The 133,180-nt window shown below is 28.0% G+C and overlaps 3 protein-coding genes across 10 annotated transcripts; 1 reads left to right on the top strand and 2 right to left on the bottom strand.

Moving 5' to 3' along the window:
* Positions 1-29,972: 29,972 nt before the first annotated feature.
* Positions 29,973-63,262, bottom strand: LOC136076621 (uncharacterized). 8 transcript variants are annotated; one of them, XR_010636431.1, is made up of 10 exons: positions 63,121-63,260; positions 59,170-59,302; positions 51,453-51,707; positions 51,193-51,301; positions 48,611-48,842; positions 43,528-43,585; positions 43,284-43,430; positions 42,043-43,211; positions 41,765-41,926; positions 41,247-41,404 (listed from the first exon to the last, which is right to left on the bottom strand). XR_010636431.1 is itself a non-coding variant. In XM_065789919.1 (8 exons), exons 2-7 carry the CDS (start codon positions 59,226-59,228, stop codon positions 43,571-43,573), a joined length of 846 nt encoding a protein of 281 aa, XP_065645991.1. In that variant the 5' UTR covers positions 59,229-59,302; positions 63,121-63,260; the 3' UTR covers positions 43,356-43,430; positions 43,528-43,570. The 8 variants fall into 8 exon arrangements, 7 of the variants coding, with proteins under 7 accessions (XP_065645990.1, XP_065645986.1, XP_065645989.1 ...); XM_065789919.1 differs by lacking the exons at positions 41,247-41,404; positions 41,765-41,926; positions 42,043-43,211 and adding an exon at positions 46,666-46,841 and having other exon boundaries at positions 43,356-43,430; XM_065789918.1 differs by lacking the exons at positions 41,765-41,926; positions 42,043-43,211; positions 43,284-43,430; positions 43,528-43,585 and adding an exon at positions 29,973-30,148 and having other exon boundaries at positions 41,053-41,404.
* On the bottom strand, positions 62,117-65,512 carry LOC136076622 (uncharacterized). The gene is made up of 7 exons (XM_065789921.1): positions 64,964-65,512; positions 64,196-64,868; positions 63,847-64,047; positions 63,433-63,744; positions 63,107-63,279; positions 62,530-62,712; positions 62,117-62,327 (listed from the first exon to the last, which is right to left on the bottom strand). The coding sequence occupies exons 2-5, from the start codon at positions 64,244-64,246 to the stop codon at positions 63,109-63,111; spliced, it is 735 nt and encodes a 244-aa protein (XP_065645993.1). The 5' UTR covers positions 64,247-64,868; positions 64,964-65,512; the 3' UTR covers positions 62,117-62,327; positions 62,530-62,712; positions 63,107-63,108.
* A 23,922-nt stretch (positions 65,513-89,434) lies between these two features.
* LOC136076916 (uncharacterized) lies at positions 89,435-90,034 on the top strand. The gene has a single exon (XM_065790779.1). It carries the CDS (start codon positions 89,435-89,437, stop codon positions 90,032-90,034), a length of 600 nt encoding a protein of 199 aa, XP_065646851.1.
* Positions 90,035-133,180: the final 43,146 nt, after the last annotated feature.

The following is a 133,180-nucleotide window of genomic DNA, read 5'->3' as shown; positions in this document are numbered from 1 at the left end:
TAGCTCTTGCGTATTTATTAATATCACAATTGAAAATGACCATTTATAAGAAATATCTTTCAAGTTGCTTGCTATTTTATTGTATAATAGTTCAAATTGTTTAACTAATTGTTCCTTGATTGTTCATATATTGTAATAAAAAAATCGTTTTATTCCAAGTATTTTAGTTAATAAAATATCTTATTAAGTCGTGCTGTTATTTGCTAGTGTTACTAGGCTGTTATAGCTTTTTTTTTATTCTTTATATTTTCTGTAATGTTATTATCCTGATTCTACTAACAATATTAACGTATTAGGGGTTGCTTACTGCTAGTTTTTTATAATTGTTAGTGTTGTAAATTTCACTTTTTCATAAATGTCCGCTTAAATTAATTCTTTACTTATTACTTTTTGAATAAAGAACTCTTATTGTTTGCAATTATATACCAAATTTATCATAAGAAAAAAATACGAAATAATATTGTGTTTTGTTTTTGTTATTTAACTTTGTTATAGTTAACTTTTTTATAAATAAGAGAAAAGATAAAATCGTTTTTTTGTTGTTGTTGCTTTCCTTTAAAGACTGTTTTATGTTTGTTTCTAACGCACTTAATTTTTAAATATAATTATATATACTATAAATTCAATAAACCGAAAATTATTTTTATGTGAAAAAAAATCTGCGTATTCATTTAGTTAGTTAATTTATTTTGTTAATGCGTGTAAATGTTTTATAAATATTTTTTTAAAACTAGTTATATTTTATGAAAGTATATGTCCGTTTTACGTTTGATTTTAACATAAAACTGATTAATTGAACGTAATTGAACATTGAATATACTGAATGACTTTTATAGCTTTATTTTTTTTTAAATTAACTTTTAAGGTGGTCGTCTGGTAAAAAAGTATTAAAAAAATCAGATTTTTGTTAATAGTCCAGTTTAAAAGAAAAATTTGTGCTCTTTTAGAAAATATATACTTTTAAACATATTTTTAAACTAAATTTTTCAAAAATTTAATTCCTGTAAAGACATGTACTAGCCTTTTCCCTTAGCAACGCCCTTAGCAACAATTATTTTTGGTTGTTTTGGGCCAAAACAATTTCATGGTGCAAATATCAAGCTGATAAAATATCAGGCTTGTCTAAATACAATTCAAAAGGTGGTATTCCTGAAGTCATTAAATAAGAAATTGAAAAGGTTTTTATTGATTTAAGTAATAATGAGCTTTTGTCGCGCTGCTTACAAAGCACAAGCCAAAATGCTAACGAAGCATTTAATCAGATTCACTGGCGGAAATGCCCGAAAAATACATTTGTTTCTAAAGATGTACTAGAAATGTGTACGTTTTCATCAGTAGTAAGTTTTAATGATAGATATTTATCTCTAGCTAATGTTTTGAAGAATCTTTGTTTCACACCAGGAAAATATTTTATTGATCGTGCTATAGTATTTGATAGTAAAAAAGTCAAAAATATACAAAAAAAATCAACAGATACTGTAAAGAACAAAAGAAAAAAGTTAAGAGCTATAAGGAAAGGATTTATTGATAAAGAAAAACACCAGGAAGGAGGAGAGTTATTCTAAAGGATCATTTTAATTATTTTATTTTTATTTTGTTGGCTTTCTCCGTTTGTGACATTTCAGACTTAAAACGCAAATATCTCAGCTTCTAAAAATTATTTTTGAATGAAATTTTCAGGGTTTGTTCATCTGTGTATAAGTTAGTATGTGAACCAGAATCTAATTAATTCATTGAGCATTTTAGGAAATATGGGTTGGTTTTTGTTGAACTTTACCCCTTTTTTAATTTCCCCAAATACGTAAAGCTGCCATTATGGATTTAAACATAATTATAAATTTTTACCGGTTCACATACTAATTTTATATATATCCTGCATAAAAAACCAAACTTCATGCAAAACGGATGTACAGATAGCTAGAACTCTTTGTTTTAAGAAAGTGATGTTTTAACCATTTTTTTGCTGATTCAGCATTAAAAAACTAAATTTTTTTTTTTTTTTTTTTTTTTTTTTTTTCGTTATACAAATATGACTTCTTAACGTTGAAAAATAAAATAAACTTTCCCCCAAATTGTATTTTTGATTTTTTTACCAGACCTTAAGGTGGTTCACCACTAAAAATTTTTATCAAAAGTTGGTTTTTGAGTTTACTTTTGTTTTCTGGTAATTCAACATAGCTGTAAACGTTTCTGGAGTCTGTTTTGATATATCTTGAGTATTTTTTAAGGTATTTTAATTTATTTAGACCTTATCAGACAATTTTTCATAGCAACGGCCCCTAGCAACACAAACTTATGTTTTATGTCAAATTTGGTTAGATAAGCATTAGTATAGTAGGCCAGCATGGTTTGACAAAAGTTTAGAATATAACAGTGTATGGAAGGTATTTTTGTATGATTCATCAGATACTATCTTCTGATAATTTATTGTTGTAATTAAAAAGCTTTGTATATTTTCTTATTATTTAGTATAACTTATCAGTTTTATATTATATATTTTAAAATATTAGAATATTTTATATAATAGAAAAGAAAAAAATCATTTCATGGCGACCAGTGGACCAAAACACCTACCCTAAAAAAAGACAAAAATGTTGAGCGTGTTTCAGACAGCAAAGTTTCTTTAATAAAAGCTGATCCAGAAAATTACAACATAATAAACTTCTCTATTTAAAAAAAAGTTATTTATAGTATTGGCAGTTGCCGAGAATATAACAGTTGTATTGTTTTTACAGATGACAACAATAAACGAAGTAGGTTTTCTCACAAGCTGAATTTTAAATGTACCAAATGTAATTTTCATTATTGCACATATACATCTAATGATGTTAAAAAATCTGTACCTAAACAAGGCAGAATTTATTTCGATATTATCCTCAGAATGGTTATTGCTTTTCGTGAAATTGGGAAAGGACACCAAGCCTTAGTGGACTTTTTCCAAATCGCAAACACTTCATGTATGAATAACAACTCATTTAAAAAAGTCTACAATATTATTCAAAATGCAAAAACGCGAACATGTTTCACTAAATGGTGTGGTGACCACTATTTCATACGGGCAATGTATTGACTTTGAAGTCTTTTGCAAGTATTGTAGGGGATGTAGAATGTGAAAAAGAAAGCAGAAATCCAGGATATGCTGAATGGAAGGCATTTCATATTTGCTCCTTAAATCACACAGCCTCGTCGGGGGCAATGGAAAGTGTTGGTGTGGTAAAGATATTTAATCGTTCTGTAGAAAAAAATGATTTGATTTATAAATATTATTTGGGAGATGGGGATTTTTATTTTATGATGTTCTTAACAGTAATCCATATGGAAAGTATCAAATTGAACCGGAAAAGTTAGAGTGTGTTGGTCATATTCCAAAAGCACATTGGTACAAGACTATGTAGTCGAAGAAAAGATCGACATCACCATGGTAATCGGTTAACTGGACAAGAAAAATTGACATCATGGTAATCGGTTAACTAGACAAGAAAAATTGACAGAATGCGCAATTAATAAAATACAAAACTATTTTGGTATGGCTATTTGACAGGTTGCAGCTAATAATTCCTTAAGTGAAAATGAAAAGGTATACCAAATGAAAATAAACATTCGCGCCGTTCTTTACCACTGCACTAATTTTCCTGATCAATTTCATCGCCACGTGTTATGTCCAGTGGGTCCCAATAGCTGGTGAAAATGGAAGAAAGAAAACTCTTCATGTTACAGCATTTACATACCTAAAGTTAATTTGCCAGTATGAATATATCATATCATTAAGAAATAGTTTGAAGAGTTGAGTGATGACAACCTTTTGAAAAAATGCACTCATGGTCAAACACAGAATTCTAATGAGGGTCTCAAGAGTATTATATGATCTAAATGCCCAAAAAACATTTTTATTCACAAAGCGTTATTTGAGTTGGGAGTGAACTCAGCTGTATTGTATTTTAATGAGGGAACTTTTGGTGTTCAGAGAGTAATGAGTCACCTCAACCTTGAAAATGGTGTAAAATCCACAGTGTCCTCATTTTGTAGGGATTAAAACGCGTTACCAATGAATAAAAAAAACTCTTAAAATAAAAATTAGTAGGATACATTTAAAAGCCATTAATAAGGGTTGGCAAGATGAAGAACAACAACTGAAAACTTTTGAACCATACTTATCTGGAAGTTTTTGATATTTTTTTAGTTATAATATGTTTATTGTTGTTTTTCTGCATTCACTTTTTTGTGCAATTTTTAATTTTTAAAATGTCGTAACTTTTAAATGACTTAAGTTTTTTACTTTAAATTTTTAGGACATGTTCTACATATAATGATAGAGGGCCTAAACCAAAATATATGCTAAAAACAAAGTAGTTAATGAATTATTTACATTTTACTATTTCGTTTCATTAGCCAACCCTCCAAAATTTGATGTTTTTGCCAAAAAAAAACAAAAATTTCAACTTTTACTAAAAATATAACAATGATTTTGGTTAAGGCCCTTCATTTTATGTGCATTAAACTGTTTGCCAAATAAAAAGCTCTAACTTCTAATTGTTTCCTAGTTATCGTTTTTCAAAATTTTGTTCAAAATTGACTGATTTTGCAACCTTTTTGACATATTTTCGCAATTTTAGGAATACATTGTTGTAAAATGACACCTATGTTGTTTTTTATTTTCTTATGTTATGCTTTTATACACTTTTTAATTTGAAATTATGAAATTTGGAGATTTTTTTTTTTTTTAGTGGTGAACCACCTTAATAAAATAAAAAGTAAAATCATTTATTGATTATTTATTTATTATTAAAAAAAATCTGCATATATTAAGATATTCAATTTATTTATTTTAATTATGTGTGTAAATAATAATAATTATGTGGTGAATACTTGTAAAATTTTTTCAAAAAAAAAAATAGAAAAGAAAAAAGTTATGTTTTATATATGTATATGTCCGTTTTACGTTGAATTTAATCATAAAACTGGTCGAATATATTGAATGACTTTAATAGCTTTTTTTTTTATTTCAATTATTATTACAAAGCTTTTGCTTTACGAATATTTTCGAACTTTTTTTTTTAATAAAGCTGAAAGCAACCACTAATAAAGTTGGAGGTCGAAGAAACACGAAGAAGTTTAAAGAGCTAAATTAGAGCAGCTCCAGTGACGGATCCAGAAAGGGAGGGGAGTGATGAGTTAGAGGATGATGCATCCTCCCTTCCTCAATACCATAACCTGAAAGTCCTAAAATATATTAGAAATGGAGGACTTTTTTTTTTTTGACGCAAATAGGATACAAAATAGAAAAATATTACAACACCCTTCTCTTCCCCAACAAAATTCCTGGATCCGTCACTGAGCAGCTCAAACATACTGTCAGTTAAACAAATCTTTTAGTCTATATTAATAAACAGCCAAGCACTTCTGATACCTCAAATAGTATTTTAATTTGAAAATCGTTGTCACTTTTTCGACAATGATGACGAAAGTTCATTACCAAGAAAAAAATTAGCTAAATAGAGGACTTATTGAATTTGAACCTCAATCGTTTTCTAAAATTGTTAGATTATGTTCTTTCCTTTTTCTATAGAAAAAACATAATCTAGAGATTATGTTTTTTAAAAATTTAATTTCATTAATTGTTATAACAATAAATTTATTTAAGTTTTGCGTTAGGTGAAACCATTTTTTTACTCGTGAGAGAGTCTAAGGCACAAAAGTTTAACGTTGATATATTTTTTTTGACGAATAGTATAGGGTGACGGATACAGAAATATTTTTTAGGAAGAATGCTAATCCAAAAATAAATTTTTATAAAAATTAGGTTCTCGATTTTTTTGATATTGAATAACTTAGATATTCTGCTCAGGGGTTATGCAACTCCCCTGGAGCCGTAACTCATTGTATACAAAATTATTTTTGAGATATTTTAATTGTATATTATCTAAATTATTTTAAATTTATTTTCTTCGTGTATTATTTTATATTATATTTATATTTCAATTATTATATGGTTAAGTATGGTAGGTAATATGGTAAGATCTGCAGAGTCCGAATTTATATTTATACGACATGTAAACTGAAAAAATATATATATGTTTTTTAATAAGAAAAATTTCAGACAGTTTGTTTTGAAAAATTATAGTTTTATAATTATAGTTATAGAAGAAAATGGGAGATTAAGGAAGGTATGATGTTATACAAGGAAAATTTATTTTTTAAATAGTTTTCGAAAGCTTCCGACTGCCTACACGAGTTCAACAAATTGTTAAAAGACAGGCCTATATACACAGTTAGTATCTTTTTTTTTTTAACAAAAAAGCTTGTATCAATAAACAAAGCAGATGTTCATAAACAAAGTAGATGTTCATAAACAAAGTTGGTATATGGTCTTTAGCTATAGAGAATGAAAATAAAAAATGATGGAGTTATTCTTAACCAAAAATAATATATCTTAATATATCAAATAATATTCTAAACCGATAAAGCACAGCAATAAAAAAAGAAATAAGACAATTAAGAAATAACTGCGGAGCTACTCAATTCCAAAATACATTTCAATTAATTCCAAAATTCTCAAATAATGCAGAACCTTGTTCATAAACGTTGCAGAACCATATTATTAAACGATTAGAAACTGTTTTCTCAAAAAATGCACAACTACCACAAACGATTCATAGCCATGTTCTTTTTACAATGCAGAACTATTTCTGTAAACAATGTTTTCATTTACAAAAGTCTATACGATAAACTACGGTAACCTAAGTAACGAAACTCTAGATGAGCAAAATTTTCATACTTTGCAAGTAGGGGGGGTAAAACAGTTAAAGACTGGCAGTTATTCTTTGGTTGCAAAGTCAATAATCAAATTAAACGTGAAAAATACACAAAATTTTTGGGATTACTTTTTTATGAAAATTTGTCATGGAGAAATTATATTGGTCTTCTTGAAACAAAGGTGTCCTCTGTAATAGGTGTTTTGTATAAGTCAAGACCTTTTCTCGATAGTAAATCACGTAATATGCTTTACTTTAGCCTTGTACATAGTCAGCTTTTGTACGCAAATATTGTATGGGCCAGCACCCATAAAACCAAATTGCTAAAATTTGGTTTTGTCTGCAAAACCATACATGCAAAACAATTAATTATTTAAATTAGTTAAATAATTAACCGGGTTTACTAACCTAAATAAATTAAATTACCTAAATAATTTAAATTATTTAGGTTAGTAAACCCGGCCTCAGTGATGAAAAGCATGATGGTTCTGGATATTGAGAAACTTAACACATTACAGATATTAATTTTTATGTATAAGTATAAAGACAATCTTCTACCAAGCGTTTTTTCAGATAACTTCCTAATATCATTTTCTGAAAAATACAATCTGCGTTTAAATACCAGGAACGACAATCAACTAGGAAAAATTAAATCACAGCAGTCAAGTTTTCTTATTACAAACCGTGGTCCATCAATATGGAATCGTTTCCAAAATAAAAATATTAGAGACCTAAAAAGCATTTCATCGTTTAAACAACAAACTAAAATGCATCTCCTTAATTCCTTACATATATATTATAGTTTACAGTATTTGTTTTCAGATTTTTTTGTATTTTTTCTTTTTATTTATTTATTTATTATTTTTTTTTTTTTCTTATGTGTTTTAATTTTTTTGTTTTTTTTTGTTTTCAATTTATTTTACACTAAAAAAAAAAAAAAAAATGAGTTTTGCTTTATTAAATTTTTATTTTACTTTAAAAATTAAAGTGTTTTTTTATTTTTATTTTAATGAATGACTAAAGGGGCTCTATGAAAAGGTTGTGATGATAAACGCATCATCCTTACCTTCTTTGAATCCCGGACTGATTATAACAGTATATATATATTATAAATTAAAAAGATTAAAAACGTTTTTTATAAAGGTTTTTTATGTTTACCATGTTATTTATTTTATTTGAATAATTGTAATATTGTTTAACCAGCGAAATAAAAGTTAAATAATAAATAATATAGAAAGTTCAAAAAATGAAAAAATGTCCGCTATCTATTATTTGAACATGTTCGAACATTCGCTCACAAAAAAATCACATATCTGCATAAACTACACGCTCATACTCTAAAAAAAAGAGCCATAAAAAATAAAATAAGGAAGTATTTAGCTTTTTTAAATAAGGTAAATAATGTTTCAGCTTAAAAATAAAACAATCATTATAAATAGCAAGATATAATTGTAGTAATATAGTTAATTATAAAAATAACTTGTTGTCCGAATATGACGCACAAAAATCACTTCAATAAAATTAATTCAAAAAAGTTCAATACTAAATAACTTTTTAAAACCAGATTCTAAAAGAGGATAAAAAAATATAATGTTAAAGAAACTTCCACTTTTTATTTGTAAAACGAAATACCATTAGGGACGGCAAAATCATTCCGGACATTTTCAATCCCGGGATTTCCGGATTGAGATATTTATCCCCGGGAAATCCGGGATTAGTTAGGAAGCAGAAAAAATTATTGGTGGTGAAGCATGTGAAGAACAAATTTTTAAGTACTCATTAAACACTGAAAAATGACTAATTTATTAATAATACAATTATATTATCAATAAATTAATTATTTTTTATTTTTTAGTTAAGTAAAATAGTTCATTTACTAATTAACCTAAGTAATTTAAATTATAAAGTAATGCATTAAAAAGATAACACAATATAAGAGAAAATAATGTGAATATATATGAGTATACATGAACTATATTCATTTTTGAAAGTACCACCTTAAAAAATAAAAGCGTCAATCGTTTCATCGTTTAATCGCGTTCGATTTTTTGAGCAGAAAAACCCAGCTGCTGAGAATGCTCGTTCGGACTCCACACTTGTTGGCCGTATAGATAGTACATAATCATATGCTTTTTGAAGCTGATTACCTCTTGTAGCACCACTTTCAAATAGCAACATTTCTCTATGAATTTTAGAAGTTATACTTTCTACCCTTATAGGTAGTGTTTGTGTTACTGCCAGTCCTTTTTCCATAACTTCATTTAATTCTTCACTAACAGTTTTGATTTTATTTTCACACTCCTTGCTTGATAAAGACTCGCTCAATTGAGTATCGCTATCACTATTCACGTATGTTGATGTAATAATATCTGCCGAGCTTAGACGCTTTATTAGGTTTATTATAATATTTTTATTTTGAGCACTTGTATTCGGTAAAAAAACATCTGGGATTTTCGATGAAGTAACCTGGCCATTATGAAGATAATAAACTGTGCTGCTTAATGGTGTTCTCCTTTTTTTAATTTGGTGATTCAAAGCGGCATACAATTGTTTTCCAATTTCGAATTGTTGTTGCTTTATTTTGGACAACATAAACTCTAATGCAATGTCAGCTGTAATTAAAGTTGCGTCTCGTCGACAATGTGCCTCCACACTTGCTTCATCATCATCTTCGCCTTCATCGTCGTTGTTATCTGAATTTTCAAAAACAGTGTTCTCATCATCTAAACTTTGATCAATTTCCGAGTGACTGGCGTCTTTTTTGTAAAGAACTGATATAACTGCCAGCTGCAGAGCGTGGGCAAAGCATAATTGTTGATCAATTTCTTGAATTTTTCCAAGTTTCTTCATAACGCTTGCACCAATAGTTGTAATACCAATGATATCATCCTCAAGGTTTATTTTAAAGTTGTGGAGTCTTTCTTTTAGAAGTAAAACACACCTTTCTGCTGACATAGACCCTAAAATGGGAATCAAACCAAAGTTCCAATAGCTTTTCAACTCATGTACATTCACATTCATATATCTGCAATTTCCAAAAGAAGTCGACTCATCAAGTGTTCATAAATAGTTCATAAATATCTAATAAAATTTTCAAGTAACAACTTTGTTGTCCCAAAATATAATTCATAACTAACTTCATATTCAGTTCTTTATCGTGGACCTTACTTGTGGAAAACGTTTCCCAAAATTGAAAATACACATAAATCTAGTATAGAGCAGTTTAAAAATGAATCAAAAATTCTTTTTTTATTACATTCCCGAAATCCCTTGAAATTTTTTTTTAAAAAACCCGGGATTACAGGATCAAAAACTTGTACGAAATCTTGGGATTTCGGGATCACGGGATTGCCATCCCTTATTACCATTAATACATGATATACTTTTTGTCGCATTATCGCATAAGGAAATACAAAAAATTAGCTTTGCATGAATTTGCTAATGCATTTTGATACTTTAAAGGCATTTGGTACTTAAAAAAAAATTCATAACAATTTTTTATTTTTCATTTTCATAATGAAAAAAAAAGTTATAAATTTTTTATCAAAAAAAAATTTTATTAGCTGAGATAGTATTATCAGTAGCATTACATGCATGCATCAAATGAGTATAAATATCATAGCAGCAGCCTGTGGTGGACCCAAATGGATAAGGGGCAAGGCATAAAGTCCTCCCCATTTTTAGAAATATTTTACTTTACAAAACTTTTGATTAAATGAAACGAAAATACAAAAGATTATTCGTTTTAACTTTTTTATTTTTTGTAAAAAAATAAATGTTTTAATACACATAAGGGCTGTTTAGATAATGAGTGACACTTTTTTAGGCCTATTTTAGACTCTCCTTCCCCCACGGAACATTTTTATCAACCCTCACCTCCTCTTATATGTGACGTTTTTAAACAAAATATACCTTTGAGTTTGCAATTTTTTTCTAAAAGCTTACTAATTTTGCTTTGATATGAATTTAAATTTAAAAAAACGACTGTCTTTTTTGAACATTCCTTAAGGCATATTTTTGGTTTATGTGTATATAAAAGCCCCCCTTCCCTAAACCACGAGGAAGACCAAAACGATCTTGATAAGACCGTCAGAGGCACGTAAAATAAAAACAAAAAATAAAATTTGTTTTTGAAAAAAATAAATTTATTGATTTTATTTGCAAATAAACAATTTACACCAAATAATTAATAAAAAGTTGAATAATTTTTAAATCTTTGTTTAAGGTGGTAGGCTACTAAAAAAATACTGATTTTGAAGTAAAATGTCATAAATTAGTTTTTGGACTCATTTTTTTTCAAATGTTATCCTTTTTCAGTTGATATAACCATCTTGTATTTTTTAATTACATTAAACATTTAAAAAATGCATTTTACCAGAGTTAATAAAAATTATTGACCTTAGCAACGCCTTAGCAACACAAAAAAAACCTTAATTTAAGCCCTAAAATCTATGCTTAAGCTATGCTAGGCTTCTTTTTTATATTCGTAAACTGTTGAGCTCTTCTTTAAAAGCACATTTGTTGTAAAGTGTGCTTTAAAAGCACATTTGTTGTATAAAAAATAAAAGAGTTGAGCTAAACTTTAAAAGCACATTGTTGAAAACGAAGTTTAGTAAAATTATACAGTGGCACTAAAACACCATTGTCTGGTAGAAATAAACTGACAGATAAGATAATAAATTCGATGCAGAACTACTGTGGCATCGCTATTAGAAGGAACATTGATAATATTTATGCTATGAAGAAGTCTATATTTGCCATTCATTTCCACTTTACCAATATTCCAAATCAAGATGAGCGACATCAGTTTTGTCCTCGTGATTCTGAAAGCTGGTGCAGGTATTGGTGTAAAACAAAGCAGTATATACCATCAAATTCAATTCCAGTATGGATTAAAAACCTGCTAATGCTAATTTATAAAAGCTTACAAGACGATCAACTGGTATCTAAATGTCTTCAAGGTAAGACACAAAATCTGAATGAGTCCTTGAATGTCATTATATGGACCAGAGTTCCAAAGAGCACTTTTGTCAATAGAGAAACAATTGAAATAGGAACTTACTCTGCTGTTATTCATTTTAATGATGGTAGTAAAGGTATTTTGGATGTTTTAAAAGAGTTCAATTTGACTGGGGTATATAACAGTGATGACATCTATTCAGTTTGACTATTCTCGTGTGAACCAAATGAAGCGAAAGTCAACAAAAGGGTGTATAAAGCAAAGAAAAAAGGTAAGATCAGTAGCCAAAGGGTTCAGTGATAAACTAAAATCAAATGAAACTAATCAATCATATATTTCTGGTGGACATTAAACAAGATTTTACTTGAAAAAAACTTTAAATGTGTTTTTTACAAATTTTGATTTTTGTAATACTATAGTAAATTTGAAACGTAACATCTTTGTATTGGCTACTGGTTTTTGCATGAAATTTTCTGGGTATACTCAGTATACTCAATAAATTCGGTTAACAGATGGAATTTTTAAAATTCATGTTCAATATCTTTAAATAAAAAAATTAGTTCACATTTTAAGTGAAACTACTTAGAATTTCAAGCATGTTTTCAATAATTTGTAAAAAACTTAAAATAAGTCCTTAAACTAAAAATCCATCTGTCAGCTGGAATAAAACATAATAATGCATCATTCTACAAAGTTTGAACCAGAGAAAATTTATTTAACGGAAGATATTACGTCGCAAAGTTATTCAATTTTAGGCATTTTTTAGGCAGTTTATCTGCCATTATGGATGTCAATAAAGTTAAAAAAAAAAATTTCATTTCAAATATTATTTTTTATAAATTTCTTATCAGAAAAATATTAGTATTTGGTTTTATTTCAATTTTACACTAAAAAAGCGCTTTTTAGTAGGGTACCGCCTTAATTTGTTTGGCATAATCAGCAATAATTAGTACATTTTGATGAAAAATCCGAGCAAACCTTAAACCTAATAACTCACAAAAATTTAGTTCTCGATGAAAAAAGTTTTACATATGTTCTTTATACCAGTGAACTAGAGAAAGAGCGAAAAAAAATTATATTAATGAATCTAAAACTAGTTTTTGATTAATTTTTGTATACATTTAGTTACATTTATGTTCTTTTTTCAATTTTTTTTTTCTATGTTAGTAAAACAGTCATATATGAATATATACTACAAGATGAAAAAAACTTTTTTGCTTATTCTCTATAGAATACTATTCGTAACATTTCCTGAAATTTTCAAGTATATTGATGATTTTTTGGCTGAATTATGATGTTTAAAGTGAAGAAAAAAGAAGGAAAACTCCGAGTGTCATAAAAACCATTTTAAAAATAAACTATTGTTAAAAAGCTACGTATACCATTCTAATTAAAAGACAGTCAACCAAACTATGACGTCATTTGAGCTTCAAAAACAAAAGTAAAACTTTTGAAACTCAAAAAACTAAAATAAAATAAAATCTTCTATTAAAATAAGATAGTAATATTTTTTTTTTTTTTAATTTCTATTTGGTAAAGAACCATCTTTAGTCATTTTTTGTTACCCCTAACCCCACTAAATTTAAATTTAAATGTCACAATTCCATCGAAATCTGGTTAATTAAAGAACTATTACCAAACAGAACTAAATTGACGTAGATAAATTATGGCTATGGCATTGTTCTTTCAAATTTTGAAGACATAAGGAAAAATTTAATGTTAAATTGAGTTTCCAATGATCGTGAAATTTTTATTGAAATTATCAAAATTATCTAAAATAATACAAAAACCTGCTCATATAAGGCATATATTTTTTGTTTGTTTGTTTTAAGAAGTCCTTCTACGACTTACTATCACTTATATCAACTATATTAGAGCACCGCAATTGAGCATTTAATAAGAAGTTCACGCCTCTATTCCTTTTGTATTTTTAATTTATTTTTTTATTCTGGGTTCCCGAAGAATTCCTTACGGACTTATCACAGAGCACTGCGAAAGAGCATCTGGATAGAAGTTCACGCTTCCTCCATTACTGACGTTATTAAATTTGCCCAGATGTGGGGTTCAAACAAGGGATCTTTTGTTTCTTAGTCAAGTGCGTTACTACTACACCACAGTTGCTCAATAAATAAATAAAAACTCAGTAAGTGCTCAGTAAATAAAAACTTTAAAAAAAAAAGTTATTGTATATTATATTATATAAAAGTTGTTGTTACATTAAAAATCTAAAAAACTGTTATTAATTCTACTTCTCTACCGTTGCAACTTTAATTGAATCGAGTTGAATCGAGATTTTAATTGAATCGAATGCTAAAAGGGAATAAGTCACAAAAATTGATACCTGAGATAATAATGATTTTGGGGTTTCACTGTTTATGCTAAAAAACATGTCAGACGCTTGTTACCACAGTAATTGCAATCAAAAACTTTTTTTATTGAATAAAATGAGAAAATTTGATAAAGTTTTCTTTAGTTTTTTTTAAACTATGTGTTGTTATTTTTATGCTTTGTTTTGTTCTAAACCTATTTTACTTTTAAATTGCTGTTAATCTTTAATATAAGGGGAAAGGCGCCTATGGTGACATAGCGCCTATGATGGCATACCGGTCATATTTCCATAAAAATTGGTTTTGGTGAAATTGTGATTAGACCTACATGACTGTACTGACTTTACATTAGCTTTAGTGAAAATACGTTCCTTGTGCACAAATTTTGTTTTTATTGTCAACACAAATCGATTTTGGGTTGTGCTGATGTAGTTTTATTCCCTTCATATATTTAAGATTGTGATTTTATTATTAACTTTGCAGAAAGCGAAATTTTATTTCCAAATTTTGTGTATTTAGTGGAATACTTACTTTAATTTTATCTTTTGAACAAAGCAGATAAAGATTGTTTAAAATGTTGAATTCATCCCATGATGGCATACTGACAAGTTGGGTGTGTTGCAATTTTGACGAGTTAGGAAAACCTTTTTTTATATAAGAAAAACTTATTATTAAGTAAAGTAAAAAGAAAGCGATGCTCCAAAAGTTTTTTCTTTGGTCAAAAAAATACATATAGCGCAATATATCCAATGCGCATGCGCGAAACTTTATAATGCTGCTGTGTAGCATGAAATGGTAAATTAGGATGGTTCTGAGTAACTTCTGGCTTTTCTGAGGGAAGACTCTAAGGTTAAATGAAATCATAAAGTTACTCTTGATCACAACCAGCCCCATCCTCCCCTATGCCATCATAGGAGCAGTGGTTGCCTATGAGAGCATACGTGCTTTTTTTTTAATAGGAATAACTTATATAAAAAACAAAACTGATGAAAACTCCGAGGATTATTATTATTTTTCATGTAACAAGGCATGTATCCATATCAAAACTTTTATTATTTGTCTTCAGGATACTGAATAAGGAAGCTTCAAAGATAAGTATGCCATCATAGGCGTCTTTTCCCTAGCGTTATATTGCAACATGTGTAATTAAACGTGTTTTTTTTATTAAAAAATTTCATTACTTTTACTACTGTATACAAATTGAAAATTTTACAATGTAAACGAGGCTTGGTTAAGATGAAACCTTTTATCTGCTTCTGTTCCAGGTCTTTTAGATATATTTCTTTATATATGTTCCAGTTCTTTTATATAATTGCTGGGGCAATTTTTTAGTGTCTTTCCCCCCCCCCCCATCCTCCCCCCCGCCTTCCTACCTTCAAAGAAAGGTAATTTTTAAGCTTTAGTTGGTTTTTTTGTTGAATATAGTTAGCTAGTCAGTGGGTTAAAGTTTTGGGGACCTGTAAGACAGACAATAATTTTTAAGGATTTCCCCCCTTCCCTCCTTCCCATCATTTATAACAACAAAAATTTCATTAATTTTTTGTGATATTACTGTTGTTATTTTAGAGTTTTTAGAATTCGCAACTATAATTTATAAAAACTTTTACTTGAGTATTCTCTGAGTAAAGAACATTTTTCTATGCTTTTTAAATTCACTTTATTTTTCATGACTTTTATATACTTTTCAAGTTTATCAACAAGATTACTATTTTCCTTGTTTAAACACGCTTTTTATATTTAACAAACTAAAACTTTTACAACGACACCTACATCTCGCAAACTTATTGTTAAATGCAAAATTATTGTACAAAATTAAAATAAAACCTTTCAAAAGCCTTTGATACGGTTGATCATCAAATCCAATTTAAAAAAAGGAAATACTAGGGAGTAAATAACCAAGTGTTAAGGTGGTTTAGAAGTTACTTTAAACGAAAACAATTTGTTGTTGGTAATGACAACTATCTCAATAATTGTTTAAATATAACCTGTGGAGCTCCACAAGGTTCAATCCTCGGACTCCTCCTTTTTTTAATCTATATAAACAATCTTAATAATTCTACTAATCTGATGAGCATCGTGTTTGCTGATGATACTAATATATTTATCTCTAAGAGTGATATTAGCGAATTTTTGTCGCCGTAAATAAAGACGTTAAACTTTTATCCCACTGGTCCAATAAATTAACATTAAATTATGACAAATTAATGATTAAATGAACTAAATTGACAAAACTAAATTTACCCTCATACTTGCCTTAAATCTTTATTGATGAATTTGAAATGAAAAGACTGCCCGATATTAAATTCTTAGGTGTTTATCTCGGTATTATTTGAAATCAGCATATTAATAATGTATGCACTTAAGTCTCTAAAAAAATTGGGGTTTTATACAAAGCTCGAACTTATTCCAATAAGAAAAAACAACTTCATTTTTCATTTACTCACTGCTACATAAACTACGCTAATATTGCCTGGGGATGTACTGGAAAAAGTATATAAAAATCTTTATCGCTGTCAGAAACTAGCAATTCGTATAACTAACTTTACTGATCGTTTTTCTCATTGTAAACCTAATTTTATTGAAATGAAAATTTTAAATATATTTGAATTCAATGTTTTGAAAATTTTATGCTTTGTTTATATGTGGAAAAACAATCTATCCCCCCTCCCCCAGTCTTTAAATATCTTTTCAATTAAAAACCCAGAAAAAAATACAAACTAATAAAAAAAATTTTTAACGAACCTATTTGTCAAACAAATTTCAATCAATTTTGCTTTGCCTATCGTGCACCGCACCTATGGAATAAACCAAAAATTTTGATCGAACTAATTCTTCGTCTTTCCAAAAAAAAAAAAATTAAATTCTTTTCGTCGGTAACATTTTACAGTATTACTAATTATTTTATCTACTATTTAACTTTATTTTAGGATTTTAATTATTTTTTTATACAGTTTTGTAGTAATATTGTTTACAACCATTTATATTGTTTTTATATTTATATATGTTGTTCATATTGTTTGCAGTTTTGCTTATGTAAAAGATTCTTTTAAAAGTTTTTTTTTAAGGTTCCGATGATAAGATCTTAATGATTTTCTTTCAGAAACCTGGTTCCTTTTTTTCAGAAACCTAGTTTACATTGTAATTACGCATTGTAAATGTATATTTGCAAAGGGCTTTTAATAGTTTATTGTATTGTATCACGACTAACATTGTAAACTGAAAAAAAAATTATAATTTTTAAATTTAAAAAAAAATATTTCTAATTCATAACTTTTAGCTTACCTGTAAACTTAAGGTAGCAGATCCCCTTAAAATAAAATTGCTTAAACTGTTGTAATGGAGCATCAATTGCAATTAAATTCTATTTTATATCAATTTAATAGATTTATTATTATTTTGAAATTTTGAAAAAAAAAGTAACCAGGTAGTAGTTAGACATTTAAGCAGCCATTTTGAAAAATCTTCAAACAAGATTATAAAAGTTTGGTAAATGCTACTGACTCCAAATTTTCGAGGCATGTTAGGAGAACTATTAACTAGGGTTTCAACCACTTTTGTGTAAAACGGGTAAATATTTCAAAAGATAATAAAATAAAAGATTTTTTTTTTTTTTAAATTAGTAAAATTAAGTACCTAAAAAAATAAAAAATTGTACTTAATATAAAAATTAGACCTTTGTTGAGATACAAACCCCAGACAACACATCAAGGAACATTTCCTGAAAATTTCAAATCAAAATCTTCATTAGAAGTTGAGAAAATGTGTTTAATGTGTTGCAAAGAATAAAAAAATGAAACACAAGAAAAATGCTTTTACAGATTTCGTAATAAAAAAATAAATAAAATTTTTATCATTCTAAAAACCACCAGCAGAGTATGATGTTTCTTCTTCATTTTCTTTATCTATGAATCCTTTTTTATTGCTCTCAGCACCTTCATTCTACTGATACCTGCTGTGGAAGTCTTTTTGGTCATATAACCTAATCGAGTTGAATTTTTTTAAATTGTTCCATTATGCATAAACCGACCGGCTTTTATCTGCAGTTTTTTAAAAACTTCATATAGCCCAGTTGCTCCATCATTAAACACTAAAACAGCAGATGATACAGCTATTTCAAGAGTACTTCGGCTAACATAAACATCTTTAGGACATTTTTTCCAAATGAAGTTATTGATCGCTTCATTATTATTTTGCGTCTGTCCATGCAAACACTTGAATAATAATTCATCTCTGCTTAAATCTTGAAAGATAGGTTTTAAAATTTCTGTTATTGCTAATGGAAGATTTAATTTAGCTTTGTAATTCGATTTACCTGTTAATTTATTTCACTGCCGCATGCGCCAGCTGTTTATACATCGAGGACAAAATTTTTGCCGTTCTGCTTCATCAATAATATTTGAGATATGGAAAAGTTTTGCCTAAATACTCTTTTTCATTTCATAAATGTTGTTGAGATTTTGTCTTATTGCAGTACCATAATAGTTCTGCAAAGTATTTATGGCTTTATCTGTTAATCGTCTTTTACCCATTATTTTCCCCCCATCAGACAGTATATTTGGTTTCATTAATTGACGCAAGTGTCGCAATCCTGTTCCCATACGCTTTTGAACATGCCCAATACACTCTTTTTTATCAATACTAAGATTAGGTCCATATGATACAGACTTAATAACATCATTATACAAGGATGTGTCTTCATCTCCAATATAAGATGTATACCTTAGTTTGTACTTCTCCACAGATTGTCCAAACATTTCAATGGCACCCACAGATTCGATTAATCCTGAAGATTTTATGTGGTTAATAAGACAATTTTGATTATTTTGCCAGTTATTATAACCAGGTTCATTCTTTCTTTTGTTCCAATATTCGCAACCTTTGCATTGTTTTGATAAAACAAAATGGTCTATAGATTTTTGATTATTTGTTGATGTCAAAGTTACAACACTGTTAATGGATGTGTAACCTCTTTTTTGCCATGTACCATCTACAGTACCATCTACAGAAACAAGGCAATCAACAATACTTACATTATGACTGTTATCATCCAACAAAACAATATCATATGTCTCTTTTGCAGCATTCAACATGCGACTATTAGCTGCTTCAACATAAGCACTGTGGATTGACTTTTTAATTTTACCATAGTTTTTTTTTTGTCATTGTTCTTGGCATATTCATGCAACGATTAAATGATTCCATAGAAGTATAACCTTTTCCTATTTCTCGAAAAGCAAAAACAATTTGTGCATTGACTTCTGCACTTCTTTTATTTACTACTGAAGTTTGGAATGTGTCTATAACTTCGTCACAGTTTTCACAAAAAATTTCAAATTGCAAGCAAAATCCCATTTTTTTCTTAAGGTTACCTTGCAAAGTAATCTTATTTCCACATTCAAGACAGCAAATATACTTACTAAATAATCTTTTACGATGGAAAAGTTCATAATAAATTTATAATTGTTTTCATAATCATCATTCTTATCCTCGACATTTTGAGTAGTATTCATTTTCAAAAATAACTTCTTTGCACTTGAACAATATGCAATTGATAAAGGGAAAGTATTTTTCTGTTTTTCGTTGCATGTGTACTGATTGCCTTTGAACTTATATTTACTTTTTCTAATCGAGTCATTTTTTTAAATATAAAATACAAACTTTAAATAAGCTTTTAAAACGAGCATGCAAATATAGTCAAAAGGTACGATTTTATTTACTAGAGTTCATGCTGTGGAATCTTTCTTAAGGTTGTTTTGAACCCTGGTAATAAAATTAAGCAAATAAGATGTTTTTAAGACTTAAATTTCATCCAAACTACTGATTAAAAAGTTAAAAACCTAACAACAAACCCGTTGCTATGGCGGTAACGAAGAAAGTCTGGAAACTGAGGTGCACTAAAACATAATTACTTAAAAAACTAAATTAAATTACTAGTAAGAGTTTTCATATTACCAATCTCTATTAAATTCTGCATCGAAATCAAATTTTAAAAATTTTGTAAATTTTTTTGATTTTTGTGGGGGCTACCTTAACAAAATTATAAAAAGGAGGTCAATAAATTACGTCACGCTATTAGGGGAAAGCCGAAATTTGTTACAATTTGTGATAAAGGGGAGGGGGTTTGATAAAGATAACATATAAAAAATATTTTAGCAAGACAACTTTATTACTACTTGTTTAGTCATTCAAATAGGAAAGTGTTTTAGTTTGTCGTATTTTTATCCGATTTTTATCAGAAAAGCAACTATTTACATTTAAATATTTTAGAATATTTTTGACGCAAAAATGGCATAAAATATCATAGTTTTGAAGACCTTGAAGCGCAGCAATTCGAAATAATTTATTTCATTAAATTAAGATCGTAAATTTTTATTTTACATATACAAATTTAATATAAATCAGGGGCGAATCTAGGGTACGTCTATTACGCCTGTAGAAATCCCAAGAATAAAATTGAATCTAAAAATAAATTAAATTAATATAATATTTTGATATTGCGTATAAAAATTATTTCTCCTTAACCTTTAAGTGAATTAGATTTAAGTTTTAAAAACACTTATAATAAAAAAAAATGCTTCTTGTTAAGAGCGGTTTTTAAAGTTTATATAAAAAATATATTTCTTAACTAGATGTTAAAGAAATATTATATAAATAATATTTAATTAGAATTAGAATAGTTGAATAAGGTAACTATTGGAGTTCATTGTATTTTTAAGTTGGTTTCAGCAGTAGCGTAGCTAAAAGTTGAGTTCAGATATATCGCTGTTTGTGACACCAACAACACCAATTTGGTGTTATCATTCCTTATTATTAAAATGCAGTTGTAATTATTCCATTGGTAAATGATTTTATTTTTTGAATTAATTTTTTCCGATTTCATGTATTTATCAGCAAAATTTAATAAAATGAATATTTAAAAGTTTGCTTTTTTTTAACAAAACAAGACATTAAGATTGTGTTTCTAAATATCTCTTTACATAGTTTAAAAATTGCAGATTATAATATAAAAAATTTTATTATAATTTGTGTTATTTTATAATATAATTGTTACTTAAGAATATACTTAAATGGATAAAGTACATCACAGTAAATTTACCAATAAACTAAATCAAAACAACAAGGTAGGGTAACCTGGGGCAAAGCGAGACGCCGGGTCAAAGTGAGACAATTAGGTTTTCTAGCTTTGTACAGAATTTTTTTTAAATGATTCAGTAATTGTGTTTAATTATATTAAAAATTTCATGTTTTTAATATTTGTTAAAGTAGTTTCCATCAGTTTTTTCATAAACTATAACATTGAAAAGTGGGTATAAAGCTTACGAGTTCCGTCAATTTGATTGATAAATCAAAATTTTTTTTTTCTTATGTGGAAAAAATCCACGTACGCGACCATTTTTTACCACAGAAGAAACGTAATATTGATTTTGTAATCATTCATTAGTTATCTTTCAGCTACCATTCTAATTTTTATGTCAGATTATTTTCTTTCAAAGATATTTAAAAAATATATAACATCACATTTACGGAGAATGTGCGACAACCCTAGTTACTGAAAAAGATCGTCAAAGTAAACGTTTGGGATAGCAAGTTGATAAATTTTATAAATCGTCAAAGTAAACGTTTACAATATCATCATTTTATGAAAGAATTTTATGTAAAAGTAAAACATAATTTTATCAGAAACTTTAAAAGAATATAACTTTGTGGTCATTTAGTGACCAAAAATTTCTAAATGAGAAACTACAAGAAAAAAACTAATCATACTAACTGGAACGAAGATAACATGAAAAATGCTATTACGGCAGTAAAGTTGAAGCAAATGTCTTTAAAAAAAGCTTGTTAAAACTTTAGTGTGCCAAAAGATTCACTACATCGGCGTGTTAAAAGGCTTCACTTGAAAGTAGTTTACATACTATTTTACTTGAAAGATTTAGAAAAGTACTTTCTGATAACCAAGAACAAGATCTAAATAAGTATATTATAGATATGGACAATTCATTTTATGGTCTCTCAATGATGGACATTAGATTGATAGTATTTGAGTTCTGCAAAAAAAATTTAATTCAATAACCTTTTAACAAAGATAGTAAATTAGCAGAAGAAGACTTTGTGCGAGACTTTTTCAAACGCCATCCTGATTTATCACTAAAAAAACCAGAAGCAATTTCTATGAACAGAGTGTTTGGTTTAAACGAAGAAAATATTAAAACCTATTTTAGTAACTTAGAGAATTTGTTAAATAAATATCACTTTTAACCACATCAAATTTTTAATTGTAATGAGTCTGGGTCGTCATGCGTCCATAAGCCACTAAAAGTTATCTCATCGACAGGAAAACGGCGTGTTTCATCAGTGACGAGTGAGGAAAAAGGAGTCGCAACAACAATTTTATGTGCATGTAATTCTGTTAGTCATTATCTACCACCCATGATGACATTTAAGCGCTTGAAAACCTTTTTTAATCAAGCATGTATGAGATAGATGCGAAATCATTCAGGAAGACAAATACAAACAGAAAATCTTGGAGAAATTTTTAATGAAACATATTTAAGAGCTGCTAATATGGAAAATGATACTTCAAGTTTTAGAGCAATTGGAATTGTCCCATTTAATTGGCATTTGTTAGAAAATGAATATCCTAAGACATCTTTCAGTGATAATAATAATAAAATCAGGTTATCCATGCCTTATGAAATTCACTTTGAACGCAAAAACAATAAAGAAAGTGAAATTTTACAGCAGCCAGAGTTGACTAAATTAAAATTAATGATAAATTAAATCCAATTGAAATCTTTATAGAGACCACAGCTACTTCATCAAGTTCTTTTGAAGACATACTTCAAATTCTAAAAGTTTAACCTCCTAAAAGAAAATTAGCTGAAAAATCTCAAATTAATCTCCATATATATGAAAAAAATTTTATTTGACAAGAACAATAAGAAAAAAACAATAGGAAAAAAAAAAGAACAATAAGAAAAAAAATTTACTGGAAAAGAACCATGACACAATATATATATATATATATATATATATATATATATATATATATATATATATATATATATATATATATATATATATATATATATATATATATATATTCATATATAAATATATATATATATGTGTGTGTGTAAATATATATATATATATATATATATATATATATATATATATATATATATATATATATATATATATATATGTAAATTATGTTAGTGTATTTTACAAATAGAGTGCTCAATGTTCTTAAAGAACAGAGCAATAATTAATTAGTAAAAAACACTTATCTAACTTTTATCTTCGACTTGAAGTTTCACCATTGCTGGATCATCAGGAAGAGTTATATATATATATATATATATATATATATATATATATATATATATATATATATATATATATATATATATATATATATATATATATATATATATATATATATATATACATATATATATATATATATATATATTCTTATTTCATTTTTAATGTAAATTTTTAATTAACAATACTCTTTTAGTTTTTTTTTTTTTTTCTTTTATATTTACATTTTTATTTTTACTTAAATGTTATTATTTACTTAAATATTATTATATAAATTTTTCCATAAACCGACAACGAATTGTAGTTATTTTACTTTTTTCGAACAGATGCTGGTAATTTTTATTTTTATTGTTGATTAGCTAATTTTGTTTAAAAAATTCTTTAATCTCATTTTTTTATTATATTATTATATTTTATTAATATTAATCATGTATCTGATTCCTTGATTTTCTTTTACTTTCAGCTGCAGGCTGTAAAGGCTGTAGGCTGTAAAAAATGAAGGCTGTAAAGACGGCGTCGTAAAGGTGGGCAACTGTCGCAATCAATAAAGTGTATGAAGAAATTTTTTATAAAATTTATTCAGCATAAAGTTTTTTAATTTATAACAATTTTTTATTTCATACATTTAAACTGTTACTTACTTGTCACTTAAAACAAACACTTCAATGCATAAAAAATTTTTTTTTGGCTTCATTCAAAAACTTCCTTCATTCCTTTTTTTTTTTAATTATTGAGTTTACCCAATGTTTCTTTTTTTTAACCTAGTTTAAATATATCCCAGTTCATATTATCAAATAGTCTCAATATTTCTTTAAGACAAATTTACGGGTGCCAAAATATTTAAGTAGATCATGACAGTGATCCAAAAAAATTATTTATTTTTAAAAGTTTTGGATCCCGCATAATTTTTTTCGAAGATATTCCAATTTTCGCTTCAGGTGCTCATTATACCTAACCTACTCTAATTTAAATACTGCTGAGACGTATTTATATTTAGAAGAATAATAACAAAAGAGCTATATCTAATTGTTTATTGAATTTTTAATTAGTCATTCACGTTATTTATAAGATCTAAAATTGTATGCTCGGTTGAGTGATGTGTTCGGAAACCGAATTGCTTTTATTCAAAGTTTTATTATTTACTAGGTATTTGTAAAGTTTTATATTGAATACTCGCAGAAAAAGTTTTGAAAAGAAAGGAAAAATTAAGGTTTATTTAGTGTAAATGAATTCGCGATTTTTAATACTTTTGCTATTTTTAAATTATATTACTGCTAACCTCGTCAACGGAGCCTGGAGCCTTATTTATTTCCAACGAGTTTATTGCAATTTCTAGTTCTTGGTAGTTTAGTCCATTCGAACTGAAACTGCAATTTTTAGTTTAACATAAGTTTTTGAAAGAGTAATACGGACGTTTGGAAGCCATGTTGAGGCATATATTTGAAATTTAACTCAGGAAATTTTGAGCAATACTAATTTTGTTGTTATGTTCTGTTTTATTACCAACAATTCTATCAAGCAAACTAATTAATTTTGTATGTTTTTTCCGAGTTTTTCTTTCAGAACGTTTCAAGTTTTTTTAACATCGCGGTGGTTGGAGCATGGGGAAAAAAATACCCCAAAAATTGTGTTCCCTCATCCCGAGTATGAGGGCAATTAAAATAATACAATAAACTCATATACTATAAATTCTTATAATCGTGTCAAATTTACAACCCCCTCATTTGGGTAAGGGTAGAATTTTTACATGGTCGTGATTTTTGAACAATAAAGATTATTAAACAAAATTGAAAACCTGTTAATGAATTTTAACTTATAATATTCTAAAAAAGATTATTTTATTAATTCATTGCCCTCATACTCAGGCTGGGAGCACGCTTTTTGGGTATTTTTGTTCCCGAGAAATTCTATAACCTTAATCTCCTAGATTTAGGTTATAGAAATTTGAACTGTTCTTACATCTTAAAATAATAAATTGATCTAAATAAATGATATGATATATCTGTTTTAATGATTCCTACTTTTAAGGTGGTAGTCTACCTTGAAAACTAAATCCTAGAATTCTTTAACAAAAAACTTAGTATCTGGCAACAATATGAAAAACCTTATCAAACTATGGAATTTTTATTTAAACTTTCAAATTTGGTTTTAAAACACTGTTTTTTGGTCCGCGGGACCAAAAAAAGGGCATCTACCCTGCGGTAAATTACTCAAGAAGCGTTAGAGATACAGAGCTGGATTTTTTTGAACATCATCTAATAAGAAGGTTGAATTGGCTGAATCAACAGAAAAAAAATTTATTGAAAAGTTTTTGCTTAAATTATAATTCAAAATGGCAGCAAAATTTTGATCCAAAATACAGATTTTGAGCCCAATTTACTAAAGAACCAAAAAAGTAAAAATAAAAGTGTTAATTCAGCCAATAGATTATATATAATAGAATCATTGTATCAAATTTCATATCACATAGCACTTATTTGAAAAAAGTTATTTATCGCACCGTTTCCAAAAATCACATTTTGAGAAAAACAAAAAAGAAAAAGAAAAACCAATTGCTTCAGTCTAACTTATTTATTTTATTAAACATCTTCGCTTCCAACAAAGCTGCAAGCAACCGCTAATTAGAGTTGGAAGTTACTAAAAGAGAAAAGATGAAGATTGTTGAGCAAGATATCGATTGACGGACGACATAAAGGATTGCAAATTATATGAATCAGGAAAGCAAGATGCAGGAAGCGAATTCCAAAGAATTGATGTTCAAAAAAAAAACTAGACGAAAAAGAGTTTTTGGAGCACTTAGGAACATGTACAGAAAAAGGATGAGACTTAATTGAATGACGAGTAACACGAGAATGAACTTTAGTAGATGGTACAAGAGGCGCTTGTTTTTAGAGCAGTGCCCATTATAGTTTTTATAGAAAAGAGAAAGAGAAGCAACATTACGACGATGTGATAATGGTCGGAGGTTGGCTGCAAAAGCAGGTCTAACTATGTTTACAATGCGTTTTTGTACCTTGTCTGAAAGAGAAAGGACATCATTAGAAGATCCGCCCCAGATATGGCAACAGTATTCCATACAAGGACGGACTTGAGATTTATAGAGATAGTGAATAGAATCCGGAGTAACAAAGTGTCGAGCTCGATAAAAAGATGCAAACTTAGCAGATCTTAATTTTGCAGCGGGTTTGATATATGGTTTCCAAGAAAGATCGGAAGTTAATCCTGGGGCAAGAAGAAGACATAATTGTTTTCTTTCTTGACATAATTGTCACCAAGCCCTTAAAATTCCGAAAATAATATAATCACATTATGTACACACATACGGTAATGCAAATATATGTCATTTAATATTATACATAAAAATTAAAAAAAAAATTAAATAAATAAATAAAGAATTAAAAAATAATAAATAAGCAATTCCGATATTAATATCAATATAAAAGATCACAAAAAAGTAAAAATAAAAATAAAAAATGTTTCAAATAAATTTGAAAAACAAATAAAAATAGAATATTATATTAAGAAATATATTATTAAGAATTTAAAAGAATTTAATAAAACATATGTACATTTTTGTATTGCAATAAAAATGAAAAGTAGAATAAATAACAATTCATAAACTCAAATCTTTCCATATAACATGAAAATATACAACATAATCTATTTTGATGACCCATTTATAAATATAGCTCTAGAAAAAGTCTTCAATGTTTACATTAAATAAAATTAACTCTTTTGGTTTTAATTTTTTAAAATAAGGTTTTGAATATATTTGGGATCGTTTCATTATTGACTTTATACATAAAAATTAAAATGTGATAGATATTCATTTGGTAAACCTACAGTATTTTGAGATTTTTAAACAATGGTTGTGAAGGCGAGAGACGATGTGCATTGGATATTATTCTAATTGCATGTTTTTGTTCGTTGAGAAGTTTTTCAATTTTTTTTTTTTTTGGTGCTGCACCAAGCAATATTTGCATAATTGAGAAAACAATGAATAAAAGAGAAATAGATGTATTTTAAGCATATTTGATTCAGGTAAGGTTTTACCTTATAAAGTATACCAATATTTTTAGAAATTTTATTTTCGATTAAGTTTATATGATTTTTCCACGTAACATTTTCATCAAGGAAAACGCCTAGAAACTTCATTGTTTTTTTCTTTTAATATTGCGTTTCACAATGCCAATATTTGGAAGTTGTAAGGTAATTTTGTCACTTTGATGAAGGCGATGAAAAAAGGTATACTTAGTTTTGCTTAAGTGTACTGATAGTTTATTAATATCAAACCACTCAGTTATTTTCAAAAGTTCTTTGTTGACTGTTTCAAATAGCGTTTTTTATATCACTATGGTAATAAAATAAATTAGTGTCGTCAGCAAATAAAATCGAGTCTAAAACATTAGAAGCTTTATTCAGGTTGTTGATGTAAATTAAAAACAAAAGTGGTCCTAATATGGATCCTTGTGGAACTCCACAAGTGATTATCTCAATGTCGGTTTTTCCACCATCATACGAAACGTACTGTTCTCTATTAGTCAGATAGTTTTGAAACCAAGCTATATTAGTAGTTCCATAATTTTCTAATTTTCTTAATAGAATAGTATGATCGACAGTGTCGAAAGCTTTGCTTAGATCTATAAAAATACCTAATGTAAACTTATTTATATCAAACGCCTGAAAAATATCATGAGCGAGTTTAAGAATTGCATGATCAGAAGAATGAGCTTTTTTGAACCCAAATTGCTTGTTGTAAAGAATATTATTTGTTTCTAAAAAAGTGAAAAGCCTATTGTACATTAATCGTTCTAGTATTTTAGAGAAGCAAGGAAGAATGGACATAGGTCTATAATTAGAAACATTAGAAGTATCTCCCGATTTAAAAACTGGAATAATTCTTGCAGTTTTAAAATATTCTGGAAATACTCCTTGCTTTAACGAAAGATTAAAAATATGCAACAATGGTATTGTTATATAAGGTATAGATTTGATTACAACGTTACTGCTTACATTACCGTACATTATCGTTTATAAATACATTACGTTCATAAATACATAAATACATTACATATGAGTATATTACCGTTCATAAATATAGGAAGATCTAAATTATTGCGATAACAATTGGCTGAAAAAAATTGAGTTTTATCTCAATTAAATTTCACCAGTTACTGTGAGCCCCATGCTGTAGGAGAAGTGAGATCCTTAAGCCAATTATTTAGAAAAATTAAGCCAATTATTCACAAGTTGCATTAGCAAACCATTATTTTTACTGTTTCAAATCTATATTGGCTTTAGAAATGTTTTTTTTTTATAATTCAAAATTATATGAACCACTTGAAAAAAAAAAGAAAAAGAAAAATACCCAAACCAATTAGTTAGCAATTGTCAAATCTAGATTTAAAAATGTACAAAAAAATTCAAAAAAAACCAGTTTCATTTACTACTCTTTGGGTTTCTTCATTGGCATCTGCAAAACTTTTACGCTGGGGTCTTTTATTTGTTTTTTTTTGTTTTTTTTGTTTAAGCTTGAATTTTGGAGTAGATTTGTGATTCACAAGCGACTTTTGCACATTCTTTGTTTGGGCAAAATCTTTTGTAAATTTTCCATTATACATATTTAATTTTTTTCCATTATACATGTTAAATACATTTAACATTCTATTTAATCCCTCATTAAAATTTATGATAAGATAAGCAGAAATTCTTGCAGGAATTAAATGTAATATGTTTAATTAAGACACAGATTAATATATAAATGAAAAATATATTTGCCAGCAGCAAAATTAAGTTTCTGATAAATCTTACGAATATAACTGCGTTTCTACTTTTGGTTATACTTTAAAACTGCATGTGAATATCCTGGGTTACTTTAAAAAGTGTACCAATGATTCAAAAAAAATGAAAAATAATTCATTTTTCTTAAAAGATCCAAGTAAAAAGTTCTTAAAAACTCACTTAAAGTAGGCGTCACAATTTTTTTGTTTATTAACTATGTCTAATGATGAAATTATTTAATTTCTAAATATTTTCATAAAAAACAAATATCACCACCATTTTCTACGTATATGAAATAGGCTAAAACAGTATAGTTTAAAACTTTGAAAATTTTCATTATTTAAGGTAGACTACCACCTTAAGGAGACTTCTAAAAAAGAAAGAGTTTATTGACGACTTGAAAGATATATATAAAGCATTTTATCGAAAACGAGTTTTGTAGACGCATTTTCGTTGTAATTTGAACAGTTAATGCTTAGATCTACTATACAGAATATTTTTTTCCCATCATTATTTATTCCGTGGAAGATTTCTTTCGGGTAATTTGAAATTTTGCTTATTTCGCCTACAACATAACAGTCTGCAACATAACAGTCTTCAACATAACAGTCTACAACATAACAGTCTTCAACATAACAGTCTACAACATAACAGTCTACAACACAACAGTCTACAACACAACAGTCTACAACATAACAGTCTACAACACAACAGTCTACAACACAACAGTCTACAACAGTCTAAGGTAAAAACTAAAATATTTTTCAAGTTTTTATTGACTAAAATATAGACTAAAATATTTTTTGATTTTTTGAATATCTCAATTGTAAAGAACTCGTTGTCAACATAGGACTTTTCCTTTTTTATTCGCTTTATCATTTCGGATATTCCTCCTGCATTTGTTGTTTTTTTTCTTTCAGAAGTTATTGGTGTATAATCTGTTGTATAAACCTTGCTTGAGGCGATTTATCGGTGCATCATTTTTAATTTAGGAAAATTATCTAAATAAGTAATTGCATTGTATTATGAATTGTTTTAGATTGTCGAACAATTTATTTATACTTCTAATAATTATGTGTATCTCAGTTTAACTCTTTTTTAAAGTTTCAAGTTCAGTTTTAAATGAAAATGCGTTTGAAAAGTCTTCGTAAAATTTTTCTTTCTAAATTTTTTTCTAATTTTCTTTCTAAATTTTTTCTAAATTTTCTAATCTTTCTAAATTTTCTATATTTTCTAATCTTTTCTAAATTTTCTAAATTTTCTAATCTTTATAAATTTTTTCTAAATTTCTTTCTAATTTTTCTTTTTTTCTTCGTAAAATTTTTCTTTCGTAAAATATCACTATCCATTTCTATTTATTTAATTATAAAACTAAAAATTACAAACTTAATTATAATTTATAAAATTAAGTTTGATGTTACTCATATAGTTAAAAACTTGTCAATGGACCTTAATAAACAAATAAACTAAAAAAAAATTAAGACAAGGAAATACTGGCGTAAACAACAATAACACAAGTAATAAAAAAATGTAATAGGAGCACTAATAAATAAAGATGATATTAATAATTGCAAATTGCAATAATAATACAATAAAAATAATAATATTAATAATAATGTGAATAAAAAAACACATAGTAACTATATCATGATAACTTTACTAAGAATTATAACTAATGATAAAAACAATGGTATAAATAATTATAGTAAAGTTTATGAGAGAAATTAATAAAATAAACATAACAATTGCAAAAATTAGGACAATAACCATAAAACTATTACTACAATTGAATCACTATCACTATCATTATAAATAATATTAATAAGATTTAAAAAACAAGGATAAATTAATGATAATAGTAATATTAGTAGAGTTAAAAAAGACAGTATAAAATAAAAGTAATGATAGTTTTATAAATACAGTAATATAAAAAAAGCAATAATAATAATAGATAAAATTAATATTCATTAAATATATACTCAAATATAAATTTCTTAATTTGGTTTCGATTGAGAAGAAGAATGTTGGTAATAATAGGGTATTTAGTTAAAATCTTTGTTTTTATAAATGGTATTATTTGGTTCCAGTGAGAAATACATTGATGTTTTATAGTGCTCTTGCCATATTTAAAAATGCCGAAAAAGGAAGTGTGCAAGTCAAAATTTTCAGTATTTCGCGTGTAATATTTGTGTGTGTTACTTGTTTCAATAAAAAAGTTATTAAAGGAATTTGGTAGTTTATTTTGAAGAAAATCAAACACAAAAAGGCAATTATAAAGCTTTACTAGATCTTGAAGTTTTAGAATTTTTAATTCAGAAAACCTATTTTCGATATTAGATCGTTAGGGAGAAAATGTTATAATTCTTAAGGAAGTGCGTTGTTTATACGATGTAATAGAAAATTACCTTTTTGAACCCAAACAGTGCAACAATAACTTAGATGTGAGGAAAACAAGGAATAGTAAATTGATATTAAAACATGTTGGGGAACATAGTGTCGTATTAATGACAGCATACTATTGGCACGTGAGAGTTTTTTTATTTAATTGAATTAGTTGATAGTACCATGATAGGTTTTTGTCAAGAAATAGCCTCAGGTGCTTTATATATTTAGATGGGAAAAGTCTTTTACCATTAATTCTAATTTTCACATAAATACTATCGATCTTTTTTTTGGAGGGTGAAAAATAATGAATTCAGTTTTATTGATATTTAGGTAAAGACGGTTACTATTTAATCAATGACAAAAATAATGGAGATCTGAATTAACGTTTTTACAAAGCTGCGCGAGTGATTTATTTATGCATAGAAGATTAGTGTCGTTAGCGAAATTATGAACAATCGAATTATTTATAGAGTGAGGCAGATCGTTAATACATATTAAAAACAGTAAAGGTCCTAGAACAGAACCCTGTGGTACATCATACTTAATAACTTTACATGTGGATTGAAACCCATTAATTAACAAACTGAGTGCGATTGTTAATATAGGGTGAAAACCAATCATTAGCGATACCCCGTATACCATAGTGATACAATTTTTCAGTTAAAATCTTATGGTCAACTATATCAAATGCTTTTTGGAGATCAATAAAGACGCCACAGGCAAAAGAACCACTATCAATCGCACCGCGAATCATTTCAGTAATGCTAATAAGTGCATGGGAAGTAGAGTGTTTTAAATGAAATCCATACTGAGGGCCGTAGAGACACTTAGAATTATCAAGAAAGTGGTAGATACAAGAATACATTAATTTTTCATGAATTTTGCTGATATTTGATAATAATGATATTGGTCTATAGTTATTGCAGTCAAGTTTTGAGTCCTTTTTATCGATTGGTTTAACAGATGCAGTTTTTAAAATATTAGGGAATATACCAGTAGCGAATGAGAGATTAAATAGTTTAGAAAGTACTGAGGAAATATCATTAGCAAGAACTTTTAGAATAAAGGTTGGTATGCTGTTTGGACCAGAAGCCTTGCCATCATTTAGAGAAAGAATAACTGATATTATTACATTTTTTTCATTAGGTTTAATGAATAGAGAGTCAGGGTTTGATGTCTTTAAATACTTATGGAAGTCAGTATGAGATGAATGAATATTTTTTTGCAGTTCTTTACGGTTTGAAATAAAAAAGGAGTTGAAAATTTCCGAGATTTTAACTGGATCATTGATAATGGTGTTGTTTGAAGATATACAAGATGTATATAAGATATCATTCGAACGTATATTCAAAAGAGTTCTAATACCCTTCCACGTAGCTCTCAAACTATTGCTATTGGTAGTAAAGTAGTTAGAAAAGTGTTTTTTGTTTCTTCTTCGAATAAGTGTTACAAGTAAATTTCTTTTTCAAGAATTAGTTTGTCATTAAGATTTTTTGTTTTAAGGAACTTCTTAAATATATTGTTTCGTTTTTTTTATCGAGGTTAAAATTGCTGAAGTATCCCATGGATTAAAGCCTTCGAGTTAAGCCTTACTTAGTTTACTTACTTGGTTTACTTACGGTTACTTTGTTTTTTTAACGGCGCGTGTTTGTCTAGAAGAGAGTTAAAGGTAGTGAAGAAATCTTCATATGATTTATTTGTATTACTATTGGAAACTTTGATTACTTCATCCCAGTTGATTTCCATGTAATCATTCCTGAATTCTTCACTATTTAATTTTTTAAAGTTTTGAAGAATAATATTGCTTTTTTGAGAATTAATAAATCTTTTTTTAAAAGATGAATAAATTAGAAACTGTGGCAAATGATCCGATATTCTAATAGTTAGATTGCCGGAAAAAATATCTTTAGAAGTTGAATTAGAAAATATATTATCAATTAAAGTACTTGAGTGATTGGTAATTCTTGTTGGTAAAGATATAAAAGGAAGAAAGTTATTTGAACCAATGGTGTTCAAATACTCCGAGATTGATTTATCTGAGCTTGCTTTTATAAGATCGATATTAAAATGACCCATTATAAAGGAAGTTTTATTTTTTTCAACAGCAAGTTTTTCAAATAGAATAGCTAGTTTATGTTATATGTTGGCTTTTTACATAAATAAAACTCATTTTTTAATTGTGAAACTTATTTTTGGTGTCAAACATGTAAGTTTTTTCAACGTAAGACTTTTTAAAAAAAGTAGTTTTGAAGTATAGATATAAAAAATATAGATATTTCATAATTTTTAAACGGAAATTTTTCCTTATAGTAACACGTCAAAAAATTAAATACAAAAATCAAATTTCAAGCAGGATCTTTAATGGATAATATAAAAAGTGCCAATCTACTTGATTATTTACAGCTTACTCATAAATATTCTTTGAAAGCTGCTTACAAACATTGTAATTTTTAAAGTTTAATAAAAATAAAAATTTTTTATATTTCAAAACTGCGCATTTATCTACGCTTCGAAGTCTTTTTTGAAACCTTCTCTCATAACTTCTTTTGTTGTTCTATTGTCTTGTTTATTTTCTTGTCTATTCTCAAAGTCTTTGTATATATATAGTCCAGTTCCACATATACAGATTACATTGCATAAATTTACGGCGTTGGTATGCACAGATAGGTTATTTAAATGTATAAATAGTATGCATACAATTAAATAACCTATACGCGCATATATACGATACATTTAAAAAACTTATACGCGCATATATACAAAGAGGGTTGGGATAAAAAGTTATTTTAATTTTATTTTATCAAATTGAAAAAATTCAACAAACGATCCCAACTTTCATGATAAATGCATCATGATTAGAAGTCAATTTAGATTCATATTTTAACTTTGTAAACGATTTTTGAACAGATATCGTTTTCATCAATAACCTAAAAAAAATATTTTTAGTGGTAAAAATAAAATTCTTTCACAAAAATAATCATAGCGATGAAAACATGGAGGTGGGGGGAATTGGAGTATGCCATATTTTTTGTATCAACATTCTCTCTTCCCACCCCATTAAAAATTTAAAAAGTCCGTCACTAAATATTTAAAGTCTAAATAAGAGTTTTGAAAGAAATTCAACATTTTGTAGAAGAAACTGGAAATAATTTCAATATAATTTGCTTAAGAGTAAGTTATATATATAAAAAAAACTTTAATTCTGATTTCAGGGCCGACAACGCCAGGACTGCATGCCCTCGAGTTTTTTTCTAAACAACATTTTGTTATTATTTTATTTTTTAAATTTCTGGATATATAGGACATTTTTTTAGAGACTGACAGTTGTGCCCTCCTACTTCAAAAACCGTCGGCCTTGGATTTAGGTAAAGGAAAACATTGTATATATAGAATGAAATGTGTATTTCTGACATCCATTGAGAAAATATAATATTGAAATTTTAATTTCGTTGTAGTCTAGCAATTTTTAGTTGAGTCTTTTTAAATAAAATTTATCTAATATTCATTTTTTTAGTTTTACTACCATTTTCTATTCAGTTGAAGAAAATGTGAACTTTGATATTCTATATGATGTATTTTTTTGATAAAACACAATTGTTTTTTAGATGGTAAAGCCAAATACAGGTAAAACTCAATGTTAAACTATATGTAAATGTCTGATATTTTGAGTTATAAATATTTTAATAAATTACTCTGAGAAACAATTTGATTAAAATTTTGTGTTTAATTTGATTAGGAGGCCTATTTGGATTAAAATTGACATGCTGATTCCAAAACTGAAATCGTTTATTTTCTAAGAAGTCAACTTTTTTTCTCCACCCCTTGCGCTTTAGTTAAACAAATTTTACCGTAAAAGAGTTACCCGCTGATTACGATTGGATTCGTCTACCCTACAATCTAAAAAAATAGTTTGTCTGGACTACAAGCTATTTTTTGTATGAATTTTTAATTTTGTTAAAATATTTTTTATTGTTTTCAAAACATGTGAGTTTTACATTTAAATGTTCCTGATGAAACTTGGTGATCAAGACAAGCCATGCGCCCCTTACAAAGTGTACAAGTAGTTTGTCAAATGTTCACTTATGTGGACTAAGGGAGCACAAGAAAAGTTAGCATTCGAGATTCCCAAGGTTTGGTGTGAGCAAAAAGATCATTCAACAGACTGTTACTTCTGTCTTGTTAAAGGCTTTAAAAAAAAAATAGTTTATCCTAATTTACCATAAACTTTAAGACCAACGTGTCATTTAAATGAAATTCAAGATCCAGTATTCAAACAACTATCTACTCTAGAAAAAATTAGTTCAAGAAGACACTGACAGAAATGATGCAGATTTTGAACATCACAATTCAGCTCAAGGGATTTGATAAGCTAGAGTTGAATGATTTGGAACAGGATTTGGGTCTATCAAAAAATTCATTCTGAATATGGATTTAAAAAGAGTTATTGAGTTATTACAGTATAAGAAGCATCATAGGACAATTTGCGTTGACCCTAAAATGGTGTGTTTCCTCCCTAATTAGCTTCGTTTTGACACAAATTATCCTTTCTCTGTATATTGAATTAAAAAAATTAAAATTTCCACCTTTGAACATAAAATTAGGTCTTATAAAGCAGTTTGTGAAAGCACTGATAACTAATGACGATTATTTCAAGTACATTGCTTATGCATTTCCTAGACTGTCAATTAAAAAAATTAAAGCCGGTGTCTTTGATGGTCCACGAATTCGACAGCTTATCAAAGATAAATATTTACCAGAACTATGTCGGATCTTGAGAAGAATGCTTTGATATTATTTAAAGTCAGCGTTAAGAACTATCTTGGAAAAACGTACGCACATAATTAAAAAGAAATTGTTTAGCAACTATTGGAAAATTATAAAGCGCTTGGTTGCAATAAGAGCATTAAACTACATTTTCTGCATTTCCATCTCGCCAATTTTCGATAAAATCTTGGTGCTGTCAGTGATGAGCAAGGAGAACAATTTCATCAAGATTTGAAGGTTGTGGAATAACGTTATCAAGGTAGATGGGATGTACATTTGATAGCCGACTTTTGTTGGAGCATAAAACGTCATAGTCCTCAATCTGAACATTCCATGAGGGGCTATAAACGTACATTTTTTACCCTAACTACTTATAAAATTGACATATTCAATAGCCATATTATTTTTAAAAAATATTATTTGCGTTAAATAAACATTGCAGTTCAACCCAATTGTTTAATTTTCCTTTGCATGGTAATAATTGGATAAAATAATATATACCGGCTATGTACTATATAATTTATATTTTATCACATTTTTTAAGAAAGTGAAAACCCTATAATTTAAAAACTTGACGTGATAGAGAAAAACTAAGATCATTTTTTAAATTAGCACCTATAATTTAATCACTAACAACTATCAAATTCCATTCAAAAAATTATTATTATTATTATTGTTATTATTATTATTGTTATTATTATTGTTATTATTGTTATTGTTATAATCATGATCATTATCTTTATTATTATTGAAGATTATTTATTAAGGATAAAATTTTGTAAGCACTTATTAAGCACTTAAAACAAGTAAAAAAAAAGATTTGTGAAATTTCCTTTTAGTGAGCACTACAATGCTTACGACAGTGTACCAAGAGATGTAGTGTGGTGAGTTTTTAAGTAATTAGAAGTTAAAAAATGGCCTGTAATAGTTTTCAACTCATATATTCAGATAATTGTAAAATAGCTTTAGCTTCTTTTTCTTTATCATCTTGGCGCAAGCACTACCCTGATGCAAACAATAGTTCTTAAGATGAATATGAATCAACTAATTGCTTGATACAACTAATTGCGAACCACTTGGTTTGTTTAGGGTTTTAGAGAAAACACGTGGCATGTGTTTTTTCTTCCATTCATGTTATTTGAAATCAGTGTCGTGGCAAGTGGCTTAGAAGCCCCAAAAAAAACCAATCATAAGGGCCAAAAAATCTTTAAAATTTTACACTCGGTTAAACTAAAAAATAAAATTAGATAGGTTAAACACAACCTAATCATGGTTCTGTTTTAATTCAGTATTAAATAAACCAATAAAATTAAAACTATTTACAATTTTTTGAAAAGAATATCTTAAATAGATCTAATTTTACTGGTTTTTTGAAAAAAAAACTTAGTTAAACTATTTACTTACTGTGTTTCTATTACCAAGAGTGCACTTAAGAAAGTTTAGAAAAAAATTAATTATGATTTATATAAAGTTTTGATACACCTTTTCAAGATGTAATTGAGAACTTGAAAGTTGTAATTAAGAAACGTGAGATGTGTTTGAGAAGATGAAAGTTGTAAATAAGAAATCGTAAGATGTAATTTAGAAAATAAAAGTTGTAATTGAGAAAAGTATAAAGAATACAAAGTTCTTTGTATTTTAAAATTTGTAGTTTAATTTGTAAGGATTACAAAAAAAGATTAAAAATTTTGGGTATTCAATCTCTTGTAGACCGTAGAGTTCGAGATGACCTAATACAGTGTTTTAAAATAAAAAAAAAGCTTGAATATTGTAAATTGGTGCAACGTAAATTCGCTCTCATACAGGAAATTTAAATCAAAATCGAACGTGACGTCATGACTTTAAGCTAGTTAGAGAGTTAATAAAAAACAATGTACAACGTCATCAGAGCGTCATCAGTTTATTACAAATCGTGTGGTGAACACTTGGAATAAATTGCCTAAAAACATAGTCAGTGCCACAACTGTAAATAGTTTCAAAGCAAGATTGAACAAATTTTTAGAATCTGAAAACCTTGAAGCTGATTAACAATGAAATTGGCTTTATTCCCATTTAATTAACTTATTTAAAAAATAATTTATAAATTTTTATGTAGGCCCCCAAAACCATAGTTGGTTACACATGCTATAGCTTGTTGCGGTACAATATATAGTAATAACAATAATAGTAATAATAATAATAATAATAATAATAATAATAATAATAATAATAATAAAGTATGTTGAGGGAACGATTTCTCAATACGCAGGAACGATTTCCCTAAAGAAATCGTTCCTATTTTTCCGCATAGGAACGATTTCTCAAAAACCGGAACCATTTCCCGAAAAAAAAGCCGTAGGAACGATTTCTTAAAGAAAAACAGGAACGATTTCTTTTAAAACGGGAACGATTTCTTTCGGGCACAAATCTAAGCTAAAAAATATCAAAGTCGCCATCTTGTTTCAAATTATATAGTTTAAGTATCGCGGTGGATAGCCTACCGAAAGTCGGTAGCCAAAAAAATAAAAATTTGCCTACCGAAAGTCCGTTTAATTGGCTAAGAATGTCACGTGTAAAAATAGAATTTATCAACCAATAAAAAGCGCTTTTGTTAGAATAAAAATACTGTTAGCCTGCCGTTTAAAACATGTAAAATATGTAACATATTTTAAGATATTTCTTAAAAAAATAATTTACACATACGTTTTAAAAAATTAATATATCTAAAATATAATGACGAATTAAAGTCCAATGTTGAGTTAAAATGTTTTTAATTTTTTTTTAAAATATAAAACAGTAAACTTTTACTTTTAAAATTACAATCTGTTTGGTTCAAAGGTTTCAATGCAATAGCACGCGTATGCGCTTTTTTTATTTAATTTTTTTAAACACCCAATAAAATAATTGGGTGTACGTATTAAATGGGGTATACGAAAATGATAAAATAGACAAGATTGTTAGATCAATTTCTGCTTCGGAATATTCTCCTTCATAAAGTTCCTTAAATCACTTGCTGTTCCTCTAAATTCTAGTTAAACTGATTGTTTTAAAATTGCTTTTCTTAACGTTGGTCTTTAATACTTGCTGTGAGCGTGTAACATTAATCGACCATCTACCATCGTTCACACATTAGAGTTTGTATTACACACATTAAGTTTGTATAGGTATACACCATTATATATATACATGTATACACCATTAGGTTTGTATACACACATTAGAGTTTGTATACTTCCATTAGGTTGCGTATAGTAAATACTTCGTTTATAAATAAATTCAGATATTTTTACACTGTAATTGAGTAAGTAAAAACTCATGGGATTATTTATTAAACTAATAAAAGAGTTTAATTTATTACAAAGCAGAACTGCCGTCTTATCTTATAATTTGAAAAAATAATGCAGGTAGTTTTTATTTTTCTAAGAAATATTTAAGAAAACTTCTAAGACAAATTGTGTGACCGTATCAATATTATTATAAAAGTAATTGTTATAACAACACAATTCAAATCCGCGTAATATTTTTGGCACAGCTTTGCTGATGATACAACAATTTGTTGATGATACAACACTTTGCTGATGGTACAACACTTTGCTGATGGTACAACACTTTGCTGATGGTACAACACTTTGCTGATGATGCAACACTAGCGTAATATTTTTGGCACAGCTCAGGCAAAGTGCCAAATAAACTACAATTAATTAATTTTAATTGATAGTTATGCACGACACCTTTATCAAATGTTCTTAATTTTATGACTCATTAAGGTGTTGGCGTTGATCATTAGTAAGACGGTATAAAAATTTTTTTATTTGCAGGTTTATTTATACTTGAATCTACATATTCTATATATAGGTTTATTTATACTTGAATCTACATAATCTACATATATATATATATATATATATATATGTATATATATATATATATATATATATATATTTATAGTAAAATAACACTTTACTAACTTGAGCTTCTACTGTCAGTTTCTCCTTCAGCAGGATCATCAGGAACCTGGCAGTAGAAGCTCAAGTTAGATATTTGTTTTTTTTGTACTAATTTCTCTCTCTCTCTCTCTCTCTCTCTCTCTCTCTCTCTCTCTCTCTATATATATATATATATATATATATATATATATATATATATATATATATATATATTTATGTTTGTATGTGTATATATATATATAGTCTAAAAGGTTGGACAAAGCAAGGAATTGCATCTTTACAAACTTTAAATAACTTCAACAAATATTGCCTTGGTTTTTAGTTTATAAATTACAAAGTATAAAATTTTTGTAACTTATTTAACGAAATGCACCACGAGAAGGTAAACCATAGGACTTGGCATTTCATATTTCTAGATTAAATACAAAACAAAAAACAAATAAAAACAAAAAAGGAAAAAATGTTGTTACTAAAAAACTGTTTTTTTTTTCTTTCTCTTTTTCTTTTTATAAGATTAGATTTTTATTTATCTTAAAGCTTGGATCAAAAAATAGCTCAAAAAATAAAATATGACATTGCATACAGAGGTTTTATAAATACTTTCACAATCTGTATCTAATCTATACAATCTAAATAATACTATTTAAATATAACTATATAATCTGTAACAATCATACTATATAATACTATCTAAATATAACTATATAAACTGTAACAATCAATTTAATATATATATATATATATATATATATATATATATATATATACAAAAATTATAAAGTTAATACTTAAATCATTATTTTCCATAACAAGTGCGACAAAACCAATACCTTGCTTTTAAAAAGGAATTCTCTTTTTGTCCTACACATTTTTTATGTGACCACAACAAGCATGAATCACATGCTATTGCATTGCCAGTTTTATTTTCTTCGCTTGTGCTCTTCAGGCAAACAGCGCATGGCCAGATATGTTGATTTTTTTTAGCCTTGATTACTTTATCAAGTGCTTTCCATGCATCTGAGCTAAAGTATATTTGCAATGAAGAAAGCAACTCTAATGCACTTTCATCAAGTATAGATGATGGAATACAATTCGGTCTTTTTTCTACAGCACTCTTATTGATAAGGGTACCAGAAAGAGCTTTCTGTACGTCGTCAGCTTTTAAAAACCAACTAAGCATCACTATAACAAAACCATTTAATCTTAATAACTAATGCTGTAAAACCATCTATTAATAAAAAAATTCATTAAAACATTTATTAATTTTAATTAAGTGGTCACCAATAAAGTATGTCATGCTGTATTTGACTTTTTATTATAGATAGGAGACCATTTCCATTTTTGCACAGTGATTATCATTAAGCATATAAGTTTAAAATTGTGCAAGAAAAGTAATCTTCTTAGTACTAGAAAAAAATCTTTTACTACAATTTACTAGTTAAACTCTTAATAGATGACCCTTAACATAAATTAGAAAGAAAAACTTTTAAAAATAACTTGTTATTTATTAGCTTTAAATGTAAAACAATATTTTTAACATACAAGCATGTCTTTTAACAGGTTCAAGTTTTATAAAAGGAATTGGCACATCAGAAGATCGACAAAGACGTTTTTTAGGAAGACCTATTGTTGTATGAGTAGCACCTTTTGCAGGTCCACATTGGACAACACTTTGAGGCAAGCAAATCTTTTTTAACTGAGTATCTAAAATAAATGTACAAAATGCTATAATTCCATCCTATTCTTACATAATTAATAAACTCTATTTACTATAATTATCAATCTCAATTGCATATAATTTTTTTGAAATTTATATATACCTAGAACACTTGCTTTGTCCTGCACAACAAAACATTATTCTTGGTTTTGTTGCAAATTATCGGCAGCAACATATTGCTCTGAAGACTCATTTCTGAAATCGATCTCATTTTTATCCTTTTTGTTAGAGTTTTTAATAAGGTCTACATCGTTTGGTGCTCCTGCATCTGAAAAAGTTTGACTTGAGACTATATCAGATACCTTTAAGTCTGTCTCATCAAGTTCATTTAATACCATGACTTTGCCATGCTCCCAACCCTTTTGCAGTTCTTGTAGAAGTTCCATTCTCTGTTCAAAAGAAGGTCCAGTTGACTCTGAAACTAATGTAGCTAATATTGAAGTTGTACGAAGTGCAAGTTTGAATTTTTCGTGCTGAGAAAGGATTGTTTTTTTTCTTGGAGCAACACAAATCTCCATACAAGACTCCTTAGTTTCCGAAAAAGTATTAAAAACTCTTTGATGCTGACGATAATACTTCATTGTCCACCTTTCCAGACATAGCTTGGCTTCAAATAGATTCAAACCTAGCAACTGGCGAACTGCAAAGATATGGTGACATGGCAGACCCATTGATTTTCTAAATGTACAACCACACATATCAGAAGTGACTATAAGCATACCTTCACTGCTTTTAACTATATGGTTTTCATTGTCACAAAAAAGATGTACTTCAGAACGCAAGGAAAATTGTTTCAATACTTGCTCAAATGCATATGTTGTCAGAAAATTTTTATAACCTGTTTCAGCAGAATTAGGTTCAAAAAAGTCAATACAAATTTTCTGCATTTTGAAAATAGTTTTGTGATCTCTCTCATTTCGCATTGAGGCTAATAAAACATATAAAATCTCAAGGAAGTTTTCTAACGTACTATTACAGTCAATAACTTCTTTCAGTTTTCCATTAAAATTTTCCAGACGGTTGTTAGTGGTGTTCATAAAATTAGCACATGCATAATTTAAGCCAAAGACCCATTCATTACGAATGTTGTGCCAATTATTATTAAAATAGTCGAGAACTGTAGTTGGCGATGAAGAAACAAATATCTCATAAAATTCATTATATTGGGCCTCTGATCTTGCATATGCTAATTTTTGAATGAGTTCTAGACAAGACGTTCGTTGCCCACTTGTGATGCCAAGTTTTACAGAAGAAATTTCACGATTAAAAGTTCTGAAAATAAAAATCCTTTAACTAACTATTTTCACAAGTAACATTTAACTAGCTGTTACTAGATTATTTTACCTAAGAGTGTGAAATAGGCAAAGTTAAAGAGACGCATCAGGAAAAGAAGCACGTACAACATCTCTCTCGATCAAGTCTTTGTCCGTCATTATGGCATTAGTTTTAGGCCAGGAACAGTTGTTTCTTTTAAATGTTTCTACAAACCAACTAAAAATATTATAAAGATAGTTATTTTGACAAAAAAAAATACCATTAAATAAAAAATACTATCTTTACATACATGTTATGACACAAATAGTCAAACCTCAATGATGCCGCATCTTCATTTGTAATTAAACCAACGGCAGCTACTTCACTTTCACCTATTTTAGTAAAATTAACATTAATTAAAAAACAATTTAGCAACAATGCAAATGCAAAATATAGAAAGTTAGTTGGCATATTGTCACCATGATCACCCAGTTACTGGAAACCTGAAATCCAGTCCAACCCGTTCCATGTCCTGCTGTCTTGTTGGATTCGCTTTCTAAGCAAAGACAAGAAGAAGTGCATTTTCTGTCATCATTACAATGACTTTTGTATTTCTCAATATGTTACTAAGATAGCTAACTTGTGACTTTTTCTCTAGACAACCTAATCACTTACCTTAACTCCTTGATATGTGTCTTAAACCTGACCCTAGCTTGCGTACAGTCTCTTCTTTTTCTCCTTTAGGTGGTTCCGCGAATGCAGTGTTTTCCATAAATCTTTCGTCTTGTACTTCTTCTTCGGATTCACCCTATCATTGCAATACTTACTACTAACCTAAAGCTGACTAGAATTCATTTTGCAATTTTTTTTATGATGCCCTTGGGGCTGATGACTTTTCTCTTTCTGCTGAAACATGCTCCTCCTATATAACCTCCTGGATCATGGTAACTATGAAAGCTTTGATTCTTTCAGGTTTTAAGTCAAGCCCCATTTTACTCAATGGTTCTCGCCTGTTTGTGCAGCAGCTATATCTAATTGTAATCATTCTTTTCATCTTTTCTAAAAGAACAACTCTCATGAGAACAAACTCATATTTAATATTGCAAGAAATCAATGTAAAAAGTGATTTTTAATGCTAAGTATCATTATTCCTAGTTTACAAAATAGTGTACCTTACCTTAGAAGTTAGGCTCTATAGACTTTTGTATAATCCTTAACAGTGTCATTAACAAACTTAAGTATAACATTTCATTTTTAATTCATGGGTCTGTTCTTTTACTTCTCCTAAGGATAAGGCAGAACTATTTACAAATAACTTTTTCTCTAGATTGACACTTGATTCTAATTGCAACACCCTTCTTGCTATTCAAATTAAACAAGTTAACCCATAGTTAGACATCCATTTTTCAACTAAACTCTTTTACTGCTTGTAGTCCAGATAACATTCCTTTTGAAATATTCAACATGAATTTGCATGTGTGCAATTCTTCTTCTTTCTACATCTTTACCTTTGGTTCTTCATTAAGATGTGTTACGTTAGTAGTTACTTAATGTTTCAATTAAATCATCAAATTTTTTTCAATACTTTATTGTGCTACAACGTTTCGTAATCTGTCAATTACAAGATGATCGTGCATTTAAAGCTAAATTGTAAATGTGAAATGATTTATAAATGTATTTCTTGTCAAATGTCATGTCCCTTTTCTATGAAGTACATTTTCTGATTCAAAAGTACTTAATACAAAGTTTACATGCAGTTGTACCAGATTACTGGTAAAGTACTTAAAGTATGCATAGTTTAAATCTTAGGCTGGAGCAGAGGATTTCTAAGCTTGTTTTTACTGCTGCTTTGTTACTATTGTTACTACATCTTTATACTAAGTTGTTAATTAAAAAGAGTTAAACATTTAAGTTTTTGCAAAAAGAAAATTTTTTACAGCTGTTTTACAGAAATTTTTTTTTTCATTGAACTAGTTCAGGTAACGTAACTTGTTTGTTAAATCTCCGGCTAATTGCCTTAACAAACAAGTTACGTTACCTGAAAAAAAGGCAATTTGCAGGAAGGTTTGTATAATTTCTTTTTTAAGAGTGTAAGAAAAAATTCCATATTTTCAAAAACTCTGGAGAGCAATCTGACTTGTCCAACTACCTTTCCACTAGTCTTCCTATCATAAGCAAGGTTTTTGAATCTTTCATTAACAAACACTTAATCTATCATCATGAATCAAATAACTTACTTTTTGATCATCAATATGGACAAGATAGGGTTTTTCGTGCATTAGATAGAGGTGGAGAGGTTAAGGCTATCGCTCTTGATATATTTAAAGCTTTTAATAAAGCTTGGCGTGCTGGTCTTCTCCATAAGATTTCTTCTTACAGTGTATCTGGTAACATCTTTAAGATTATTGAGTCCTTTTTTTCCAATCGTAGTATAAAATGTGTCCTCAATGGACAGCACTCCTCTTTATATCCTGTAACTTCAGGGGTTCCTCAAGGTTCTATCCTTGGCACTATATTCTTTTTAATTTACATTAACAATCTTCCAGATATTCTCACATCTTAGGTGGCATTGTTTGCTGATGATACTACCATTTATTCTTATCGTGATAAGAAGCCAACACTCTCTGAATGCTTGGAGGGGGCATATGAGCTTGAAGGATATCACTTCTGCTACAGCATGGGGCATACAGTGGCTGGTGAACTTTAATTCAGATAAAACTTAACTTTTTTCAGCCAATCATTATCATAATAATTTAGATCTTCCTATATTTATGAATGGTAATGTACTTGATGAGTCATCTACTCTTCATCTTCTAGGATTAACTCTTACTTCCGATCTTTCTTGGAAACCGTATATCAAATCCATTGCAAAATTAGCCTCTTTATTGTGCTTATGGAATACTGTTGCCATATCTGGGGTAAATCTTTTAATAATGCTTTTTCTTTTTTAAACAAGGTGCAAAAACGCATTGTAAACATAGTTGGCCCTGCTCTTGCAGCCAACCTCCAACCATTATCACATCGTCATATTGTTGCTTTTCTTTCTCTTTTCTACAAATACTATCATGGTTCCTGCTCAAAGAAGCTATTAGCTCTAGCTCCAGCAACCAAAACTCATTCTCATCTGACTCGTCATTAAGTAAAGTCATAAGTTTTTACTGTATTTGTCACTGCATGGTCTTTTATTTGTCTAGTTTTTTCCCCCTACAATTCAATTTTTTGGAACGCTCTCCCATTTTTATGTTTTTCTGACTCTTAACCTTAACTCTTAAAGACTTAGAACCTACAACCTTTAAAGTCTTCATTCATAAAAAATAAATATTTGTATATGAATATATAAACTTGTTCATTTCCTTTATACATTTTGTGATTGGTTGATACATTCCTAAATTGACTGTTATCAATATTATTTACAACAGTTGATCTAGGGATGTGTCAACCATATCATTAATGTATAAAGAAACACACTAACCACAACTATCTTCACAAAGTACAATATAAACAGGCAGACGAATTTGTAACAGTTTATATGTTGCATCAAAACAAAGGAACTCTGGATATGAATTGTACGCACTGTGCATAATATCGTCTTGAAAAAAATCCCTTTCAAATTGTTGTCAGAATCTAATAAAACTTCAACATTAGCATCTGAAAATAAAAAAAGTGATTGTTTTAATAATAATTAAAAATAATAATTTATGTAAATAAATAAAGTTTAGAAACATTTTCATACATACCATTTTTTAATTTAGCTTTTCATTACGAAAGTTTTATTTGATTTCTGGCAATCAGCTTCAGGGTAAAGCTGATTTGAAGTGTCAGGTTGAAGTTGAAGCTTAATCAGCCTAAATTATTTTCTGATTCTAACATCTCTATCTATATTAATTAATTCAAACAAAGTCAAAAAATATATGAATATTTGTTGCCCTTTAATTGGTAATAAAAGCTAAAACAATAGATACCTATGTAGATACTGTACAGTAAAATCTAAACATCTGTTAAATTTTATCATAGAAAATAAAAAATCAAGCAGGCTTTTTTAGCTGGCATCTTAAGACATTCAAAATGAAAATTTTTTTACCTGGCATCCTATTCAAATTAAATTATTTTTTGCGCGGACAAGACTAAAAGATTGGCGGTCGCACACAAAGTTTGTCCACATTTAAAGCAATTTTTATAGACACACTGACCATGGCAGTTCGCATCTTTTAACTTTTAAAGCGTTTCAATAATTTGTGGTAAAAAGGTAAACTTATCTACTTAGAAAAAAACCAATTTTAAAAAAAAAAGAAACAAAGTTGTAACGAAATAAAATATTATATTTTATTCATTTATAATTTATTCATTAATAACTTAAAAATAGTAAATTCCAAAAAAATATTCATTTTGTAAAACTTTTTTAAAACTTTGTATTCTTTTTTTTAGGTAGGTAATTTTAGCTACCGAATTTCATACAATTTGAGGAAAAAGGCAGTATATTTTAACTAAAATTAACTAAAAAAATTCATGATTTTTTTATAAATGTATTTACCACATTTGATCCCAGTCTGAAATTACTTCCTTTATATTGCCCGATTTCCAGCGTTAATACGAAATACTGGAGATAATGAACATAACAATTGCTCTGTTTGAAAAATGTAGTTAAAAACTTAAAAAAAAGTTTTAAATAGCTCCAAAAAATTTAGTTAAAAAAAATTTTGTCCAAAAAAATTACTTTAAATGTGGACAAACAAGGCGTGCGACCGTACACGCTTTCGGGTAAGACTTGATCGGTGCACTCCTAGAATATATATTTACATATACTAAATATAATACATATATTTATAGTTATTATATAATTTTATTTGCATCACTGTAAACAATTTATCTAGATTAATTAATTTTAGATCTAAAAATAAATTTTTAAAATTTAATCATCTAAAATTAGAAGTTATTCATTTAGTCTCACTTGCATAAAATCATTTGAGGGGCAGTTTAGGAGTAATTCCTAAACTTTAGGAGTAACTCCTAAACTTTAGGAGTTACTCCTAAACTTTAGGAGTTACTCCTAAACTTTAGGAGTAACTCCTAAACTCACTCTCTCTCAAGCTGATTATAATAATCCTTATCAACTTCAAGTTCAGCATCAAGTTGAAGCTGAAACTGTTCACCTTAAAGCTGAGACTGATATGGCAACAACAATCCCTATTTTCAATTTAATAAGTCAATTTATTAGCTTTCTAAACAAAACCAGAAAGATTCAGAAAATATAGTTTAAATTTGACCTAATAAAACAATATAAAGTCAATAAATTACAAATTATTGAGCAATAAAAACAGAAACAAATGGAGAAACATTATTTAAAAACATGCCAAATTTAAGAGAAAAAAAAATAAAATAAAAAACAAGAAGCATTATCAGTTCATAAGACTACTTACTATATTTGTCTTTTAAAGTTGTAACAAAGGTTGTGATATCATTCCTGTTTTCAACTTTGTTAGATGAAGCAGCAATGTTTGAAAGATCTCTTAGAGTGATAATTTTACCTGTGGATTTAATCAACTCTTTTTGTAGCAGTTTTTTGTTCGGTTTTAAATGCATTAACTCTTTAGCTTTCTCGATAGCATAATCTGGAAGTTTTCTTTGATTTGGCAAGTGCTTATAGAGAATCTGAATTTAAAACAAAGATTAATAAAGAAGAAAATTCAGTCCACTTCAAAACAATCTGTACAAAATTAATTGGTTTATAATGTATGTATGTATGTATGTATGTATGTAAATATATATATATATATATATATATATATATATATATATATATATATATATATATATATATATATATATATATATATATATATATATATATATATATATATATATATATATATATATATAAACTATGTTAGTGTATTCTACAAATAGAGTGCTTAATAATAAATTAGTAAAAACACTTATCTAATTTTTACTGGTCTTCAACAACTTGTTTCACCATCAGCAGGCTCATCAGAAAGCCATGTATATATATATATATATATATATATATATATATATATATATATATATATATATATATATATATATATATATATATATATATATATATATATATATATATATATTATTCAACAACATTTTAATACTGATTAAACATGATGGTAAACCAGTGGTACTTGGTATAAGCGTATACATTCCTGTTTATTTGGATTTAAAATTGCGATTTTCATCTTGAAGTTTTCTGTTTTTTTTTGTAGCCATGGCAAAGTTTAATGTAGTAGATTAACTTCTACAACACAGATCCTCCACACCAATTAAATCTTACCATCTCAAATCTAATGGTAACAGAATCTAATGGTAACAGCATCTTATACAGTATGGCTGTTGCAAACACTTTCAACAATTTTTATAAAACAATACAATGCCCATCTAAAAGTAAAATGATTTCTTCTTATAGTATCTTGTCTGGCTATTTAAAAAATTCTAATTCTTTTTTCTTAATCTAGTGACTGAATATGGTGTCTAATTTAATAAAAAAAATTATAGAAAACAATAAAAGTTTAGATCCCACACACCTTCTTAAACTTAATTATCATGTTACTTCTAAACCTCTTTGTACCATATAATAGTTCTACTAATAAAGGCTTATTTCTAGATATCTTTAAGATATTCAAAGTCATTCCTATACATAAAAAAGGTTCTATAATGGACCACACAAATTATCAATCAATTTCTCTTCTATCTAACATTATTCTATAGCTTTTTTTGAAAAAAATCAAAGTCTCCACAAATATAAGTATGGATTTTATAGCAGACACTTAACAACTCATGTACTTGTTAAAATAACTGAAACTATTAAAAAAGCTCTTGACAATAAACTTTTTACATGTGGATTGTTACTTGACTTGGAGAAAGCCTTTGATTCTGTTGATCACTCTAATCTCCTAAGTAAATTAGAACACTATGGTGTTCGAGGTATTGCTTTCCAATTGTTTTCATCATACTTTCTTAAAATTTTGCAATTTGTCTTCATTAATAATGCCAAATCTTTGCCAATAAAATGCTCCATAGGTATACCCTAAAGTTCTGAATTAGGACCATTGCTATTCCTCATTTTTATAAATGATCTTAATATCTAAAATTTTAAAGGCTTATTATTTTGCTGACAACATAAAATTACTCATAACAAACCAACCATTAAAAAAAATTAGCAAATATATTAGTCATTTATCCAATCTAGTTACAAACTTAGTTTGTTAAAGTGCAGCACTTTAACAAACTAAGTTTTAATACCAACAAAACTGAACTCATCATTTACAAATCACATCAATCTAAAAAATATAAAAACCTAAACTTAAAACTAAAATATATAAAAACCTAGTTTCATTAAAATATCTTAGAATCAAAACTGACTCAAATCTATCCTACTCCTCTAGTCTTAAAAACTTAACGGTGAAATTGTGTAGCGGTGAAATGGAATGCTAGCCAAAATGTGTCACTATGTAAATTATGAAACTTTACTCAATATAAACCATTCAATTTTTGGATCACATCTCAGATATGCTTTTCAGGTTTAGGGACAAACCAAGTCTCATGCATTTTTTAGATTATTTAACCTACAAAACAAAGCTTTAAAAATTATATACTTTCAACAATACAATTTTAATTCTGACATCAATTACTTTCTTAAAAAAAAAAAGTACTCAAAATGTGTGATCTTGAATCAAAAAAGTAATTAAACCTCCCTATAATATCTTCAATCTTTTATTAACTTTATATATATATATATATATATATATATATATATATATATATATATATATATATATATATATATATATATATATATATATATATATATATATATATATATATATATATATATATATATATATATATATATATATATATACATATATGTGCATTTGTATATGTATGTATGTATATGTATGTGTGTGTTTGTGTGTAACTTATATTAAAAACTAATAAGAAATCATTTAAATACAAAACAAAAATTTTTTACTTCAGATACTTCATGATTATGTGTATTATTCATTGTATGTAACACTAAAAATTGACCATCTTCAGAAGCTTTAAAATTCAGGTAGAATGGACAGTCTTTTTTAAAAGTTCTATAATTATTAGCACAATCAAAATTCAACATAAGACTTTTTTATTCGGTTAGTTATTGGATTATAAGTTATAATCCAATAACAATTATAATATAATATAAATCAAAGTAAATTTCTATACTTTGCTAAAACAATAAACACAATAACTTACGAAGTTTTACGCTTTCCTTTGCCACAATATTTAAATTTTTGACCACCATGAATGCAACAATACTTTATAAAATAATATTTAATATCAGCTGCCATTAAAGCAGCTTTTTTAGGAATGGATTTCCTAGCAGCCTCAATAGTTCTAGCATCTCTTACCCACAACTTTATAAAAGAAGTATCTTCGTACTTCCTAATAGCTTCTTTTAAAACTGCAAATGATGCAAAAGAATCAGAGCATGAAAAAGCCATACTTTCGCTAGAAACGCAATAAAGTAAGTTATGAAAACAGCTATATGAAAAATACTTTAAAAAATGTTGTAAAAAAAGATAAAAAATATAAACAAGATTAAATTTTTAACAGGCGACATTCTTAGCCAATAAAACGGACTTTCGGTAGGCAAATTTTTATTTTTTTGGCTACCGAATTTCGGTAGGCTATCCACGGCGATACTTAAACTATATAATTTCCGTAGGCTATCAACGGCGTTTAAGTATAGATATACTTATACTATAATGCATACTATAATTTATTTGATTTAATAAAGTGTTTAAAAACAAACGTCTTAAAACATACCCTTGTGTAAATGTTTAATAAACCATACATATTTTCAAAGAAATTCTTTAAAGATAATGTAGTCGGTAAGTTGTTTATTTTGAAATGATGAATTGTTTTTTTTACAGTAATTTAAAAATTATATATATATATATATATATATATATATATATATATATATATATATATATATATATATATATATATATATATATATATATATATATATATATATATATATATATATATATATATATATATATATATATATATATATATTAGTAGGAAATCCTACTAGTATATAATTGCTCTGTTCTTTTAAGAACATTGAGCACTCTATTGTGTAGAATACATTTTAAAGTTGTTTAATATATATATATATATATATATATATATATATATATATATATATATATATATATATATATATATATATATATATATAATGTAGATAAAGAGTATAAGACTTCCTAAATAAAATTATAAATAAATAAAATAAAGACTTCTTGCTCCACCCCAACCTATCAGTCAATATTGACTGAGAGGTTGGACATATTGCCTTCTATCATATCAATATTAACTGATAGGAATAGTCATATTGCCTTCTATCATGGAGTCGAAACATAAGTATTGTAAATCGTTTATTTATTTTGCAGAAAAAAGAAGTCAGGGTTATTGAATTTCTACCAATAAATTTAGCGCATTACAAATTTTAAAAGTGCATGATATTTGCACTTTTCAAATTTGTTTATTTATTCACAGCTGCCTAAATAAAAAGCTACCTCCTATATTTAATAAATGGTTTACCTTACGCAGTGCAATTAGCTGTCAACTTACAAGAAATTCTTGTAGAGGTGCACTGAGTGTGCCAACATAAAATACAATATCCTACGGTAAATATTCTTTTAAATACTCTGCATTAATGGACTTAAATCCACTTCAAAATAAATTAAAATCAATCCCTTTTAACAACATTAGAAAATATGTCCTCATAACCAAATAAAAATACTACTTGTTACATTAAGATAAATAGAAATAATAGTTGTATCACTGGTGATAAAAGATATCTCACTATAGAAGATATATAAGATATAAATATGAATGTTGACTAATAGCAACCTTCTGTGTGTGTATTTTTTATTTTATTTGCATTGTTTTTGTTTTGTTTTGTTCATGGCTGCTCTCCTCGATTTAGCCTAGCTATATTAGAGCGAATCATCCAGAATGTAGACTGTACATATATTTTGCAACTTATAACATTCTTATGTAAAACACCTATATTTTTGGTAAATGTATTGCTTTTTGTTGTTGTTGTTTTTTTGTTATTGTTGGTACATTGGGGTGGGCACTTCATGATGCAGTGTCACACTTTAGGTTTACACACTGAGTGTTTAAATTTACACATGCTGGGAGTACATCTATATATTGCAATATATAGATGTACTCCCAGCATGTTTAGATTTACACACTGCACCATACAATGCATTATACTTTTGAATCCTATAGATACTTAAGTATATAAGTTTGAATCGTATAGAGACTTAAGAATATTTGTATAACCCTTAGCGCTAAACAGTGCTCTTAAATTATAAGGTGTACAAACAAATATGTAACAAGTAACAAACCAACTTTGGCTGTTGATAGTGTAACAACTGCACCAAACAAATGATTTAATAAAGTATTTAAAAAAATGTAATTAGCAACTAGAAATATTTTTTTCTCCCATGAAACAGGCAATTTGTTATTTTTATTACCTCTTTAACATGTTTTGAAAAGATTTTGTTTATGATATGAGCTACGTACAAATTAATTATGTGCACATTCAGTAAATATCAAATCAGCAAAATACTTGAGACAGAATAGTAACAAAAAAAATATAACTGTTTAAGTAAAAAAGTTAATGGGGACAAAAACATATCTCCATTTACTTTTTATTGAAAAGATGAATAGTGTAGTTTTTTATTGAATGAATGTATTTAGTTTCTTAGATTTTTATAATATATTTTTTTTAAATTTACCAGTAATTAAGGATAAATTCACCAGTAACAAAATTATACATTTTCAGTTTGATTTACTTGTAAACCAGTTAACTGGTATTGCAATCCCTAGTAATGGAGATAAAACACATAGAATAAAAAGATTCTGAAAATATTTGATTTTTCTCTATCTATATACATTTTCAGCCTTTTTAATAGAATATGCTGGGTGTTCTATTTAAAAAATTCATCCACCTATATATTTTTTAAGTTACTTTGTTAATTTTTTTACATTAGTTTATGCTTCTCATAGTTTTGGCATTGGTGATCAAGCACATAGATGATCAAACACATGTTTTTCTTGTATTTATTAATCTGACTTAAATGTTTTTTTTTTAACTAATATTTGTTTGGTTAAGTTTATTTTTAGCTTGAAGTATTTTTCCTTTTTCTATTCAATTTGTTAAACCAGCATCACTGACAAAAAAAAAAAAAAAATAGGATCCCTAATACACTTTTTATTTGTCAGATCAGGTCACCCTGCTACTAATAACATGTAAACCAGTACAACCTGCTTCATATTAACGTCAGGAAGGGCATGCAGTTGTAAAAAATTGTTTCAAATAATCCATAATGGCATTTAAATGTTGCTGTAGAGAACCATTGGAAAACACAAGTTTGGAAATGTCAAAGTAAAACTTAAGGAAAAAATTCACTTTACATGTTTGGGGAATTAGTTTGTAGGGAGGTGCCTAATGTTTTTTTATGTTAGCAAAGGTTTATTTGTTTTATTAATATGAATAAACAGAATTTCATAAATGTTAAGGTTTTATTTTTTATTATTTTAAATATAAGTTATTTTTTTGGACTTTGTGTTGTGTTTTTTTAGCATAAATACCTAAGCTGCTTTGCTTTTGTACAACATTTAAATTTCCATACCCTTACTCTGTATTAGTATTCTTAGGAATACTAGCACAAAATACTTTTATTTGATTATTTACAAAGTTTTTTGCAAAAAGTTATCAGGATTTATGTCAATCCTGATAACTTTTTGCAAATTATCAATTATAAAAAATTAATCAATTATAATGATGATCCTCATCATTATGCTAGCGTCCTTGTTTCTTCGCTTCTACAGATTGCATGTTTTTCATAATGCCACTTTTTTTCAATTTTTACTGCATAACTTTTCACAAACTTTCATAAATAAGCTGAAATTTTTACCAAATGTGCTCTATATTATTCCAACTTAAAATACAAGCCACAAAAGTTGTAAAATTAAACGGTTACTAAAATTCACAAAATAGCAATTTTTTTAACAATAAAATAGTTTTAATAAAACACTTAGTATTTGGTGGCATATCCATTTGTCTTTAAATCAGCATCACAGCGATGAGGCATTGAATCTACTTATTTAATGAGTACATCCTGAGGAATATTATACCAAACTTTTTTTAATAAATGCTAATAAATGGTCTTTGTTAGTTATTTTTTTACCAACTAATTGCCAGTTGATGTACTCCCAAAGATGCTTAATAGGATTGAGATCTGGGCTCTGTAAAGGCCATTTAAGATCTTTGATTTTTTGTGATTTAAATTATTCTTTAACAGATTTGGCTAAATGCTTTGGATCATTATCTTGTTGTAAGATCTATTTGCAAGTCATTTTATGCTTTGCATGTGGCAGCATAACTTTCTTTATGATGTCTAAATAAACTCTCTGGTCCATAAAACCTTCTAAGTGAATGAATGGGACCCACATTGTCACGATTAAACATACCCAAACCATAACATTTCCTCCTCCATGATTAACAGTGGGTAACTGATATTTTGGATTAATCTGTCTCCTACTGGGCCCCCAACATACTTAATTCCGTCACTACTTTATAGCATAAACTTTGATTCATCAAATAAAAAGACTTTTGACCAGTCATTAACAGACCAACTAATATGATCTTTTGCAAATTTTATTCTTGTTTTTAAATTTCTTGCAGGTATTTGCCATTTCTTAACTGGGCAACAGTCATAGAGATTATTTTGTCGTAATTGGCGTTTAGTTGTATTGACGCCAAAGTTTGTGCCATGAAACTGATGCGTTAAGTTAGACAGCAGACTTGTGAGGATTATTTTTGGAATACCTTACTGATAATCTATCAGACTTTTCAGTTGTAACTTAAGGTCTTCCAGAGCAAGGTTTGCTTTCAATAGTTTTGCGCAGACAAAATCTTTTCATAGTGTGACTTATATCTGGTTTAGAAACATTGTAAAGTTCAGAAATCTGCGTGTAAGTCATTTTATTTCCTACGGCTTTTATAATTAATTCCTTTATTTCCTTTGAAACTTCTTTAGCTTTTCTGATGCTTTTAAAATATTGCTAAGTAATTGAGTTATAAAGTTTTACCAATATTTTGGCAATTAATTATACTTCAATGCCTTTGAAATATCTTAAAGTAATTAAGTTATTAAATTTCACAAATATTTTGAACTTAAATTTTGCTTTTGTTTACAAAAACATGATTTATTTGCAGGGTATGATACTGCTTCTTAACTTTTGCAAGGAAGCTTTTTCAAAAAACAATTAAAAGTTAATTAACCTTTCAATTTACAACTTTTGTGGTTTGTATTTTAAATTGAAATAATAAAAGCACATTTAGTAAAAATTCCAACTTATTTAAGAAAGTTTGTGAAAAATTATGCCATAAAAACTGAAAAAAGTGTTTCTAAACTTTGGCACGCTTCTGTACATACACTGCTTCTTATGTTGTTATATGTTTTTGCAATAGTTCTTTCTAAAACCTTTATCACTTGGTCAAGCAGGTTTATTCCTTGATATAAACCACCCTACATTTACAAATCTTTACCATCCAACTTTTCTTTTTTTTCATCCAACATCTTTTTTGCAATTGTTCTTTACAACAGTGAAAAAGTTTTGCAAGCATGGTATGATTGCCAACCTTTAAAATATAATAATTAGAACAGCCATGGCTTGATTTTATGCTTCTAATCATTCCGAATTTTATATTTGAACAATTTCATTGCAAAGATCTAAAACATAATGAACATCCGCATCCCTGAAGCTTTCAAAACCTACCTCAATACACTGGAAGGATTATCAGCCTTGTCTAACTGAGCTTTTTGAGCATCCTTCATTTTTCTTCACTACTTGTTATCTGCTGGTCCTCCAATCTTATTCACCTTCCTTGATCATTTCAAACTCTTCATTTAGCAATTTTTCAAAATGAGCCATCCAACTCGTTTTTACCTAAACTTCATTTGTAAATATTTTTCTATCTAGCCCTTTAATACACCCTTTAACAAAATCTATATTTTTTGTAACTATTTGCTTCACAACTCTATATTCTTTGTTCATTTTATTCATCTAGCATCTTACCTCATACCTTCTGTTTGTTTGATTGAACTTTGTATACATCTTTTTTTGCCTTGCACTCAGACTTACAATGCAAGAACCTGTCTTCTGCATTCACAGACTCTTACAGCATTTTATAAAATTTGTTGATTTTTGCTACAATTTTAACCAAGTATTCATTGAACTACCACGATTCTTTGTGTTGTTGATGACTTTATGTTCAGATTTCTTTATTTTGCTTTAAATTTCCTTTCAAAATGTTTATGCACTTCATCTTCTTTTAATTTTTAAATTCTCTACTTACTCACATAGATCTCTCCTGCTTCATGGCCAACAACTTTATATAGCAAATAACTCATTTGTGCTGGTTAAGATATATTACACTTGTGTTTTAAATCCACCTGATTCATGGGTTACTTTATGTTGATAATTTTTTGTAAGCTATTCTCTTGCAGGCAACATAACTTCTACCAGTGTTGTTAATAAGCCCAACAATAGCAAGGTCAAGGCCATGTGATTGTATATAAATTAACTTGATTGTAAAATAGAGATATTGCTGTTCTGATTGTTATAATTTAAAGTTTGGCAATCATATTATGCTTGCAAAATTTTTTTCACTGTTTTAAAGAACAACTGCAAAGTTTTTTTCATGACTAGAGACCATTTAATAAAGATTTTAGGGTGTTTTTTATATTCCTATTTCAACACAAAATTTTATTTGTATTACTAATACTTTTATTTGTATTATTATTAATTAGATTATAAATTTTAAACATACATGGACCTGTTTTGATAACCTTGGCCTGATATGGGCGCCCAAAAAAAAAACACATAAAGTGTCTTTCTTTTTTGTGTTTTTTTGAAAATAAAAAAATAGTTTTTGTTTCAAATGTTGCAGTATAATTAATTTATGTTTATTTTAGCTATTATTGCATTATATTATTATTATTTAGTTATTTTTATGTTCATATTTTTTAGAACAATGCGATGGATTTTAATGTTATTACATGCCATGACTCGTTTATAACTCTTATTTAGCTACTAACTGAACGTTAGTTTAAAAAAAAAATTTTGATTGATGCTGCAGAAAATTTCTTGAAACCGTACTCATTGTTTTTTATACAAGGTAATATTAGTTGCAATGTTTTCTCGGTAAAAGTTGCTGAGAAGTCTTTATTGGTCTGGGTCATCAATTGAAGAGGGTATGTAATGTTTATTTAAAGTCTTTAAGTGTTTCAACTAATATATTGAAATATTACAAATTATTTTGAATAATGTGATTTTATTTTTTAATTATTGCAGTTCATCTACCACCTCGACAGTCGCAATCAGCATCAGTTTGTCATCTTCATGCTATGGTTGAAGGTACTTAAGAAACAGACACTTAAAATGCTTAAACTTAAGTAGTTTCGTTTTAAATGGCAAGTTGTTGCTCTTATTTTTACCTTTTTTTTTTAATTTTCTTAGTTTTCGAATGAGTTATTGCAAATCCTAAAAATCAACTTAATATTGCAACCCGGAATATTTTATTATATATAATTTAGTCTGGTTATATTTCTATTAAGTAAAGTTTATTTTGTGAAAATAAACCTGGCTTTTTTCTTTTGTTATTTTTGTATATTATTATTTTTGAAAATAAGCCTTTAATTCTAAAAAAGTTATTAAAAGCATTAAAAACACAAGTTTGACAAAGCATCTTGAAAAGTGTTTTTTTTTTAATTTACCAGACTGGTCTGGTGCCAAACTTTGTTAAGATAATTTATGCAGTATCTATTTTTTAAATAATAATTTTTAATCCGTAAAAATAATTTACCTGACTTACTCTGTACTTGTTATGTAATGCCTCGTTAACTTTACGAACGACTCACCCAGTTTAAACATGAGGGGCAACTGCCTTGAAAATTATTACACTACCACCACCTTGAAGTTTGTGGCTTCGAACTAAGTTTTTCTCTCTGTAAACATAAGTTTATAACTCAAAATAAAGAGCTAAACAAAAAATTCTCTTGTTTCATTAGGCAATTATTTAAATAGAATCATTATATTTAAATAAAAACTAAAACGATATTAAGCTAATTTAGTTTTTTATTTTCAAAATAACTTATATTGTTACAAGAGGTTCTAATTTATGGAATACTTGTTGCTATGGCTATTGGTCTGGCCCCCAAAATCTGTCATTAGGGCCCCAAAATTTCAAAAAACCTTTTATTATTAACCATTTTTACAAAAAAATCTTTAAATTTCGAAAAGATCCCACTAAATTGTGGCAATGAGCCGTTTAATTTGATGGGCTTGGCATGAAGAAGCCTAATTACTCTGACTTTAATAAACAATCGCCTAAAAATGTTCTTCCCTTTTTCTATCAAAAAAATTCAACGAGAACTTTTGATGTAAATAAATTGAATTTTTTTTAAGGTTTCAATTTATTTTAAATTTTCTATAATTTATTTTATAAACAATAAAACAACTAATCTTAACTATACTTGAATAGAGTTTTTAAATGTAACAGTAATTTTAGTTTTTTATAATTTAATATTTGTAAGACACTCTTTACAATAAAAAAAAGCACGTCTCGGCTTAAGTGGTGTAAAGATAAAACAAAAGAACGGGTCATTTCAGAAAAACCTTAGGCCACTTTATTACTAAAATAAGTCAAGCACCGATTTGCATCATCTGCGGTTCTCTTAATAAATCGATTTGCATTATCTGCGATTTGCATCATCACCGATTTGCATCATCTGCGGTTCTCTTCGCATCACCACCGATTTGCATCATCTGCGGTTCTCTTAATAAAATTCTCTTAATAAATCTAATAAATTTTTCTGATGACTTAACTTTATACTCCTGTCTTGACAAAAAGTCTTTTCTTTTCGATCGCTTATAACAGGCATTCCATCTTAAATCTGATTTCACTTCTGTAACAGATTTAAGCTTACAGTGGCTTGTAAATTTTAACTCCAACAAAACTCTTTAAAAGTTATTTACTGCAAACAACTAACACAGTTCTGTCGACATTCCTATATTAATGAATGGCAACCCTCTCACTGAGTTTTCTCCTTTACGTCTACTTGGATTTTCGTTTACTACTGACTTTCAAAGAAAACCATACATAAAATCGATTGCTAAATTAGCATCTGCTAACTTAGCATTGGCTAATTAAGCAGAGGCTAATTTAGCAGATGCAAATTTAGCACGATAAAGCTTCGCTTTATCGTGCTCGCCATTTTCTCTCTCCTCATTCCATTCTCTATCTCTACAAATCTCATATTCACCGTTGTCATATTTGGGCAGGTTCTTCTGCACGGCGATTTAAGCCTGTTATTTTATTGTGAGCATGCGCATAAGTTACGTTTGATAAAGTTACGAAAAAAAATGGCGATTAGATTTTTCGGCAAATAATGAAAATTTGTTTTTTTATTTGTTATTAATGAGGTACAAATTTCACTTGAATAAATAAACACAATACATTTTTAGAATTTTATATCCTTAAGTGTTTAACCTAAATCGTAAAAATAAATGAGAATGTTTGTAAACAAAGAAAATATCTCAGTTCAAGATTAAAGGTTTTTTAAGTTTAAAAACTAAACATCTGTCATACAACCTATAGAATATCTTTTGTTTGAAAATTTTTTGGCCAAAAAGTTTAATTGATTCAAATTCTGTAAAAAAAAGCATAAAAAATCTGTATGTTCTGTTTTAACCAATCATTTTTTTAACTAAAATAAAATGATTTTACGGCAAGCTATGTATATATTCTATACTTTTTGTGCGTTCTGAAAAAATTTCTTACCACTATAAAAACCTAAATTTGCACAAAGTCTAATGTTATATCATTCAATTTTAACTAAGTAATTATAAACATGTTAAAAGATACATGGATTTATAATTTATGAGATAACACTTGCAATCATTTACTTCGAAATGTATAAGAGATTCCACAGTTATGGAATTTCTAATGTTTGGCCTTAACTTGCAGACATAGATAATGTCATATTTTATTGAGTAACAACTTATAAGATTTATGATACTCAAGATATTAACAAGAAAATCTACTTTTAATTGTGTAACGTACTAATTAAACTATAAATATGCAAGATTTAATCTTGTAATGCATAGAAAATATTTATTTAAAAATACTTCAACTTCATGCAACACTTTTCTATTGTAATTTTTCATTAAAAAACTAAAAAATGTCCCTCCGATAACTTTTAAACACAAATATAAGTACAAACCTTGTTAAGTCGGACTCTCAAGGGGAGTAGATGAAGTTCGATAATAGATAATAGTCCGACTTAGCGATGGCCTTAAACGAAGCTCTCGATATTTATAGAATGTTCAAAGGAAGTTAAATATCTGACTTAGTAAAAGTTCGACTTATCCAGGGTACGAATTTACGGGGTTCTACGGTAGTTTCTATTGATGATACATTTCTTATGCACAATGCTACCTTATAAACTATTTGATTATAAATCCAAGAAATTTTCAACAGCAGTATTAATTATATCAATATATACTCCATACTATAAAACTCAAAGTACAATTATTTATTTTTAGTTTTCGGTAATGGTGCAGAATAGGGAACCATTACTATTATTTTTAAATAATAATACATTTCTGAATTATATACTCCTTAGAAATCCTTTTTATTAAAAGATTGGATTTTCAATACAAATTTGTATACAATAAAATTTAAGATCTAAGCATTTTTTTTTTCTTTTTTTTATTTCTGGTTTCATAGCTTTAGCTTTCGGATGGTTTATGAGATAATGTTCTTTCAACGTGCTTTTCAAACGACTACAGCCTTTCATATGCCAAAACAAACGATTAAGGTTGTTAAATTCGGAATGTAAACTTTCGCCGCCTTGTTCCCCATAAACGCCAATGTCTAATCCCCATTTCTGAATAAATTGAATTACATGGGATTCAAAGCAATTGCATCTTTGGAGTTACAGATGCACTTGGCCAAGTCAACCGATAATACTCCATAAGCGTACGGATTGCTAAGTCTAAAATTAAATAATTTGATTATTGAAAATCTTTTACACAACTTCCTTTAAATATACTAATCAAATATCTACCTAAAAGCAATCAAGACAGTCATGCTCGTTTGCAAAATTTACTTTTCAATTAGCTCAAAAATGTGTTAAACTCAATCACCAATCTGCTTAAAAAGAAAACCTACCTAATTCCTGAATATCATTCCTTTGAAAAGATTGCGAGCTGTTCATGAGCTTATAACATTTTGAATAATGAAATAACTGCTTAAAATTCTGGCTCACTTTAACAGATAATAAATTAATATCGGTGCCAATAAAACCAAGAGTTGAGATGGAATGGAATTGCACAAATCTAACAATGGCTGAGGCTAAAAAAATATTTATAAAATTAAATAATTTTTCAATATTTTACAAAAAAAAACAACACTTTTGCATGAGATTAAACTGATTTCTATGGATTTTTGATCAATTCAAATATAATTTTTGTTTTTGTCAACAAGCATTAACTTTTTTTTGCAACAACCAATTTACTCTTTTCTGCTTAATTGTAGTGGGTGTAATAAGCAGGGGGGTCTTTAATCCCTCTAATTTGCAAAGATCGGGTAGTTCAAAACAAAAAAATTGAAAAAAATTAAAGGTTTTATATGAACAATTCGAAAGCCACATTAGATTTTTTCCCAGTGACCTCAGGTTTTTCAATTGCTGCTTTTCAGAACAACTGTTCCTAATAAAAAAACACATAAATATATAAATAATATATACTATTAAATAAAAACCTTAAGCATTATGTGAACATGGTTTCCAACAAAGCATTTTCCATGATAAGCCTGCCTTTCTACTTTATTAGCCTTCAACACTTCATTAAGTTGCTGAATGCAGGGACCTGAAGTTTTATCAAGTACGTTTGCTTCATTTAATGAACTTAATTCTTTTATCTAGAAAAATATATATTTAAAATTTTAAAATATAAGGATATATATATAAATTTTTAATAATATTTTTATTTAACAAAAATTTCATTGTAAACTTGATTAAACATTTTTGCAAACATAGTAATATAATAAACATAGTTTCATAATAATAAATACCTTGTCGTTAACTATTCTTGGTGTATATATGTTCCTAATTTCTACTGTTTTATCTGGCTCACATATAACCTTTAGAGAAATTGTGTCTTGTAGAAGTGCAATTTTATTGTCACAGTCTTCAATAACACTTTTTACAAGATTGGATTGAAGATGCATGTTAACATATTTGTCAAAATCAGCTTTACCAATTATATTATTCTTTAAAGCAAGTTCTCCAGCAAGCTTTATATCTATTAAGTGGCATTCATCTTCGAACATGTTGAAAAACTTTAAATAGGTACCCAAAGATATATGTAAAGCAGGTACAGCAACCTAACAAAATTTCAAAGATACCAACTACCAATACTAAACTCACGATTGAACCAACAAAGAGTACTAAAAAGATTAAAAAACAGAAGTGCTAAATTATATTACCTGGTCTAGAGGAATATTAAATAAAGTTTCATTAATCACATTGTTGAATAATTTAGCATTTTTCAAATTTCCTCCATTACTTTGAAAACGATGAAAGTCATTGTTTAAGGAGTTTAAAGACCTTTGTGAAACAACATGCTCTCTACATATTGGAGCTAGTTGGGTATCTTTTTTGGTCACAAAAAAGACAGCAATGCTGACCTATGCATAACAGAAATGCTATCAGTATAGTAAGGTTTTCATTAATTTTTAATGTTTTTAAAGTCCTTAAGTTTTCTTGATAAGGTTTATTTACTTTCTAAAAGAAATGTTTTTTTGTATAAGTGTAATAAAAGCAGAGCAAACTTACCAATAGCTCCTGTAACTCCATATGCACAGAACTGCAAAGGCTATTAACCATGATGTAGGTTGAACATATAGGACATTTTGCTTCATTTTCTAGTTTACCTTTAACAAGCAAATTCTTTTTTGTATCGGCTACAAAAAGAATGCTGACAATCTTTAATCATAACTGGTTGATGCATTACTTTTTCACCAACTTTACAAATACATAATGTTAAATGAGGATTAAGCTGAAGATTTAATTCAAAATACTGATCTTGGTTCAAAGGTAAAGGTAAGGATTTTAGAAACAGCTTAAGGTTTATTTGAGTCCATCTTTTAAATGTTTCTGGTCTTCCTACATTTGGCTTTGGTTTTCGACCAGCTTTACCAAATACACAATTACACTCGTTTGCTTGACATTTTAACCAAATTTTTGGTATAGCATTGAAAGTTTTATTACCTCGGTTTTCTATATTCACCATAGTTGTATTGCATTTCAAACACATTTGTGCTGGATGAACATCTAAACAATCTTCAACAATATTTATTTTAAAAATATTATAAATTCTATTCCGCCTACTGATGGTTTTTATAGAGTCTTTTCCAGTCAAATTTCCACAAATTTTGCATACTCTCAATAATTTTTGTTGATGTTTTTCAGGCTTCATCAAAATGAAGATTTTATAAAAACCTCTTGACTAAAAGATGAAAATATATTTCATTAAAAAATGATCGGTTATAGAAACTAAAATTTTTTGAGAGACGATTAACAATATTTTTATTAAAAACTAACCCAAATATCATAAAAATTTTACTTCGTCCATAATTGGCATCTATGTAAAGTGTTAGTTTAGGTAATATTCCAGTTAAAAGTTAAATAAATAAAGTGGATGTTTAGATATATTTTTCACATTGATTTTATGCTTAAACTAACTCATTTATGTAAAATTTCATTTTATGAGTCAAAATATTAGCAACCATTAAAATATTGTCTTTAAAAACAGGAAACAAGGTTGAAAGGTAATATACAAATTGAACACGTAAATATAAAATTAGATAACCGAGTATTTGTAACAGACGCATGCGCATAATAAAATCCCAAGCTTTCATAAGTATTGAATCACCGTGTCTGATGATGCTCTTTCTCTTCTAAACAAGGTCCAATAACGCATTGTAAACGTAGTTGGAACCGCTCTATCTACTAAGCTTGAGCTTCTTTCCCATCGTAATAAAGTTGCATCTCTTTCTCTTTTTTACAAATACTATCATGGTTGCAGCTCAAAGGAGCCATCATCCCTAACTCCATTAGCTAAAATTCATTCTTGTTTGACTCGTCTAAAAACTTTTATTCGTCTAGTTTTTTCTGCGCATTTTAACCCTTTGGAACTAACTCCCACCTTCATGTTTTTCTAACTTATCATCTGAACATGAATTGCCTAGATAACACTTTTAAATAATGAAAAATAATTAACTATATAGTTGAAAATAAGTTTATAATAGTAATTAACTCCTAATAAATAGGAGTTTTGATTAGTTTTTGAAGGCTTTTAAAATCATAAATTGGTACATTTAAATAATAGAAAGAAAACTCCTTCTGTATGTAGTAGAAAATATTAACTTGCTTTAGTTTAGAGATCATTTATCGAGCAGTGCGTATAATATCAAACAGCAGAAATAACTATATCAACATAAACTTTCGGAGTTCCTCATGGTATGACCGTGGGGTAGTTTTTTTACTTTATTTAAATTTTTTGGAAATGAAACATTTTAATCTTTTTTTTTGTTTATGACTAATTTTTAATATGGCTAAAGACCTGGATTTACAGTAAAATTTTATTTTCAAAAATTGGCATTGACTTTTCATTTACCATTTTTAAAAAATAACTATGGGTTTTTTTATATATTATAAAATTTATATACTATTTAAATATTATAAAAACAAAAACATATTTTTAACATAGATAATTTTAATTTTTATAAAAAGCTACCTTCTGTAAGCATTAGAGCTCAATAGTAACTCTTCACTATTGTTTTTTTTTTTATTATTATTATTTATATATTATTGTTATTTATTTATTATGCTTTTGCTATTCATACTAGAAAGTCAAATCAGAAATAATTATCAAAAAATATTTATACATTCTCTAAATATTGGACTTCAAAAGTTTTTAAAGTGACTTAAGAATACTTACCCAGTAATGTTAGACACATTTTTAAATTTGAAATTAAAACAGCAGAACCAATTTTGCATAGTTATTTATTTTTATTATTTTATATTACCTAATTAAGATCTAATAGACGATAAAATATATATGGTAGACATATTGCTTGTCTAAATATCATGATTCAAAAGTACGCAAAAAATGATTTTTTTCAATCTTAATTTTCATCAAAAAAAAGACTTTGTTAGTCTAACTATTATTTTTTAATTATTAATCTTCATTTGTTCAACTATTTTAAAATATAAAAATATCCATTGGAAAGAAAAGGCTATTTATAAAATTGGTTGTGTTGTCGAAGTGAGGTTGAAGATGTATCTATTTTGCGTAATTAATGTAATTAATTTTATATTTTGAGGTATTTTACCAAATTAAAATTTATAATTAAAAAAAATTATAGACTACTAAAGTCTTTGGATAAAAATGAATATTAAAAGAAAAGAAAAATTAGTTTTTGAGTACTTTGAAGCATGCTATTTAGACAAGCCTTATGTCCACCATATATATTTTTTCGTTTATAAAATTAAATAACTATGCAAAAATGGTTTCTTTCTTTTATCTAACTTTCAAACCTGAAATTAGTTACTATTGAGCTCTGCTTGATTCTTACAGGGCAGCTCTTCTTGCAAGGCATCTCTTAATCAAATCTGAAATTATGTATTTTAAATATATGTAGTTTTTTTTATAGTATTAAAATACCTCTTCGCATTTTTATAAATATAGTAGATGAAAGATCAATACCCATTTTTAAAAATAAACTTTAACTGTAAACCCAGGGCTTACAGTATTACGAGGTCGCACAGATGGCGTTAATTGTCTGGAACTCCGTTTTTAAGTTAGATTCTGAGACTTGATTATTTATTTTTTCAAAAAATTAAGTTTTTTTCTAAAAATTTTAGTTTTTTAACAACGCGTTAAAAAACTAAAATTTTTAAGAAGGTCACTATAAAGGCTCATGCCCTCACTTTTTTCTCCAGAGCCTTTTTTACTTTGTTAGCAATGAAGGAGATTTTTTTTAAATTGAAAAATCTTCACAAATTCTGCCCAACTAATGATGACGATAAACAAAGGATCTTTTAATGTAAAAATTTGTTTAAAAAGATCGTGGCTGTTTATTGTCAACTTTCCCAAATCCCGAAGATTAAATTTTAGTTTGACGTAAAAAAATACGAAGTATAAGTAATGATATGAGAGCACACAGCCTGCTTTGAGAAAAAGACCACTTTATTTAAGGTATGCATTTTCATAAGTTGAATACAACCATTTTTATCATACTGAATTCTTGTCTAGTTACATCATATGGAGCTTATTTTCTTAGCTGAGAAACTGATGAACCAAAAAATTAAAAACCTTAGCAGTTTATTATTTACTTGACTGAAACTTAATTGAGATTTGGTGTTCAAACAAATTGGCGACATTGTTTTAAAATTGTAATATTAACTGCAATTACTGATAGTTAAGACAAAAGTTAAATTAATATTTATATGCTGTTTATAAGTTTTTTTAAAACTATCCTCCAGCATTTTATTTCGTAATTACTCTATCTTTACACGATGTTATCATTTTGAAAACTTTGATTTTGTATCCGTTAAATAATTGTATTTACATCAAAATAATGTGTTATTGTACATTAGTGATATATAGTGATATATGGAATAAACATTTGCAAAGTATTGTACATCAGTAATATATTATGGCAATTGTAATATTAAGAAGTTATATTTACAAAAGTAGCATAAAGTAAACGGCCTTTATTTGAACTGAATTCCTGAATTTACTTTTCTTTGATTAACATCATTTTTTAAAAGCTCATAAAAACATGTTAAGCATTAGGAGTTCAACTAAAAAGTTAAATTATTTGTAACAATTTTTTTTATTGTTTTATAAATATAGATTAAGATACTAAGCTATTGGTTTGAATTTCCGAACATTCATTAAAACATCATGTTTTTTTTATCATAGGCGGGCTGATCACTTGGGAAAAACGGAAAATCCCCGGCCCTTGCCTTGTCCTGCACGATAGTTGACAACGATTGCTCTTCCCGAGTAGCCCTTTCTTCTGAATTATGCCCTTCTTATTCGAATTTTTCCCTTCCCTTATCAAGGCCCCAGTCCGCCCCTGTATTTTATTGATATGCAAACTAGTGTTTTTCTTTTAGAAGTAGCATATGAAACTTTTATGATCATAAAAACGTTATAATTATTTCAAAGAATTAGCAATATCATTTTTGACAGTTTTTCATGTTGGAAATTCTCTATTAAATAAACCTACATTTTCATTTCGAATAAATTAATACCTTTATTAAAATTTAACTTTTCCAAATAAACATTGATCAATTTAAAACAAAATTATTAATAGACATTCGTTTTAAAATAGTTCCAGTACATAAAAACTACACTAATGATCTTCTAAAATCAAATATCATATTTTCAAGCTTTGCTATTTATTCACGTAAGTTGTGAACAAATTGCTAAACCTGCTTAGCTATTTGCGTAAAATTTAAAATATTTGGTACCAAAGTATATATTGTTGCCGAAATAAAATCGTTCCTATTACGGCTCTACTAACTATCAATTTAAAAAATCGGAACGATTTCTCAAAAACTAGAACTATTTCTTCAGGAACTATTTTCTAGAAACAGGAACGATTTCTTATAAAATAGGAACGATTTCTTACGGGCACAAATCTTAATAACAAAATCTTCTTTTTAATCATTGCAATTTAAGTATTAAAAAAACAAGTACAATATAAAAAAATAATCATTAAAAAATATGTATGCGTTTAAAATAAAAAAATTTGGTAAATAATAAATTTCAAACAAAAGAAAAAAATACCAAACACATTGGAACGTTGAGATTGTTGCTGCATAAGATTTTGTTTTAGTCATGGTTTAATAATTATCAAAGTGTATTTAGTACTGGTTTTTGTAACTCAGTATATACTTATTTATCAATGCCTTATTTTTTTTTAAGGTTGTCGTTTGTATGTCATTAATAATTTGCTCAGATTCAAAGAGACGATGACCTGATATTTTATTTTTATTGTTTAGCGGAAAGAAATTGTTAAAAATATTTTTTTAAAGTTGTTTTCAAATCTACTTTTAAAAAACATAAAACTTAAAGCTTCATTTACGATGATATTTTAATTTGGGGATGTCCATTAATATTGTCGACAAAATAGGGGAGGAGGAGGTCAGAAACGTTTTGACAATTATTGACAGGGGAGGTCAAGAAAAGTTGACGTTTACAATAATAATTTTTTAAATAAATTTATTTACTTAAAAAAAGGACAATTAGGCAGCGTTTGTAGTTGTTTATAGCGTAGCATTTGTATTGGGGGTAGCGGTGTAATAAAATAAAGGTGATAAAGTTGTTTGATATCATCTAAGTTGTATTTTATGTGGCCTTTCTTTTAATGTACTTTTTATAAAGTTTATTGAATTGGGCACCTTAATTTGATTTAATAATAAAGACAAATAAGATAATTACTCTTGAATAAAAAAAATGTCATTATATTGAGTCGATTTAAAACCTCGTGGTCTCTTAGCGCACTGTGAAATTACTTTGCGACATTTTTCTGATTTTTTTTTTTTTTTTCTTTTGTTGTTTTATCCATTTTTTTAAACAAAAAGAAAAAATGAAAAAAACTTTCAATCCTCCTCATAACCAATACTGCGCAATCTTAAAATTTATTTATTATTTATTAATTATTGGAAATTATCAAACTAACATTTAATTAAATAAATTAGTCGTTAATAGTTTTCAGGATTTTGTTATTTATAAGTATAAACCGCAAATTGTAATTGATTGAGCTCGATTATTTTTTTTTTACCTGAGTTGGTTACTATTTTCTACCTGAATACATCGTAAATATTCTGAACTTTTTTAAGAAAGGATATACTTGAAAAACAAACGTTAAATTAGTTATAATTCGAGAGTTATACCTGTTTTTAAATCCTGTACATTTACGACCAATTTCAAATCTCCTTTGTTTCTCGAAAATATTAGAGCGAATTATGTATACTCAACTCTTTGGTTGCCCAAATGTATATAAAATAGTGAGCAAGGAGTTTTTAAATCTAACGGAATAGTTTAAGAAAAATAAACTTGGATACAAATAAAACAAAATACATTTTTTAAATAGATTAAAACTATGCTAATATCTCTTCGTGCAGCTCTGCAATGTATTTAAGATTAAAATTGTTCTAAGTAGACAAAGACGTTGCTGTCAGAATTATTTCGAATACAGGTTCACCCATTTTAAAGATCTATTCTAAAATAATATCTAAATGTTTTTCAACTAAACATTTATCAAATCCTTATTTTTATGTATTATCTTGGAAAGAAAAAAAATAACAATGTAGGAGAGACATGGGCATGATGATCTTAACAATTTATGTTTTTTACTAATTTATTTTTAGGCATAAAAACTAATTTTAAGTGAACATCTTAGATTAGTCCTTAGTGGTATTAAATATATTAGCATTTACTTATTCAAATAAAAAAGATTAAAGTTAATCTTATTTTTTCATAACCTTAACTTAACATCTTGACTTTGGCCTGGGAAAAGAATTAAATAGTCTATTAGTTGGATTTTTTTTTTCAACTATATTTAGGTGCCCCAAGACGTCCTTACGGTCTTCACGCCTCTTTCCTAACCAATGTCGCAAAACTTGCCCAGAGGTGGCAAGTTTTGCCACCTCAGGCAAATACCTCTGGGAATTACAGTTGATTTTAGAAACACCTCAAGCCACTGACTTGTGGTGTTTCTAAAATTATCTAAAAATAAATAAAAAGTAAACAGTAGTAACAAGGCTTGGGGATTTTCCCCACCCAATGCATCTCTTGCTACTGTTTACTTTTTATTTATTTATTTTATTTTTAGATGCCCCAAGAAGTCCTTACTTATCGCGGAAGAGTATTTAGAAGAAAGTTCACATCTCCTTGCTATCCGATATCGCCAAACTTGCCCAGAGGTGGGTATAATGCTATGGGAAATTTCAAACTAGGTCTTACTAGATTTTTTTTGAACATTATATTTTGCCGTTGAAAAAATTTTACAACCTACATAAGTTTACAAATAAAATTAATGACCAGAGCAAGAAGAAGGCATTATTATTGCGAAAAACTTTTCCACAAAAATGGCCCGCGATTCTGAATCGAATAAGAACTCAGTTTTGAATAAGATTTAGGAACAACAATGTTTTATTTATGGAAAAACTTGTAGAACACTTATGGTGTATTTTTTCAAAATAAGTTTTAAAATTTTTTGGAGACAGTGCGCATTTTGTTTTATACATAAACTGTAAAACTAGATGGATGTTAAGTTTGTGAATATTTAAGGCATCAAGTCAACGTGAAAGAAGTTCACAAGGAACAGCTTTACCAGCTCCAAATACAATTCTAACTGCATGTTTTTTCTTTCAATACAGTTTTCTTGACCTAGTGTGATTTGTACTTGCCTATACGATATTGTTGTAGGTTAGATAACTATTTATAAAAAAATAATTAAATTTTTTAAGGACCTAACATTTAAAAATGTCTTTGCTCTAAAGATTACGCCAATGTTTTCGAGATTTTTTTTTCAATGGATTTTATATGTTGTATCCATGATAGATTTTCATCAAAATTCATTCCTAAAAAATTAGATTCATATATAAAAAAAGATTCCCGTATATGTTCTAAATTTTGTCGATATAATTAAATCTATCTAATAAATTTCGATATAAATTTGATAAATATTTTGACAAAATTAAATTAAGAATAAAAAAATAATGCTCAAGTAAAATTAGTGACATGTAAGTTGTATAGAAATTTCTAGTGAAGCCAAAAAAAAATTTTTGTTCTTTTTTAGAAAAAAAACTTAAAAAAGTATCTACCTCTATTTTTTTTTACGTTATTTTTTTATGTTATTTTTATTTTAGAATTAGAGAATTAAAATTTCTTATGATTAAATCGAAGTTATGATGTAATGGTATAACAAAAATTCTGATATATTTCAACAATTTCATGTCATGTATTAAAGTTAATAACTCAGGTGACTTCGAAGATAATTAGGTGTATTAAAGTAGTAGGATTAAAAATAAATAATTAAAAAAAAAATTAAAAAAGTTAGGTAGAAGTTCATTCATTGGTGTCTAATTTTAGGCATAAAACTAAAAGAGTATCTGATTTTTTGCTGAATATGACGGAAACTGAACTTTTCTTAAGTTCTATAAACTATTCCGATATTAGGAAAAGGCGCTATGTTCAGATACGCACACGTCAATAGTTTTAAAAAATTTTTAAATTTTAAAACGGCTGTAACCCTTAATCTGTTTGCTGCAAACTATGAGTATACTCTAAGTAAGTCGGCGTCTTTTATTTGCCAACTACGAGTATACTCGTAGTAAGGAGGCGTTTTTTTTTTGTCTTGTCTCTTTTGTCTTTTCATTTAGCAACCACTTCACTCTCTCTGCTTCTGCTTATAACGTCTCCTTGTTTCTCAGTTTCTCAGTTTTCATTTCTCAGTTCTCAGTTCTCCCTGTTTCTCAGTTTAGCTTTTGCTCATTCTTTTGGATTTGACTTTCAGTCAGTTCTTAACGTGATTTATCATGTCCTTTGTTAATTCAAAGAAATTTTAGAAGTTAATGGCGTACAGGTGATAACCTTTTCCATTAAATCTATAACAATAGCTCCCGTTTAACCTAAAAATATTTATCGAGAGTTGCCTCACTAGAGTAGATTTTTACCATTTGTACAATACCATTCGATTAGATGGCAGTTTGACACATCCGATTTGAAAAATAACTCTAAGATAATGGCGCGTATCTTCTGATTTATTGGTTTGACATCATTTTCACTTAGATCACTATAAACTAAATAGCTATTTTTTCATAATCACCGAGATTTCGCTAAATTCTTTTTTTTTAAATTTAATCAATTTTTTTCAAGATATTCCTGAAGTTGTTTTTAATCCTAAATTTAAAAAAAACATTTGGCATCAAGACTTGATTAAAGTATCATATATAAACTACTAAATATATATAGCGGATGATCAGATATGCAGAAATAAACCAGAAAATACAGGTTTTTAATGACGAAAATAAAAGTTACCGATGACGGTGATAAACATGGGATCTTATATTGTAAACATTTATTTGAAGAGTTTGTGGATGTTTAATAAATATCCACAATTATCCAAAAACTAAACTTTTGAAAGTTGGGAAAGTTGACGGTTAACATTGTTAATCGTCAACTTTCCGAATCTTCAAAAATTAAATTTTAGTTTGACAAAAAAAAAATACGAATAGAAAGTAACATAGTATATGAAATGATCGGAAATACACTCAAAAAAAAAAAAAAGAGAGAAAAGTTTCTTAGAATTTGATTTTAAAAAACAAACTTTATTAAAAGGTTTAGTAAATTTAAATGAAATAATCCTAATCAAATAGTTATCTTTGTAAACAACAAAGTTTATCGTAAAAAGTTTGTAAAAAAAAAAATTTTTAACCCGAGCTTCTTTTTAGGGGGTGAGGAATCATAGTTAAAAGCGATGGGGTGAATGCCTAGAAATTGCCCCTTACCCCTATTAGATGATTTTGATCCACCAAATCAAAAAAGTAAAATAAAATCTACCCCTTCCCCCTTACTTTATGGTCTGGATCCGCTCTTCGTTTCTTCTTTAATTCATCTCAAGTTAACTCAATACAATTGTATTGAATCAGAAAATATTAATTTCTCCAACGGAAAACTGTTTAAATTACCAAAGAGCATGGTTTAAATATATAATACAATTGCGGTTTATGTTGAAAAAAATAAAAATTTCATATTTGGAATACAGTAGAAACGAAACAAAGTCTGAAAGAAGAAGCCTAAGAAGTTTTTTCCTTTAGTTACACTCAATTTAAGATATTAGTAAAAAGTAAAATTATAATTAAGTAATGTCCTTAAACTTGAAATTCCAACACCCATAAAAAACTTCAAATATATAAAAATGACGACGACTAATTTTATGGCTTTCCAAGAAACTCATTTAAAGTATTATTTCTTACTCAAAACAAAACATTATTTACAGGTTTCTATAAGTAATAGTTGTTTCCTTGTCTGGTTTTATTGTCAATTATTAATTAAACTATTTTTATCGGCTTATTTTGCCAACTCGGAATCCTTAATTCGAACTCTTTTAATCAATTCAGGTGAAGAAACGATATTAAGACTCACAATTATAACTATTAACGATATAAGGAAAACTTTGCACTAGAGACACAGCTGTAAGATCCATTTTAAATGCATGGTGTGGCAATGTTTGGAATTTTCTTTTTTTGTATTTTCAGCAGTCACAACATTGTTCCTTTGTGACATTGCCATCAACAATTCTGTGTTTCACTTTTTATTTATAGATTTATAGTACATATGAAAATATACTTGTGGTTAACGACTACTTGACGACTAAATGAAACTTTTAAAAAACGTCACCAGTAAGAGTAAAAAATTAAAGCTTCTGGTGTGACAATCTATATGTTGAGGCAAGCCATCTGCTACGGCAAATATTTTTACACTTTGCTTTGGAAAGATTCATGTCAATATGGTCTGTAGGTAAACGTTATACCAATTAATAACAGAGCATTGCATCTGTTATAAGTTGTTTTGGGAATGTTTACACTGTTGTTTTGGGAATGTTTACAGGACGTTCAATTAAAGGTTCCAGCTGTTATATAGGTTCAAATGTTTTAATTCTTTTAATGCCATTATTTAATGTTACATTGTGTTTTTATAATTCCCGTCTTATTTCGAAGGGCTCATGGGTTGCTCTTAAAACCATCTAATTATGAATAATTATTATAGTTATATTTTTTAAACGTTAAATGACGCCATTCAAACAATAAAAGTCTGGTTGTTGTAAATTTGTCTTTTCATAATTAAAAAAATTTTAACCCCCCTTGCATTTATGCATAAATGATCAATTTTACCTTTCCAAAAAATGCAATCCCGCTTAGGTAAAAAAAAGTTTTTTTCAATTTTTTTTTCGAAGTCATTATTCACCTCTAGTGGCGCCATAAAATTTATCTGACAAATTAAAAATCAAAAATTTTAAAAGTACGATGTACCCTACTTAGCATTTATCCTCTTAATGTAAATATACTTTTATTTTTTGTTTTTAAATCTACTACATAGAGTTCTTGTTATGGCTTATGAACAACACTAAAAGCATTAGTTTGCTCCTTATATCCTTATAAGAAAATAGTGACATATCCAAAGATAGGGGGAAAGGGGAGTTATCGGGTGCGATCGACCTCTTTTTTGTTGAATTTGCGCTCTTTTTGCTAACAATCGCTCTCTGTTTTGCGTGAATTTTTTTATAATATTAAGCAAGATATTTATTTACTATAAATTGCTTTCTTTTTCAAAAATGATTTATCCTAAATAATTTCACGGTACGGACCTGATTAAATTCGAAAATATAAAATTCGATGAATTAATTTAGTCTAGAATACATATAACATAAGGTTCATTATTAAATTAAAATAGTGATAAGCAGTTCTTGGGCTAATATATTGTCTGGAGTTCTGCGAAAAAAGAGATAAAAATGAAAAAAAATTTATAAAACTTGGAAGTATGGCAGTTAAATCAGATTTAAATCATTCTAAGTATTGTAAAAACTTTATATACTTTATTCAAATTCAAGAAATAGAAAAGCAAAGGAAAATAATTTATGCTTTTGGTATTCTCTTTTTAATGAGTTCTTAGCTAACTTTTTTTTTTCTTATTTAAATTATTTATTTATCAAAAATAGCGAATAATGATCTTTTTGAGGATAATCTTTCGAACAATCTTTCTAAAGACAACTTGAATATTTTTTTAGAAACTGAATTTAATAAAAACACCATATCTTGGTGCTTATGAATTTAAAATCAAAAAAGATTTAAATTCCATTTCTATATTACACTTAAACATAAGACGCATCGGTCAAAATTTTGAAAAATTTAAAGCATTTTTATTAAAAATAAATTACAATTTCGACGTCATATATCTGTCAGAGACTTGGCATGATTTAGAAAGTCCACTAGAGTCGAATTCTAGTTATAGTTCGTCCAATTACAAACTAGTTAGCCAAAAACGAGGAAACAATAAAAAAAGGCGGGGAGCTAGGTGTTTATTTACTTGAAATGTATCAGTGTAAAATAAAGGCAATTAAGTGTAAAAAGTATTAATTATGGAAGGTAATTTATTGAAGTAAATAATGCAAAAATAAAAACATTATAACTTGATGTGTGTACCGACACCGAGAGGCAAAAGTATATCATTTCAAAATTTTATTGAAAAAAGTATTTTAAAAACAAACAAAGAAAAAAAAAATTATTTTACCTTGGTACCTTGGTACCCTCACGGAACCGCTTAGGGTATATAGAACTTCTGCAACTGCAGTAGATAATATTTTTATTAACAATTAATTAGAAACTTCTTTTGAGACAGGGATATTTAAGACTGATATAGTGATTAATTCCCAATATATGTTAACACAAAAATATAAAAGTTATTCCAAATGATCAACACAAAATTTTAAATTTAATTAAACGCAACCATTCAACTTATAGAAAAACAATCTAACTAACAAATTATATATAGAGAACGGAACTGAAGTTTATAAAAGTCAAAATGCAAATGAAGGATATAGTTTATTTTTAAATAAATTTCAAGAGATTTTTTTATGAAGCTTGTCCAATTAAAGTATTAAAAATAAAAATAAAAACACTTATTATTCCCTGGATGGATAAAACACTTATAAAATGCTCTAAAACCAAACAAAAACTATATAATAAATTTCTTAAAAATAATAACTCAACTAATGAAAAAAATTATAAAATATACAAATACTTTTATAAAGATCTTCTAAAAAAAAACTAAAAAAAATATTACAGTAAGCAAACTTTTTCGCAACCAAAACGAATCAAAATAAATAATAATGATATATTATGTCTTAAAGAAATATCTAAAGAGTTTAATATTATTCACCAAATGTTGGACTTGATCTAGCTAACAAAATTATGCCATCCTCTATTTCTTGTAAAACCTATCTAAGACCGTCAAATGACAAAATGTTGCATGACTTTGACTTGACATCAAAAGAATTTGAAACAGCTTTTTCTTCCATAAAAAAAAAACAAATCATCAGGATTTAACGATATACCCAGTAATATACTAATTTTAGTTAAAAAAAAGCATTAGTAGACAGTTTGTTCTATATAGAACAAACGGTCAAGCTTTCCTTAAACCAACGAATATTTCCTGATGTACTCGCAAAAGTAGTTTCAATTTATAAAATCATTATTTTAATGTTTCCAATTACAGGTCTATATCATTGCTTTCTGTATTTTCGTAGATATTCGAACGCGTTATTTATAATAAAATCTTTGACCGTTTTACAAAAAACAATTTTTTTATCCGAAGCAACTTGGATTTCAGAAAAATCATTCAACTGAACATGCGATTATTGAATTAGTTGATCGAAAAAAATAATGACTTTAATGAAAACAAATTTATCTTTGGTATATTTATTGATCTAACTAAAGCCTTTGTTGGTCATTGCATCTTAATAAAAAAGTTAAGGTATTATGGGTTATTAATAAGGACTACAATTGGATTAAAAGTTACCTTACTGATAGAAAACAATATGCTCAAATAAGGAATACGGAATACTTAAAATCCCGCGTGGAGTACCACAAGGATTAATACTAAGCCCTCTCTTATTATTAGTTTTTATAAACTACTAAAATAATGTATCAGTAAAATTAAACCCAATTATGTTTGCAAATGATACAAATCTCTTTCTTTTACGGCCGACAACACGAGTTTCAAAGTGGAGGGGCACAAACGTCAATTTCTAAAAAAAATCTCTATATCTACAATTTTTGAAATAAAAAAAAGCTCATTTAGAAAAAAAGTGGGGGGGGGGGGGGAGAAATACATGCTCCTGTGGCCTTCCGGTGTTGTCGGCTCTATCTATCCAACCATAGTATCAAGCAACTTTATTCCGACATGAACTTTGAATTAAATAAGATAAATAATTGGTTTTCAGCAAATCAACTCTGATTAAACGTTAAAAAAATAAGTTACACATTATTTCAAAAATGTCGCAAAAGTTAGACCTTCCCCTTGAATTACCAGATCTATTTTTAAATAATAAAAAAATAAAACAGAAAGACTTTATAAAGTTCATAGAGAATTTATCTTCGAATCTCCATATAAAATATTTACAAAAAATGTTAGTAAAGTTATGGGTTTGATGTACCGAGTTCGTCCTTATGAACATTATTAATATGATGTGTCTTAAATTAATATACTTCTCTTTACTTTATTGTTTTATTTATTATGTCAATATTACATGGGGTATCACGCAACCTACAAAACTTAAGAAATTACAGTGTTTAAAAACATTCGTTGAGAATTATATACGGGAAAAAGCTAGGGGAACACACTAAACCCTTAATGAGAGAGATTAAAATGATGAATGTTTATGAAATAAATAATTATCAACAGATAATTTCATGTATAAATATACAAAAAACCTTTCTCCAGTTAATTTTATTTGTAAGTTTGAAAAAAATATAAATGAAAAGTATTTCTTACGAACAAATCAATCAAATTTCTTTAAATGTCAAATGAATTAAATAAATACACAGAGTTTTCAACAGCATTTTGTAGACCGAAGATATGGAATTATTTTCAAAAATAAAAATTTTAAAAAGCTAATAGATAAACAAATTTTTCATTCTAAGGAATAATAATTCCAATGATTTTTTTCTAAATACTTTTTATTCTTTTAAAGTTCTTATTCTTTTAGTTACTTATGTGTTGGTTTATATATTTTAAATTTTTGAGTATTTAAATTGGAAATTTTACATCTTGCTAATATCTGCAGTTTAAAACTTTTTGGGGATATTTATTTTTTAAAGGGGCTCTATGAAAAGATTGAGATGGTATTACATCACCCATATTTTTATTAAATCATCTATTATTTTATATAAATCTCTTATGTAAATTTTTTTATTAAACAGCAAAATATATATAACTAAAAAAAAAGCCAACGTTTAAATAATAAAATAAGCTTCCTAAACCAGAGAAACCTAACCTTTTTACAGGAGCAGGCATAATTTTATTTGAGGGCCACTAATATATATTTTGAAAAATTAAACTAATTTAAAACATCAATTTTTAAAGGATGATCTCTGACACAAAAGCAAATCCATTCCTCCCTCTTCTTAGTTGTTTTGGAATATATTTTTGTTAGAAATCTATATATTTAACACAGCACGTTGTTTAAAAACATAAGTAAATTTGGAGACTGTTTAAAAGAGGCATAAAACTATGATAAAACTGGGTGGTGCAAATTTTAAATTATGGGTCTGCTTGCTTACAAATTATTGAACTCAAATATTACCCCTTAATAGATGGTCTGTATCCAGCTAATCGAAAAAATTGCCTTCTTCTACATGGTTCGGATCCACCTTTGCCCTGACAAACTTTTAGTGTGTATTATTGGGGTTTCTAGAAAATTGTTCGAGAACTATTGGGGCTAAGGCCGGTTTTGAAGTATTTTTAAAGATTCAAAAACTGAAATACATATATTGATACATAAATAGAAAGTTAACACCTACAGAAAATTAGACAATTGTGGTTTATTCAAACATGCACAAAGTCAAATCCAAATAAACATAGTTTTACTTTATTATTATTACATATTGTTTACTTTATATTATTCCACGATCAGTTATAATTTATACTTGTGTTTTTGGTGACAAAGTAAGTAAATACCAGGCAAAACTATGAGGGACTGTCCATTAATTATGTTAAAAACTTTTTAGCAATTTTTACCTCCCTCCTACTTTGTCAAACTTTCAAAGACCTCCCTTATAAAATCATGTCAACATTTGATTACCTCTCTCCCCACAAACGCTACGTTATAAACGACTACTAAAGCAGCCTTAATTTCTGTTTTTTAAATAAATAACTTTATTTAAAAAAATAAAACTGTTGATGTAAACTTTTCTTGACCTCCTCCCCTCCCCCTTTTATCAACAACTGTCTAAATATTTAAAACTCCTCCGACTTCTCCTAATAAAAAAGACCAAACCTCCCCTATTTTGTTGGCATCAAAGTATTCAAGACTCCTCCTCCACTCTAATATTAATAATGCAAAGTCCAAATAATAAAAATGACCGAAATCCTACTATATAGCTGTTCTGTGTAAGAAAAAGTTGAAAACCTATAATTACTTCAATAAGAGTAAAATAAGACTTTCTAATACTAAACTGTTTTTTTGGTTTCTCATATAAAAAAAACGTGTAATCGATGATAAATTTTCAAAATTTTGTTAAAAATATTCACAATAGACATAAATTAATACTAAAAAATAAAATCAAACAAACATTTTAATATTATAATTTAACAAAATGTAAAAATTGTTTTTTATTGAACTCTATTGAATTTATATTAATGTAGATTTTAAAATACGTTGCTTTTTTTTTGGATAACTGATTAGAATTCAGCACCTAGTTTCTAACTAAGAAAAACTTATAAAAATGCTTTGGATATCTTTGTTATTTAGTTGAATTCAGTAACATAATAATTTAAAAAGTTTAGGTGCTACTGTTGATAAAGAATGCGAATAGTAAGTGTTTATTGCATAAGCATCTGATTCATCTGTGCTCATTTTGACTAAAAGTTTAGTGATCAAAATATACAGTCATTAATCAAAAAGTTCTGGTAGTGGCTTTTGATTCTAAACCATTCTACAAAAAAAAAAAAAAAAAAATAAGCGTGCACTAACTCCCAGAGTGCTTTAAAAATCATGACTGCTTTATTCAAGGTGTGTACCTTCATAATAGACTATTGACAACATTGTTTTAAAATTTTAACAATAACTACATTTGTTGATAGTTAAGAGAAAAGTTAATGCAGAAGTTAAAAACCATCCTCCAACATATTCTTTTGTATCTTGTTTCTTTCGTACTCTATCTCTACACAATGATATCATTTACAAAACTTTGATTTTGTATCCATTAATCTACAGGGTAACTGTATTTATCTCAAAGATTTTTAAAACTATAGTACAGTCTGTACATATGATACATTGGAGATGTATGGAATAAACATTTGCGAAGTATTGCACATCGGTAATATATGATAGTAATTGTTTTATTAAAAAAATTGTATTTACAAAAATAAAATAAAATATTATTTCCTTAATTTGAATTTCTGAATTTCTTTTACTTTTAATAACATCATTTTGTATAACCTTATAATAACATGTTAAACGTTAGGAGTTTAACTAAAAAGTAAAACTATTTGCATCAAAATTTTTTGTGTTTTCCAAATATATCAAGTTTATGATACCAAAGTTTGGTCCAGGCTATTGGTTTGAATATCCAAATGTTCATTAAAACATATTTGGTTTTATTGATTTGCTAACTAGTGCTTTTACTTGAGAACATCATGTGAATTTTTGTGATCATAAAAAGTATTTTAAGAATCAATAACATAACTTTTGACAGTTTTTTATGTTGGAAAGTTTTATTAATTGTTTCATTCTCTGTTAAATAAAACCATATTTTCAATTGTGATTAATTTAGTAACTTTATCAGAATAAAATCTATATTAAAAAGAATTTCACTTTTAGCCAAATAAAAATTGGTCGATATTTAACGAAATTCTTATTAGACATTCGTTTTAAAATGGTTCCAGTACATTAAAACTACACTAATGATTTTTTGAAATCAAAAATCACATTTTCTGAAAATGTGATTTTCAAGCTTCGCCATTTCTTTACGTATGTTGTAAACAAATAGATAAGCCGGCTGAGCTATTTGCGTAAAATTTGCAGTTTGCAGCGCACAGTGGGCCAGAATGCACTTTTACTGGACAAAATTCATAACTAATTTAATATTAGAGCTATATTCACTAAAATTAGTATGAGTACTAATATGATGTCTGCGCTTTTTATGAAGGTAATATTTTTTTATTTCGTTGCTATGGATACCTTTATTTTGCTTAGCAACAGCCTACTTTTGTTATCTGCAGATATTTTATAAGTGCTATATTCACTAAATTTGGCATCAGTACCAATATGATATCACACTTCTTACAAAAGTGATAATTTTTTAAATTTAGTTGTCATGGATACTTATATTGCTTAGTTACCGGATACTTTCCTTAGTTACAAAGTGGTAAATTGATATTTGAATATCTTATCGGATTTTTGACCCACCTGTATTGAATAAAAATTGAGTATTTAGGTAAATAATGTTTTAGGAATAATAAAAGCAAAAAATAGTGCAAGAAAACGTTATCAATTTTAAATTACATTAAAAAATTATAAAACAATAATATCGTTTGAAGATTGTTTAAGTAATTGTAAAACATCTGAAGGAAATGCTCTATGATTTGTTTGGTGTGATGTTGATTTACGCAATGATGAAATAACAGGATCACTGGAAACTAGGAGTCTATTGATAAGATCAGTATTTGTTGCTTTTCTGGATGTTTTTCGGCTGAAATTTTCGCGATAAGATTTAAATTCTTTATTTCTAGCCTCTTCAGCTTCCTCTGACATAAGTCCGATGGGTAATGTGAGGCTTTTAATTATGCCATGTCCATGTATCAATACTTTGTGAACTGATTGAGCCATGTAATACCATGGATAAAGGGACACATATAGTCTAAAAGTGTCAAAACAATAATCCTTGAACTTTAAGCAGTCTATTTCATATCCTGAAGAGAGCGTTACCAAGATAATGTAAAATCTGAATATAAGGTTTTGGTCAATACCCAGAATTTCAGCTGTTTGTTCAAATGCTGCAAAAGCACGCCTTGAGGTATTGCCGTCATTACTTGTTCCAGAACCACCACTTTTAGGGAAATCAACAACAAGTCCCATTTTGTTCATAAAATCAGTCTGAATCTTTTGTTTAGCTACAGATGCCTTTTCTTTGTGTTCTTTAGATCTTGCTTGCCACTTTCTTGTTTCTTTTTTATATGCAATGTGCAATAACATCTCAAAAAATCAAATCCATGCATGAAGACTGGAAAGACCATATTTGAACTCTCTGTTAGTATAAACTATATTAAGGATATCAAGACTATTCATATTTTTTGGAGAGACACCACACACTGAACAGCATTGGTATGAGTTATTTTTTTCAGATAATATTGTTTGAACCTTCCCATCAATCATTGTAAGTTCAATAATACAATTCACTTCAATAGAAGATCCGCAAACCTCTCATAAAATCATACCCAAGCTTTCTATCTCACTTTTAATGTACTGATCTTCTTCAATCACAGATTCCTTGGATTCCATTTTGTATGCAAATCTTATGGGTCTACAATAGGCTGTGGAGGACGACTTTTGATTTCTCCAAATAGGCACCTTTTCGTTGCTGTTGTTAAATCCAGTCAAATCCAATGGGACAAGACAAGTAATAAATAATGATTCTTCACGCTTTAAATCTCTGTTAATGTCGGGTTCTGATAAAACTTGTTTATAAATGCTTTGGCCAGTAGCACCATCAAAACCAGCCTTACACGTTAGTGTCATTGTTTTTATTGCTTTGTCGTTCAATATCAAGTGCCTTAGCACAGGTTCCTGAACTGCACAGATTCTTTGCAAAGTATGAGTCATTAAATCTTTTAAAGGAACTGAAGCTGAATAGTCCTCCACTGTTATGTTTGCAGGATAACATTTCAATTTTGCATCTCTGACATCATTGTAAGCGGGGTAGATGTTATATTCTTTCTCCAAGGCTCCGCTTCTTATCTATTGATAGGAAGCTTTTGTCAGACTTGCATCAATTATTAAAGCCAGTGCTTCGTCTGCTGAATATTTAGTTGCTTTATCTGTATTTGATATATTTAAAACATTCTTGGCAGCAATAACAACAGATTCATCTCTAAATTTTTTATTAGCAGCAAAAAATAATTCATTGGATGAATGAGATTCAATTAAACAAGATACACGCCGTTTTTTAGTTTTATTAGAACTATTATCAAATGCAACTGGTTTTCGACCACGTCTACTTGCAGTTGGTTCATTGTCTTTTTTTCTGACAATTAAATATTCATTAAGCCAGTTCACAAACTTCTTTTCAAAATTTTTCACAGTATAGTTTGCAGATTTCCACTTTTTTTTATACAAGTAAACAAATCGTTGAACAGCATGTCTAAAATCAACGTCTTTAAAATCAGCAAATTTTGGCTGAATAAATTTTAATATATCTTCAGTAATATTTTGTTTTGAAATACTAAGATTGTTTTTTTGGAGAAAATTATGAATGTCTAAGTTTAACAAAACCATATCTAAATAATTATTGTAACAAGTATTTTGTATTTAAAAGTAAAATGTTATAATATATATGCCGCCTGGACTACTAATACTTGTTAGTAATTAAGTTACTACAAGTGTTAGTAATTAAAGTTAAAAGTAATTAAATTACTGTCAGTGTTAGTAATTAAATTACTAACAACTACCGAAAATATGTTGTTGCTATGTTATGCAAAGTAAGGTATCCATAGTAACCAAAAAAAGTTAACCTCATAAGAATTCTGAATCTCATTTTAATACATACCCCCAATATTGTGTATTTAGCGCAAGTAAAATACTGTTAAAACAACGTTAATGTAAAAATGAGTTGTTGCTATGCAAAATTTAGTACCATAGCAACCAAGTTAAAACATACATAAAATCTGAACGGGGATTTAAGGGGACGAGCAATCAATTAAAACTCGATTGAAGCATCATATAGCTCAAATAAATATAAGACAACACATGGCAAATTGTGGTAATTATTAGTTTTTGTGCGGCAAAAAATAAGTTTCTTAAGAAATTTTTTTTTTTAATCTGTGATTTTCAAAGTATAACCGAGATAACATGCTATGACAAATTTATTCCACACATTGGTTTTTCTTATCTCTAAATACTCTAGAATAACATGTACTAATTTTTTGTTTCAAAAACGTAGATGTAATTGAAATATAACACAACGTTGATGTCACCGTTAATTACTTATTTATAATTTTTTTTTATTTTTATTTTATCTCAATATTCAAATGCTTAGAGTCCTGGTAAATAAGGGATTTAATATAAATAAATTATAAATAGATTTCTCCTAATATATGTAGATACTAAAATTAAATAGGTTTTCAAGATTAGACTACTAAAATTTTTCCCATTTTGTCCACCTACTGGCCCACTGTGCAGCGGTACCAAAATATATTTTGGTACCAAAATAAAATCGTTCCTATTACGGCTCTAGCAACTATCAACATTATAATAATAGTAATAATAATAATAACTTTTTTTTGAAAAAAGGTTTTGCCGTGTTTTTGGCTGCTCTTCAAGAATATTAATTAAAAAATGGAAATAACGATCAAAAATATCGAAAAAGTTATTACAAACAAGTTTGAAGAACAAAAACGAGCTTTGCTTAAAGAAACAGAAAGGTTATTAAAAGACCAAGAAAAGAACTTCACACAAATAGTGAGTGGAAATGTAAAAATAATTACTGACTCGACAAAATAGAAAATGAATTAAATGTAAACAAAGTAAATATGCGAAATATTGAAAAAGACTTAAACGATGTGAAAGAAAGTCTCAACTTTCAAGAAGAAAAAATAAAGGAAGAATTAAAACATATAAGGAAGAAATATGATCTTGAAATTAAAAATATAAACAAGAAAAATACTGACTTAGAAAACCGCTCTCGTCGAAACAACATTAGAGTCCGATGGTCTAAAAGATCCACCAGGAGAAAGTTGGAGTGGTTGTGAAAAATCTGTGAAAAATATTTACAAACAACCTTAAAATTTCAACTAAAATTATTGTGGAACGAGCGCATCGAGTTGGGTCGTGTAAAGAAGACAAAACACCAAGAACTATCGTAGTGAAACTTTTAAGCAACCAAGATAAAATTAAAAATTTAAGTTCACTTAAAAACCTTAAATGAAGTGGAATATATATAAATGAAGACTTTGCTAAAGAGACGATGGAAGAGAGAAAGAAACTTTGGGAAGAAGTTAAAAATTTTCACAACCAAGGTAATAACAATACGCAAAATTTAAATTTAATAAAGTTTTTTGTCGTGAATTTAGAAAATAAGAAAATTTTTGCGTATAATTAGGAAAAAGTTTTACGTAAGTTTAAGCGATTGAAACAAAGTTAGTTCGTTTAACTAAAGGCCAAACAATAGATTACGAAACGCAACACTTTAATGTTTTTAAATCGGCTAATAACTTTTTACTTAATAACTCTTACGATCCAGATATGCATTTTTTTTAATGAAAATAATTTTAACTCGCGGTTTTTTGAATTAAGAACTTTTAAAAATGAATTAAAATCATTAAGCAGTAACTTTAAGGTGATATACATAAATATAAGACGTACAGTTAACAATATTGACAAACTAAAACATTTTCTTATAGAATGTAACTATTTGTTCAGTATGATTTGCTTAACAGAAACTTGGTGTTCTGGCGAATCATCAAGAATAAATGCAAACCTAATAATTCCGAACTACAAACTAATATTTTATGAGCGAAAAGTTCAAAAACGAGAAGGTGGAATTATAACATATATTCATAATGATCTAACTACTAAAATTAGAGACGATCTTTCGGTTTCTGATGCCGATGTGAGTTCTTTACAATTGAAATAATAAACAAAAAATTAAAAAATATACTGGTGTCCACTTGTTACAGACCACCTGAAGGTGATATAAAAAACTTTTCAAATCACCTAAAACAAGTATATCTAAAAAATAACAAAGAGCACAAAATATTATTCTGTATTGGAGACATAAATATAAACTGTCTACAGTACGATGAAGATGCTGTTACAAAACTTTTTTTGAAGATATGTTTTAACACTACATCTTTTCTATAATAAACCAACCAACCCGGGTAACATTTAATTCAATCACTGCAATAGACAACATGTTGACTAATTCATTATATGATTCTTCATTAAAAGCAGGTGTAATCAAAACGGATATATCCGATCACTTTCCGATTTACTTTTCCTTTTTTCAAGATACAAAAAATAATAACTCTAAGATCAAAGTCTATAAACGAAAAATTATTAATTTTACTATTCAACAGTTTAAAGACTCACTATCTGCAGTAAGGTGGGATAGGATTTACCAAGAATGCAACCTTGGGCATACCAACTCTGCATATAATGAATTTAAAGAAATATTCTTAAAGCACTATGATAATCACTTCCCAATTATAGAACAAGAAATTAAAAATTTTATATCCGCTGCGGACCCAATTGTATTCTGTCTTATATTTGACACCTAAAGTTTCGCAATCGTCGTTTCGCTCAGCACATTCAATTATTTTTCTTCTATCATTGTGGATGAAACATAATATTTTTTTTCAGCTTATTCGGTGTATGGTTAACTTAGGCAAGTAAATGTCTTTAAACATATTAAGTAAATTAAATAGTTGTGTAACTTAACTGGTTGTTTTGATTTAGTTTCTAGGTAAATTTACTGTGATGTACTTTATCCATTTAAGTCTATTCTTAAGTAACAATTATATTATAACACAAATAGAAATAAAATTTTTTATACTATAATATGCAATTTTTGAATTATGTAAAGAGATATTTAGAGACACAATCTTAATGTTTTGTTAAAAAAAAAAGCAAACTTTAAAATCTTTATTTTATTAAATTTTGCTGATAAAAACATGAAATCTGAAAAAAATCAATTCAAAAAATAAAAACACCAATGTAATAACTACAACAGCATTTTAATATAAAGAATGATAACACCAAGTTGGTGTTGTTGGTGTCACAAACAGCGATATATCTGAACCCCAGGCGCGTAGCTACCCTATAGCAAGAGTAGACACAGCCTTAAGAGCCCGTCGAAAAAGGGGCCCAAACGTCGACATTACTCAAAATTCATAAATTGAAATTGAGATGTTAAAATTTGCAATAGAGCTGGCAAGTTTTTATTTTAAATTTGAATTTTTGTTATCTAAGTAACGTTTGTTATATTTTGCGCTAAAATATTTATAAACTATTGCAGTTCAATCAGAAATCTTTAAAGAGTATAGATTTGTGTTTAATTAAGTCATCGTTTTTTATTTTTGTGAACTTCTACGTTGTTTATTTAGTCATATGTATATTAACATACATTTATATTTTTTTCTTATTACCAAAGGTAGACAAGCACTATTGCATTATTTCATTTTTAATATATTACTAGTGTGCTAGCCCGTTTTAAAAAACGGGTTTAATATATATAATATTTAGAGGTCTTTAAAATGGATCATTATGTCAACATTATGTCATACCTATGTGTTAACGTCAAGAACATTGTTTGAACTCAATTAATTTATTGGATTGCCTCAACAATACGTGTTTCTGACATTTATAAAATTTATGTATTTTTTTTTTAGGAGTAAAAAATTAATTCAAAAAAATAATAAAACTATTATATATATTGATTTCACCAGTTTTTGGAATTTATAGTAAGACCCTTCTCATGGCGGAATCTACATCTAAAGTTAAAAATGGCGCTGAAAAGCGTAAAATTAGAAAGGAAAAAGATTTGCAAAAATTGCCCAAGCTCGATGTATTTTTTAAAAAAAGTAAAAATAATATCACCAATCTGATAATATAGATTCTGTGGATATAAATGAATTTCCGAAAACTGAAGAATCAGAACTACTGATACTGCTACTGAAAATGCAGTACAAATTGAAGGAGCAAATAATGAAACAGCAGTAGAAACTAATATTCACCCTACGGCACTAACTAATGATTTGGGTAAATATTTAAATCAAATTATATCTGATGACGAAAAACGTTTATTAGTACGTATTCCACCGCATCGGCCAAAAGGACCATTTTCCAAAGATTATAATCTACAGAACAGGAGTTTTGGTGAAACTCCATTATTACTACACATCAAAATATGGTCAAATTCTACGTATTTGGCTATATTTATCCATACTTTTAGATGCTGTCTACTGTGAGCCATGCTGGTTATTTTTAAACCAAAATGGCCAAATGGAAAACTGGTCTGAAAGATTGGAAAAATTTATCTACACGTGTAAGTTCTCATACCTCTTCACAAGCTCATGTTAATGCTTGTGCAGTATACGAACTATGGAAAACTAATCAGACAGTTGATGAAACACAGGAGGAACAGTTACGTTATAAGGCATCCTTTTGGAAAATGGCATTAGAGCGTTTAATTTGGATAACGCTAATAGTCGCCAAAAATTCTTTAGCCTTTCGCGGCCATCGAGAAGGATTTACAGGAGATTACAACGGAAATTTTTTGTCGCAAGTAGAACTACTTGCTCATTATGATGATGTGATGAAACAAATTATTTCAATGCCTTCCGGATCCATTACGTATCTTCGTCCAGATATACAAAATGAATTAATAACAATTTTGGGAGTAAGATTATTGGAAGAACTAACTGCGAAAATCAATACATTGCCATTTTATTCTTTAATGTTAGATACGACACAAGATACCACTAAGAAAGATCAATTGAGCATTGTTATAAGACATGCACATATAGATCGCAGTGAAAACGAAAAAGCGTCACACTTTAATATTATTGAATACCTATCAAGATTTCTGAATTAACGAATCATTCAGCCAAAGGAACTACTGATGAGGTTCTGCGTATACTTAGTGAATTAAATATTCCAATTGAAAAGTGCTATGGTCAAGGTTATGATGGTGCCAGTGTTATGAGTGGAATTTACAATTGACTCAGTAAAACTAGAAAAAAATGCAAACAAATGCTGAATGTGTCCACTTTAACAGTCACAACTTGAATTCAGTTGTTAATTTAAGTTTACTTCATCTTTTTTTTTAGTTATAAGTTTGCCCGTTTAAAATAGTTACAACTCTCGATTTGGTAAAATATATACATGGCGGGGGCAAGAAGAAGACAAAATAGTTTTATCGCCAAGCGTATCTGGCTACCATGATGTAATGTCATTTTATACCACACTTCAAAATATATATTCTTTCTTTGGAAACAGTATCAATCGGTGGGATCTGCTGTCACAGGTTTCTGGGGAATCGGAAAAAACTTTAAAAAAGCTTAACCCTACACGTTGGTCAGGGAGAATACAATCTATAGCAGCTATTAAAGTTCGTTTCGTTGAAATTTCAGAAGCAGTTACAAAAATAATACTGCAATCAAATAAGGTGAATGAAAGAAATGAAGCAGCCAATATTAAAAAACAAATCGAAAATTTTGAGTTTGTATTTATTACTGTAATTTTATTCAAAATCATGACTGAAATCAATTGTATCTAAAATTTTACAAAAAAAAGATGTGGATTTAAGTACGGTAGTTTCTGCATTGGAAAATTTAAATATTAAACTAAAAATATTTAGCACTTTAGCTTCCATTTTTGAAGAATTCAAAATGGAAGCTAAAGTGCAAGCAAACTTGTGGAAAGTTGATCCGCGTTTTACGTGTAAACGACGAAGATTGTTAAACTTCATTTTGATGAATTATCATCAGATTATCGTTTTAGTAAAAGTGAAGAAATATTCAAATGTTTTTTATTATACACTTGACAAAATAATTGTCCAAATCGATAAATGTTTCACAGGAATGAGAACTATAGTGTTTTATTTGTGATATGTACACTATTTAGCACGTGTTTTTGTTTCTATAAGATCTTATAAATATAGTGTATTTGGAAAGTGATTTTTCCGAAATTTACATGACTTTTATTTTACACACTACCCGTTGCAAGTGTGGAGAAAAGTCTTAACAAATTAAAAAATAATTAAAGATTACAAAAGAAATGCAACCACTCAAAGCAGACTACATCATCTTGCATTACTAGCCACAGAGCATAAAACAGCATCAACAATGGATGTTAAAGAAGTTGTCAATATCTTTGCAAATGCAAAAGCTAGAAAAAAAGTTTTTTAATATTATGTACTTTGTAAGTGTTTTTCAAACTGTGTTCTTTTCTGTAATAATAATAAACTACTGAATTTATAATATATTTACTGAATTTACTTTTTTTATAAAATAAATTTACTTACCCAACTTAAAAATACAATAAACTCCAATAGTTACCTTATTCAACTATTCTAATTCTAATTAAATATTATTTATATAATGCTACTTAACATCTAGTTAAGAAATATTTTTTTATATAAACTTTAAAAACCGCTCTAAACAAGAAGCAATTTTTTTTATTATTAGTGTTTTAAAACTTAAATCCGATAATAAAACTTAAATCTAATTCACTTAAAGGTTAAGGAAAAATTATATAATTATTATATTATATTATATTATTATATTATTTATATTATTATTATATTATAAATTATATAAATAAATTATCAATAGATTTCTCCTAATATATGTAGATACTAAAATTGGAAAACAGACATTAAATATATAACATTAAGGGATTGTACATAAATCATGCAAAGCAAAATATATTTAAAAAACAGAAGTAAGAGATATTAGGCTCTTTTTTTTTTAAATTTAAGTTTATACCAAAAATTAGATAATGTTTTTGATAAAAAAAAAATTTTGTTCTAATTGTAAGATTAGTATTTTTAAATTTAATTAATGTTATTTTTTTGATCTAATTTAAAGTGCCCATATTACCAAGTGGTGTGGGTAATATGAGCACTTTTGCTCTTTTTTTAAAGCCACTTTGTTTTTAATAAAAAATTTCGGGTGTACAAATATCTAAGTGAAACATGAATAAAGATCCCTAAAAATTGATTATTCGCAAAAACTTTGGATCCAGCATAATTATATATGAAAATATTCCAAATTCCGCTTAAGATGCTCATCATTATCTACCCAACACTTACTGTAGGAGAGCAATAGTTATTTACAAAAAATAAAATTTATATATGTATGTATATATATATATATATATATATATATATATATATATATATATATATATATATATATATATATATATATATATATATATATATATATATATATATATATATATATATATATATATATATATATATATATATATGTGTGTGTGTGTGTTTGTGTATGTATATATATATATATATATATATATATATATATATATATATATATATATATATATATATATATATATATATATATATATATATATATATATATATATGTGTGTGTGTGTGTGTTTGTGTATGTATATATATATATATATATATATATATATATATATATATATATATATGTGTGTGTGTGTGTTTGTGTATATATATATATATATATATATATATATATATATATATATATATATATATATATATATACACACACACACACATGTCTGCAAATAACGTTTTTTAAATTGTAGACATGAAAGTTTTCAATTATCCCGCCGGACCTTCGACCCCTGTATGAGGGGTGTTGACCTCCCCATCTAAATGATGGGTGGTCGAGTCCCCATACTGAAACCACCTCTGAAATGACCGATGGGTCAAAGGTCTGGGCTTCTTTTTCCGAATGACTTTATAATCTTCATACGTAAGTTCTAAAAATTAAAATAAAAGTTGATACATTTTTTTAAAATTTTAATTTTAAATTTCAATTTTAAAATTTTAATTTTAAATGATGGAGCAAAATTATAATTAAAAAATGTATTACTTATAATCAAGCAAATGTTATAGCAATTGAGAACTTATAATTACCGTTTGGTGTTTTATCTAAAAAAATATAGACTTAAATGTTCTTCTTGCTTGCTAAAAGATAAATAAAAACACGCACATAAGACATTTTAAATGAAATTTTATCTTTGCCATTTGACAATTCATCTAGATGGAAAAAAATTGTAAATATATGAACATTTGAATTTTTTTTACATAAGTACATGTATATAAGTACATAACATAATTACATTTACATAAGAAAAATTTAAAAAAATAGTAAAGAAAATCCTAAATTACAAACTAAATTATGAACAGTATGCCTAACTCACCAACTCGCCTTTGAAGGAGAACTAAAAAAAAAAAAATAAACAAAATAAAAATTAAATCTAGGCAATAAAATCAAACTTACTTATTACTTCATTGCTATCTCAAAAAATTAGGACGCTATTATAATGTTTTGAAAGTGTTTTACCTATGTGAAAAACTACCAAAAGAAAATTATTCAGTTACCGGATAATGAGGTCGATGAAGCTGAATAGAAATGATATCTATTGCTTATTTTTTTTTATTATTGAATAAAAGCAGAAAAGTAACAAACCCCAAAATGACAAAAATTGTTAAAGTACATTATATAAACATAGAACAAATGTAGCGATAGTGGATTTAATCCAAAAATAGAAAGAACCTTTAGAAAAAAGCTTACTGCTTTTAAATCTACAAAAATTTCTAACTTACATTTTTTTATCTACATTTATCTATAATAAAATATGAATTAATGAGTTACCATTATTTATAGTTGATCCAGAAGCAACTAAAATAAATTATCAAATAAAAAGTTTATTTATATAATCTTGACGATAATGTTGAAATAAACAATATTTATTGCTTGAAAAGTTAACTTTTTTTTTATTTTTTTTTTTTTATTTTAGGTGCTCCAAGAAGTCCTAATGATCTTGTCACAGAGCACCGCGGAAGTGTATTTAACCAGGAAGTTCACGCCTCCTTCCTTACCGTGACGCGAAAATATGTCCAGAGCTCGTTTCGAGCCTGGATCTCCTGCTTATAAACCAAGCGTTCTAACCACTACGCCACGGCCGCACGTAACAAAGGTAATTCAAGTATATTAAAATAAATGTACTAAGTAACAAAAGGTAACTCAAGTATATTAAAAGTAACAAAGGTAATTTAAGTATATTAAAATAAATGTACTAAGTTACCTGTTGTGGCTGGTGCAACTGAAGTTATAACTAAATAAAAATATGTTAAATAAAAAAGCTATTTTATCTCTCTTATCTATTTTATCCTGATGATTATGCTTAAATAAACAATATTTGTTGATTCTTTTTTAAATAAAATAAAAGACATTTCTATTTGCTGTAAAATCAAATAAAATACATTACTATTTGCACCAACTGATGATGCTACCACACCTAAATGACAAAATTTATTAAAATATATAAAACATATTCAATGATTTAAAAGAATATTCAAAAGAAGCTTTTAAATCTACAAAATCTAAGTCCTTCTTGAGTTCAATCTGTCTGAAAAAATGAGATAAAATTATATACAATAAAATTGCTAATGCTACATTCGTGCTCAAATAAAATCTAAATGATAAAACTTACTTAAGTCGCTGTCAGCTTGCCTGTCTAAAAAAAATTTTTATTCTCATTAATCCTAATCAATAATCTATAAATAAACTTACAAATATAAACTATAAATAAACTACTATATACTATATAAACTAATATAAACTATAAATAAACTAATATAACTATGTTACTAATATAAACTATAAATAAACTACTATACACTATATACTTACTAAAAAGGCCTTCAGTTCCTTTTAACTGCTCTAAAAAATGAAAAATACCTGCTTGAAATGATCTAAAAAGACTGAAGACAAAACTGAAACACTTTACTAAAAAAGAAACATTGTACTAAAAAAAACTATTTTACCAGTCATTTTAGTTTTAACTTCTTCTAAAAAAAAAAAAAAAAATAAAAACAACGAACAACAAACAAATTTTAGTTTTTTAAACAATGAACAACATCAATTCCACTTGAAACTAAAAATTTATCAGCTCTAATCGGCTGGAAGACCTTACTTGAAAGACCGCGTGGAGTAAAGAAACACTTTGGGAAAAAGCTAGAAAGTTCTTTATTTAAAAAAGAAAGTGAAACGACACTAACACTATTAAATTACAGTATTCATATTTAGAAGATTAGATAAATTACAGTATTCATATTTAGATAGTACTAAGAAAACTATTTTACCAGACATTTTATTTCTAACTTCTTCTAAAAAATGAAAACAGGCTATAAAAATTAGAAAAATAAAAACAACTAACAACAAACAAACAATTATTTAAATTTTTATTTTAAACAATAAACAACATCAATTCTTCTTGAGAATAAAAGTATATCAGCTCTAATTCGCTGGCTGACCTTACTCGAAAGACCGCATGGAAAATATAACCGCGCATAAAAAAAAGTAGAAACTACTTAAAAACTAAGAAATAGTGTATTTTACAGAATACAAGAAACCGTAAGTAACAGTACGAACAATAGGCGAAACTATGCGTAACTATGCGCACTAATAATAACAATATTCATTAGCGTATTAATATTTAAATAACAACTAATGTGATTAAATTTTGAAAATTTAAAAAAAACATAATCTTTAGATTTTCTTCTTTCTATAGTAAAAGGAAAGAACATAATCTAAAAATTGTAGAAAGCAATTGAGGTTCAAATAAAAATTGATTGTCTTCCGAACTTTACTGAATTAATTTTCAATAAGTTCAATCCAATAAGTCCTCTAATAACTCTATTTAGCTAATTTTTTTAAAACTTGGTAATGAAATTTCGTCATCGTTGTCAAAAAAGTGACAACGTCGATGATTTTCAAATTAAAATACTATTTTAGGTGGAACAGAAATGCTTGGCTGTTTATTTATTATCGACTAAAAGATTTGTTTAATTGACAGTATTTCTGAGCTGCTCAGTGACGGATCCAGGAATTTTGTGGGGAAGAGAGGGGTGTTGTAATATTTTTATATTTTGTATCTCGTTTGCGTCAAAAAAAAAAAGCCTTCCATTTCTAATAAATTTTAGGACTTTCAGGTAATGGTATTGAGGATGGGAGGATGCATCATCCCTAACTCATCACTCCCTTTCTGGATCCGTCACTGGAGCTGCTCTAATTTAGCTCTTTAAACTTCTTCGTGTTTCTTCGACCTCCAACTTTAATAGTGGTTGCTTTCAGCTTTATTAAAAGTTAAAAAAAAAAGTTCGAAAATATTCGTAAAGCAAAAGCTTTGTAATAATAATTGGAATGAATGAAAAAGTTATAAAAGTCATTCAATATATTCGAACAGTTTTATGATTAAATTCAAAGTAAAACTAACATAAAATAAATAAAACATAACTTTTTTTTTTTTTTTTTTTGAAGATGCTTTCAAACCCTTTTCTTTTTTTTAAATATTTTACAAATATTCACACACATAATTAAAATAAATAAATTGAATATCTTAATATATTCAGATTTTTTTAAATATAAAATAAATTTTGTTTTATTGAGTAAGTAACGGGTGATAACTAAAAATAAGAAAATAGTTAATTTTGCTTTGTGTAATAATAAGTATACATAATAATTAAAATATATTTATTTAGCTCACATATTCTTTTTTTAGAAAAACATAAAAGTATCTGAACCAATCATTTAAAAATGAAGGTGAACCAAAAAAACGTAGATGAGCAGCGGAAACGTGCGTGTGAGTTTTATTTGCAAAATATAAATCTCGGCAAAACATACACAGTAAAGCATTTTCTTGCTTAAAATATTCCAAGAATTACCATTTATGACAAAATAAAACGCGCTGAAAACAAATTTGGACATGACAAAAGCCTGGAAGTGGTCGCATAGCCAAAAAAATACAAAAAAGTAAGGTTTCTAAGCTTAAAACCATGTTTGACCATGAAGTGATATTTCACAGAGGCAAATAGCTCGTAAATTCAGTATTTCGTAACCGTATGTGATTAAAGTACTCAGAAATCAGTCTGCTATCAAATGTTATAAAAAGTAAAAGATTCTGAAGCGAGATCAGCAAATGATGCTAAGAATTCGAACATGCTGCAGTTGGCTTTACCAAAATTAGCGAGACTTTGAATGGATCATTGACGATGAATTGTATTTTACTTTAAATCAAAGTTCGATAAATGGAAATGCTAGTTACTACTCCAGTGATACTTTATTGACTCCACCGAATGTAAAATACAGCCAAAAAGAGAAGTTTTTTTTTTTTTCTTTTTTTTTTTCAGAAAAAATAATGGTCTGGATTGCTATTTTGGCCAAAGGTACCTCAAAACCATATTTTCGAGAATCTAGCATCGCTATCAACCCGTTTATTTACTTAGAGCATTGTGTTCAAAAGAGACTTATCCCGTTTATAGAAGAGCATCATTTAAATGATAATTTTGTGTTCTGGCCAGATCTTACAACTGTTCATTAAGCCAAAAGCGTATTGGAATATTTAAAGGCTAAAAATATTGAAATTATACCATAAAAAGATAATCCGCCAAATTTACTTGAATGCAGGCCCATTGAAAATTTTTGGTCAATATTGAAAGGTCTTGTGTATAAGAATAGTTGGCAAGCAAGAAAACTTTCACAACTTAAAGAAAGAGTTAAGTATTGTTTGACCAAAGTTGATCCTAATGTTATTCAAGAAACAGTTAGTCGCACCAAGAGTTTGATTGACCGTGTCAGACGAAATTGAGTGATTGAATCAAATTGAATATTATATTGAATAAATTAAATAATTTTCTATAAAATACCTTTTTACTTTTATAAAACATTAAAAAACGAGGAAGTTATGATCCTTTAAAACTCTTTCCGGATTTTTAGTTATCACCCGTCATATAAAAGTACATATTAAAATAGTGCAAGTGCGTTAAAAACAAACGGTCTTTGGTAGAAATGCTAAAAATATATAAATAATCAATAAATGATTTTACTTTTTATTTAATTAAAAGTTATTATTTAAAAAATTAAAGCTATAAAAGTCATTCAGTATATTCAGTGTTCAATTAAGTTCAATTAATCATTAATAATTTATATTAAAATTAGACATAAAACGGACATATACTTTCATAAAATATACCTTGTGTTTTTTCTTTTTTATAAAAATACTTATAAAACATTTGTAGACATAAATAAAATAAATTAATTAACTAAATGAATACGCAGATTTTTCTCACTTAAAAATAATTTTTCAGTTTTATCAATAAGTATTTATAGTATTAAAAATTAAGTGCGTTAAAAACAAACGTAAAACAGTTTTTAAAGGAAAGCAACAGCAACAACAAACAAAAAAAAAACGATTTTATCTTTTCTCTTAATTACAAACAGTTAACTATAACAAAGTTAAATAAAAAAAACAAAATACAATATTATTTCGTATTGTTTTCTTAAGATAAATTTGCTATATATTTGCAAACAATAGAGTTTCTTATTCAAAAAATAATGAGTAAAAAATTAAGTTAAGCGGACATTTATGAAAAAGTGAAATTACGAATAAACGAAAGTTTAGGTTCTTAATAACTTAAATGTTAACACTAATAATAACAATATTAATAATTCATTTGCTAGCTAATAAGTTTTCATGTCTAAAATATTTCGAGAAATAGTAAAAACTGTTAACAGTAAACTTTGAACAGTTGGTAAGTAGTTGGCCCAATCCTAATAACCAACTATTAGCTACAGTTGGGCCAACAGTCGGCTATTTAGTTAATACCCTTGAAAAAAATGTAATGCTTTTACCAACACTTAGCCAACTGTTTTATCAACTGTTGGTACCATTAATGGTCCACACGGACTAAAGCAGTTGGCGAGCAGTTGGTACCATTACCAGCCCAACTATATGATTTTTTTTTATTTTTTAAAGTCGCTTTTGCACTTTCATTAAAAGTGCAAATGTTATAAATGTTTACAACTGTCTTTACAACTTGACGTGATGGTGAAAAATAAGTTGCATATTTGAAATCAAAATCAGAAATGCTATACAAAAAAACAAATTGTTTGCTCGGCACCAGAAAAAAATTTTATTTCTGTTGACCTGTGTAATAATACAGTAATAATCATTGTAATAATAACAGTAGTTATAACAATAACAACTACAATTATAATAATAACAGTAGAAATTTACAACAGTAACAATAATAAAAAGCTAGCAGTAAGCAACCCTTAATACGGGTTATGAGTAATTAAATCATAAATAACAAAATCACATTACAAACTTGTTATATGATCTAAAAAATTAAATACAAATTTATCTATAAATAATACTTTAACTTGCTTATAGTTAACAACATAAAGACCGCATTAACATCAGTTAAGTTCTTTTTAAAATCTGTCAAAACACAGGTACCAAGAGAAAAAGAAAGTCAAGTAAAGCCTGAAAATACCTAAAAACAAATGAAAAAAAACTTAAAATTTTTAATTAAAAAAGTATTATTTTCATCTTATTGTTAGTAGGATCAGGATAATAATATTACAGAAAACATAAAGAATAAAAAACCAGCAATAACAGCCTAGGTCTGTCAACACAAAACACAGTAACAATAACGCATAGCATAAAATATTGTAAGCACACATTACTGTGTCTCCAGAGTAATTAAAAAAGAAAAGATTATAAAAAAGCTAGACAACACAATGTAGTAACACTAGCAAATAGCACCACGACTTAATAAGATATTTTATTAACTAAAATACTTGGTCTAAAAAGATTTTATTTATTTCAATATTTGAACAATTGAGGAACAATTAGTTAAACAATTTGAACAATTATACCATATAATAGCAAACAACTTGTATATATTTCTTATAAATGGTCATTATCAATTGTGGTATTAAGATCTACGCAAGAGCTCAGTAATTACATGAGTTTTATTAATTCTCCCTCTCATCTAAGAGAGAGGGAGAAAGAGTTGTTTCCGAACAGCATGTTAAAAAAAGTAAAAAAAACACGCAATAAATAGTAGTAACTGGTTTTATTATGTTACCAGTAAACAAAATTGTTTTTACCTTGATTTAATTTCAAGCATTTCTTAATTAACCTCTATCAGTCAGGGTTTTCTCTAACTATTGACTAATAACTCTCTAACTATTGACTAAATCTCTCTAACTGTTGACTAATGATTAACAGAGTAAATTTCACATCATATTAAATTTACAAAATTAAAACCATGTTTCAACAGTAAGCAAACTAATCAAGTGATGACAAAGACAACAAAAAATTTAGTTAGTTATTGTTACTTTAAATAGTAAAATTCATATTTTGTTTTGTTCTAAACTGTCTAAAGTAAAATCAAATTAACAGACATTAACACTGCCTGACACTGGCAAATAAGTTTGCTGCTCGCTGAGCAGCATTTCTTAAATTTCAAAAACGATTAATTTCATTTTGTCGAGATCTACCTCTTTCACTTGACAACAACGATTTCAAGTTGCTTTGTTCTTCTATCGCACATAAGTCTATTTTGTGATAAATCTGAAATGAAAAAATATAACGAATAAGTAAATACAAAGAAAAACATCATATATGAATCGAAAATCAATGTATCAATAGATTATTGTGAATAACAATAAGGACATAGAAGTAGTCGTTCAGGGAAGTGCTAAAAATAATACCATATAAGCTATACTACATTCATGGATTCAGTCACTCTCAAACACAAAATACATACATATAAATTATTATATTAAAAATTTTCTTAAAATATAATTATTATTTTTACAAAACTTAGGGGAAACTTTTACGATTCAAAAACTATTTAAAAACTATTCAAAAACTATTCAAAACATGGCTTAAAAGGAGGTGAATAATTTCGTTTGCCGAAGAGTTTTTCCTATTTTTCAAAAGTAGGTAGGTTTTTCGGAAACCGTTGAGTTTATACATAAAAGTAAACCAAAATTGACACTTGGTTAAAGTAAATATTAGTTTGGATCTATATTCAGTTCTTTATGATGGCAATTTAAGCCTGAACAGTTCTGAGGAAAGTGGAATTTTTTAAGGTTATTAATTCTGTATGGATTAATTTGTTAAAAGTTCCGTCAAGATTTCTTAGTTTGTGATTTAATTGCGTCACAATACAATAATTTGTGAGGAATTTAAATACCACAATTCAACGATTATAATACATCGCAGCAAATTTATTCAATCATAAATGACTAAAATAAAAATATTTAAGTTTGAAAAGAATAATTTGACTACAACTCTAGATTGAAATTAAATTTTTTTTTAGAAATTAGGAAATTTTTACTTTAGAAATTTTTACTTTAGAAATTAAATTTAGAAGAGGATGGGGAAAATCTTTTTGCCAGTAAATTGCATTGATAATGGTTTGTATCTATTTTACTCAATAAGTATAAGAAAAAAGAGAATTCCTTTAATTTTGAAATCTTTTTAATGTGTTTATTATAAAATCAAAGTTTTATTAAGATTTACCTATTTCTTTTTTTTCTAGAATATGTTATACTATCATCGTTGTAATTTCAGAACTTTTGTTAAAACTATTTGTAAACATTTGTTATAAGAGAAAAAACCAAAATTATTTATCATTGTAAATTACACGAAGAGGCGTTGCATTGTATAGAAAAATATGAATTAAAAACAACAACACTATTTGTGGTGTATTATGCCTAATAAAAATTTCGGTAACACAGGTTAGCTGATTGCCTAGTGTTCTTCTTTTTTGAATTCTTTGCAAGATTTTCTAATAAATTCTTTGTATTAAGTTGCTAACCCAATATTTTTTAAATCAGGGTGGCCACTGCTCCTCTAAAATCCTCTGAAGTCCTTTTTTTTCAAAATCATCTAAAATCCTCTAAAAAGTTAAAAATGTGATAAAATCTTCTCTTTAACCCCTCTTTTTATTTTTTCATTTTTTGATGTTTGCATAACGTTCAAAATTCATGGTCTGCAAAACTGGTTAATGATTGAAATGAGGATTGGGCTGTAAAAAATCTTTAAAAACTTTTAGCAAATCAATGTCATCTAACATAAAATAATGTTGTTGACCCCTTTCCAAACCCCAGTTATGTGGAAACATGGACATTAAACCTATTAAAAAATCCTCTAAAATCTTCTATTTTTATTCAAAATTTTGTAGTTTTGCGAAAAAAACTCTCTAAATTAAATGCAAAATCTCTCTCTAAAATCCTCTAATATCTCTTTTTCTTCCAAAAATTTTATGTGACCACATTGTAGATACAATAACAGCAAATAATAGTCTACTTTGGGAAAATTCCTTATTCAGGAATGCCTTATATTGTTATTTCTAATGAAGTTTTAGATTGTCACCATGGGTTTGACAGAAATGTTTCAAAAAAATATGGTTAGAAAAAAATAAAAAAAGCCATGATGTAACATAAAATTTGCTTATAATGGTACTGTTATGATGACACTATTGAATGATATTGTGTGCCTTTTCGATTAATCCTGGTTGCGGTCCTATTTCCATGTCTATCACTCTTTCATCTTTGTCCATTATTTAAAAGTCTAGTTTGTTTGTTTTCCCATCCTTAGTTTAAAAAGTTGGTTCGGACATGCACTGGTGGAGAAAATATTAAAAATGATTATTTTTAACTTTATTTAGTAAATCACTAGACTTGCGTCTGAATTATCACCTCCCCCCAAGTAAATCATTAAAGTAGCATATGAACTATACTCTGCCCTAGAAAATCATTCAATATGAGATGTATGTTAACGGTGTTGAATGACAATGATAGAATTGATATAACTGTTATTATTAAGTAGCTATATATTTTTTGTACTGTAATTGAAATTTCTAGAGCTTTTAATATATAAGTTGTAGGATTATTTCTTTAATTTAGGAGCATTGAAAAAGGCATCTGTTAATCTTACTTTAATTAGTATTTTTATTGTCCAAAATATAGTAATTTTAATTTAAAGATATAGTAATATTAATTTTTATATTTTTTCCAGTTTAATCTTCAAGTTTTTTATTGTTGTCATTTCTATTGTTTTATTTTATAAACTGGTATTATATATTATACATTATATATTTTTATATATTATACAGTATATATTTTATTTGAATTTAAAAATCTTGGCATTATATTTCTTTCTTCCTTTTTTTTAGGTTAATGAGGTTCTGCCCTTTCTTCATTATTTTTATTCAATTTCTCTACTGTTGAAATATGGTTTAAATTGAGTAAATTTTCATGATTTTAAATTTACTTTATTGATCATTTGCCAACAGTTTAGGTTGTAAAATTCTATTTTACACAAGGTAAGAATAACCTTGTTTTCTGGTAATACCACTAAACGTTTTTTTGTGGTTATCAATATGTAAGTTTTTGTTTAACTTTATTTCTGTGTAACTGTTTTTGTCACGGCAAAAATAATTTTGAAATTTGTGAAATGCTGTCAAATGTTTTAGAAATTTTATATCGTGCAAGAAAAAAAAATAAAGGCTCACCAGTTAGAACAGAAAGTGTACATGATTATGTAACCAAAAATCATTATAAAACAGTTGATATGTCTATTGTTAAAAAAAACCTTCACATGGAGGAGGTAAGAAAATTGATTTATTAAGCTCAGCATCTAACATTAAGATTGATTCCATTGCTTCTAAAGCACTAATACAAGAATTTATGAATTAGAAGAGAATCGAACCCTTTTTTTAAAGTTTGGGTCCGGTTCGGTTTGGTTACATCTAATGTTCGAGTTCGGTTCAGTTCGGTCTTAAGCACAGTTCGGTTCGGTTCAGTTAGGTATGGAACCCAACTCTTTTTTATTAGTTACAAAGCTTTACATCCAAATGAAAAAACACAAATTAAAGTAAAATTAAGTAGTTAAAGCATTGCAAATAACTTGAAATAATTTGCAATGCTTTTGAAAATACTGCAACTTCAAAAGTTCAAAAAACAATGCAGTTGCTAATAACTGCAGTTAAAGTGCACAAAACATTAAAGCAGTAACTTTTTGAACACAGATAGCGGTAGCTTAAGTAGCCTTCTGTCAGTCGAGTAATCAGGGCTGCATGTTGTATTTAAGAAATATCAGCATTTCCAATGTTTCTTAATTTAGGCGAGCCCTGCGCTCACTCATCGTCATCCCACACACTGAAAACACTCTTTCACTGGCAATACTTGTTAACGAGGAATAGCCAACAACTTTCTACCAATCAATGCCATCGTCAGAAGCTTATGTTTACGGTCATTGTCTTTCCAAAATTGCAATACATCACACGCTGTCACGGGCAGTGCCAAGTATTTGTCAAGTTCATGTCTTGTGTCATTACTGTCTGGTTGCAACAATGAAGTGGCAGCTGTTTAAAGTCTGCCAGCAAATCATGCAATTCAGGGTCAGCTTTATCCTTCTTTGAAGGAGGCAGCTGATCTGAATGACTGCATTCACTAAAGCTGTCTATATCTGTATTGCCTGAGTCATTTCGTATTACCTGATTTGGTGAAGAAGAAATAATTTTGTCCACCATACAACGCATGTCTGAATAAACAAAATTGCGATCTTCTGTGTTGACAAAAGACAAGCACTTGTAAGAAGAAACAATAAGTGTTGATAGCTTGTGCCAAGGATGAATAATATACTTTTTATTCAAGCTGGACAAAAAAGCTGCCTTCAAATCACGCATACTGTCGCTGTCTGAACCATTGATCTTACAGACTGTCCGAAGACAAAATAGCATTAGCCAAACATCAGGGAACATTGGTACATTGTCATGTGACAATTGTAAAGTAGCCTTGTGAAAGGGTTACAAAAATTCTACGACGTTATGCAACAATTTTTTATTAAGCATTCTCAGTTGCTCAAGTTTGTCAAACTGCTTTGAATCAGCAAGAATTGACTTGACATGATCTAACTGACATGACAATGGTTGCAAAAGAAAAAATTAACTGATCCAACAAGTTGCAACATCCTGTTTGAGATAGCGATTTAGTTCCTAGTTTTCCACTATGTTTAAAATAGCCCACCATTTCCTTTGAAGTCTTGATCATTTCATGAACTAAATTAGGACCAGGGCCTTTCAAAGCCTTTCCAACAGCTAAATTCAGATTATCAGCTGCACAGCTAAGTCTAACATCGTTGCGATAAGTTGACTTCATATTACTCCCATTATCAGTCACAAATACCATATTGTCACTTTTTATAGTCTGAGGGAAAAGTTTTTTCGGGTATTTCAGTTGTCTTTGCTTTTACAGCAATGCCAGTCTTAGACTCACTAAACTCAAACAATCCAATACACTTACTTATAAGGCAATAACTGCTGTTAATGTAATGTGCTGTAAAAGTCTTATAAGAGTATTTCAGAATGTCATAGGTCTAGTGATCAGTTGTTGTTGCAATATGTGTAACCCCAGCAAGTTCGCTTTTTTTAGCTTTCGAACACATTCGTTGTATAACTTTGGTAGTAGTGTCTTAGACAGCGTTGTTCGATCACACATAATATCCTCAAGTTGCACTGTTCCATACTTCAATCCAATATCAATCATTGTTTGAGCAAAGTGACGGAACCCATCATCCTGAAAATATGAGAATGGCTGAATATCTTTTGCAATCATGTACAGGGCTACACGTTGAGCATTTTCACATATGTGTTTAGGAACCTGTAAAGTATAAAGCAATAAACAATAGACATTAAATACATAGCAATACATAACTGCCTTTTTTTGTACTACAAAAAACATTGTATTTCTAAAATATTGCCAACAACTTGTAACAAATATATTTTGCTATCAATGGCAGGAAGTAAGAAGTGTAAAGTTAAAACGGTAAATAGAAAAAAAGCAAGATCCGCTAACTATATTTACTAACCTCTGTCTTTTTAGGTAAAAAGCTTGTCATTTTTAATTGTCCAGGTTCTGAAATGGTTTTATTGATGTGTGATATATTGTGTGATATGTGATATATATATATATTATGTCTTGTAAAGTTGTAGTATGACCAATTGGCACTGACAACCATAATCCACACTGCTTACAAACGGTAAACTCCTTGACAAACTGTCGGTGACCGCATGATTTTTCGCAGTTATACAAAAATTAAATAAAATATATTGCAACTAAGGTCAATTGACTCTACATAGCATTTGATATTCAATTATCAAACGTGAATGCTGCTCAGTTTGGCATTGTGTGATTTGCAATACCTGAGAGATCCAGATGATTATTGATTTATTGAAATATTTATAATACTAAATAATTATATATACAGTAAGTCTAGCGACAAACCTCATCCCCAACTTCAACGCAACGGAAGCGTGTCCAGCATTCACTCTTTGTCCATGATGCATGTACTAAGCGAGCCGCTCCGTCTGTTATCGATTGCCCCAACACTTTTTTAGTTAATTTACAGTTACTCATTATTACTAAAATATTATGTAATTATTGCAATCATTAATTACTAAGATATGAATAGAAAATCAGAACATTAACAACACCTCAATACTTTAAATGTTTAGAAACAACATTTCCGTTTTGGTTAGTAATATTATGAATTGTAGACTTATCGCGAGGTTAGAATTATATTGTTCTATTTCCCATTTTAAACGTTGGGAGAAAATTTTTGATTTTTTTCTAAAAGTAAAAATTAGTTATGCTTTAAATAATTTTGATTTAAACAAATTGTCTAGAAAAAAATTTAAAAATAAAATATATTTTAAAAGTAATTATTACTTACTAAAATTACGAACTAATTTTTTCGAACACTTAAAAATACAGAAAATAATTCTAAACTCGTGATATGTTATTCATTAGGTTATGTATCTGTATGTATCATGTAAAGTATTGTAGTGATGTGCGAATTGCAAAATTTTCACCTCTCAAGTCTCTATTTGGCTTGGTTAGGGTAAGGACAGTTGGTTTGATTTGGTTCGTTCCCAACAGTTTTAAAGTTCAGGTTTGGTTCGGTTTGGTAACAACTAAAGTTCGGGTTCGGTTCGGTTCTTTCGTAGATAAGGTTCTAGTTCGGTTGGTTTGGTTCGGGTTTGGTTCGTTTCCCATCTCTTGTATTAATACAGATGATTCAATTACAGGGGATGCAACATTTACAACAAATTCTACAACATTTGAAAATGAATCCTCTTTAAACAACACAAATTTGCACTACCAAGCTTTTCCACTACTTTCAACTGAGGATGTTGAAAATATCTTAATCAAATGTTATCAGATAGTGTTATACATATTTTTCCAAAACTTAATAAAAAAATGTTATTTATCATCAAATAGGCTTCAAAATTTAATATTGGAACAAAAATTGTTTTTCAAGGCATTAGGTTCACAACCATTTGTTCAAATCATTTATAATAGGCATTACCATTGGCTTGCTCTTCAGCACATATGGCTGTAAATATGGAGAAATATATGTACTTGACAGTAACTTTCAAAAAAATTTATCAATAGATACACAGAATCAAATATGATCTCTTTTAAAAAGTTGATGAAGCTATGATCAAAGTAAATGTTTTATTAGTGCAGCAGCAAGAAGGATATGGTAGATTGTGGTTTGTTTTCGCTGGCTTTTGTTAAATTTATTTTATCAAACAACAAAAACCCTGTTGAAAATATTTGGTTTGACCAAAAGCAATTTAGAAGCCATGTTCTTTAATGCTTGAAGAAAAATGTAATCAGAACTTTTCCACTTTTAAACTTTGCAAGTTGTGGATGCCATAAATGTAAATATACATAACATGTGCTCTTGCTCTAGCTGTAGAACAAAATAAATCCTAATCTATAAACAAACAAAGTTTTATATACTCTTATATTATGATATGCTTATTAAATTTGAATGAATTTTTTAACTTTGTAGTGAAAAACCATCATCATCACCAAGTTCTCTAAATTCCTCATTCACTAATATTCGTGGTCTTCGAAGTAACTTTTCTTCTGTTGAGTCTTATCTCTTGCAAAGTTCACCAGACCTTCTTGCTCTTTGCGAGACTAATTTAAGTTCAGCTGTCTCATCTGACGGTAGTTAGACAAATCAGAGCGATCTGATTTGTCTAACTACCGTCTAACTGCCATTAGTCTTCTTCCTATTATAAGCAAGGTTTTTGAATCTTTAATTAACAAACACTTAATTTCTCATCTTGAATCTAATAACTTACTTTCTGACCATCAATATGGATTTCAAATCTTCTCGTGCCACAGCTAATTTGCTAACAGTAATAACTGATAGGTTTTATCGTGCATTAGATAAAGGTGGAGAAGCTAAGGCCATCGCTCTTGACATTTCAAAAGCTTTTGGTAAAGTTTGGCATGATGGTCATCTCTATAAGCTTTTATCTTATGGTGTATCTGGCAACATCTTTAAGATTATTGAATCCTTCCTTTCCAATCGTAGTATAAAAGTTGTCCTCGATGGACAGCACTTTTCTTATTATTCTGTAACTTCAAGGGTTCCTCAAGGTTCTATCCTTGGCTCTATATCTTTTTTAGATTTACATTAACGATCTTTCGGATATTCTGACATCTAAGGTGGCATTGTTTGCTGATGATACTACCATTTATTCTTGTGGTGATAAGAAGGCTTTTCTCTGCTTATAAAAATACATTTCAACATCTTTAAAGATATTTTTTCGAATTGTATTTTGCCAGTTTGTCGAGCGGTTTACAATACTACATTATTAAGTCAAAACTGCCAAGTTTATGACTTAACGTCTTCCGCTAGTACAGGTTTGACGACACAGATTTTGAAGTAGAGATGGGGGGGGGGGGGGGGGGCGCCAAAATTGTAACTCTTAAAAAAAGTCTTCTATATCTAAATTTTTCTTAAAAAAAAAAAAAAAGGGAGGAGGGGGAAGGCTCGGCTTCTTTGGTGTTGTCGGCGCTGTTGTACACCCACGATACACACTTCAATGAGACCAGGTCGGAACCCTCAACATAAGAAAGTGTCATCAAATATTCGGTAGTTTCGCCCAAGCGTCTGGCCGAACATTATGTAAATTAGCAAAACCACAATTTTCGCTCGCCTAATTCGACATTTAGTCGATTGGTAGGAACCAAGGGCTGCCAACACCGGACAAAATAGTGTAATTTTAGCCGCAAAGCATTGTGGGATGTCTTGCGGGACCAAAATAATCTTAATACGCAAACTTAATGAATTTTAGTAACATAAATTTAAGTAACAATCATATCAGGCAGCTAGAAAAAAAACTCCTTTAGAAACTAAACTTTTGATATTGTTAACTTATTCATAAATTTACTTGTAAAACATTATTAACTTAACATGAATACATTTATGATAGTGATAAAATTGCAAAACTGCTATTTAAAAGCATTGTTATCACCTTATTCGTTTAAATATATTCTTATTTAGATTCTAAATTAATAAATGATGCCGTGAGAAAAAAAACACTATTTTTAATAAGAAATATCTTTTATTAATAAATAAAATCATTTCTATTTAATATAAAAAGTAAGCATATCTATAATTGCATTATCACAAGCATTAATGCAAGCATTATCCATGGATAATGCGAGCCAACTTTTTTTTACATTGTTACGTAGTTGCATATCTCGATTATAAAAGCGTATAAAATAAGACATTCTCATAATAACAAAGTTTCTAATTAAACTTTCTTTCAAGAGAAAGGCATGATCAACATGTTCATCAAAAAGAAATCTAAAATTGCAATGATTTTTTATTTCATTAATAACTTGTTGTATGATGTTTCTTTTAGTAAGTAAAATTTTGATTTGTAAAATAAAAACAGTTTCCATATCTTCATCTTACATCTTACAGCTAAACCCATTGCATGTAGATAGCGTTATTTAAGATCTTAGCTAAATTAGTTGAAATCATGGCATTATTAATATAAAAATAAGCAATTGGTTGTTTCCATTTAGTTGATAACCCTCGAACCATCAATACAAGTACTTGGTTCACTGGTTTACCACTCGATTGAATTCCAACGACCTGTCACTGTTTTTGTCATAATCCAGATGTTAAAGACATTTCATCAAAAACAAGGCTACAGTTCCTTTCTAATTTTGTCATGGTTTCAACTCTCATTTTTAATAAGGTCATAACCTTATTTGAAAATCCAGAACTAGGGTCCCAAAAGATTTTTGTAGAAACATTAAAATAGTGCTTCTAGCAGGCAATGAAAAAACCCTTCTTAGCATTTTAAAAGTTTGTGGACTGTGATACATAATCCTCAAGGCTAACAGTCTATTCTTAACAGTCCAACGTTTTCCTTTTTTAACGCGATTATTCATAAGTAATTGACTTTCAAAAAATTGTAGCTGGGTAGTAGTTAAAATTTTTTAGATAAATTTATAATGTGTTCTATTGAACCATCACAATTTTGTAACATTTTGTTCTTTAACTGTAAGTTCTTTATTTTTTTTTTAAGACAAAAAATCTTAACTTGAGATGACAAATATTTATTTCTAAAATTGGTTTTGACAGCTAATATATTATTTGTACCAGTAGTATCAACACTATTTCTTGCGCTAAATTGTGTTACTGACTTCTTTTTTTTTGTATTTATCCTGTAAACGAGTTCTGTATGTTGGTTGTTTTCTCTTTAAATTTAACGAAGATGGTTGATTTGGAAAGTTAAAAATTGTTGGTACAGCAGTTACAAGTGCTCTTTACCGCCATTGTTAGCTAGATAGTATTGGGATGAATCAAAATGTTCACTGCAAATCGTATAACTAAGATTAAGCTCTTAACAAGATTTTGTATCTTGATACAATCTTGACGACGACAATTATGAACCCAAAGTTTGCATCTCAAAAAAAGTTAACCTTATAAATTTGTCAGTTATTTCCATCATATTATGTATCAATATTTTTCATCATAAATCTCATTTACATTGTTTTATAAATATCTTTAAAGTTTTGACATATTTATTTTTTTGATAAATCAAATATGGTGAACAGTTACTTGCCTGTTTTTCTCTTTTTTTGGGAATCTAAAAAAAGATATACTGTTTTCAACATTGTCGCGTTTGTTTACGCAATTGATGGCTGAACAAAAAGCTGGCATATTTAATTATATAAGGGATTACTAATAATAATTTGATTCCTGAAAAGCTAAAGCCAATAATATTTTAAAATGTAATATATCTATGTATTATAATATATATTATGTTATTAGAACAGGTGTTTTTTAATGTAATAACTGATTACGTTGTTTATATGAATTTGGTCCCGCAAGACATCCCATAATACATTTTTTGGCCAATTACATATAGATATATGGATTTTTTCGGCGAGTTGGCAGCCCTTCGTAGGACTCTTCTAGTCGATTAAATCAACTATTCGTTTTTCCTTTGTCGACTAATTTTGACTATCGACTAGTGGACTTTTAGTCGATTTAGTCGAAGTTAATAACAACACTATTTAAAACGCGAATTGAGCTGTTTAGTTATAAACTTACGCATACGCAATGCATTGCGTCATTTATTGCGTCATTTACTTACGTCATTAATGACGTAAATAAATAACTAGATGTCTAACTTCGGGATTTTTATAAAATAAAAGTGAAGCCGATTTATTTGTTTACTATTTTAATCAGCCATTATTATATCGGGCAGAAAACAGTAAATATCTTATAATGTGGAGAGTATATCCGTGACATTATTTCTTTTGCCTTGCTAAAGTATTTATTTAATTTAATTATTTTCATCACAAAATGGTAAATTCTTGTGCTGCATATGGATGTTCTAATAGATATATAAAAAGCGGCACGAAATCCTCTCATAAATTTCCGCTTCAAAATTCTGAATTATGTAAAAGATGGATTGTTGCTTTGAAACGTAAAAATTTTCTTCCATCCAAACACACCTGTATCTGCAGCGACCATTTTTAGAATCGGACTACAATTATTGTATCCCAGACAAAAAAAATCCAAGTTTTGATCATCATCAAAAGCCTATTTTAAAATGTAATGCTGTGCCATCAGTTTTTATATTTTCTACAAATATTCAAAAGACAAAAAGGAAACTCCCATCAATACGAAAATCAGTAAATTCATTACCTAAATTTGATTCTTTATAAAAAAAAAACAAAGTTTGATGTTTACCCTGCTATAGACAAACCCAGCAAAGAAATTAATTCAACACATAATGATCAGAAAGCACTATTGAAAAAAATGACCACACCAGTCAATCTCCAACACAATCTATAAGATCTTTATCACCAGCAAAAGAAAAATTTAAAAAAAGTGAAGGTTTTACAACAAAAATTAAGAAGAAAAAAAAAGAAAATCTGTTCTTTACAAGACATGGTTTCCCTTTTAAAATCTAAAAATTATTTAACTACTGATGCTGCCACTGTTTTAAGCCAAAATTTTTCTGGACTCTCATTACGAAATCATTAAGAACCAATTTTCCAATCAAAATGTTAAACCAAAAGGTCACAGATACAACGATGAAGTGAAAAAATTCGCTTTAACTCTTTATTTTTTATTCTCCACGTGCGTATAACTTTCTTCGGCCAATGTTATGTCTTCCTGCTGCCAGTTCAATATCATATTGGACATCATTTGTAAATTGTGATCCTGGTTTATTCCTTGATGTTTTTTCATATCTTGGTCATAAACAGAAAACAGATATTAATTTTAAGCATTGTGCTCTTATTATTGATGCTATGGCAATTAAAAACAGTATGGAAAACACCCATTGGTTATGTTTTATCAAATAAAGTTATAGCAAGCGATTTAACATGTTTTATTAAAAATATTTTAAATGTGGCTTTGACCTATGAACTTTGTATCAAAAGTATTACATTTGATGGTATTAGTACAAATTTAAATTCCATTGTCCCATTTGGATGTAAGTTTGGCAAAGTCATAGACGATATAGTTAGTACTTTTCATATAACAACCAACTGCTCCACATTTTCCTAGACCCATGCTATATGCTTAAATTAGCTAGAAATTCTCTAAATGATTTGGGTGTTTTTATTGATGATGAGGGCCACTATATAAATAGAGTTATATAAAAGCTTTGTTTGAGTTACAAGAGCTTGAAGGTTTGAAATTTGCAAACAAACTTTCAAGAAAACATGTTGAATTTCATCGCAACAAAATGAATGTCAAAATAGCTGGCAAAACCCTTAGCAGCTCTGTTGCTGATGCAATTGAATTTTTAATGGTATCACAGCATCTATCTTTCTTAGGAGCAAGTAGTATAATCTGTTTTCAGAAATCCAAATGGTAAACACTTTAAGAAACCTCTATATCTTAATAATCAGCTTTATTGGAAAGATTTTTTAAACAATACGATTATCTTATCTGAGCAAGTTGACTGATATTAATAGCATTCCATTGCTTTTACATCGAAGAAAGACATTTGTTTTAGGTTTAATTGTAGATGCTAAAAGCACTCTAAAATTATCCACCGATCTGTTAACGTTTCATGAGAAACCATTTAAGTATGTTCTAACTTACAAATATTCCAGTCATCTTGAACTACTATTTGCTTGCATTCGTGGAAAAAATGGTTGCAACAACAATCCTGATGTAGTGCAGTTAAAGTCATCGTTAAAACGGATTCTTCTTGCGAAAGTCCATAGTTGGATCGAGTCATGCTAACTGCCTGATGTTTGAGCCATATTCTAATGGCTCTATTTTTTCTCTTAGTTGGAAAAAAAGGTTGTGTTCTGTTCATAATTTTGACCTAAAGGACATTGACTTTGAAGAAGTTTTTTTGTACTGCGATGAACTTCAAATGTCTAACTACAAAGAAGCAGTATTGGGATATATCTCTCAGGTTTTATAGTCAGAAAGTTAATAAATACTATTTCATGTAATGTTTGTGCTCAATCATTAACTGATATTTCATCATACGAACATTCCTATGCGAAATCTCATTCTTCATTAAATAATGTGAAAGATCGTGGTGGTTTGTTTTTGCCATCAAGGGATGTTGTTTCTGTTGTCGAGTCGTGTGAGAAAGTATTTAACTTCTTTATTAGTGGTAAAGATTTTAAAAATCCACAAATAACCTCAAATAAAAATATAAAGCATAAGATGATCCATTGTGTTAACAAATTAATTATTAAAAAAAAAAGTCTTTAAAGGACTTGATAGTCACGACTTAGAATTGTGGACTGAAAATGAAGATTTGCATTCCAGCCAGCTTGTTAGAAAGATATGTGAATATTACATTAGAACTCGAATGTTCAGATATGCCCAGGATTATACCACTAAAGTTGTAAGAAAGTCGTCAATTGGTTTAAGACAACAAACTAACAAATTAATATTGTTCAAGGGTTTATGAATACATCATTTTATTGTATAAAACTTTTATTAAAATAATAAAATATATTGTACGATGTTTTCGTTTCATGTTCTAAATGCAAATATATTTTTAAATATAATTTTTGTGGCTATAAAAATAACAGTTTGTTTTAGTTTGTTATAACAAACTAAACATGCTAACAATATCATGTCCAATCTTTGACCAAAAAATATGTATGTATTGACTGTATGCTCGCTAAATTGATCGTCTGTGATTCTAATCATCTTTAATTCCAAGAATAAGGACGTTAAAATTGCCAATATCTTTTCATATGAATGTGATTGCTAAAAGCTTTTGCCCGATATAATAATGGCTTCCAACGCATTAAATTGGCTTCACTAAAAACGGCGAAGTTAGATATTTAGTTATTTATTTATATCATTGCGCATACGCAACTGATTATTCAATATTTATACTGGTATAAATATTGCGTGAAGCAGGAAAAAGCCGCACCCAAATGGGTAGCGTTCTCTAGGATGATTCAAAATAAAATTATTAAAATGCAATAAAATGCAGACACGAAAAGTTATTAAATTTGTATTGAAAGATAAGAAATTCGGTAGTCTGGATTTTATTAAAAAGTCAAAATTTTACTTTGGATCATTCAAAGGAACGTTAACCCACCCACATATTTGAAATGCAACCAAAAGTAAGTAATATATCATTGCCTCGAACGTAAGTTTATTGTTATTAATGTTTAGCTTGTTATTAGCTTAATATTGTTACATATATTTGTTACTAGCTTATTATCAAGTCAAGCATATTTGTAATATCTTGAATATAATATTGTAATTAATTTTCAAATAAAAATATTATTTAACATTTTTATTTGACTCGAACAGCTTTAAATTAATAATAAAAATTTTTATTTTTTTATTATTATTATTATTTCTTTTTTTGACATTTTTCTGACCTGATATATCTCAAATTTTTATTCTAAAAATTCTAGTAATAGCATTTATTTTTAGAAGTTGAACTCAGTTTATGAATTTTGGTTTTTATTATTTAATTTTAAGCTAATCAGCTAAATTAGCTAACACGTGTTTTGTAAACTCCTACTACCTACTTTCTGAAGATAGCCATTCCAGAGGATTTTTTTTTTGTCAATATATTAATATATGATTAACATTGTTGTAAAGAGCCTAATAAGACTTTTTTCTTTAATAAACCAACCTTAAAGTTTTTAAACGCTGAGAATTAAGAAATTATGTAAAAATGTTAAAAAGTTCCCCATTAGATTCCTTATCTCTTTATAATCTATATTTTCAAACAAATTTGATGTGTTTTGGTTCTTAGGAAATCTTACTTTTTAAAAACCACTCTTGAAAAAATGTGTCTTGTGGCAAGTTTTTCATTATTAATGGTCTTAACCCTTTTGCGACTCAGTTTAAAAGAGCTATATAACTGCGTGTAAAATAACAAACTAGGATCATGATGAACTAAAAGAGTATCATAAAAATTACTAGTCAGAATTTTACAAATAAGACCTTGTTTGTTTTGTAATTGAGTTAGCTTTCAGAATAATGAAAAACTTATAAATTTTTTTTATTATCTTAATAACGTGATCAAAATATACCATGTTGAAATTAACAAAAACTTATAGTTTCTTTATGTAACCTTAAACAAATAAAGAAGAAATAGATAAACATATCTTTTTCAATTTAAATTAATGAGGCATTTATAGTGGTGATTAAGCAAAAAAAAATCTCCACCACTATAATTGAAAAAACTATTAAGGATCTTGTTTATATCAGTATAATTTAATCTACTTTTTAGTCATTTTTTAAAATTGATTTTTAAGCAATCTTAAATGTTATTTATTCAATCAATAAATGCAATTAACAGATGGTTTGAAGCATTAACTTAAGAAGTTATTCACTCCATGCAGGTCACTTGTCATTCAGAAACAAATTTTATGAACCGCCATATGGGTAACTTGTCACAAAAGGGTCAAGGTATAATAGTTTAAATAGTCCTTATTGTTTAAATAGTCAGTGGAGACTATTTAAACATAAGGAAGCCAAATCCTAAATCTCTTAATGCTTGTGATGAAGTGCTTTGTCATTGCTCAGATTTGAGTAATGACAAGCTCTTACTCAGCAGAAATAGCCGTTCAACAAGGTGTCTGCATATTTTTGGTTCTTACCACATAGATAATTTCTAAGAGTTGATCTGAAAATCTCAGAATCTGTTAATATCAGAGACCCTTTAAACTGGAATACCACCAGCAATAACCTTCATAGCCCTAACCACTCGCTCTTCGGGGTGGTTACTATGATAAACTTTCTTTGGTTTGTATATGTATGGCATATTGCAACTGATTTGAAAAAAAAAATTTTGGACTAATTTATCAACCAAATCAATAAGTGGCCATATTACCCCAATTTATAAAATAGCCCATTTACCCCACTTACATTTAAGGTAAATGCTTTAAGCATAAAAATGTCTTTACCTAAGTAGCTCATAGAGGTCTGGTTAAAATTCGGCCAAATTGTCCCTCAAATATTTATCGGCCATAGTTAGCGTTTTTAAATCTGAAAAGACATACAAAAATGACATGCAAAAAACATTCAACAACAAGAGTTCTATTATTTAATTTTTTTGTAATAGACATTAAAATGTCAGGTTAACATTAGGCTTTAAAAATTATGCAGAGAGGGACACTGCATCTTTAAAACTTTATCAGATTTTAGCAAAAAACTGGTTAATATGCTTAACTGGCCTTATTTCCTATTGGCAGTATATGTATATATATACAACCCTCGGAATTAGGGTTGACATTCCGCAATGTCGACCTAGTGTCGACCTTAAAGTGTTTGAGGTCAGCAAAAAACTGCTGACCTCTTTTCGATGTTTTATAGTAAGAACTTTATATCAAATTTTTTTTGCCAACCTGATGCCGACCTCTAAAAGATTTAGGTAGGCAAATTATTGTCAACCTCAGTTTTCCTAATTCTGAGGGTTATATATATATATATATATATATATATATATATATATATATATATATATATATATATATATATATATATATATATATATATATATATATATATATATATATATATATATATATATATATATATATATATATATATATATATATATATATATATATATATATATGTATATATATATTAGGGATATGACTTTTTTGCAACCTACTAGGCCTGTATCGTAATTCAATGAACTTTTATGTAAAAAGAACGAATAGATGTTTCATTTTGACATATTTTGAAAAAAGGTCACCCCAAAACCAAAAAATCGAATTTTCAATAGGTACACTTTTGTACAGTAAATGAATATTAAAGGCTGAAGATATTGTAAGAGTCATACTCCTGTTGTTATTTTATTTATTTATGCAACATGTACTGTGATATAACAAAAAACATTATGTGATATATAATTATACAAGTATTACAAAATTAACAGTATCAAAGCGTCTAGTACAACAATATACATAACTGTCTGTGTCTATAGGCCTACTGTGTTTAGTACATGGGTCACATGATGCTCACGTCTCATAAAGAGTCTAGCGCTTATTACTTAGAATGAATCGAAGTTGCAGTTTGTCTTTCTTTCTGCAGGAAGCATACAGGTCTTGCATCACCTTGATTGCACATTCAGCTATCTGATTTCTTCGTGGTATGTCGATGACAGATGGCTCTATCTTCCAGTGATTTTTGAATGACTGCAATGCCTTTTTGTAAGGCTTCAATACATCAGATAAATTCTTGAAGTCATTGTCATTGTACTTTTGACTACTAAACCAATGTTCTGCCCACTCATATGAAATGAACCTGCAAACCTTCTCCAAATTCTTTCTCGCTTCAGGCATAAGAATGAACGCCAGAATGGCGAGAATGGCTCTTGAGTTCCATCTGGCATTGCTCATATTAGGAATGTTCTGAAAGTGAATCAGAGGGAAGTTTCTTTGTTCTTCATAGAACCTAAACACTCTTGTTAAATGGTACAAAGCCATATCGTCTCTCCACCCTGATTTATCAAGAATTTCTACAGTTCCATTCACAAACTTATCCTTCAGTTCATCATACTTATTCAACAGTTCAGACACAAATGGGTATTCAATGTTTGGAGATTTGGTATCACCCCAAGTTCTTCGTCCATCACCAGACGGAGAATCCTGTATCATACGTGAATAAATTGTGGTATTGTGACACCCTTTAATTTAAACATACGTTGCAACTTCACAACAACTCCATTTCTCTTCCCAGTATTGACGTTTGTTGTATCAGTAATGATCATCTTAATTGAATTCCACAAATTGTATTCATCAATAAGTTTGGCAATTTTTTCAGCAACAGTTTCAGCTTTGCCATCTTTTAAACGCAGTGCATCAGAGTTCACGTCAGTTCTTTCATTCTGAAGTACAACTACCTGATATTCCTTATCATCTATTCGTTTGCCGTCAAAGTGTAAGGACCACTGTTCCATTTTAAGTTGTTGTATCATTTCTTTTTTTAATTTACCTGCCTCTTTGAATATGGACTTGTAAATTGCTGATTGACTTGGAGTTGGAATATCAATACCTTGTTGTGATAATACATTGCATATTTTAGCAGCTTTCTTTGTGGAAACTCCACTTGATGTAACCATACTTACAGCAAATTTACTTTTGTAGTGCTTTCTAGTTTTTTTCTGAGTGTCCTCATCATCGTCTTTATCACCGTCGTCGTCTTCATCATCTTCACTCTTACTTTTGCAGTTTTCAGATTCAGTACCACTGTCTGTGGTAGACAGGACTTGTGATGTGGAAGGTATTGCTGTTCCAGACTGGACTTTCCTTCTCTTGGAAGGGTGAATGGTTTCTTTACTTGCCACTTGTCCTGTTGAGTACCCCACCTGTCCTTACTTCTTTTTGTAGGTGGTATAGACGTTTATCTTCGAGGATAACCACTGGCCATTCACTTTCGTGATGTCAAATAATGCATTGAGAACATCATAATTTCCACGCTTGACACATTCATCATAGACCTTCAGCACCTTCATAAGCTTTGCTCTTATCACTTGATCAGACAGTGGAAAATTAATTTATTTATTTACCACAATTTTGTAATTTCCTTAGAAATTTGGTCTATTCGTTCTTTTCTTCCTTTAACATATGCTCCGAGAAACTGGTATCTTCCTACGATCTGCAATTGAAGTGGTATTCTGGATTTTTCATCGAGTGAATGTTCTTCTACAGCCACGCTTCCTCTTCTTCTGTGTGACTCTTGAAATCTCACCAAATTTTTAGTCCAAGTCTTCTTGTTCTTTGTTACTGTGGTATGACTTTTCTTGTGAGACATCATATAATATTGTTACGACTTTACGGATAGCTGAGCGTAAATATCCGTTTAATAAAGTCGTTTAATTAATAAAATACTTTAACTGTATAGTAATCCAATTATAGTTCGATAATCCAGTCAATGTTGATAACAGTTCGATAATCCAGTCCGTATCCTAACGATAATGCTACAACTACTTATACTTCGTACACTTACAGCGTCTTTAGTTCGCTACAGTAGTTCCTTATTAGCTCAGTTACACGCAGAGTACTTCATAGAACTATTCACATTATCAACACTGAGCTCTGACAGCAGCTCGCTTATATAATTATTTAGAGCTTCCAGAATGTTCTACTAAGTTCTATAATCTTCTACAGTCTGTTACAGTCGTCTATATCACCGTGGTAACACAATGACGTCATCACATAACAATTCCAAGTATTTGCCGGCACACGGCCGTTTCGTTGCCATGGTAACGTGTGGCGTTATATTTATAAATTCATAACAAAATAATGAAATAAATAGAATTAAGCTGAGAATTAAGCTTAAGATTAAAACATCGGTCAAAAATGAATGTAAAAAAATCAAATTTTTATTTTGGGGTGACCTTTTTTGTTGCAGAAAGCTATTTGGGCCTTTTTTCATGATTTTAGGTAAAAGTTCATCGATTTATGATACAGGAAACATTTTATTTGAAAAAAAATTAAAAAGTCATATCCCTAATATATATATATATATATATATATATACAACTCTCAATTTTTTGCTGGACATCGCCACCCCTTGGACCATTCTTGAGACCTGCTGGAGGATGGTAACAAGCCATTGTTGATATTTTCGGTAAAAATGAACAATGTTTTGTTGCCCCCATATTTCAGATCTCAAAAACTAAATTGAGCCTTATATATATATATATATATTTCTATAGATTGTTGCATTTGGGAAGCACAGAAGGAAAAAATTGATTCTCACGCCAACATATACGTCACTTTTAATTACTTTTGACTTTCGTCCAACATTTTCGTGTTGGACGAATGTAAAAGTCAAAACCAATAATTTAATTACAAAATAAAAAGTCAAAACCATTAATTTAATTACAAATTAATTGTTTTTTAAAAAAACCACAAAAAAGGCAAATTTAATTGACCAGAATGTTTTTGAAAACATTCTGAATGTTTTAACAATATAAACAATGTTTTTATTTTAATTTTTTTTAATAAAATGTTTTTATTTTTATTTTTTTTACTGTAAATCATGCGTGGAGTGTTGCTACATCAACTATCTTATAGCCTGACTCGCAACAAGGTGCTGCTACATCGACTGATAAATAGCCTGACTCGCAAGGGAGTGCTGCTACATCGACTGAGGGTTTGGTTTGGGCAGGCTGTCTATCATTTAATAAAAAAAAAAAATTCCGGTCTTGCATTTTAATTTTTACTTTTTGTCAACAAAATATGGAAAAAACTTTCGGACAACATATAAGAGTACTATATATATCTATTCCTATACTTAATGGCTAAGAAAACTTGTTTTTGGTAAAAAATGGCTATTTGCTTGTTTGTGGTTTTAAAGCTGACAAAATTAAAGTTAGATAATGTCAAAAACACAATAATTTAATTGCAGAAAGTAATTAAACCACGAAACCACAAAATAAAAGACTAGAATGTTTTTAAAAACATTCTAAATAATTTTAAAAATATTCTGAATGTTTTTATTTTATTTTTTGAAAATACAAATATTCTGAATGTTTTCATTTTTATTTTATAACTGTAAAACATGCGTGGAGTGTTGCCTTATCAACTATCTTATAGCCTCAAGTGCTGCTACATTGACTGACAAATAGCCTAACTCGCAATAGAGTGCTGCTACATCAACTGAGGGGGTTTGGTTACTGTAAGGCAGTCTATCAAATAATTATTAAAAAAAAAAAGAAGTTTTTTCAGTCTTTAAATTAAAAAAACATAAAACTGACATTTTATGGTAAAAACATAAAGACGACTATGCATTAGCCTGCCCGTAAAAGAGGTTACACCATCATAGGAACCTGCTTATCTTACGCAACCTTCCCCTATTATATTTAAATAAATAAAATATTTTTTATCATTAAATATAATTTAAAAAATTATGCTTAATAAATAAATGACATTTACTATGGGTTATTTTAAACAGATCTTAATAAAACTTTACTAAGTAATTGTAAGCATTAGTTTTATTATTTTAAAAGTCAAAAAGAATATTGAAAAGAAACAAAACTTTCTAAAAAAGTTTGCTTCGTTTTTTCGTTTTCCTCACGTAAACTAACATATCAAGCTTAAGATCCAAAGTTTATTCAAAAATTAAATTTGTCCAATAGTTATTAGGACTAAAATTTTTTACTTATGTTCATTTATTATCAAAAGCAGAATTAGAATAGCAATCAGAATAGCAAAACTAAAATTTTTTACTTATGTTCATTTATTATCAAAAGCTCTTAATTGCCAAAATATAAAAGTTAACTTTACTCTGAATGGATATTTCAAAATCGCTCTATCTTTGGAAAAAGTTAATTTTTTATATATTTTCCATTGTTATAAAATTTTGCAACAAGTTTTTAAAATGAAGTTACGTAACGACATTCTTTTTTTTTACCTAAAATTTAGTTAGTTACCAAAAGACAGTTATGTAATTAAATAAAACAGCAATTTCTTTTTAATTTATTTTATTGTCCTGAAGAAAAAATGAGGTAGCTAAAATAAACTGAAAATTATTTATATTCTACTGCATTTAAAACTGAAATTTTTTTTTCTTTTTTTCATAAAAAAGCAAAAGAAAAATTAAAAAACAGAAATAATTTTTGGGTGCTTTTTTTTGGGCACCCATACTGTTCCAGAGGTACTAAAACAGGTCTGGGTTTGTCCCTGATATTAGTAAATATATATATTATATTAGTAAACTGGTATTATGTTAGTATACAATATATTATTTATACTATGAAACAGTTATGTTATTATGTTAATAATAATATTATTATATAATTAGTTAACTAATTAGTTGTTATTATGCTATTATGTTATTTATAATATTCTTATATTATAAAATGTGAAAATATTTTAAATGTTGAATAACTTTTAGATTATTATTTTAATGAAATGGATAATGAGAAACATAGAGATATTTTGCTGAGGATTGCAGATAATTTGTGGATAAAGATGTTGAAGCAATTAAGTTTTATATTTAAAAGAAATTGGCGATGGTCATCTTGAAAGAATTAAAATTCCTATTGAATTAATTCAAACTTTAGAACGTCGTACACTTCTAGGGATTGATAACTATGATGCTTTTGTTAATGTACTTATTAGAATTGGAAGGATTGACCTGGCAAATCATTTTTCTAGTAAGTTTTATAATAGTATTATTTTTTATATCTGGTTTTTGCAGGAGGCGCATGCACATGCCTGACCACATATATAATGTTTTGTTTTGGAGACTTGGCCATGCTCTTTGCATGTTTTGATATTTTTAAATTTGAAACTTTGATAATGCATAATATAAGATAAAGTCTATCAAGTAAATAGGTTTTTAAAATAAAACTATACAAATATTTTTTATTTTTATGGTTTTATTTTCCAAGTTATTTTTTTATTTATTTCCTTATTCTTTAAGATTTTATTTTATTTTTTCAGTTTATGTTCCTCTCTCACTCTCACTCTCTCTCTTTCTCTCTCTCTCTCTCTCTCTCTCTCTCTCTCTCTCTCTCTCTCTCTCTCTATATATATATATATATATATATATATATATATATATATATATATATATATATATATATATATATATATATATATATATATATATCAGGCTTTGTTTTAAATGTTTAATGCCTAATGCGAATTTATCATCATGAAATTCTCTTTATATTTTTATTTTTTAAAGACATTAACTTTTTTAAATTACTGCAATAATATCAATTACCGCAAAACAATTTAAATGTTAATTGATTTTTTTTTGTATTATTACTATAAAGGAATGTTTATTTTTTTTTTATTTTTTTTTTTATATTAAATAATTAAATTTGATAACACATTTTAAAAAATGTTTGTTATTAACAATTTTCTTTTTTTCTCAACATTTTCATAAATGAATTAAAGTATATGGAATTTTTTAATTTTTAAATGATTATTTCTTCCGGTTAATTCAGGACTTTTGCAACTACAAATGTTTTTTTATTAAAAAAAAATAGAGAGTAACAATTAAAAGCGTTTTTTTATTTAAACTTTATTATTTGTTACTTGTGAAAGCAAAAATTATTTTTCCAAACATCATTTATTAAAATTATATCGCTGTATATATTGTTTATTAAAAATAGTTGCCTAATAAATTAATTAAATACTTTTTTTATTTAGGTAAAAAAAATACTACCGTTCTTAATTATAATAAATAATTACATAAAAGCGAAACATACAGTATGCAGAATATGCAGCAATCATGTGTTACACAGTACTTTGTAATAGGGTGTTACATATTCTTTTAATTTTTGAAATTGAACTTGCGAATCGATTTATAATTTGACCATTTATATGAAAATAAATTTATGCATTAAAAAAAAAATGTTATCATTTTTTAGGGTCCCGCCAGTTCGATTTTGGGCCAAAAATGTTGGGTGTTTTAAACGCCTGGCGGGAACCTAAAATATATCCTGAATTTTTTATGTTTTTGAATCAAGTTCTAGGATAAATTTAAATAAAAGGACATATTAAAAATCAGAAATAAGACCAATTTTTGAAATTGGTACCTTTTTATAAACCTATTTTATAGCTTGTTTGCTATTTTATAAAAAATGTTTTTGATTTTTTAATAAACTGTTTCCAGACTTGGAAAAAACTATAAACTAAATTAACTCAAAATTAAGTCTTTAGAAAAAAATAATTTGATCCACGGAGTAACCTGCCCTGGAAACTAACCTTAATTCCCTTAGCATTAGAGCGCAATAAGTTTAAAATCTGGAAATTTGATCGCAAAATATAATTATAAAATGTATAAACCAAAGTACTGAAACAATAATTTGAAATTTAACAACTACTTTCCAATGCTAAAACAAAATACTTAAAACTAAATTTGCGTTACGAATAACAAGTAGTCTAATATTTTTTAAAATTGTTTTCAAAATGGCTAAAATTACAAGACTAAAAGCCTGGAGCGTATTTATTTGAAAAATAAAACCTGATAGAAAACTAACCTCGAATAACTTTTGCAACAAATAAAGAATTAATTCTTAACTTTCAGTTTAAAAGATCTAGAAACAAGTTAGCTCCATTCAAAAAGTTTATTGGTTGTACTGATAAATTTGCAAAGTGCTCCGGTCTTGTCAATTGCCCTAACAACTGTGTTCTTTTTGCAGTTAAAAATTCTTAGTTAGACTGAGGTTACAAAGATGGATTATAAAAGACCAAAAGTCCAGCCTTATGACTTTAGAGTACGGTTTCTCATTTCCTGTAAATTTAGCATCCCGGGATTCTCGGTGTGCAACTTATTTATCCCGGGATTTCCAGGCATTATTTTTAATATAAAAACAAGCGGCTTCTGACAAACTTATTAGCACGCTAATCTATATTACTATTTAAAATAAAATATTGTTTTAAAAAACATAAGCAATCAATTGATTTGTCACTTAATCGTGAACGAATTTTTCCCATAAATTGACCCGCAGCAGAAAAAGCTATTTCTGATTCAATTGATGTCGGCTTGATGGTCATTAATGTGGAGTATATTCTTTCTAAACTTGGCTTTTTTGATTTTTTTTCCAGTTGCCTCAAAAAGTTTGATTTCTTTTGTAAGGTTTTTTAAATTGCTAATGTCTTCTAGAGCTGCTTTTTCTACTTGTTTGACATTACAAATAGTCGCATCCAATTTTTGTTAGGAGTGTCAAAATACTTTTGCCTAATAAATTTAGAGCAACAGTTTGAAGTATTGACGGGTCAGAAACCATGCTATCATTATCACGACTCACTTCAAATATTTTATTATTTGATGAACTAGTGCTAGCATCCTCTATGTACAACCTGGTATGAATTTTTTTTGCTGTTGCTCTTAATGCATGTTTGGATGGTAATAGTAGTTTGGAGTTAATATTGATTCCTGATTGTAACTAATTGGGTTGTTTAAAAATTTTAGTAGTCCAATTAAATTGGCATTTCTGCGTTCTTGAATTCTTCTTGCTGCACAGATTGAAGCAGTTTATTAGCTATCAAATTTTTTTCCTCCGCCAAATCATCCAAGATGAATATCATAACACCTTCTGCGTCAAGTAGAGTAGCATTATTTCTACCAAGTCTTTCTATTCCAACTTTTATTGGTTGCAGAGAAATTGTTATGGCGTTCAAAATTGCATATTCATCTTCAGAGATATTCAGAACTTCTTTTAAATCGATCATTGCTTTTAGTATACATGGCTTTACTAAGGAATCTTTCTAGCATTGCAACAAGACTATTCCACCTTGTTTTGACATCTAATATCAACTTCAGTTCTTTATGAAACATAGATTTTACGTAGATTTGTAAACATCATTTTTAAGAGGTGATTTGCGGAACATTCGAACCACTTTTTCGAACCTTCTGAATTGTTAAGGCTATATTTACGCTATTTTGTAAATCATCAATAAACGTAACGCCTGTTGAGCTGTATGACTCATCATTACAGTCAAAGACATCATCAAACTCATCGTAATCACTCAAACTTTCATCGGAATCTTGCAACTGCGATTCAATATATTTTGCTGAAAACTCTGACTTTTTGTAAAGAACATCACATACTGCCAAATGAAGTCCGTGGGCATAACACAGCTGATGTTCAATACCACTTAGCCGTCCAAATTTTTTCATTACGGATGCTCCGTCAGTGACACTAGCTATGATGTGCTTTTTAATTAATAAATTGAAATCTGACAGTTTATTTTCAACCAGATCAACAATTTTTTCTACAGGAAGTGATCCAGCAATTGGAGTCAATCCCAGGTTCCAAAACTTTGTTAACAAGTGTAAATTTACATTTAAATAACGTCGATTTTTTAAAGACGTATATTCGTCTAACGATAAAGAAAATCGTGACCCGCTAGATATTTCTTTTGTTATCTCTAAAACCACAGTTTGTTTAGCTAAATCATATTGTTTTTTTAACATACTCATGACATGGGATGGATTTTTTGGTAATAACATGCCTTTTTCAGACAATGATTTTCTAATAAATTCGCTTTTTGTTATGGCATTTATTGAGAAGCCATCCACCGTTGCTAGCTTTGACACAATTTCCTCGATAGTCTGCTGTTAACAAAACAATGTGATTTTCTTTTGCACAATTTTAGTTTTCCGAACCAGTATCTTCATGTTGACGCTTCATATTTAAATCCAAATCTTTATGTGCATTTTTTAAATGACGAAGGAGCCCACTTTGTCGAAAATCCTTTGCACATTATCTTTACATTGCACTTTTTGCAAACTGCAGATTCGCCAATTTTCTTTACAAAAATATTGCAGTGCTTTCAATCCATTTACAATTGACATGGTATAACTAAATTGAATTGTAAAACAACTAAAGGTAAAGTTATAAATATTTCTTACATCTGTATGTTATCTTACGTACGACTTTATATGTCTTTGTTTGCCGTTTTTTAAATACAAAAATTATTAAATATTTCAATGCAGAAAAAGTTTGACTTTTCAATAATTTAGAAGTTTAAAAATCAAACTTACTGTTTTCGTCGCAAGAAATCTTTTTTATATTTTATAATAACGAGAAAAAAGAAAACATTGCATTGCAAATTGCAATGCGATGTTTTCTTTTCCTTGAGTTAGATTTCCTGGTTAAGAATTGAGTTAGATTCAGTTAGTTTCAATAACATTTCTTGTTTTACTAGGTTTTAATATAAGATATGAACACATAAAAATGTAACTAAATGCAATAATATTATTTTTATTTTTGGTCGAATTAGTTCAAGCAGTTATCATATGTAAAATTAAAAAAAAATTATGTTCCGGGATATAACAGTGATATCCCGGGAAATCCGCTGCCACTTTTATCCCCGGGATCCCGGGAAAACGAGATTCCGGTGTATTTGAGAAACCCTACTTTAGAGAGCAAAGACATGAGATATAAGACTGTAAACAAAGAAAAGAAGCAGTTAAAATATTTTAACATTAAACAATTACCCCAAGTAGACGAATCAACTACAATGCTAGAGCTTTCCAGACATAAGTGATATTAGTAGAGAATCAGATATTTCTTTTGATTTAGCGCAATCCGGCCCATTTAGTCAAAAACAAGACTTAGGGAAGGGTTACTGCTAAAGATATTGCCATGACATCCGTATCAAAAAACATTTCTTCTAATGCATGCATGTACGTATTTAATTTTAAGTTCAGGCGGAAATGTGGCTGATTTTTCATTGTCTCATTCAACTATTTGGCAAGCTCAAAAAAAATCTTTTCGGGAAAATGCTAAACAATATAGAAAAAATGTTAAAATAGCTACCGGTAAAGCTTTTTTCCCCATAATAGCACATTTTGATGTGAAAATTATCGAAGATATCCCCGAAAGTAAAAATCAAAAAGAGATCGATTTGCAGTCTCGATCAATGTTGATATTCTGAGAATGAAAAATTCTTTGGCATTCCAGCTATTGATCGTGGTAATGGACAAGCTCAATATGATGCTTTAGTTAAAGTACTGGATGAATATGGAATATATGATAATGTAAAAGGTTTATGTTTTGATACAATTGCTACTAATACAGGTAGACTTTCTGGTAGAAATGTCATAGTTATAAACAATATTCAATTTTACTAGAGCTGGCTTGGAGGAGGCATGTTTATGAATTACATCTTAAACACTTCTGTGGAAAACAGTGCAGTGGAAAAATCAAATTTCCAGAAAACTTAATGTTCAAACGGTTCCAATTAAACTGGATTGACATTAAAAGTAGCATTGACTCTTCAAAATTTGTTAAAAATGACCCAATCTATTGCTAACAGTTTCTTAGAAATCGATAGACTCGATGCTGTAAAGTTTTGCGAGATGGCTCTAAAGGAAAAACTTTTCTCCACAGGAGGTTACAAAGAGCTGAAACTGGCTCTTATGTCCTGAAAAGGTTTTTCAAATTCAAGCTCCAGGGTGCGTGTCACATGCACGTTTTATGTCCAAAGCTGTTTATTATATCAAGATTAAAATATTGAGTTCGCAACTTTTTTATGAATTGACAGATAATAAAAAAAAATAAGTGTAGTCTATGGCCGAGTTTATCTCAATCTTTTATTCAGTCAAGTTTTTGAAAACTTCTATATCTTAGGCTGCGCCTTACCAAGATATAAAGACTATTAGCTAATTTTTGTTGTTGTTGTTAATTCACCTCCTCAAGGCCGAGAAGGTCACTACAGATGAGGAGGTTACTTGTGGTATAACCCTCTCTCAACTCTATATCTTCTAAACACGAACCTTGACAAACGAGGCTGCTGCTAGGAGAAATGAGTTGACCACGGTACTACCAGTGACGTGGTGGGGATCAAACTCAGAACCTCTCGCTTATGAAGTGAGCGCTCTACCACTACGCCACTACCGCATAAGTGGCAAATGATGAAATATAGAGAATACCGAGAACAATATGTTCAGGATTTTCTGAAAACAATTTTAAATGGAATTGATGCCAAAATGGTTTTTATTAAACCACATTTATTGTACCTTAATGAAACCTTGGTTCCACTTGCTTTTTTACATCAAGAAATTTCTGTTGCAGAGAGAAGATGCTGCAAAAATGCTCTTCTTAAAACCAGTTCCTGAATTTTTTTGGCATTCCTAGAAATTGAATTTGCTTTTAACTTTAAGCTAGAAAAACCACCAAGTATTGCATAATTAGTCGGAGAAAATCTTGGTTCATATTTAGTTTGCTAAACCTCACTAAACTGAATGATAATTTTTTGGTTAAACAGACCGGCACCACTAAGGGAGTATGTTGACCAGTTTAAGATTTTTCCCAATTTGTCTCCAACTTTGCAGTGGTTAACAACGCTTCTGAAAGATCTATTAAAGTTCATCAGACTTTGTAAACAATGTTCACAATCAAGACGATTGACAGGAGGTACTACTTGCTGTTCACCAAAGGAGAGAAAATCTTCACTAGGCAAAAACTAAGGAAGATTTGCAATCAGTATATGAAGCAATTGCAAAATAAATAATAGTTTTTTAATGAGTTTATAAATATAGTTTTTAATAAAGTTTTGTAAACGTTTACTTAATGATGAAATATTAAATTGTAAATAATTTTTTATTTAATAATACTTAAGCATTTTATTCTTTTTTTTTTGCTTTTTACAAAAACAACTATGCAACCACGAGAATCATTTAAAGTTGAAGAGTTACCGTATTCGTGGTAATCTTGACGCAACAAAACTAATAACGACAATACCACTTTTAACCATTAAAAAGAAATTTAAAAAAAAAGAAATTTTTTAAAGACCTATAAACCTCATTTGACACTAATATGAAAAATATCCAGGTTATTGTTTTTTCAGCATCTGAAAATGGTTTATTAGGAAATAAAAAACATTTTTTATATGTTTTTGATTTCCAACAAGTTAAAAAGTAGGTTTTTGTAAAGAAAAATTTGGATTTTTTACCGATTTCAGAAGATTCTGTAGACTAATTTCTTAATTTTTTCAACATGTCCTTTTTATGTGATAAATATTCAATCTAACATCTAATATTTAAAAGAATAAAAAATTAGGATAAATTTTAAGGTCCTTGCCAGGCGTTTGAAACACCTAACATTTTTGGCCCAAAATCAAACTGGCAAGAATTTCATAAAAGTATAATTTTTTTTTTATGCTTCAATTTATTTTCATATAGATGGTCAATTTATATGGAAATTTTAATTCTGAGTTCAATTTCAAAAATTGATAAAATATGAAACACCCTTTAGTATAGTCATTAACCAATAGGTAATCATCTTACATGCATTATACTAGAGTTAGCCACAGTATCATACAAATTTTCAGGAGACAATTCGTATAATAGCTGTATTGAATACAGGCCTTGTTAAGAAGCGTTACGCAGCTCGCATTTTGCTTGCGAAAAGGCGATTTGCCTACGCGTTCAGCAGTTTTGCGTTACGCAAAAACTTATATCTTTTAGAATATTTTTAATTATCTTTTGATATCGTTGTGACGATTATCTGGAGAAAATTAAAGTCGTAAGTAAAAGCATTTAACCGCAATTGTAAACTAATAGATTTTTTGTTAAAGAAGTTTGTTTAATAATTTTTTGTTTAATAATTTTTTTTATTGTTGATAAAAATTTGTTAAAAAAAATAAAGTGTTTTAAGTTATCTTAAGGAATTGAATATATAAATTCCTTTTAAATGTAAAAATTATTTTTTGTCATAATAGTTTAAAAAATGCAGGATTTATTTTAATGTAAATATTTTATTAATAAGATATTTTATTTATTGTTAATTCAATAACGTAAAGTTTTAACGACGTTCGTTTAATTTATGAAAGAAATTATGGTCACGAATATGTTATCGGTAACTGATAAACAACAAAAAAAAACTCTTTATTGTTTAAAAATATTATTAAAAAGAGTTCACAAATTAAATATAAGAAAAAATTTATTAACAGTTAATAAAATAATCAAAAACCAACTGTAAAATCATAAGAAAATAAACAAACATTATTTTACATTTCAAGAAAAGAATATTTTTTCAAAATAAAATTTAGTTCATATTTGAAAAAAATAATAAAAATGATTTATTAAATAAGAACTTAGATTTTATTTGTAACTTTTGTTCTAGTGAGAAAAAAACTAACTGTTTGTATGATTTTTAACGCGTTAATAAAATAACTTTAATTAAAATGCGGTACTTGAAATGACGCTAGTGAAGCAATATAACTTCTAACGATCCAAAATATATTTGCTGTTGAGTTACTTAGAAATGCGCTACGCAGCGAAATCCCGTAACAAGGCCTGTGAATATTATTTCTCTTTTTCCTTTTTTGTAAACAGACAAAAAAAAATTTTAACATAAGCATATGAAATTTTCTTAAAGGTGTGAATTTCATTTGTAAGTTCACACCTTTAAGAGTTCCAGTATTTGTAGAATTGTTCTCAAAGACATTTAAAGTTTTGAATAAGGCCCAGTATATTTTTTGAATCAAAATTTCAAGTTTCTATGCTTTAAAATTTATTAAAACAAAAAGTGTTTCAGAGCATGAAGTTAGTTTTAAGCAACAAACAAAAAAACCACCAATATTTTTTTTAATATCTCTAGTCAAACTTTGTTTAAATTCAAAGTAATTAGATTTCTTTCTGTAATTTAATTCAAATTTGTTTCTGTAACAAATCTGAGCTAGCTTTTGAACCAGAAGATAATATAAATCCTATGTATGGATGCTATATTATGCTATGCTAACATAGGTCATTTGTTTGGCTGTGTTGCTGGATGTAAAAAATTAGTTTTAAACAACAAAAGAAGTACTCTTTAATATATCTAGTATAACTTTTGTTGTTTGAATTTGAAGTAACATGTGTGTCTTTTTCATAACAAAAGTTAAACACTTGAATAAATTAAGGTTTTTCAAGTCTAAAAGTCATATCAAGCAAATTTTTATTTTAAATAAAACTTGATATATATTAGTAACAATTTCAATAAAGTATTTATAATGCCTGGATTATCTAGTTACTTAGCATTTATCTAACTAATTCAATTTTTGCATTTAAAAAATAATTTTCAACACAAAACATTGTGTTGATAAATAACCGTAGAACAATAATAGCTATTATTTGATTTTTTTTACATTTTAAAAATTATTCATTAATTTCATAACTTCTCCTAAACTTTTCACCTTCATTTAAAATTTATCATTATTACATTTTAAAATAAAAATGGTGGAATTCAAACCACAGACATTCCTTGTATGAAGTAAATGTTTTATCTAAATAAGCAAAGTGTGTACTTTTGAACAAATAATAAAAAGTTATACATAAAAGTATACTCATGCATTGCTCTTACTATGTTGTTTCGTTACTAATAAAAGTTGTGTATTAAAATAAAAAGATTCTCTACAGTATGCTTTGTTTTGCTTATTATGTACGAGTTTTTTCTTTGATTAATAAAAGTTGTGTACTAAAATAAAAAGATTCTCTACAGTTTTGTTTTGCTTATTATGAACAATTTGTTACTACAATTATTATGTACAAGTTGTTACTACAATTATTATGTACAAGTTGTTACTACAATTAAAGGTTTAAATACAACAACTATAAGTTTATTAAACATTCTTTGTAGCACCCTATCACATTGATGTATCCTGTGTCTCTATTTCGTAGCCATAAATCTTGACTTATTTCTAGGATTAGTTACTGACAACTGCTCTGCAATGTTTCTTTCCCAAAAATGTATTTGTAAAAAAATCTCTGTTTAGAGATGTCAAGTTTATAAAAATGTGTAAAATCTGTTTAATAAATATAAAATAAAATATTTTTTTAATGTTGCTGAATGAGGAATCAAGTTATGTTTGGATTATTTTCATAT

The sequence above is a fragment of the Hydra vulgaris genome, chromosome 02 (assembly GCF_038396675.1).
Source record: "Hydra vulgaris chromosome 02, alternate assembly HydraT2T_AEP".
Lineage (NCBI taxonomy): Eukaryota > Metazoa > Cnidaria > Hydrozoa > Anthoathecata > Hydridae > Hydra > Hydra vulgaris.
Note: the sequence above shows the minus strand (reverse complement) of the source record. Positions and strands in the feature narration are given on the sequence as shown.

Excerpts from the sequence above, each read along its gene's own strand:
- LOC136076916 (XM_065790779.1), top strand. The coding sequence starts at position 89,435 with ATGGCCAAATGGAAAACTGGTCTGAAAGATTGGAAAAATTTATCTACA.
- LOC136076622 (XM_065789921.1), bottom strand. The coding sequence starts at position 64,246 with ATGGTTAATAGCCTTTGCAGTTCTGTGCATATGGAGTTACAGGAGCTA. Across the intron at positions 64,048-64,195 it reads TGGAGTTACAGGAGCTATTG|GTCAGCATTGCTGTCTTTTT; the intron begins GTAAGTTTGCTC and ends TGTTATGCATAG. Across the intron at positions 63,745-63,846 it reads TTAATATTCCTCTAGACCAG|GTTGCTGTACCTGCTTTACA; the intron begins GTAATATAATTT and ends AAATTTTGTTAG.
- LOC136076621 (XM_065789914.1), bottom strand. The coding sequence starts at position 59,228 with ATGTTTAAACTGGGTGAGTCGTTCGTAAAGTTAACGAGGCATTACATA. Across the intron at positions 41,405-48,610 it reads AACTTTAAAAGACAAATATA|TGATGCTTAGTTGGTTTTTA; the intron begins GTAAGTAGTCTT and ends GTTTTGTTATAG. Across the intron at positions 40,635-41,052 it reads AATTCCTTTTTAAAAGCAAG|AAATATGAAATGCCAAGTCC; the intron begins GTATTGGTTTTG and ends TATTTAATCTAG.